This window comes from Diceros bicornis, chromosome 40 (genome assembly GCF_020826845.1).
Source record: "Diceros bicornis minor isolate mBicDic1 chromosome 40, mDicBic1.mat.cur, whole genome shotgun sequence".
Taxonomy (NCBI): domain Eukaryota; kingdom Metazoa; phylum Chordata; class Mammalia; order Perissodactyla; family Rhinocerotidae; genus Diceros; species Diceros bicornis.
Window position 1 is genome coordinate 11,137,525 of NC_080779.1, and position 144,179 is coordinate 11,281,703.

At 40.5% G+C, this 144,179-nt stretch overlaps 2 protein-coding genes across 3 annotated transcripts; both read right to left on the reverse strand.

The window, feature by feature from the left end:
* Nucleotides 1-1,847: 1,847 nt before the first annotated feature.
* Nucleotides 1,848-42,455, reverse strand: IL18R1 (interleukin 18 receptor 1). 2 transcript variants are annotated; one of them, XM_058534385.1, is made up of 11 exons: nucleotides 42,228-42,455; nucleotides 36,152-36,237; nucleotides 32,896-33,136; nucleotides 28,937-29,102; nucleotides 26,135-26,285; nucleotides 21,694-21,756; nucleotides 17,061-17,181; nucleotides 14,069-14,208; nucleotides 10,581-10,742; nucleotides 6,012-6,170; nucleotides 1,848-4,101 (listed from the first exon to the last, which is right to left on the reverse strand). In XM_058534385.1, the coding sequence occupies exons 2-11, from the start codon at nucleotides 36,207-36,209 to the stop codon at nucleotides 3,746-3,748; spliced, it is 1,617 nt and encodes a 538-aa protein (XP_058390368.1). In that variant the 5' UTR covers nucleotides 36,210-36,237; nucleotides 42,228-42,455; the 3' UTR covers nucleotides 1,848-3,745. The 2 variants fall into 2 exon arrangements, with proteins under 2 accessions (XP_058390368.1, XP_058390367.1); XM_058534384.1 differs by having other exon boundaries at nucleotides 32,896-33,139.
* Nucleotides 42,456-47,907: 5,452 nt separating this feature from the next.
* On the reverse strand, nucleotides 47,908-63,977 carry IL1RL1 (interleukin 1 receptor like 1). Its single transcript, XM_058534658.1, has 11 exons — nucleotides 63,841-63,977; nucleotides 62,823-62,993; nucleotides 62,075-62,285; nucleotides 60,999-61,173; nucleotides 60,740-60,902; nucleotides 59,343-59,414; nucleotides 57,457-57,598; nucleotides 57,218-57,363; nucleotides 52,160-52,306; nucleotides 50,978-51,145; nucleotides 47,908-48,416 (listed from the first exon to the last, which is right to left on the reverse strand). Exons 2-11 carry the CDS (start codon nucleotides 62,881-62,883, stop codon nucleotides 48,019-48,021), a joined length of 1,683 nt encoding a protein of 560 aa, XP_058390641.1. The 5' UTR covers nucleotides 62,884-62,993; nucleotides 63,841-63,977; the 3' UTR covers nucleotides 47,908-48,018.
* Nucleotides 63,978-144,179: the final 80,202 nt, after the last annotated feature.

The following is a 144,179-nucleotide window of genomic DNA, read 5'->3' on the forward strand; positions in this document are numbered from 1 at the left end:
TAAACAATTCTATAACCATTTCTGTTTAAAATAGCTGGAGAGGATTATGCCATTACATCTACACCATGACCTATTTAGAGACATTTGATTTTGTTAAATAAGATTATTATATGGAACCTAAACATTAAAATGGTAAAAGCAGTGTTGCTCTAGTTGAAGTATTTGGAAGGAGTGGGAGGGAGGCAGAAAGCTGGTCCCAGCACACGTGGTCCCCATCGTACCGTCCAGGATGGTCCCTCAGGCACCTCCAAGGAACCCTAATTCCCAAAACACAATTTGAAAGTCTATTTTTAACATGTTCACCATTAATTGTTAAACTCATGCATCAAGTTGTAGCAATTGCATAAATGGGGTATTGTGTTCCCTGGGTGTGAATGTGCAACCACAAGGCAGGCTGTAAAGAGATAAAAGCTGGTTTTCACAAGCCTTGCACAGAAATGGAGGTGTTGGTCTCAGGCCGCCCCCCACCCCGGCCTAGATTGTGATCAGCCTAGATTGTGATCACTATCGGTGTGGCATGCAGGTGGGGCTGGAAGGACCCTGTGTCCTGCCCACAGCTCAAACACATCCCGTTTCCTGTTAGATTTGTGGCTTGGCCGCTCTTTGAAGGGCCCGCCATTGCTCATGAGCCTCCTCTCAGAGTAGCTTCTGCTCTGAAAGACGGCTTCTCTCCAACCCTGAGTCTCCTCCCACAGAGCTGCACTTCACACCAGGATGACAAGTGATTTCCTCTGAGTATTTAAAGCTATTATTCGACTTAGCCTTGGGCTCTGGTTTTGCCAGCATTCCCTCTTCAGATAAGCGAGTTGATAGCTGCAGGGAATCTCATCCTCTCTGCACCTTGCTGACAGTCCTGGTAAGCCCAACTGGCTGACCTTTCAGCATCCACATGGGGTGAGCTCCTGGTACCTGTCAGGGTTCTAACTGCCCGGATCTTGGCAATGCCACAGTGGGCACGCTCCAGTCAAGTGCTCTCTTTCATCCTGTTGAGGACTTGAATGCTATTTCCCCTCCTCCATCCTTACCCTAGTAGCCTGAAGATCCCTTGTACTCTCTTCCTCCTCGGAGCCAGTGCTAAGCAGCCCTGCCTCCTCTCTGCAGGACTCTGCCCAAACCCTCCTAGTATAAGGTGCCTCCCCAGGAAAGTGCCCGTGGCCTCCAAAAACTTACCTCAAGTCTCTCTGTCCAACAGCCACTTCCAAAGAGGGAGACGGTACAACTGTCTGCCCCCGCCTCTCACACGAGCTAGGTCTGCGACCTGGGTCAAGCCCCTGGACTTACCATGTCTCAGGTTCCTGGGTCTGGAATATGTGGGTAATAAGGTCTCTCTCTGCTTTAAGAGAGTATAACTCTAATTTAATAAATGCTTCCACTACATAAGAGACATACATGATGTATTTCTTTATACATCTTAGAGAGCCGGTTGTTCACTGATTCCCTGAAATGGACTCCGCAGTTTAAGGACATGGAAGTCACAGAAGTGAATGATGTTATTCTATCAATAAAAGTTATTTATTGGTCCTAGTTGGAAATGTTTGCACTTAAATTTTAAAATATGCACATTAATTAACTGGCATCTGAAGACCTAATATTGGTGCTGGGTATTGAGTGACCTTGTGAGAGAGGAAAGAGAATTCTTCTTCTGCTCCTGGATGGAAAGTAAGATAAAGAAGGTAGGTATAAAGTAATTTGACATAAAAAAAATATAGATAGATGTAGAAATTCATTTTGAGTGACCCATAACTTATAAAAAAAAGGTGGGAATCTATGATGAGAATGAGGGACAGGAATCGTAAAGTAAGTGAAAAAGATGGCAAGAGATATTTCAAAAATAAAGGCTCTAAACCAATGGTTCATTAATGTATTTTAAAGCATATTTTTAATATACATATTTAACACATTTAATACAAAATACATTTAATGTATTTTAAAGCATACATCATAAAAGAGAAAAGCAAAATCACTCTGTGTTAGAGACTATGATGACAGCAATAAAATTTCTCCTAACCATATATTTTCATATATAAAGCGTAAGTTAGGAATTAAATGCTCTTACTTTCTTTGGCCATCAAAATAGCACACAAAATTGTAAGCTCTACAAAAATTAAATCACTTTCTTACACTGAAAATCTCATTTTTTGATTTTCAGTAATATCTACTACAGCTGTTTTAAACAGTCTCTGCTTTAAACTTTTCTGGAATATTCATGCTGCACCCATATATTCTAACCAGCCTTCCAAACTCACCCAACTCTTTCCTTTCTCTTTAAGGCTGATGTTTCTCACTCACTCAGTGGTTTCCCATGGACAGCCACGACCGCTGAGGCCATCAGGAAGGCCCACAGGGCTGGGCCTACTTTAGGGAGACAGATATACGTCTTCCAACATCAAAAGTTGCACATGTCTAGTGAAGAAATGTCTTCACCCTACTGACATGCTTCTCTTGTAGGCTTCTCTATACGCAAATGTCCTCAAGTCAAAACTGCCTTCCCCTCCGGATCTCTTTCCCTTTCTGCTCTCTGGCTTCCATTTTAGTCCACTGCTAAAGAACTGATCTAAGTAATAATTAATAATAATAACAATAATAGTAATAGCAACACTTACAGAGTGTTAAGTCTGTGCCAAGAACTGTTGTAAGTACTTATTTATATTTACTTATTCAGTCCCCCTGTGAAGTAGCCACAATTATTATAAATTCTAATTTTACAGATGAGGAAACTGAGGCACAGACGGGTTAGAAAATGTTCCAGAGGTCACAGGAGTAAGTAGCAAACCCAGGATAGGAGCTCAAGCCTCTTGGCTGCACAGCTCATCCTCTTAGCCACCAAACCATGCTGTCCCGCTCTAAGGGCATTTTATAAACGTAATTTTTTTTAAAAAATCAAGCAAGTAACGATTATTTTTTGATGTTTAATGGCTAATATGATCTGGAATTCATCCTGTATACAAACATTTATGTAAAATCAACAAATGGTTTAGGCCACTTTTGAAAGACCAAGAAAATTATTTGAATTAAAATTTGTGTTTCTCGTAAAAGACAAAAAGTTGTTTTGGGTTCCTTTTAAGAAGTTCCCGCAAACAGGCCCCATTAAGCAAGCTCCGTGCAGCACCTTGGTGGGGTTCCAAGAACCGTGGGCCTGCAGCTGTGACCCAGATACAGTAAACACATCCCGAGGCCAAGGTCCTGTGACAGCAGCCTCATACCTCACTCCCCTGCTCTGCGCGCAGCCCTGCCAGCCCTCTCCCACGTCCCAGGCACGGTCTGGGGTGTGTCGAGGTAGGTAGCTATTACCGGAGAGTGAAGGCACCATTCCAGTTACTGTGTCACCTACTGGCTCATAGAAAATGCCACTTCATGAACTTAAAGCCCTTTAGTTCAATAATTAGCATTAAAATCTCTTAAAAATGCACCCTTGTTGTAATGCGCGAGTTATTTTGCACTGTGCCCAGACTCAGGGGTTTGAGTAAGCGTATTGAGTATGGGCACCTGCACCCACTTATGGAAGAGGGAGAAACAGAAGATCCATTTCTTTTGAATTCCAGGGTCTTCTGGGAGCACATGACCACAGCTCAGTGTTTAGTCTTATCCCTGGCAACCTCACGACAAGCTTCATCTTCAAACTGTGAGTAGGATTTTCATAGAGTAGAGTTAAATATTTTGAATAAGGCCATTTGTTGTAAATAGGCTCATAGACTCAACCCCCAGAGTGTCAAGAGTTCTTTCTTACACTCCGCTCTTCTGAAGATCAGGACTGTGAAAGAACAGGCAAGACTTCTGACTCGTCTCTGCATGGCTTGACTGCTTTTGCAGGCATCAGATAAAGCAGATTTTTCCAGAACCTTGAGTTATAAGACAGAGATTTCTCAGCCTTCCATTTCAGAACTCTGTGGGATTTCAAAAGCTTTAGTGATTGGGGCAAGAATGTGAAGTCAGTGACAGGTGTAAATTCAATTAAGATTACTTTAATTTTCCTTTCCACTAGTGCTTCGTGGAGTCCACTTTCGAGTTCGTACCTGACTTCATTAGACATATAACTCTTACTTAGGACAATGATTAGTCTCCGGCTTTTCTGTATCAATGAATGGATTTCATCAACAACAGCTGCAAATGCAAGATATGGAGTATTAATTTAAGAGAACTGAAAGGGTGGGCATGAGATAAAATCATTTTGCACAGTCCTATTGCGTTATTTAACTCAAGTTCACTAATAAGTTTTTTAAGACAGACCATTTATTCTCAATTTTATATGCCTATTAAAACAAGCAATCATCTACACAAAAACAATAATGAATACCTACTTAGCAATTACTCTGTGCCACAACTTCTTCTAAATATTTTATGTATATTAACTCATTTAATCATCATAAGGAAGAAAGTATTGTTCTCACTCCCATTTTACAAATGAGAATGCCAAAGCATAGAGTAGTTAAGTAACTTGCCCAGAGTCACACAGCTGGTAAATGGCAAAACCAGGATCTGAACCCAAGTGGTCTGGTTCTGGAGTATACGTTCCTAACCGTTACACTATCGTGCCTCTCCACAGCACGGAGGAGCATTCGAAAAGCAGAATTGAAAGATTAAAAAACATCCTGCCATTACTCTAGCCCAGAAGTTGACAAACTTTTTCGTAAAGAGCCAGGTAGTAAATATTTCAGGCTTTGCAGGTCATACTGCCTTTGTCACAACTATTCGTCTTTGCTGTTGTAGCTGAAAAGCAGCCCACCGACAACACAAACAGATGAGCGTGGCTGTGTTTCAATAAGGGTGGCAGGCTGGATCTGAACCATGGATGGTAGATTGGCAACTTCTGTCCTAGACTTCTAACGCTTCTCAAATAGAGGTTTTAGCCAAAACTAATTACCACTGAATATACATTCTTTATGTTTACTTAAGAACAAAGAAAAAATCCATTGTCAAAATGACTCCTAGAAAATGTTGGAAATATAATAAAATTGGTATAAAGCCATTTCTGCCCAAGCAGAAATGCTTTCTAAGCGACATGTATTCTTAGATACAAAGAACTGACACACAAAAATATCACAATGTTGTATGCATCCGACAATTTGGCATGTTATTCCTTTGAGAAGTTATTTATTATTAAACAGTAGGATATTTTCTCTTTCTAATTTGAAGTATTTTCCCTTTCTAATTTGTAATACAGGAGGAAACAAACACAATTGTTTCTTATTTACTGCTATATCTTCAATGCCCAGCTCAGAATTTGGCACAAGGATGGAACTCTTATGTAAATGTTAGATGAGTGAATGCATGATGGTAACAATGCAGACATTTGTATTGCATCATTTGTAATGTATCAGCATCCAAAATAATTTGACACTAGATTTCAAATGTTTGCTCTGGAAGACTTCAGAGAATACATGGAAATGTTCCTAATGCTTTGATTCTAACTGTAATTTGCTTCAATATATGTGCTATGGTCATTTGTATTCCCATATTAATAAAAATATTGAATTCATAACTAAAATATGGTATGAACCCACCAATATCCTTTGATGGATCCTTTTCCAACTCTCCTATTTTCTACTTTAATTTTCTCACCAATGGCAACACAATAAAGAACAGGCATTTTCTGATAAGAATTAACAGTGTTTATAATCCAAAGGATCACGTATTATATTAGAAACTGGTTCTGTTGTACAACACATTATCAAAAAAGGTATTCTTACTTACTGTGGGGCATTTCTAGATAAATGCCTCATGGTAATGTCAGTTCTGGACCCAGTTCTGAAAATGGAATGCCCTCTCCCTCTCCCCAAAGGTTCAGAGAACTGTGACCGGATCCTAGATAGGCCACTATCGGAAGCAGCGTCATTGGCTTGCTTTCTCACTCGTGATTATACCGATCGTGCTGGTTATTTCTGGGTTAGAGGACCATGTTCATTTGTTTATTTTCAAGCAAAACAGGATAGCCTTCTGTAAGGCTAAGCTATACATCCTTTAAAAAAAAGTCTCTCCATTAGCTTTCTATCTGATATCATTCCCTTTCTTACCTCCTCCAGGTACTACGTCCCTTTCAAATATGCATAACTTATATCCATAACGTTTCTCCAGCACCCTGGGCAAAATCTCCACAGCAAAGGTGTGCTCCTCTCCATTCTCAGGTCGACATTCTTTTAGGTAAGACACAAAAGCATCATATGTTTTTCCATCTAGGAGATAAGGTTTACTCTTTTAATTAGTGTGTAAATAAAAGTTTAAGTACAAATTTAAGTGAAAGTCATGAGTAATGGGAATAGAATCACTGAAAAGAAAAGTTAAATATAGCCTCCTCGTGTCCAAGCTCATCAAATTGTACATATTAAATATGGGCTGTTCTTTGTATATCAATTATACCTCAATTAACCTGTTAAAAAAAAAGAATAAAGAGAACATTTTTGATAGAAGGTAAATTAAAAAATAAAACAAGAATGTTTAAACTAGGTAATTCCCAAGGTCCCTCAAATATTCTTTGGTTTTACGATTCTTTTTTACTCATTATTCTTCATGTCTGATTTTTTAAGGGTCAAAAACAAGGAATAAATTCAATTTTTATTAAAGATAAAAAATAGCATCCTCAAATCTTATATGCTAATCAAGCAACCAATTAGCAAATTTTTTTTAAGCGTGTACATTGACTCCCAAAGTACATTGACTCCCATTTGACACCATAGAGGAATAGAGAGAAATACAAGATATAGATCAGGGAACTAAAGGAATTTAAAGACAACGGAAGACTGAGGATCCCTAATATGCCCTCGTTTCAGGATTGGAAAGCGCATCTCTCCTTGGCTTACTCTACTGGCATCACTTAATTCTACACCATCAAAATGTCTACCCTCACAATGACCCCCTGGGAAGTGAAGATAAAAACGAAGCTTAGCATTTACACTGGAAAGTGGGAAGAAATAATAGAGACAAATGAAACAATCTGCTATAGGAACAGGAGCTATGATATTTAAAAATAGTATATGATATTAGCTGCCAACACGAAACCTTCTGGTCTCTTGAAAAGTTTTTGTTGATGCTAACATCTGCCCCTATTTAATTCCTGATAATGAAGCAGTATTCAGATGGCTGAATGGACAAATGCCAGAGGAATGTGTTACCCATCAAAGACCATTCTAGCAACTGGGTAACTAAATAGTTATATATATTTCTCTCTTCTACCTTCATCCAATCTATTTGAGGAGACAAAGCAGACAAATGCAACAACTTGAAAAACTTGACAAAGATGCAACACTTGCAGATGCGAGACAGTGTAACACACAAGAAACTGACAAACAAAATCACCTGATGGGAGAATAAGGAGTGATCTCAATGGACACACTTTTTGAAAGAAGGAAATTTTGAGTGAGGTCTCAAATAAATTGATGCTAATTGGGATTGGCAGAGAAAGAAGGGGAAGTGGAGGAGAATGGTCTATCCTTATCCCAGGACAATGGTTAGATGGCAGAGGAGTTAGATTTGTGCTTGGGTCTATCATTGGGATTAATGAATTTGCTATTGAGTTGAAGACCAAATATTATCAGGTCCCTCATTAAAATCTAATAGGATGAAACCATTTTAGGTTCTTTGTGGTGCCGCATCATTTATGCTCAACAGCCCAGCTGATATCTTCAACAGCACCCAGGCTCACAAAACAACACTTTCTGCTTCTGGCAAAAGCTCTTTCAGGTCTACCTACAGCGTTCTAGTTCAGCCTTTTGAGTCAGAATCTATTGTTGATGTAAAGCAAGTGCTTTGCAGAATTGCATGCATATGAAAGATAGGACATTCTGGTAAAAATTGCAGAATTTACATGCATATCAAAGGTAGGAGAAGCTGGTAGAAATAGAGCCAGTTCTTAGTTTAATCAGTAAGTGGGTCCCCTGGATAATTCTATTAGATTGCTGTGAAATACAGCTATTTATTAGCATAAGTAAGAGCTAGTGTTTCCATTAGTGTAGTCATTATGTCAGTGATTAAAACAGGCACCAAGACGCAAAAAATAAATAAGTACACTTTTTTAAAAAGTACGTTTTTCTTATAATCAGGATGTAACTAATTGCAATAAACTGGGAAGATAATTCAGTCAACTTTATACTGCGAAACACATGTGATATATAGCTTTACTCTTACCCGTGAAAAAATAGTTTTTCAACTATTAATTAGCTTTCAAATTCCTTATTTCAAGCAATTCTCTTCTTGGTTTAGCAAATCTGTCAATTTGTATTATAATTTACTTTAAACCCAGGTAATGAAAAGTAGGTGGCTTTGATAAATGATAAGGTAAAGTGCTCCTGGTAAGGAATTTGAAAGCTAATGATAATTATTTTGGTTCTGGATAAATGAAACCATCCTGTGAATGGATCTTTGGGACAACAAGGAGTCAGTTAGACCAGTGCTTCTCAAACTCTGTGTGGTGAATGACCATGTTTTAATTTAATTTCAGTTTTTTTGGCTGATTGGTTTCGTTCATTTCCAGTCCTTCATAAATCAATACTGAACACATTCTTGGATATTGCAGCAATATCAAATTTCTACAAAACTTTTAATTTTTGTACTTATATCTCCATTTCTGCCTTTTTCACGACTGGCTTCTGTCCATGGGCCACACTATAAGTAAGGCTCATTTAGAGCACATCTCTAAATGTCTCTATGCACTGCCACTTTGAGAGCTAAGAAATGTGAATTGGGTCAAACACAATTGAAGAGGAAAAATATCTTAGTTAAAAATCAGAAAGAGAGATATTAGTGAATGCCCATCCTAAGATGTATACTGGTCTATGCAAGTAGAGACCCGTTCATCAAATATCAGAAACACACCTTCCAGTTTGTTTCAGCATCTCTCTCCATAGCAAAATTGCACACATGTGCAGCCTCAAAGCCAAATTAACTAACTTTTTGTTAATTTTATTTTTGTAAATTAGTAAATATGAATAATGAATCTATAAAAACCTCAAAGGAAAAATATGAGAATCCCTTTCTAACTTGAGATTAAGAGGGCCTTTCTACTTATGACCACAAATCCAGAAACCATAAAAGAAAGGATAAATTTGAGTACATTAAAAAATCTTCCACATAACACACTACTATAAGCAAAGTCAAAAGACAAATTACAACCTGGGAACAATATTTACATTTCATACCATACACCATAGGCTAACCTTCTTAAAATGTAAGTAACTCCTGGAAATAAACAAGAAAAAAAAAGGCAAACTATCCAATAGGAAAATTGGGAAAGGATATGGGTACTTTGAGAAAGGAAACATAAATGAGTCTTAAACAAATGAAAAGGTGCTCCTGTTCTTGCATAGGAAGTGAAATGCAAATGAAAACTACACTGAGATAAAGCCTTTTACCTTTTACCTATCAGATTGGCAAATATCCAAAATGTTGTGGGTAAGGCTATGGGAAAAAAAGTTACTCCCATCCTTTGAAGGTGGTAGGTAATACAGTAGTGTGGAGGGCAAATTGGCAAGGTTTTATCGCCAAAATCACAACTGCATCTACTCTTTGTATTTCCAGCACTTGCACTTTGGGGAATTTTTCCTTCGGTTACGCTGCACACATATGAAACAAAGCCTGTACAAAGTTCCCCATCACATCGCTTCTGTATAACAAAGGGTTGTAAACCACACAAGTGTTCATCAAAAGGTGACTAAATAAACAGTGGTACATCCTTAGAAATAAAATACTGTGCAACTCTAAAGAAATGAGAGACTTTATAAACTAATATCGGGGGGTATCCAAGCCATAGTACAGCAAAGTTCAGAATAGTGTGCATACTACACCAAGATTTGTTTTTTAAACAGGAGTAGAATAAGAGTCTATATTCATATTTGTTTGGACATGCCGTCCACGGAGGATGACGTGGGAAACACAGACATGGGATAGGCTGGCAGGGAGAATTTCTACTGTATCATTTCTTAGACTTTTCGTGTTTTGAACTACGTGTGTCCTACACACACACACGCACACACGCACACGAAAACAAAAGCAAGTGCAATTGAGTAAACTGATTTTTTTAAATTCAGTAATTATCTTGAAACTTGAGGACTTCTAGTCACCTTTAAAACTGAGACATAGAGTCACCAGATAGAAATAGAAGTAGACGAAAACTGGCACATCTAGAGGATTAGAACCCACGTCACGTGGCTTCTAGGTCAGGGTTCTTGCAGGCACACCATGCAGCCTCCTTTGCCAGGTTAAAGTAATGAACCATAAAACAATTCATTCAATTAAAATGACCTTTATTGAGTATGCACACTGTACAAGGTGCCCAGATGGTGTGTGAGAAATAACATTCAGATACACAGTCCCTGGGCTCAGGCATCTCACAGGGCATTTAAGGGGACATGGCGTGCATGCATGAAACAATTAGAGAACAGCTTTTGGCAACATTTAAATGAGAACAAGAAAATGTGACACAGACAACATTCATAATGGATGATACGTTCAGATCAATGTTTCCTATGGGAAACCTTTACCACATATTACATCAACAATATAATCAAAATGAGATGAAGATTAATGTTTCTTTATTTGGTTTCTTAATGAAACCATACGATAAGAAATTCTAGCATTATGACATTCATTACCTGTTAATGTTTCATCTCTTCCCATGAAATGTCTATAAAATAGAGCCAAGTCAACTCTGTAAATGACACCCATGGTCACTACGCACACAACTACCACCGAGATCAAAACAGCTATGACCATTCCTCTAGTGAAGACGTGGCCTGGGATATCAACCATATCTTCTAGAAAGAAAAAGAAAATGGGAATAATTAATCAAAGAAATTTTACCAGTGTCTTCCACCGTCCACACTGCAGCTGTCAGTTTTTACCTACACACTAATCCAGTTGTCTAGCCAACACATTCCGTTGAGTTACTCCACGTTCCTGCCTTTAGTCTGGAGTAGTCATCCTTCTACTCCAATTTTTAAAGAATAAAAATGTGTACAGGGATATTCAGAGACCTGAATGCAAAGCATTGTAATGTAGTCTGCCCCTACCTGTGGAAGTCAGAGCTCTAGGATGATAAGATACTCAGGTAAAATAGAGAGGGACTCAAACATAAATCTGAGGAGCGGGTTGAGAGCATAAATAGAGGTGCGTAGTCTTGAGAGAGCAAGCACTGGACTGAAACCGTCTGGGCTTGCAACCTGGCTCCATCACTTATGTTGTGTCCTAGGAAAATCACTGATGCCCTTAACTGTTAGTGTCTTCATCTGTAATATGAAGCTAATAATAGTTTCTGCTTCACTTATAGGTTGCTGTTTAGGAGGAAGATTAAATGAGATATTACACAAAAGTAGATGACATAGTGCCTGGCACACAGCTCTGAGAATTTTAGCATATTTTTTGTATAAAAGTGTCCTTTGGGGAAAAAAATTACGTTTCCTAGATTGATTCGGTTTATGCTCATTATGGCCAATATGAGATCATACAGAGGCATATAAAGGACAATATATATTTATTTTTTTGCAGGGAAAGATTCGCCCTATGCTAACATCTGTTGCCAAGCTTCCTCTTGTTTTTCCCCTCCCTAAAGCCCCAGTACATGGCTGTATATCCTAGTTGTAAGTCATTCTAGTTCTTCCATGTGAGCCACCGCCACAGCGTGGCAACTGACAGACGGGCGGTGTGGTTCCACGACCAGGAAGTGAACCTGGGCTGCCGAAGTGGTGAGCACCGAACTTGAACCACTAGGCCATCAGGGCTGGCTCAAGGATAAAGTAATTTTTAACAACCATCCCACAATATGGTAATGGCCACTGCTAACACGCTAGTATATTTCCTTCTGGGTTTTCTTTTTTCCCTGAAAAATATTTACTTAATTGGGATCATATGGTAATCATTCTTTATTGCTTAACATTATATTACAAGCATTTCAGTAGGTCTTTAAAATTATAATTCATAATATCCCAATATTTAGATTGGTTGCAATTTTTCATAAATATACATAATGCTACAACGAATATAAACGTAAACCTTTATCCACGTTTCTGATTATTTTCCTAGAGTAGATTCTAATGGTGGGCGGATTTCTAGGTCAAAGAGTATAAATATGCATAAAGCTCTTGCCCTCTTAGCACAATTTTTGGGAATGATCTTTCCAGTAAAATTAACTATTAGAATGTAAGTAAGCAACCATAGTTTCTTAATAAGTGAACTCGGAATAAAGCCAGGCCTGGGAGTTGCTGCTTCTTTGAAAGATCTACATATCCGTGACTGTGCCCCACAAACACACACTCTCACACTGGTGCACACACTCCTCCAGGGATAACGGTGGAGTGGAGACCCTGTTCCCCAGCCAACATTTGTGAGCAAAGCAGGAGGAGAAACGATCAGGGTAGAAACTTCTATAGCAAGGAGAGGACAGCCATGCACTGATCTAAGAGGGAGACACAGCTGATGGCCAGCAGTCATCAGAAAATCCAGGCAAGGCAGGGGATCAAACAACAACAAAAACAGATTTGAGAGCCTCCCCCTCACAGGTGCATTGACCAAGGCATGTCCATTCACACAAGGTGCGGGGACACCTGTGACGATTCCTGCAGAAGATAAGAGCACAAATTTCAGAGTTAATCACGTCTGAGTTTTGATATCTTTACTTGTTTGTGATGTGGGGTGAGCTTCTTCACCTATAAAAGCTTGTTGTAAAGATCAGGTTAAACAAGGTAAAGAGCTTAGCACAGAACCTATCATATAATAAACATACAAAGAATGTTAGCTATTATCATTATTGCATGTGGTCGAGTGATAGCCTTAGAACAGGTGTTCCAGGTGAGCTGCAAATGGTAAGTAGGATAACACACCTAGAGATGGTAGCTTCTGGCCTTCGGGCCTTTCTCTCCCACTCCTTCAGTTTCTAACCAAAGCCACACAGTGCTCTCTTTCTCTCTTTCTCTCTACCTCTCTCTCTCTCTCTCTCTCTCTCTCTGTCTCCCATCTCTCTGTGTCTGTCTCTGTCTCTCTCTCTCTCTGTCCCTCTGTCTCTGTGTGTGTCTCCGTCTCATCTCTCTCTGTCTCTACGTGTATCTGTCTCTCTGTCTCATCTCTGTCTCTCCCTCTCAGATCCTAACCTTTCCCTACATATCCAGGGAGTTGATGGCCCAGCCTGGGAATGAGTAGTAACAACTGGAAAGCATAGCTTTTTGGCCCCAGACACAGGCACCTCTGAGCAGCTACTGAGCCAATAGCTCAGGGTTGTATTGTTTTGTTGGAGGATGGAGCTGAGTGACTCTGGAATGCTCCACCAGGTAGGCACTGAAAAACTAAAAGTCTGTTGATCAGAACCATCTGCTGTCCACTTGCCAAGTCCAGGAACTGGCCCAAGGAAGGGAGGCCTCTGTTAATCCTTTTTTTTTTTTTAATAATTGTATTTATTTATTTATTTTCCCCCAAAGCCCCAGTAGATAGTCGTATGTCATAGTTGCACATCCTTCTAGTTGCTGTATGTGGGACGCGGCCTCAGCATGGCCGGAGAAGCGGTGCGTCAGTGCACGCCCGGGATCCGAACCCGGGCCGCCAGCAGCAGAGCGCACGCACTTAACCGCTAAGCCACGGGGCCCGCCTGCCTCTGTTAATCTTTGTTGAAGGAACGGTCACACCCACGGGACCCCGTGCCCAGTGCCCAGCTAATGGAGCCTGGAGGCAGCAATTACTCCCAGTATCATCGGCCTCATCCTACACTGAGCCGCAGACTTTCCTCTGGTTGTTCTGGATGCGCCAGAGCTGCCCTCACCGCCTCCCCCACAGCCCTCACCCACCAGCATCTGTGTCCCTGAGATCCACCTGCCTCCCTGCTCTGGGGCCCTGGCTTCTACATAGGATTGGAATACGATTGAGAGCAAAGGAAGAAACTTGGTGCTTTCATTCTCCGCTTGGGATCAGGGCACAGGGGATTCCAGCAAGGGCTGAACACTCTTCTGCCACTGAATGCCTGTGCCACAAGGTGAACCACTCCCCCTGTCAGGAGCTTGCTTCCTGGTGTAAATGAGGAAGTGAGGATCTTCAGGGGGTCTCTCAGCAGCAACACTCTAAGTTTCCACAAAATTCCAAAAATAAAATTTTCTCACACCTTTTTTCACCAAGATGAAGGTTTTGGTGTCTGTGCCTCCCTCGCTGGCCACAGTGCAATTATATGAAAACTTTAGATTTTTTTCATTAATATTCTCAATTCTCAATATTCTTGAAGCATAACTTTTGCCTTCTGAAGTCCTGCAAGAGAGGAAAACACTTTAGTGGTAGGCTTTGTTCATAGTCAGCAGTGTTGACCACGAGAGAGGAATTCATATGTGCAAATTCTCAAAGGCAGTGGTTCTGCGGGCTCCATCGGATCATCCCTTTCTGATGGGTGCTCAAAGTGTGGGCCACAGGGAACCTCCGACTCCTCTGGGGAGCATCAGGGTCCACAGAAGCGGCCCTCCTGAGACCATCTGGGGACACTGCTGCAAACTGTCTATAATTAAAATGCCTGGAAGGTAACGACGCTAAGTTGAAAGTACAAGAAAACATTCCCACTCTCGATTATTTTTCCCGATTTCTCCTCTCCTAACTACTCAGCGTTTCTCCCACGGTGAGGTCGCCACCAAGTATGACAAGGCTGCAAATTGTGCAGCCTAGATACAGATTCATATCAAGTTTGTCCATGCCATCCTAAAGATCACTTTTATTTGTTCAGCATTTAAAATAAGATTAAAAAAACAGCACTATTCTCAGACACCCCCAGGCACATGAGAAATACCAATTAAGCTGTTCAGCGAGTGTCAGAACATGACTTGAGACAACCATTGGCCACAAGTTCTCTTTCTCTTTCTTCTTAAAGGATTCAAGTTGCCCTGTCTTTCTTGCAAAGCAAACGCTCATGACATCTGCTTCCCCGCCAGTGACAGGCTCTGAAGGCACTGTGTCAGCGGGCACTCCCAGCTGCAGTCGCTCACCTGCCATGCCCCTAGCAGCAGGGGTCTCTCATACCTGGGACAGGGTACCACTGTAGCTTCCAACTGTCTCAAACAAATTTTAGAACATAATTCTGCACAGAAGTCACCAATCCAGAGATATCAACTATCTAACATCAATGAAAACTCCAGAGGAGAGGCACAAAAGACCACTGAGAAGCAGAAACAGATGACATAAAAAGCACCCAACTCTAAAGAAAGACCTCCCCACCGTCTTAGCTTAGCTGAAGATTCATTTCTGATGAGTTTGGTGAGTTGGTCTTCTATGCCTCCAAAGAGTAGCAACAGATCAACAGAGGGTGAAATGCAGAACCCCAGCGGAGGACAGATGCTGGGGATAAGATGTCACGGCAGGAGGGCCATGTGATTCAGCGGATCCAACATTCACGGAGCACTAATCTCGTGCCTGGTCCTGGATGAGGGAAGGGACCTTGCTTGTAGACAAGTGTTAGCAAGACTTGAGAGCTGCCAGCATGATGACAAAGAATATATTTTTTTTAAGTTTAAAAAGTAGAAAAAACTCAAAAGTGCAACTAAGGTGATAGACACCTTAGGATAACTACTTACTAGAACGTGAATGTGTTGGTACATTAATAATTACAGTAATGACCCAAAGTCTTTCAGACACATTTAAATAATCATAGGCTTAGTGGGTTTTGTTTTAATAAGTCTGACCATTCCTTAACGGAAGAATATAGGCCATCTAAGTATTAATACGCATATCACTTGGAAATGTTTACACCAACGCTGCCTCCTAGATATTTATATCTACCCATTGCCCTGGTTGCTTTTTCTATCTGTTCTTATTGTGTTTCTAATTTCCATCAATGGACTCTGATAGGAAAATGCTGCAATAATCACTATGCTCCATGTCAATCTACCAACAATGAAAGTCACGGGGCAGGCTGGTAATTTAAAGTAATATTTCCTAGGGCCGGCCTGGTGGTATAAGAGTTAAGTTCCTGGACTCCGCTTCGGCGGCCCGGGGTTTGTCGGTTCAGATCCTGGGCACGGACATACTTACTGCTCATCAAGCCATGCTGAGGCAGCGTCCCACAGAGAGCAACTAGAAGGCTATACAACTATTACATACAACCACCTACTGGGGATTTGGAGAGGAAAAGAAAAGGAAAAAAGGAGGAAGATTGGCAACAGATGTTAGCTCAGGGCCAATCTTCCTAAAAAAAAAAAATTAGTATTTCCTTGAGACATGACTTAGATCTGACAATCTCCGGAGACCCTTCCATACTTGATGAAATTTTTTAATGCTCATCTTTAAGAAAGATAATCACTGTGACGAATGTTCCAAAATGAAGCTACATCTCATCTCTAATGAGCAAGAGGCAGTATCCTTGTCAACGTAGCTCATGCCCATCAGAGAAATTCCCAAAACACACAGAAAACTGTCTTCAAATGACTGTTTCATTTTTTATGATTTTCAGTATTTCTCAAGTTTCTTATAATGAATTATTTTCAACAATCAGAAAAAAGAAAGGTGTGTGTGGAAGTAAAGTACAGGATACAGATCTGGAGAGGTAGCAGTGGACGTCCTGCCTTTGGCCTTGGCTGCACCAGGCCCCACAGGGAAAGGTACAGATGACGCACTCTGCAACCTGCAGACCCCGGCTCGTCTCAGAGTGATGTGTGGGCAACACGACTGGGCACACCTACTGCACTCAAGGGGCCTAAACTAATTTATACACGTCCCATCTCCTGACCTGGTCTTTTCTCTGGAACGTTAGTAAAACCAAAGCACTTAACACGATTTTAAAAATCAAAGAAAGTGTGGCCTAGGTAATCGCTCTTTTACAAGATGCTTAGGTAAAATTCCCATCCCCATCAGATTCTGACGGACCAAAAGCTACTTTTGTAAGATAATGCTAAAAAGCTTCATTGACTTGCCTTTTCTAGTTTAGATCTCAGCAATAAAATTCTGCATAATCCATCAACCCAGAGTATTGAAATTATAATTATAAAATATGTAAATTATAATTATAATAACCCAAAAATCCTATCAGCCATTCAGGAGTCTGGTGTTTTTTATATCATGTATATATGATACAATATGACTTTTACATATCATGAGATATATCATATATCACATATATATACCTAATTCTTGTTTCTTGCTCTTCATGTTCATTAGGATCAGTTTCATTTTCTTTCCAGAAGTTCCAATAAACCACACCCTTTTCATTCAGCAAAGCAGAACAGTTGAGCTGTACATCTTTTCCTGGGTAAAAGTTGACAACCGATCGTCTGATTTTAGAAACTCAGATTTCCCAGTTTAAAATTAATATAATCAACATATGTTAACCTACTGTATAACGCTAATATAGTGCTACATCCCAGAAAGAACACAGATATGCCTTGTTCTTAAATTTTAAAAAATTTGTAAAGCAGAGAAATTAGATAACATCATCAAAATATGAATTGATTTCTCTTCAAATGTTCATGCTTAAATCAATTATTAAAACGTAGGGTGGCCAGTGGACTTTCTTTTCAACATATAATTTAGTAGGTAGTGTCAGGCCAACACTCTCACTGCAACTTCTAGAAAAACAAAATGGATAAATCACAAAAAATTAAATTAAATTAGCTAAAAATTAAAGACATCAAATGCAGGGAAAGCAAAGAGAAACAGTTGAACTGAAAGTGCAGTCAGGAAAAAGTCCTTCCAGGGTAAGCTGAGATAGCCAGCCATTTTACTCCTTGGAGGAATTTGCTTTGGTTTGTACAACACAGAGGGAATCTCATGGAAAAAAGAGAGTCCACAGGAGATTTTGACAGCCACGCGGGCTTGCGGGATTCTTGCTAAGGGACTGGGGAGCAGCAGAGACTGCAAAGGCTTAATGATTTCTCCCGCAGTTTCACAGTACTTGGGAGAGTAAGGCCCACTAGAGGGAAAGGCTTGCAACAAACACATGACTCCCCCGAGCTATCAGAGGAAAAATAGACAACAGAAGCAGACCCAGAGATTCTATTTAGCAGATAAAGAGTTTGAAATAGCTATTGTAAATCAGTTAAAGAAAATAGAGGAAAAGATGGACAAGTACCTGAAAAGACGGACATTTTCAACAAAGAAGAGTAATCTATTTAAAAAGAATCAAATGAACATTTGATAACTGAAAAAAAAAAACAAACATGAATTTAAACACTCACTTAATGGTTTTAATAGTAGATCAGGTATAAAAGAAGGCACGATTATTGACCTTGAATTCAGGCCAAGATCAAAACTAAAGCACAGATGGAAAAAAGAAAAAGAATGAAAATAACAGAAGAGAGCATAAGAAACATGTGGAATATAGTTAATACATATAATTGGAGCATCAGAAGGAGAGTGAGAGGAAAGGGGCTAAAGAAATATTCAGATATAATAGCAGAGAATTTCCCCGAAGTTGATTAAATACATCCACTCACAGACTCAAGAAGCTCAATGGAACCCCAAGCAAGATAAATGCAAAGAAAACCACACCTAGATCACATCAAAATCAAAGAGATAGAGAAAGCTTTGAAATCAGCCAGAAAAACACATCAAAATGCAACAATAAGACTGAAGGCTGCTTTTTCAACAGAACTATGGAGACCAGTGAAAAACAGAAGGGCGTCTTTAAAGCACAGTAAAAAACTGCCAACCTGGAATTATTGAAATTATTGAAAGAAAATATTCTTCAAAACTGGAGGCAAATAAAGATATTTTCAGGTAAGCAATAGCTGAAAGAATTTATTACCAGCATAACCACACCATAAGAAACATCAAAGGAAATTTTTCAGACTCAAGAAAAATTATCCCAGATGAAAGCAAGCAAATGCATGAACAAATGAATGACACAAGAAAAGATAAATATTTGAGTAAATATAAAAGAATTTTGCTTGTTTAAAGCAGTAATAATGCCAATCTCTTACGAGTTTTATAACACAGGCAGAGAAATATATGAAATAATAGTGCCAAGTGAGGTAAGAGGATGAGTGAAATTAACTGTTGTGAGGTTCTGGCATGTGTGTGAAGTTGTAAATGTACTAATATGTACATTTGTCTCATTGTAGTAAGACAAGGATGCATACTGTCATCTCTTGGAGAACTACTAATGAAGGATACAAAAAGGTATAACTAAAAGGAAAATAGGGCCGGCCCTGTGGCTTAGCGGTTAAGTGCGCACGCTCTGCTGCTGGTGGCCCGGGTTCGGATCCCGGGCGTGCACCGATGCACCGCTTCTCTGGCCATGCTGGGGCCGCGTCCCACATATGGCAACTAGAAGAATGTGCAGCTGTGACGTATAACTATCTACTGGGGCTTTGGGGGGGGTAAATAAATAAATAAAATCTTTAAAAAATAAAGCAGATTAAAGAAAGAAAAATACTTGATTAATCCAAAAGGAAAGGAGGAATAAAAGGAACAATAACACACAAGACAACTGGAAAACGGGAAGCAAGATGAGAGGTTTCAAATCAACTATATGAGTAATTCATTCAATGCAAATGGACTAGACACTCTACAGACTGGATTTCAAAAAAGATCCAAATATACACAGTTTATATGGGACACGTTTTATGTATAAAGACAAAGAAATGTTAAAAGTAAAAGGATGTAACCACCAATCTATCCTCTGTGTGTACGTGATTGTTGTCTGTTGTAGATTGGTGGTTACCAAAGGGGAAGGGGGTGGAGAAGGGCGAAAGGGTCAAAAAGACACATGTGTATGGTCACAGATGGATACTAGACTTTGAGTGGCGAACCAGATACAGTCTATACAGAAGCCGAAATATTATGATGTACACCTGAAATTTACATCATGTTATAAACAAATGCTACCTCAATAAAAAATTAAATAAATAAATAAAACAGGGTCATAGGTCGGGGCCAGCCCAGTAGTGCAAGCGGTTGGGTGCACACGCTCCGCAGCAGCGGCCCGGGTTGGGATCCCAGGCGTGCACCGACGTGCCGCTTGTTAAGCCATGCTGTGGTGGCGTCCCATATAAAGTAGAGGAAGATGGGCACAAATGTTAGCCCAGGGCCAGTCTTCCTCAGCAAAAAAAGGAGGATTGGCATTGGATGTTAGCTCAGGGCTGGTCTTCCTCACAGAAAAAAAAAAAAAATAGGATCATAGGAAAAAAAGTAAAAGGATAAAATACGCCAATCCAAAAAACAGAAAACTGTGTGTCTAATATCAGATAGAGTAGGTGTTGAGGAAAGAAGTATTATGATAAATAAAGAGAAAAACTTCATAATGATAAAGTGTCAGTTCAACAGGCATCAATTTATGCCCATAAGATAACCTCCACATCATAAAGCAAAAACTGACAGAATGAAAGGACATTTAGACAAATTGACCATCATAGTTGGAGATATTAACAACTCTCTCGGCAACAGATAGAGAAAGCACACAAAAGATTAGCAAGGATATAGATGATTTGAACAATACCATTAACTAAGCTTACCTAATTGACGTTTATAGAAGGATAAAAACCAAAAGCTACAGAATGCACATTTGTTTCAAATGCACTTGGAACATTCATCAAGATACACCATATTCTGGTCCTTAAGCAAGTTACTACAAATTTCCAAAGATTGAAATGACACAGTGTATAATCTTGGACACCATAATGGAACTAGTCTGGACATCAATAACAGAAAAATAGCTAGGAAATCCTCCAGATATTTGGAAATTAAGAAACACAAATAATCCATACGTGAAAGAAGAAATGACAAGGGAATTTTCTTTTTAATATTTCAACCTGAACAGTAATGAAAATATGGCATACCAATACTTGTTGGAAACAGCTAAAGTAGTGATTACAGGGAAATCTAGAGATTAAAAATACACATACTAAAAGAGAAGATAATCGAAATTAATTCTCTAACTCTCCATGTCAACAAATGAAAAATGAGGTGCAAATTAAGCCCAAAATGAAAAGAAAAAATAATCAAGATAAGGTCAGAAATCAATAAAAATAGAAAGCAGGCGAACGCAAATACAAATGGCAAAGTGCCCAAGCTACATGGGCACATGTGCTCATATAAGCGACTGTGACCAGCTGTGGTCAAAAGGTGTGGGCTTCGGAAATAACAGAAACTTGAATCTCAGTTCTGCCACTTTCCAATGGTTTAACTTTAGACGAGTTAATTAACCTTTCTGACCTTTGGCCATTTAATTCATAAAATGGGGATAACACCCCTCAGAGTTATTTGGATGATTTAATTCAATAATATATTTCAATCACCTAACACAATACTTAGTTTAGCATATGTGAATTTCTTCTTTTCCTTCCTTCCTTTGCTTTTGGAAAGAAATTACTCAACTGGACATGTTGATTCATTAAGGCCTGTCTAGATGAATCCTAAATGTACAGTCACGTCAGTCCATTGATTCAAAGTGAATCCATTAATCAAATATTAGAACCACACAACAGGTTTGAATCATTTCTCCAGAGTGTTCTCACTGACTTTTCATATTTAAAAGTGACCACAGAGACTATTAGAGAAAAGCCACACACAAGGCAACTAAAACTCTAGTCCACGAACCACAGGCAGTTCTATAACCTTTTGAATAGACGGTTCATTTTAACTAGCCTAAAAATGGCAACTTGCAAACAATAACAGGCTGGTTCTGCTTTTGTCATGTTCTTCACTGAACGTGGGATGTGTTATGCACACAATATGGATCAATAATGAATCAGATTTAGCTTTGGAAGACTCAATTATGCCTCATTCATAAATGCAGAATATATGTATATCAAAATATACCTAATTCCACTTTAACATAGTTAAGCTTTGGTCCAAGAAGAACTGGAATTACATTACTGCGATCTAAAAGTGAAAAAAGAAAAGAAACATGCGTTAGTGTTGCTCTGAGCTTCTCTAAGACAAACAGGTGCTGTAATACGCTTATTCCGTGTGACAAAGATTCTAATCGTCATCACCGCACATTTACTTTAGTCGTATTTTCATTAAATAGTGGTTGCAGCTAATATTGTTTGCTGTTTCACTTTCCATCAACTCAAAGCTCACACAGCTGGAGAAAGCACATTGAATCTGGTTTTCCCTCAATTCACATCTGTGGCTTCTGCTCACCGCAGCTAAAAGCCAGAAGAAGATGCTCATCCAGGGAGACAACCGAACTTGCTGGACTTAGAGGATGCAAAGTCACTGGGAAGCGCCTTTCTGCTCTGCCTTGATTTCTTCCTCTGCTCTCCCCTGCTCTTCACAGATTTATTGGGCGGGGTGGGCAAGACACCGCACTCAGGGACCCGACCCTCCCCCGGCAGGACACTGAGAGGAGTGCCCCTTCAATTCTGTGCCCTGGAGGCCTCACTGGCCTCAGCCTAGTACCGGCCCTGCTGGGGCGTCCACACCTGTAGGCTCAGTTCTACTTTTGTTCCTGAGTGACTTCTGATCCCGACTGGAGGTACTTAAATATTCTCCACCTCAGCCCACATTTAGTAATGCTGAATAACCCCCCAGCAGCCTCCCACTGAATGCTATAATACAACCTAGGGCGGCTAATAACTGCACAACTCAGGGTAACTGTGGTACTACGTTTACACTGCTATGTAGTCTAGTTCTTGTTTTCCTATTATCAGCATTGGAAACTTTCTTCATGACCTGGACTCTCCCCTCTAGTCCATCCGGTGCCTCTGGGACATTTACGAGTAATGTCCAGAGCAGCCTTCATGGGGCTTGCAGGTGCTCAGCAAACAGAATCCCTTTTTCAGGAGCTCTCCTACAGCGTCCACACCCTCCCATGCTCTCTCAGGAAGTGTGGTGCTACAGAGCGAAGAGTGGAGAAAGGAGTGGAGGGATCTGTGGGCAGGAACTGGAGAATGAAACCAGCGCAGCGAAACCCCAGGTTGAGTCAGGTCTGGGTTCCTCTGGGATTCGGACTCTGGGCAAGCCTGGAATTCCTGGAGGCAGGCAGGAGGAGCTGGGATGCCTCCAGAGAAACAACTAACTCTCAGGTCTGAGAGTACTGAGGAACATGAGTTGATTCAAGGACAAAGGGGCAGGAGGTGGTTTTGTGTAATGAGGAAAACTGCTACTGATGATCTTTCTTTGGATCCATCTTTTTTCTCAGTAACTTTGGTGGGAGTCCTGGGAAGAGGTGGTGTAAAGGACATCTTTAGGAAAGGACATCTTTAAGAAAGGATACCATCTACTAAAACTTGAAGTATATCATTGAGAAACCAGAGAGGCGCCAGGTTTGTAAAACTGGGGTAAGGGGAAGGGTACAATCCTATTGAAGCTAAAGGAAGGAAGAAAACACCTCAGTGTATACCCCTAACTTGCTAGTCTACGTATGAAGCTAATATCACAGAATCAAAATGGCACAGAGCTGGTCAGCTGTAGGATGAGACATCACCAGATCAGCCAGAGCATGAGATGAAGAAAGTGGCAGATGCCAGATGGGAACCAAGAGGACTGTGATTCAAGGCAATGGTGCTCACCACGTGGTGGCTAAGAAATCTCCGTCCATGAGCACAGGTGAACTGTAATAGAGACACAAAATAGAGAAGGTGGGAGCTCAGAGTCCCACTGTCCTCAGCGTAGGTCAGGACACCTCCTGACTATCAACTTCAACTCTTAAGCTCTACATTTTAGAAGAATGGTGGCAAACTTCACCAAATCCAAAGAAAAATCCAGGATGATTAAGAGTCTACATTTCTTGCTGAATGAGGCATGGTTGAAGGAACTGTTTCTGTCTCAATAATTCACTCAACAGACATGTAATGAGACCTACTATGTGCCAAGTGCCGGCCATAAGGATGGGAGATATAAAGAATGAGGAAGAGAACTCAGTTCAATCCCTGCTTTCCAGGAGCTTCTCAGTTTACTGACAGAAACAGACATATAATCCAATTCTGACAACAATTAGAAATATGAGCAAGAAGCCATGGGAGCACAGAGGAGGAAGGACATGTGAACTGAGTCCTGAAAGATACAGTTGTCTCCAAGAAGACAAGGAAAATAAGATGGGCAGAAGTTAGGCAGTTAGGCAGAAAAATACCATGTGCAGCGGTGTGGAGAGGTGGACGCGAGGCAATGGGAGATGGGAGTGACGATACAGCTGTCTGTGTCCTTGGCACCACTCTCGATGCTTTACACACACTCACTCACTCAGTCCTCAAAGTCACTCTGTGAGGGATGAACCATTACTGTCCCATTTTACTACTGAGGAATCTGAGGCAGAGAGAAACAAAGTAATTTAACTCACCCGAGATCACAAGCTCACAGAGCTGTTGTGAGAGTTATATCAGATGATTCATCTAAAGTATTGGGTACAATTCCTGGCCTATAGTAAGTGCTCTTTTGATAATGGATATTCTTACTGCTCCTTCCAAGGAGGAAGGAAAGAGGAGCTTATGGGCAAAAAGCAAAGATGGATTGGGGGAGGGTGTTGGTGGTGGAAGTGTCGAGAGATCAGAGCTTTATATGAGATTAAAGAATATTTATAGGAAAGTAAAACTGAAGAATTCAGGGTAGATAAATAGAATTTCAGATATTTGAGTTTAAGGTTTCAGTTATGGGATTCCCAGGTTTTGGGCTGTGGCAGGCAAAATAACACCCCACCCACCCAAACAAAGTTGTTCACATCCTAATTCCCAGATCCTGTGAATATTATACCACACATGGCAAAAGGGACTTTGCAATGTGATTAAATTAAGGATTTTTGGATGAGGAGAGTATCCTGGATTATCCAGGTGAGCCCAGTGTAATTACAAGAGTCCTCAGAAGAGGGAGAAAAGATGTGATGAAGGAAGCGAAGGTTAGAGAGAGATCTGACGATACTACACTGATGACTTTGAAGATGGAGGAAGCGGCACGAGCCAAGGAATGCAGGTGGCCTCTACAAGCTAGAAAAGGCAAGGAAACCTATTCTCTTCTAGAACCTCCAGAAGGAATGCAATCCTGCTGAAACCTTGATTTCAGCCCAGTGAACCATTTCAGACTTCTGACCTCCAACTGTAAGATAATAAATTTATGTTGTTTGAAGACGCTAAGTTTGTGGTAATTTGTACATTAGCAATACATGGTGTAGAGCTATATCAATGGAGGTTCAAGTGAGGAGGAAAAATGTTGCTAAAGCAAAGGAGCCCACAATTTTGTTGAATGAGTCATCCTAGGAGATGGAATGATGGAAAAGAACATCTAGGGTGTATGAGTCACCTATCTTCAAATACTCGAAGGAGCTGTTATTTTAGGAAGAGACCACGCTTAATCTGTGGAGTTACTGAAGGCAAACAAAACCCAGCAGGTGGAAGTTACAAGAAAGCATATTTGGACTCAATGGAAATAAAAGACTTCTCTACAGTCAGCTATTATAATCTGGACTAAACTGCTGTGTGATTTGGTAATTTCCTTGGGAGTTCCCAAGAAAGGACTGAATGACCAATTATTGGCTATGCCACGTGAAGGATATCTTCACTGGGACAGGTTTAACTAAATTACCTCTAAGGTCTCTGTCACTCTAAACTTCCAGGCTTCAGTTTTTCCGTTAAACATAGTCTGGGTTCATGATAAACCAGACTCATAGCCATGATCCCAAAATGCATTGTCCCTTGCCACGACCACACCTGAGCTCCTTATATGCTCTTATCAGAGCTCCCTTTCCCCAGCATGTCCTCCTGCCCAACCATCATGCTCAGCCTCTAAGACTAACTCAAACAGTGCCTCCTACATCGGTTCTTCTTCTGGACTCCACCTGTGCCCTTAACACCTCACTGATGACTCCAGTTTCATATACCATGGTACCTCTATTTGGCTTATTGCCCACCCTAACTATAATCAGATTCCTTGAAAATAGTGTATTACTTACTTCATTTCATATTTTCCCTGCTTCTCTTACCTCCCAATGTTTAGTACGGTTTACTGAACATAGACATCGTCAATAAATATTTGTTGACTGAAAGTATAAGCATAACAACAAAAGATTCCACAATTTACTCAAATACCAAATAAGAGAGCTGATTCATGGGAAGTTCACATACATAAGCTTTCATTTGCTACCCCCAAAAATCTTTTCAGCACAGTGGATGATGCCAAAAAGATTTTGATTCTTATATTTGAGCTAGTCATGTGGTCATAACTCCAACTAAGTTGCCTCTGGCTTTCTATACTGCTTTAGTAGGAAAAAAATATTCTGTTCTACTGAGATACATTTGTTTATTCCTGATTCTAAAATTTCTCTTACCTCCAACTATTGTTATATTGAAGGTCTTGGTGACGTTAAATACTTTGCCATTATGATGAAGGAAAAACATGCAGGTGTAATATCCCTGATCTTTAAACTCTGCATTCTTCCGTAAAGATGAGTTTTTATTGCTCTCTATCTTCTCACAGTTCTGTTTTTAAAAAAACAAGTTAAAATATTTTAAGTAAAAGCAGTATTATATTAAAATAATTCAAAATTTTAAAGTTAAAGACTTTTAGAGAAAAAGGGAAACAGTATGAAAACTAGCAGTTTCTGAGTAAATGTCCCAGTGAATTGGCACTGCCTCTACTAGAAGAATGAACTACAGTCCCATTACTGTTATTATCATTATCATTATTAATAAATGCTGGGAAATAAAATATAGGGGGCATTGTAGCTGCTTTCATCATTTTCTTTTAACTCTCTTTTACACACAAAGAAAGGGAAGAGGAGAGCAAGAGACAGAGAGAACACAGTAAAAAATCGCTGCTTGGGTCAAAACTTTCCGCACAATTCTATTTCATAACACTTTTAGTCTAATTCCAGGCACTCAGGACTACCCATCCTGAGGGTGCGTCCTGGGGGTGGGGGCAGAATTACTCAGAGAATTGAGTACCCAGCAGACTACCCACCTCCTTGATGTCCTCGACCAGAAGGAAGTGGACTGATTAGAAATGCATCAAGAACATTCAAATCCACAGGTGCATACAAACATGTCTCTCTATCACAAATTTCCATATATGTCACAGGAATTAATAATAATAAAATGTCATCTTCTTTGATCCAGCCATCAGTTACCCACAGATAGGTTCTGAAACTATCTAAGAACCAGGAGAGGGAAACGGGAGCTGAATTGCTAACCTTGACTATGTGACACCGTTCCTGAAAATACCAACTGAAATAAACAATTTATAAGTTTTACATGGTGTGCCGTTCTTGCACCTTGATGAAATCACAGGCTTCTCCCTCAAAGCTGGTGGCAACTGGGGCTAGGCACAGAGGGTGCCTAGAACGGGCTTGCAAAGCACCCACATGTGTACCTCACTCAGTAAATTGTTTCTGTGTAAGCCAAATTTTTATAAACCTAAGCTGATTTTTTCCAAGGCATATTAAAATATCAAAGACTACTCTTATTTGTAATCAATTGTTTACTGATTTAGCCTCCTGTTCCCCTCCCCTCAGGTAGGTCATGATCTGTAAACAGGCTGAGAATACTCAACTCCGTGGCCAATTATCTAGCTAAAAACATCCTCATTACATCTACTCTCTAAATTTAAGTTCTGCATGTTGGGATTTCTTGAAACTCAGTACACTAACTTTAGAGATTTATATGTACTATAAATTATTTGCACATTCGATGGGAGACAGAGTCAAGTCAACTCTGGACTGACTCAGATGTTTAGAAAATATTTTGGGCAAGACTGTCCTTGAAAAGTCATGAGGAAACAATGTTTGAGCAAAAGGTACAAACAAAAGCTTCTAGGAAATCGTCGTCAGTAGCCTCAACTTTCCCCAGGTCTTCTGTCCAGACCCCCCTCTTCCAGCTCTTCAAAGTCTCCACAACAGAGTCACATTTCTCAGGTTTGTTCTTCTATAGAAGTAATATAATGTGTGTTGTGCATGTGCCTTGTGTGTACATTATGTATGTGTTCATGTATATTACATATACATAGATACATAACGTATGTGTGTGCATACATGTGTATATATAATCTCCATAGTATTGTCTAAAAGAGCTCTTACAACTCATGTAAAAAGTTCACCAAATGAAGAAAATAGACAAAGAAAATAAAAAGACAATCCACAAAAGAAGTAATACTAAGATGCAATAAATATATAAAAAATGTTTAATTTATACTAAGAAAAGAAATGGGGAAAAAGCCACTACTAGAAATTTTGCATGTCAGATTTTTAACTCTTCCTTCTAAAAGTATTACCTTATAGTGTGGTAAGGATGTGAGAAACTGACATAGTTTCCAAACTCCCTGGAGAGGAGTTTGATATGTGGACCAAAAGCCATAAACATGCTCATAGCCTTTGATCTAGTAATTCTACTTTTAGGGATTTTGTTGAAGGATAAAATTATATATTCACCCTAAGACTTACGGGAATGATATTTATTTTAGCTTTATAAATAATAGTGAAAAGTAGAAACCTAACAAAGTCCAATAACAGGATTATTAAAAACAAGTATATACACAACAGAATCCCATGTTTGGAAAAATGTTGAAAGATGAGGGAGAATAATCAGCATATAATCTTTAGTGGATAAAAGGAACATACAAGCAATGAAAAAATACCACTTTTTAAAAGTAGGCGTTTACTCATAAAAACAACTCAAGTCTCTGGCTGGTGGGATTATGAGTGATTTCTGCTATATTCATTATTCATTTTTTTCCTCTTCCAACTTTATAAAATGAACTCATATATTCAGAAAAAATATATACACTAGAACTTTAAATTTTAAGTACATGTGGCAGAAGAACATTAAAATCCTTAGACTAGCATTCCTAAAAATTAATTTTTTGAAAGAGAAGAAAAATGAAGGAAAGCAAGAGAGAGGAAGCTGCTATCCTTGATTAAACACTTAATATGAGGCAGGAACTGTGCTACAGGCATTATGTGTGGGAGCTCATGACAGAGACACTGAAAGGGCACCCAGCTCAGACAGGCCAGCTGAGCTGCATGGGGTCACACAGCCTGCAAGTCAGGAGGCCAAAATGCTCTACAGCCATGAGACCTCCATTTTGGAATTTTATTTTTTCTATCAAGTCTTAAGTTAAAATATTTTAAAAGCATTACCTTATACAACAATGTTCTGCCGGCTGGTGGTTTATAGTAACTATGTTCACAGTTTATCTGCAAAGATTTTTTAACTTCCACAGTTTTACTCGTCACTTGTTTTTCAGTAAAACAGCTGTTTCTACTTCTTCCGATGACATTTAATTTCCATTCATGAGAATCATTTCTATGAAATAAACGTTTAAAGATATTTTATAATTAGTACAGAGACTTTGCAAATACCACCTTTTAGTAACCAATCCAACAAAATTTTTTCCTTGGTTTTGTATAAAGAGACTTATTCATTGATGCCCAAACCCGGCTCTGCCTCTTTTTGGTTCTGTGCAGCAAGAAATGTAACAACTGTCATGGGATGGGAGGAGGGGGCAGTGAGAGAGAAAAATATGAGCAGTCCTAAACAGACACACACACACACACACACACAAAACCTATCACAGACCATATATTATAGATGTCAGGAGAGAAATGTTTAAAACTTCAGTAATCTTTGGAGACAGACAAGTTCAGAAATTCTTAACCCAGGATGGGAGAGTGGTGGTGGTTTCAAGAGGTCTATAAAAATCTCCTGAACTTGTTTTCCGAAAGTTTGTATATATACATTGGGTTTTATTATTTCTCAGGGCAGTTTATTTCAGTCCTCTTCTCTTACTGTTGAGTAACCCAACAGTAAACCCTCAGTGTAGTTGTATTTGGCACTTTAAGTTCTTTACTGAGCAAAAGCTAGTTTGAATAGACTCTATTGTTGTTCTTCCTTCTGATTAGAAATTATTAATCTGGAAGAGGAAAAACATTGAATAGTGTTTTTAAAAAGGAGCTTCTGAAAAAGAAAACATTTGCAGTCTGAGTTTTGCTTAAACTGCTCATATGATATATATAGACCCGTATACTAAATATAACAGACCCGTGTTGTTAACTTGTCCTGTGTGCCTGACAATTTTGTGCCCACCGTAGGCCTTTAAGTCTACAACAGGATGGAAGGGAGACTAGCACTGATTGAGTTCCAGGAATTGCACCATGGATGTGCAATGGAGACGACTATTTTCCTTATGTTAGATGAGAAAGCTAAACTTCAGGCAAAGTTAAATAACTTGCCCAAGATCACACACTTGGTCAGCGATAGGGCCAGGGTGCAAGTACACATCTGTTTGGCCCTACACGCCAGGAGTGCTTTCACAATGGTGTGCTTTCATAATTGATGTGAATCTGGTCCTTCCCCTTGGATATGAAAGTATACAAGATTGGCCAGGGCTGGCGGGGTGGGGGGAGGTGTGTTGGCAGGCTGTCCTAAAGGTTCAAGACAGTGAGTCAGTGGCCATGGAACATAATAGAGCAACCTGGCCCTTGGGAAGGATTCAGAATCCCATTGACAGCATCCTCTTCTCAAGTGTGTTTGTAATGTTTCCCTGACTTCAGCCTCGCTGAGCTGGACAGAGACATACATCTGGATCCCTCTGTCTTGTTGCTTACAAAGAATAGGGCACATGCACATTCCCATTTTATCAGGCCATGTTGTTCTCTGCCTCTGAAGTCCTCAGTTCCTAACACTCAACAAATACTGACTGGCAGAACACCTCCGTGTCCAAGACGCTGCACTGGGCGTGCTGAAACACGTAGCACACTGTACTTGGTATGGGAGCACAAAGGCTAGTGGGAAGCTGAGGTCAACTAATCCAAAACTGTGACCCTCCAGGCCAGCCCATCCTGATTAGAAGAGCCACTCCTGGCCACACACAGAAGGGATTTGAGAAGGTCTAGCCCACTCCCCTGAGGCCCCTTACCAAGCCAACCTTGCTGCCTGTCAGCCTAGAACCTGATTACATGATTTCTGTGTGTGCTTTTCTCTCTACACTCATTTCTTCACCCTATCATCGAAAACTCTGTCTCCTGCACTCTTCCCATCTTCGCGGATTTCCTCCATAAAATCCGATCTGAGAAAAAAGTGATTTTCATCACAGGACTAAAGTTTCAGTCTCCAGAGGCATTTGATCATTAGCAATGGATTCCTGAAAAATTAATAGGATTACAGTTCTAAGGCAGGATTCCAGGTGTGGAGTCTGGTCATTGACAGAAGCCACATGCAACTACAAAGGCTCACTCATCTAAGACAATGCACACATAGACAGACGTACAAACACATCTGCACACACATGCCTCTGGGGCACACACAGGAACCTGTTCACCAGTTGCACTATATTTGAAAGTCTATATCTTCAGTGCTCCCAGATGTGTGAAACAACCTGCTCCCATGTCGGCTCCCATTTATTTTCAAAATCATTGTCAAGCTGCTCCTCCCACCATCACTTTAGTCTCACGTTATTCATCAGCCTCCAACGCCCTTCAATGTTCATCACCACAGCTGCTGTGAGCCAGCTCATTTCTCCTGCCCTCTCCTAGCCTCTTCCAGTCGCTCTACACCTCTCTGACATCCTGCCTCTATCTGATGATTCCACTGTTTCTTCCTAACCCAGGCTGTGTCCTCCACCTTCCAGATCAGAAAGACGGTTAATGCCCTTTGTTCCTATCTGTCTCCAAGTGACGTTCGGAGGCGACTAGCTCTTCCCACTTTGCTCTTTCTGCCCTGTCCAGAATACTTTGTTCATTTAAATCTTGCTTCTGTTCAATCAGGATTAAGGAGATGGTCGTTTTTCTCTACCCCATCTGTGAGTATTCGTTCTTCCTCAGCTTGGTGTGGAAAGACCCAGTTGTGACCCATTGCTGGAATCATCTATCTTAAAAAGTCACATAAAATTCATTGGTTTAAAAAAAGAGTTCTTCAATTTCTTTCTGACTCCTGGGAGTTCCTATGTATAAAAACAAACCAAAATGACCTCATTTTGTGTAAAACCACAGGAGTGCTATCAAGGTTTCACTGTGATATCTCACTCTGCTTTCAATGGCACTGTTGATAATGATCAAGACTCACTCCAGAAGCAATCGTGAAAGAAATCTACTACTTCTGACAGCACACCATCACCACTCACCTGGCCCTGAGCTGTTTTCTATAGGGCAGTTTCAAATCCCTATAAAAACACATATGCACACACACATACATATACACACATACACACATGCATCTACATCTATACATACACACATATGCACACATACATGCATCCATATACATACACACATACATACATACCCAATTATGTACATAACATCACAAATGTACCAGATAAACACCATGGCATCAATGTTCTCACTAACAGTCTATCACATGGAAGATTCCTTGCCCCAGTTACTCCTTCCCCATCTCACCAAATAAAGTATAAAGAGAACCAAGTTCAGTAATAATTGTTGACACATTCAGCTGGTTGCTCTCATGTCATAGAACCTATGGTTCTTGATTATGGGTCTCCTGGGAGACTCTAGCGTTATGTCATGAGAAGGCTGTACAAAGCCTCTTCTGTGCTTCCCTATCTCACTGCCCCTGGCTGTTGGTTTGTGATTGGCTGCCAAACACACACATCTTTCACTAGCACTGCCACCTGGCTCTCAACAAATTGCTGAAAATTAGACTAGGATATGTCTACACCAATTCCAACCCCTCTCCCCAGCCTGAGGATACTACTCAAGAAGCTGACACTGCCCCACTTCACTACATGTTCACAACATTACGAAGCCCTAGCCATTTGTTTCATTTGACCAGCAGCTCGCGACAATAGGGACAGCTGAATTTTAAAATGAATTTCATTCAGTCTTCACTTATCTTGGGCAAGGATCCCCTAAAAGGAAATCGTATTAGGTAATCTCCTTTCATTAAGATCAGTAAGAAAACAAACATAGGGCCAGTATTTAATTTAATCTATCAATAATGAAGTGTTTATTTCATGCGGCAGGATGAGTCGGGAGAGAAAAGCACGGATTATCTGACCTTTCAGATTACAGTAAATTCGATTTGCTGAACAAAGTCCAAAAGTGCGAGGAGATAGACTACCGTAAAGAGAAGGTGCACTCACCCCATTTGGAAAGAGTAAGATCCACTGTCGTCCAACTCAACTGGCCAAAACTCCAAAACATAACCACGCAGAGCAATTCTGGGTGATCTGCTTGAGTTTAGCTCCACGGGGCCATGTGATTCACTGCTTTTGTACCATTTTATGGTGGTGGTTTCATTCTTATGCTCAGATGAAGAAGGGCAATATTTCAGATAGAAAGGTTCCCCTTCAACTGCAGTAATGCGAGGACGTGAAGTACAATCTTCTTCAAAAGATTAGCATAGTAAAAGAAAAAAACAAAAACAGAATGACAAAGGTAAATTGTTTTTCTTTCCTAATGCATTAGGTGAAGAAGGCGGGTACGTCAGAAAGTCTTGAGAAATCTCAGTGTCTCAGCCCTACAGGTTCTCTTATTTTAGGGTCAATCTTTCTAACACTCAGACACTTTCAGAACAGAAATGAAGACAAACCTTCCAACAGCTTCTCCCAGACAGGAAGGTACCTGTACAACTTAACCTGTCATAGCTAGAAGACAGATACATGTAGTGTAATGTTTTAAAAGAAAATGTTACACATACTTCCTCATAAGAAAAGCCACGGAAGTCACGGTGTTGCCACACCTACCTCAAAACATCTGCAACTGAGGAGTCTCCATGGAAAAGAAAACAAGAAACCTAGAGACCTCAGAGATTTTCATCTGCATCATTAGAAGTCTCACCTATCTTGCTCTCAATCAGCCTACCTAAGCGTTCCCTGGGCAGGTGTGGGGATGGTTGAAGGTGTAGATTAGAGTGTGTGTAAATCCGTTATTTCTCTAGGTTACCAGGTGGACAATCAAGAATTGATTAATATAGTATCACTCCAAATCTGGGTATCCGTCACTTCCCCTTTTTGAACTCTCTCTCTCTCTCTCTCCCCTCCTCCCTCCTTCTTTCTCAACTAACCCAGATACTCGGGCTTTGGAAATTTATCTGATCCTTTCAGTTAGACGAGGTCATCATCCCCCTCTTTTTGCACTTCTGATAGTTGAAAGTTGACATTAACGGACCTTTCCCATATCCTGTCCTCCAGTGGCTCCAGGGTGCCCTTTAACCATGTTTTGAGAATAAAGTCCTTAAACTGCGTAGAGCATTCTATGAGGGCATGGAGAAAATGCCTTCTTTATAGTTAGGTTTTCTTTCTCAAAGCAACTGCCTGGTTTTAGTTCAGTGTTGTTAACCACAATATGAAGAGGAAGTGGCTCAGTTGATAGAAGCTTTCTTTGAAAACATGGATGTCAAATCTCCCACAAAGCACAAGAGTTAGTGAACATCAACATTGTGTGTGGTGGTTGTTATAGAATCTCTATTGTGCATTGCAGCGCTTCAACATAGAAGGTGTGATATGTGTCAACGTGGGTGTTACTTTTTAATGACACCCAAAAGGATGGTAGATTATAAAAAGCTTAATTTATTTTCCTATTTTAGAGACATAATATACATACAATGAAGTGCACAAATCATACAATGTGTGTTCTTTTCTGTCTGGATTCTTTTGTTCATAATTGTGTCTATGACAGGTATCCACGTAGCAGTAATTCGTTCTTTTTTCATAGTTATGGAGTATCCAGTTGTGTTAGGATTTGACAATTTCTTTATCCATTCCATTGGTGTTGAACATTTGGGTGATTTTCAGGTTTGGGCCAATCTTAGAAAAGCTTCTGTAAACAGCTGTGCCTGTGTTGTGATAGGCACACGCAATCATTCATCTTTGAGGGGAGTTATCATTTGAAGAAACCTAACCTGGAAGACATACTCTCCAAGAGTGGATGGTTGGCAGTTGAAAGTTCACACTCCCCAGGCAGCGAGTGGCTTCAGATATCTAACCTCATGTTTAACACTATGGGCTTTGTTGATCAGAAATGGTTTTTGATTGGAGAAATGAGTGGAATTCAAGGTATATGGATTGTCCAGAACAGGCACTCCCATTTTTACGTGAATAGAGCATAAGAATCCAGCAGGGTCCAGAACCTATACCCTTTAGAATGATGTCTGTTTTTGGAATTGTTTTGAGTTTGGATAATAGTAGGATGTTGTCATCTAATTTCAACTAGGTTAAATGAATCCTACACATAGAATATTGTCATGTCTGCCTAGACTGAACCCTCCATAAAAGGTGCTCTTCAAATACCTCAAAGGACAGAGAGCTGGGACCTTAGCAACCTTACAGAACAGACTCCATGGTTGTTTTTGAGCCTGAAACGTGATTTCATTGTAACCTGGGAACAAGTGTATCAGTGTATGTGCAGAGAGCAGGGACCCAGGAGGCACACTCTCCTGCACCTTGCTTTTTCACTCAGCAGTTTCTGATAGATCATTCCATATCAAGAAGAGCAGAACTACCTCCTTCCCTTAACATCTGGGTAGTAGTGTATTGTATGGATCTCAATAATACATGGGTCCACTTAAGTAAATATACCTCAATTTTGGGCCTGAGTTATTTGAAAGTATCAGTAACTTAATTCCATTATCTCTTCAGCAGAAATAGGGGATATGGGCTCATGTGTTTCCCTTTCCTAGATAATAGATCAAGGCAAATCAATATTTGTACCCCCATTTTCTCCTCCAAAGCCTAAGGAAAACCTTGCTAATCACTCATGGAACTCTCCTCCAAAGAATCCTGATGAGGCCTCAGAACGCTTCTCAGTGAAAGTCTCCAAGCATCACTGCTAATAAATTAAAATTGGCGTTTGACACCTGGCATAAAGCCTACTTGTATTCCCTGGTCTAGGCGGTCTCTTTCTTATGGATTCCCTCTAACTCTATTATTATCTTTAAGATCCATAAGGTATTCGCACTCACTTTTTTTGTTACCTAAATCATGAGAGGAATCTTTGCCTTCATTTCAGGGAGGAAATAATGTGTGTAAAACTTTCTAAAAATCAATAATAAAGATGGCTGTGACTTCAGTTTCAAATAACATGAAGCAAATTTTCATCTCAGACAAATGTAATTTATTTCAGGATACAAGTTTTCATATCCTGCTCTCTCTATAAACTCAGACCACTGAATCTTTTTTTTTTCAGTTATTCCATACGAGTCTTGACTTGATCCCATTCCTATGAATCTTTTATTATCTATGCCAGGAACACCAAATGGTTGGCAATTTTATAAAGTAAAATGTAAAATCACTAATTTTAATAAATTCAGCATCTTCAGTAGCCACCTCCACATAAAAACCTTGGTATTCCCTCTGGACCACCCAGGAAGTATGTTTGTGAATGATTATAATTACTTACCTGAGGTGCTTGTAAACATAAGGAGCAAAAGTGTCAAGGGTATTTCTCTACGAGGCATGTTTAGGATTCTGTTTCAAATAGTTTCTCTGGAAAACAGAACAAGACAGGTTCAGCCAAAACTTTCAAACAAAAGCATACCTGTCTTACGAAGGAGGTTTTCAAAAATCTTCTGGGGGCCGGCCCAGTGGTGCAAGCAGTTAAGTGTGCGCGCTGCGCTGTGGCAGCCCGGGGTTCGCGGGTTCGGATCCCCGGCGCACACCAACACACCCCTTGTTAAGCCATGCTGTGGTGGCATCCCATATAAAGTAGAGGAAGATGGGCACAGATGTTAGCCCAGGGCCAGTCTTCCTCAGCAAAAAAGAGGAGGACTGGCATCGGATGTTAGCTCAGGGCTGGTCTTCCTCACACAAAAAAAATTAAAAATAAATAAATAAATAAATTTATAAAAAAAAATCTTCTGGAACACAGACTCTTAAAAAATCGTAAATTTTCGTACCCTTTAATATAGTCACCAACTATTCTCAGAACTTTCAGCCATGTAGAATTAATAAATTTCAAGGCAATGAATTTCGGCATCCAGAAGAAATCCCCGATAATGCAATTTTCTGTTACAAGAGAGCCTGGTGTATTTTAAGCCTGGTCTACTAAATTTTACTTCCAAGGTCAAAGTTGAGGACAACAGTATTTCCAGGAAATCTACTATTCTATGAATAGACCATCTATGATATACTAAGATATGTATGGCAGTTCTGCCCACGTAGAAGTGAGTGTGTGTGTGTGTGTGTGTGTGTGTGTGTGTGTGTGTTCCAGTTGATTTTTCTCTCACCACATAAAAATGCTCATCACGATCTTCATTTGTGGGTTGAATTTTTAGATATCCATCTTTCTTCTTCAGAACTAGGTTCTTCATAATTTAGGAACTAAGCCTATTTTACTCATCACTGTATCACTAAAGACCAGCACAATGCCTATCACATAGTAAGCACTCATTAATACTTGTTCAAGAGGACGAGCTGTGTGGATGTGTGTGCTTGTGTCTACACTCGCATGCCCCTATACATTTATTTCAGGAAGTGGAGAGACAAAGCCAGAGTTTTCTATACTCCAGAGGCCAAATCTACACAGACTCAATGAACTCAAATCTGTGTTGAATTTCGATCCTACTCCAACCCATCTCTTGTCCTACCGATTACAAATTTAGAGAGTAGAATAGAGGAAGAGCGCACTGGGGCTCATATACCGAGTCTGAATATTTTGTAAACAATCCTATCTTCCTTGAATACCACACACTAGCTCCACTGGGTGGAGGGAGCACAGCATGACAGAAAGAGCTTGGTTTCTGGGGCACATAAACCTGGGTTGTCATTCAGGCTTGAGCCCTGAAAAGCTGTGCAACCTTCAGCAAGTTACTTAAAAGTTTCAGAGCCTATTTGCTCAATACCAGAATGGAGATGATAAGAAGCCCTTTCTCTAAAATTAATGAGTGATTAAATGAGCTAATGCTTATGAAGGCTTCCTGGGGACATGGCAGCCTCTTAACCCCAAATAGTTCTCTCACCAACTGCCACTCATCTCCTATACTGAAAAGACGGACTGTTAATTCCCAAATCCTGGATGAAGTTTAACAGCTAAGCTGCCAAATCATTTACATCAATCTTTATGAATAACATCACTAATCATTTGATGTAATTTCCCAGAGATGATAATCAATAACGCAAAGACAAAACAATAAGTCTGTATGGAAAGTACCAACTGTTCATAACGAAGTTAGAATATTTCTATGGTTTGAAATCAACCCCCTGCCCACACACACACACATTATTAACTCTATTCTCTTATCTCAAGTAGAAAGAAAAGTGTTGTTTCCTCTGGTTAACGTTTACAGTCTTATAAAGGACACGGCTGGTTTTTTGGGTTTTGGTTTTTTTTTTTTTAATTTTCAAGATCTACTAAGAGGTAAAGTTATTATAAGATAATTCAGCATTCTGATGAGTTAATTCTGAGTTTCAATATGAAACATGTTAAGGTCCCAGTATACAAATTAGCTGATATTTGCACCACTCTGTGTGTGTACATATATAAAATTTTTACTTAATGTGGATTTAAAAGATAAAGATATTACATAATGAAACTCATTCTCAAAAGAAAAGCTATTTTGAGAAATGTCATAGATACCCTAGTAAGTATTAATAAAATATGTGTAGGAGGATATAAATATCAAATTTCTTGCACATAGGAAATTTTGGGGTATTTTTCTAGTGTTATGTTTGATGTTTGATATCACTTTTTTGCCTTTCCATTACTTTTAAATTTCCTTCCTCTTCCTTTTCTTTCTTTTTTTAATTTTTCTTGTTTCTAAAGTATTAAATGCGCATTATAGGACATTTATAAAATGAAGATTGAAAAGAAGAAAATAATCTCAATACCCATAATACTTTAGCATGTTTTCTTGTACTTTTTCTATATAGTTTCAAATAATTAAGATGATGTTTAAATAATTTCATATACTGTCTTTTCCACTTATTAAATGAGCATCTTCTTATGTCACAAAAATCTCTTTGCTAACATCATTTTAATTGCACATAATACTCCTTCATATGGATATATTATAATTTACAAGATGTATTGTATTTTAAAATAACCCCAGAACCATCTTCTCGTGTAAGGCAATATGGACCAGTTTTTGGAGCATGGCCTCTGGTGCCAGACTGGTTGGATTTGAATCCTCATTCCACACTTTACCAGCTGAATAATGCTGGGCGAGTCACTTACCCTCTCTGTTCCTCAATTTCTTCATCCATGAAAGAGAATAACAATCCTACCTCCCAGAGTTGATGTGAAGGTTATCTGAATTACTATTGCAAAGTGTCTGGTGAATAATAAATATCACTTAAATGTTAGTTATTATTATCCATCTACATTTCTCATTATTTTCTTGGTGCTACTATATGGCAGTAGAATCTATGAGTCAAAGAATACATTTTGCACATGATAAATGCATACTGCCAACCTGCATTCCAGAGATGTTGTAATAATTCATACTCCCTCAACAGTACAAGAGAATATTCATCTGCCACACCCTGACGCAAGCATTGAGCATTCTCATTCTTTAAATCTAATTAGATGTTCAAATTGGTAAAATGGTATCTTGTGGTTTTTTAAATCTGCATTTCTATTTGCACAAATGAGGCAAACTATTAATCATGTGTTTTTTAGCTATTTTATTTCCATATTTATGCACTATCTTTTTATGCTTTTTGCCAGTTCTTAGATGCTTAGTGTTTTTTCCAAATTATTGTTTAGTTTACCTTTTAATTCCTCTTTTGATGTTTTAACATATGGAAAAATTTATATTTATGCAGTCAAACTTATCATTCTTTTGCTTTGAGATTTTTCCATTACTTTTACATTTAGAACATTCCTTTCTCCTTAGTGGTTAGATAGATATTTATATTTTTTTTTTCATTTTTATGGCTTAAATTTTTTTACTTTTAATTATTTTCATCCATTAACAATCTTCTTGTTTAGTATGAAGATAGGGTCTAACTTAATTTATTTTCCCCAAATAGCTACTAATGACTTCTCTATCATTAATTTAATGGTCTGCCTTTCCTTTACAGTTTGTTGATACTGTAGTTATAATGCACAGGTCCTTCCTCTCTCTCTAATCTCCCACCTTGCTTTGTTTTTCTATTCATACCTCTTATCACTAACTGACGTACTATCATTTTGTGTCTGTTTACTTGCTTATTATTTGCTGAATCAATGAATGCATTAAATTCATAAAATATATACAGTTTGGAGTCTTAGGTGACCATCCAATCCATTGTTACATCCACATAGTCTTCTACCTGTGAAGTGCTTCTTAAATCAGGACACCCTGAAAAGTATGTTTTAACAACTGCTGTTAAGTCCAGGGCACTCATTCTCACCCGGAGCTTGAAAAAACAATAACGATGCCTGGGTTCCACCAGGACGTCTGGAGTACAGCCTGGGCATCCTAATTTATAAAAATCATCCGGGTGATTCTAACATGCAGCTGAGGTAGGGAGACACCAACCTAGGGAACTTATTTGTATACTTAAAAGTAAATTTAATAAATATATGTCCATATATATATGTATGTATGTATGCATGTGTGTATATGTAGGTATGTACGTACATACACACACATACATAAAGAATACTCATAAACTTCCCCTAAATCACTCAATGGCATGAAGTGTTCTCTAAATGAAAAAGATTCTCTTCCAAAAATTGTGTGACCTAGGGCGAGGGTCAGGTATACGCCGACCACTCTCTCTGAGCCTCGAGGTAGTGCAGTCCAAGGCCCCTCCACAGTGTCCGAATGGTCATCTCCCAAGCCCCTGGTTCTGCCCAACTGTCTTGTTTATGGACCTCACCCTGAGCAAAGTGACCATTCTCTAAAAAAAATAATTCGCAGAAACCTATAGTTATTAGGCCACTTCAAAGATCTTTCTGATAAGGAACCTGAGACATGCCCAGGTGAAACAGTCAAGTCCAGATTATAGAGCTACACTGACCCACAACAAATAGGTGCAGATTGCCTCAACGTACATCACTCTCATTAGCAAACATATCATTGAGCGCCTCCTAAAAGAAACTGCCCTGATGAAAATCATAATACCAGTGATTACTTAAACACAATTCTTTGTCTACAGTGTTCTCCGCATAAGTGTTTCACTCAGCCCTTGAGATGATAAAACAACCAAATGCAAAGGGAAAAAAACAATCTTGGACACACACACACACACACACACTTCCACTCTTAAGAAAAGAGGAATTTACGTTGAATTAGGCTTCTTATCTGCAAGGCCAGGAAAATCATACCTTCTCGTCATCCTTGTGACACAAATGTCTGCTGTTATTGTCCTTAGGCGTCCCCCACCTCCAGCCAAGTGTGACCTAGATCTCCATCCCTACCTCTCCTAGAAGCTGCCGGGTTCCTTCAGTCCTTGCAACTTGCCTCAATGGTTGCCGTTTCAAGGAAGCTCTCCAGCTGCTACTGCCCCCAACAACCTTGGGCCAAGCCTGCACCACAAGGAGTTCCCATCACTCCAGACTCGGTCGCACTCTCTGGCGGTTTCCCTGCGGGCAAGGACCCTGCCTTCCCACTGTGTTCCCAGACCGATTGTTCTTAGCCTTTGTATCTGTGTTTGTTCCGGGGTGGGGGGGATGTCACACTGTCCCAGAACCTGCACAAACCCAATTTCCCCCAAACCTACACCCTCCCAGTCCATCCAGGACCCTTGGGTTGAGAAGTGTGCCCCAGATCCCAGCACTGCATAGCACCTAGTGGGTGTTTGCTGAGGTCCCAAGAATGGTGCAAGGGAAGAGGGTGAAATTAATATGAGAATCTAGGTGTCTACATCTGACTGGGATTGTCTAGTCATTAATTTGTCTGATAACTGAGAGGCGACCTGCAGGGGGTTCTAACTCCTGGAGGCATCTGGGATCAAAGACAAATGTTTGGGGATCAGGAAAATTTAGGTGTGAATCTGGGATCTATAACTTATTGGCTGGATGCCCTTCCGTAAATTACTGCACCTCTCTGTGCTTTGGTTCCCCTCCTTTCATTAAGCATCATAATAGTGCCTGTTTCATTTGGCCTGCAAGAGGGTTAAGTGAAAAGCATGCATCTAAAAGCTGCCTACACAGTGTCAGACACAGTAAGTATTTAATAAATGAAAACTATCACTGATTTTAGCTGTTCTCACTTTTCCAGAAAAAAAATGGAAAGGTTTTAACCTCTAAAACTACACTATCAGGGAAAGTTGATGATGCTGTCTCACCAATTACTCGTGCGTATATACCTAATATTTAAAATTATGTAGATACACACACACACACACACACACACACACAGATAGGTATACATAATAGCATGCCTATTGAATTGGTCTTGCTTTCAGAATCCCCGCCCCTGAAGCTGGGCTGCTCCCTGCCCCTGAGGTGGGATTTGCCCCTGCCCCCCAGGCTGGGCTGCCCCTTGCCCCCGCGGGCGGCAGAGGGCCGTGGGGAGGGGTGCGGCGGCAGCGGCGGCGCCGGTCCTCACCTTCAGACCGGCGTCCGGGGCCGGGGCGGGGGCGCGGTCCCTCCTTCCACCGGTCGCGACGGCAGCGGCAGGAGTTCGGAAAGCAAGTGAGAAGCATCAATGTGCTGCGCCCCTGGGACTGCGAAAGAAGAAACGAAAGAGAGGAGCCGCGAGTGTGGCTGCAGAGATGTGGCAGCTAGGGAAGGTTGGAAAAGAAGAAGAAGAAGAAGAAGAAACAAACAAAAAACGCAAAGGAAGAGGACAGACAGCGTCTGGCAGCCCCTGGCTGGCGGAGGCCGCGGGGGGGCGCCGCTCCGGGTCTGGGGCGCTCCCAGCGGGGCGCGTTCCCTGTCCGGGATGCTCCTCGTCGGGTTTGCTCCCGGTCGGGGGATCCTCCCAGTCGCAGGTGCTCCTCGGTGGGGGATGCTCCCTGTCGCAGGGTGCTCCCGGCCTGGGGCGCTCCTCCTTGGGGGTACTGCGGCTCCGGGTGCCCCGGGTCTAGGGTGCTCCTCGTTGGGGGATACTCCTGATCCGGGATGCTCCTGATCCGGGGTGCCCCGGGTCTAGGGTGCTCCTCGTTGGGGGGTACTCCTGATCCGGGATGCTCCTGCTCCGGGGTGCTCCGGGTCTGGGGTGCTCCGGGTTTGGAGGCGCTCCGGGTCGGGGGCGCGCCGCGCTCCTCGCAGCGTGCCGGGGTATCGGCTCCTCCACCCGGGCGCCCGCCTGTGAGTTCCGGGAGCCACTCGATCCCGGGGGCGATGGGGCTCAGCTGGAAAATCCGGCGCCTCGCGCTTTCCCCGCGGAAGTCTGCGGCCTCGGCGAAGAGCCGCGGGGAGCGCGAGCTCCCGGGCGGTGGGCGGCGGCCGAGTGACATGCAGAGCCTGGAGGTGGCGCGCCAGTGCTGCTCCTACGCCCGCTTCAGCCGCAGAGCAATACACACCAGAGTAAGGTGGGGAGGGAGTCAACCTGCACTAGGTAGGGAGGCCACATCTGCATTTAAGGGGAAGGGCCTGGGGAGGGCTGGGGACAGGACCGAAGCCAAGGAAGAGTCCCCAATATAGGGGACGGCTCCCTGAGGTGAGCCAAAGTGAGGAGGTCATTGTCTCAAGTACTCAGGTCTCAGGTCTGTCCTGAAGCCTTCTGCTTAAGCTGAGGGAGGGGGAGTTCTCTGCTGAGAAGTAAGAGAGAGGGGCATAGAGGTGTCGAATCGAGATTTTCAATTGTTAAATACCCAAGTATAAATCCTTTGAAAGACGTACAAGATATCTACTATGAAATCTACAAACTATTACTGAGAGAAATGAAAGATCTAAGTAAACAGAGGGATATACCATGTTTACGGAGTGGAAGACATTGTTAAGATATCTCTTCTCCACAAACTGTAGAGTTTATAGGGTCTATGCATTTTTAGACTCTCTAGGTAATAGAGACTAGATATTTAATGCAATCCCAATCCAAGTCCCAGGAGGAATTTTCGAAGAAATTGAGAGACTGTTTCTAAAATTTGCATCAATATGCAAATGATCTAGAATAGTCAGAACAATCTTGAAAAAAAAAGAACAAAGTCAGAGGACTTACATTGACTTGAAGGTTTACAAAAAGGCAACAGTGATCTTGACATTGTGATATTTGCATAAGCATATAAATGGAAAATAATAGAGAGTAGAAGGATAGACCTACACATACAGAGTCTATTAATTTTTGACTAAGGCACCATGTCCATTTAATGGAGAAAGAAAAGTTTTTCACAAATGTTGCTGAAACAACTGGGTATCTCTATGAAAAAAAAAAAATGAACTTTGACCCTTACCTCATTCTACATACAAGTATGAATTCACAATGGACCATAGACCTAAATATAAAATCTGGAACCATAAATATTTCATAAAATACATAGGAGAATATCTGTATTACCTTAGGGTAGGTAAAAAAAAAAAATTCTTAGAACACAGAAAACAATAACCATTAAGAAAAATTGATAAATTGGATGTCATCAAAATTAAAAATATCTACTAATCAATGACACCATTAAAAAAATGAATAGTTAAGCCTGGAAAAATTCTTACATCTATCTGCTAAAAAACTTGTATCCAGAATATATAAATAATTTCTACACATCAACAATATGAAGACAAACAATACAATTTAAAAATGTGCAAAAGATTTCCCTTTCACTGAATAATATATGAATGGCCAATAAGAGCATGAAGAAAGCTCAACACCATTAATCATCAGGGAACTGCAAATTAAAACTACAATGAGATTCATTTAACAACCACTAAAATAACTGAGACAAAATGAAACCTGACAATACCAATCATTGGTGAGGAAGTGGGGGAACAGAAATCTCATACATAACTGGTGAGAATGTGAAATGGTACAATTAGTTTGCAAAAACAATTTGTCAGTTTCTTAAAAGGTTAAATATACACCTACCCCATGACCACTACTAGGTATTCAATCAAAAGAAATAAAACATATGTCCACAAGAATGTTCATAATAGCTGTAAGCGGGAAACAACCCATATGTCCATCAACAGGGAAATGTTTAAACAAACTGTTGTATAGCCATACGATGGAATGTGACTCCGTAACACAAAGGAGCAAACTACTGACCCATGCAAAACATGGATGAATCCCAAAATTGTTAGGTTGTGTGGAAATAGCCAGACACAATGCCGTCCAACTTTATTGATATGAATTTCAAGACCTGACAACATGAATCCATGGAGCTAGAAATCAGAACATTGTTTGCCTCTGAGGAAGGAGAGAGAGTGACGGGGAAATGGCAGGAGGGAATTTTCTGGGGTGATGGGACTATTTCTCTCTTGTTTCAGGTGATAACTACACAGGTATGTGTAATTGTCAAAACTCATCAAACTTAGGATCTGCATTTTATTGAGTGCAAATTTGACTCAATTAAAGATAATTCTTTGTGTTTTTATAATTCACAGGAGTTTTTACATGATCATTTGATAAACACCCAACAGGTTTTGGCTGAATTCATTTTGTTCACACTGCCTGGTGTGGTAGGGGAAGCATCTATTACCCTCACTGTAGAGATGAAGAAACCGAGAGAGGTTAGTGGTGCTGCTGGTATGAGAAGCCAGGTCTTCCGGCAGCTCCCCAATCTCTCTATGGGTGGGCAGCTTGGCATCATGGGCTATTGGAGCTGAGAAAACCCTCTGAGCTTTTCTTCTCCATTCTCCCATTTTTCAGTTGTAGAATCTGAGGCCCAGAGACCTCCAGTGACTTGGGAGGTGGGTGTAAGTTTAGGAAAAGGGGTGATGGAAAAAAGACCTCAGCAATGTCCGAGTTTCCCCTGCCCTGTCTGGGTTCTCTGGAATGTTTCTCACTCCTTTCCACATTCCCACAGTGGACTCGAAACCCCATATGGTAAGTAAGGTGTGTGCCTTATTTACCTACGTATGTCCCTTTACAGCCCTTCCTCTCCCTGTCCCCCCCAACAGATACTCAGCACACTTTCAGAAAACGTAAATTGTTGTTGAGTATTTGCAAAGGAGCTCATAACACAGACACTTAAAATATATTTAAAAATAAGAAATAGGGACAAATCAAAAACAAAGATATTATGGAGCAAGGGAAGAGATTATTATAAATTCCTTGTTATGATATGCTATATACTCGCTGTAGAAAGATCTCAGATTTGGCTCTATGCTTTCAAGTAGCTAATGTAAAGAGGGAAATAAAATCAGTTTTAAAATTCCTTGTGTCCATAAATCAAAAACACATCTGTCATTCTGGTTGGATGGGGAAGCAAGAATAAAGGCACATCTATTCCTGATAGTGAGGCTGGAAAGAGTTTATTCTTTAGAGGTCTTCACTGAGAGAGGAATGGAATATAATCCACATTACAAGAAACATGTGAAGTGTCATAACAACTGTTGCTATTTATTGAATTTTTACTCTGGTCCAAATAATTCCTTTTTTTTTTCATTTGATCAGCACAGAAATACAAAGAGTTTGGTATGATTATTCTCATTTTACCTAAGGTAACTAAGTTTTGGAGAAGTTAAATGACTTACTCATGGTCACACAGCTGGCTGATAGCTGAGGAGGATGTGTGGATTTCAAATTCTATGATGTTAACCCATCAACTATACTGCATATTTTTCATTGGCTAATTTTTTAGTAATTCAATAAAATCAGATGTCACCACATAAAAGCACAATAATCTCCCAGAGTAGGGTAACTAGATTTAACAAACAAAAATAAAAGACACCCAGCTAAATTTGAATTTCAGATCAATTTCAGATGAAATTTCATTGTCTGAATTCACTTTAACTGATGTCCCGTCTTTCACCTGGCAACTCTAATCCAGGGATTACAGGTTTAGATCATAGGGTATCTAGAGGGATGGGTAGCTACAGATCCTTTAGGCAACCTTCCAGAAATATTTCTTTTCAGGCAAGATTCTGTATGGTACTGAATGACAGTGAGTTGAAGACTACACTCCCCGTCAAGGATCTGGAATGCAGTTTTCTTTTGCCAGTTAAACATGGAATCATACATTTTATTAAGCAGCTCAGCTGAGGGTAGGCTCTCCATCTACTTGCAAAATTTGAGGCTCCAATAGGACTCTCAGCCTAAGTGGACACTGCCTTAGCTCTGGATCCACTGATGGGCTCTGTGGCCCCTGATGGCATGTGATCTCCTTCAGGAAACTGATGGGAGTGGCCTTGACTGTGAAAATTAACTTCAGTATTGCCAAAACAGTTGTGCCAAATTGCCACACTAATTTTGTAGAAATGTTACAACAAACGAAGTTTCTCAATTTAAAAAAAAAATTTTTTTTTAATTGGCAGGTATTCTGACATGGTCATTGTAGAATTATTTATAAAGATGTCTATTTAAATTGGACACAACTTAAATATCTAACAGTGAGGAATTAGGTATGTCAACTGTAGCACAACCATGAGATGAAATACTATGAATATTTTAAAATGTTCAAATTTCAATGACATGTCAAATGCTTTTATCATGATGTTAAGTAGAAAAAAACACAAAAACTACACACTATGTAATCTCAGCTATATAAATGGTATGTTTAAGTATGAATTAAAATTTTTAAAAATACAAGAAAATTTACCAAAATGTTTAAAAGTCATAACCTTAGGATGATGCGTTTATGAATGATTTTTATTTTCTTCTTTTATACACTCCATTCTTCTACAATGCACTTCTATCACTTTTATAGTGAGAAAAAATATTTCTAAAGAGAATAAAAATATACAAAAGAATTTTTAGAATTGAAAACAACTTGATTATAATGGCAATTGAGATAAGGTACTCCAACAAAATGGACAATATTGAGATGATAGAACTAAGCATCTGATCAAATTGGCATCTTGGGAACAAGATTTGCTACCCACGTTCTGCTTGAGGGAAACTGAGTGTTCTTCAATACTACATGAAAATTTAACTGAAAAACTTTTAGTTTGATGTTCAGAATGTAGACTATTGACAAGGCATGAGGAGAGGGAGAACAAGATAGAGAGAGAGAAAGAGAAAAAGAACGTAGTGAAAAGATCCTACGCCACAATGGAGAAAGACCAGCAAAAGGGAAAAAGGGAAATAAATGTGGGGTGCAGAAAGGGGGATTGAGGACAAAAATTTCTGGGCATTTTGCATCCACCCAGAATCAGGAAAACAGAAGTAAAGTTACCAGAAGGAACCTGAGGCCTGAATACCCTTGGCATACCTACTTCTCAGGCTCAGTTCCCAGTGTCTATACAGCGGTTTAACCCCACTAGGAGGAGTTTGGATCTACAAATTCTGGTGCTTTAGCACATCAAATCAAGCACTCCTGCTGGTGGGCACTCAAGGAAGCCAAACTGGAGGTCTTTTTTGGAGGTTTGCTTGGCACAGGCATGTGGTACCTCATGTGCTTCCAGAATTTGGAATTCAGGGACCTTTTGTTGTCCACGTGGTCTTCCCTCCACTTGATGGTACCCTGCACTTTCACGAGGTGCTTTAGGGAGTCTTGAAGCTCCCCAAACTGCAGTCCCCCTGGCTTGCTCAGAGCCTCCATTTCAATAAGAATTGCCTTGGAGTCATTCTGGATGAGGGCACTGTGCAAGGCGATCTCCTGCTCGTAGGCAAACTCCTTGCTGTGCGCGATCTGAGGAGTCAGGATAAAAATGTGCCGCCTGCTCTTTTGTATGCTGGTTTCCACTGCAGTGACTGCATCTAGGAATGAAAGACATGGGTAAGATTTCCTACTGTTGCATTTTGAAGTCTAATGCTTTGATCATAAGTGCTCTGAATTTTTTTAAAATTATCATTGTTATAATCTGGTGTGAGATTCTGACAGTGATCAATTCGCTTATTCAGGAAAGTGGGAATGTACTCGGATAGAGACCCGTTGTGTTCGCCTTACCCGTTTCACCATGAGAACATTAGCTCCAAGGCCCTCTTCTTTCCCAGGTGGAGCAGTGCTAACTAAAACAGTTCTTCCAGTTAAATGAGAACGTAGAAGGATTTAGCGGGAGACTTAGTTCAGGTTCATTAGCTACATTTCTTCTTAGAACATTAGCTTACATGTTTTAAAAGGGCTTGGAATTTTAACTCTCAAAGAATGCAAACTCAGGAAACCTTGCTCCTCTGAAGTGACTAAAGTCTCTAGCAAAGTCCCGGATCTACCTCACCCCTCAATAGTCTCTGTTTTAGAAGCTGATTTGATCCAGACCAGAAAAATCTTAAGAAAGACCAAATCCCCTTATCAACTCAGGGTTTATGGAGCATCAAGGCACGGTGATTTCAGTTAACTTTTGGGAGGACTTAGAAAGAACATGTAAAATACCCAGTTCTCACTGCAAGGAGGTCACAGCATGATTAAGGAAATGTAATCATGAACAAAACAACTCAAGATGGTCTTAGAGAGCAGCGGCTAAAAGACTGCCAATTCCTATAGCAGTCAGAAATAAGGAAATGAATGTTAAATAGTGCCAGACAGAGACTTTGTGTCAGTCAGGAACCTAACAGAACATTTGGCACACTCAAAAGGACCGGCTAAAGAGAGTTTAATGAAAGGTCAATTTATGCAAGACATGGGCAGAGCCAAGGAAAATCAACAAGAGATGGTGCAGAACCCTACAACTGGCAACACCAGGGATCCATTACCATCCTCCTGGCATGAAGGGGAGGAAGCAGTTATGGAACCCAAGGAGTGCAAATGCCTGAGAAAAGCCAACTGACAGGAGCCCGTGCTTCAGGGAAGAGGAGCACAGCTAGCCTGGCAACTCCATCTGGAGGGGGCAGGGATGTGCCTGCCCTCTGAACTCTGCCAGTGTTTCCCACTGGCCAAAGCCAGCATGGAGCAGAGGGCAAGAGAGTGATGGATTCCATAATGATCGACCACCCAGGTCTTCTGGATGCAGGAGGATGCAGAGTGGATTTGAAGAAGCGAATGGAAGATAGCAAGCACGGGAAGAAATACACAGCATCAGTCAGTCATAAACTTTTTGTAAGGGAAGAGTGAAGTTTGGTGTTGTTTTGTTGGATTTTATTTTACTTTGGTTGAGGAAAGATCAGAGGAGGTACTTGAGGCAGGGAAAGTGGGAAACCTTTCCAAATGAAAAGTAGCACAAGAAAGGCAACGCAAGCTTGAGCATCAGTGAGCTGGCATTCACGTTTGGCTGGGGAAAGGGGTAACTAGAAATGAGGTTGATGGACCTGAGAAACAAGAGATGAAGGACTTGCGGCCACATGTAGCACATGGTGTGACGTGACAAACAATTGGAGTCTCTGCGGCATCCTGAGCAGATGTGGAACATGAAGAGAGCGTTTGAGCGCCGTGACTCATTAGTCTCTACTTGCGTGGGTAGCCAATGGGGACCGCTGGGGGAAGAAGAAAGCCTCAAGAGAAGACCCAGATTACATTTTTCTGAATTGTACATTTACAAGTCTCCCAAGCCATTACTCGGCTCTCAACATTACCCAAATATTCCAGGACAAACCAAATTCACCTGTTGTGCATACCTTTAAATCTATAGGCACTTGACTCCCTCTTTTCAGGAGGAATGCCAGTTGAAATTCACAGTCTACTAAACATTTACTTTTCTGGACTTATGCTCATGATGTCCCTGCCTCATTCACATTCCAAACCCTTCTGGTCTCTGAGGAATTCAAGAAGGGTTCCCAGGAGGGGTCATAGGTACTTGACATAAATATGGAGGGAAGAGCTCAGCAACTACCGAAATGCTGGAATTGTGACACAACTGTCAAAAGTACCTGAAATCAGCAAGGGATATGAGGAAACGGGAGACACAGTTCTATTTGTTCTTGTAAGAATATAAATTTGCAAATGTTTTACCAATATAAGGAAAATCATGAAGACTTGCTGAGTCCTTTCAGATCTTTTAGCCAATGCCTCTGGACATTAGAACAAAATTCTTTGATTTTTAAGTCTTCCTTCAAATCTTCTAGAGGGACTTAAGAGATGTCAGAGTTATCCTAGTGGAGGACACAGGAAGTAAAGTAGGGGCAGTGCCCTGATAATCCACACAGCAAGGACGCCTTACCCTGTCTTCACATAACTGACGCTACTGTGAAGACTTCATATGGGGGTGGCGATAGTGGCAGGGGGAGCAAAGAGTAAGTGTCTCCTTCTTCTAGAGAAATACTTAAAAGCTCTGTTCATAAGGACTGGAATAATAATTGCAATTCCTATCCAGTGCAGAGGTAAGACCACCTATCTCTTAGCCTTCTGATGAACGTGAATTTCTGGCCCTGAAATATGGTAGCTTTACCTTCTCCAGGTAGCAGATCTCGCCCATAAATGCATAATTTATAGCCACATTTATTTTCCAGAACATCAGGCAGAATCTGGTGAACAAAGTACTCCACAGAACTGGTCCCCTCTGGACTATCTTTGTGGTTCCGCGGGTAGATAACATAAGCATCATAGATCTTTCCATCTGAAAATGAGAACAAGAAGTACAACTATATTACTTGGTTTTTTAAAATTCTCATTTGACTCTTAGTAAACATTCTTTCACTGAGCTGATGAGTGTATCCCATCCCCTAAAATATTCTAGAATCCAGAGATGAGGACAACAACCTACAGCCACAAAATGTCATCAGGAAATCAGACTTAATCCCCAAGTTCTTTTTACTGTCTCAAACTGAATGATGGAGAATAGGCAAGATCCTGTCCAGTATAGTTCAAACCACATTGTCAATTTTGATTAATAATCTATTAAAATAAGTATTTATAGTCATGGATAAGGGGTCTTCTTCTGTGCTGGATAGATCTCAGTTTTATCTTTTGTTTTCCCCATGCTTCCCACGGGCAAGTGAAAATGCTAAAGGCTAATAGTGGCAAGAGGATAGAATTTTTAAGGGGCTGGGTTTCCCACAAATAAAACAATTAGCCCTTATTTGAGTGGACCATATGGAAAATCTGACGTATATCTGCTTCCAAATGAAAGAATGGTGTTCCTACTTAGCAGGCAGAACTGTCTTCTTTGATGCACATGCATACGTGCATGGGTAAGACTCTGTATGGAACAGGGTTTCTGGTAAAATACACCTGCATTCTGATGGACCTTTCTAATCTAGTCACATCTGGAAAACAGGAACAATTTTGTTAATGTTTTGAATTCCATAAAGTTTTACCAATACACATTTTCCAAAATGTTTAAACCTTTCTCGGCTTGGGAAGATTCTGTTATCGGGGAGTTCATAGGGACAGAAATCCTATCGGAGAGGATATTTGAGCTGTTGAGATGAATCTCAGAACCATGAGGGGCACTAAGGCAGGATGGCGAATGTTCTCTGAGTAGACGCAGAAAAGATTTACTGATACTATATTAGCAAGCAAAAGGGAATCTGGGTTTAGTAGCATAGCTATTAAGAGATTAATAGACAAGTAACCAACAGCAATTATGGGACCTTTTCTTTTGAAGAAAAACTTGAAACTTGCCACTTACCATTCCTAGTTTTGTAAGGTCTAGCTATGTCTCTCCAGAGCAGAATAACCTCAATCCAGAATACTTTTAACATTATCACCATGACGTTGATTAGCATTAACAATATGCTAAATCCTGCAAGTATGTAGTAGGTGCTTTGATGATCAGCTATTCAAAAGAGAGGGGGAGGACAAAAATGATCATTATTATTACTAAAACAAGGTAAAAAAAACAAATACATCAATGCTGGCCTCCATTGGGAGTATGAGATTCAGACATGAGATGCCTACTTGGAATTGTCGTGGCTGCTGTAAGAATCAGTAAGTGAACATTTTTGGAGCCCCTCCTCTGTGCAAGGCACCAGGCTAGACGTTGTAGGGGATTCTCAAAGCATAAAAGACATAGAGACACGTGCAAATTTAACTAAGATAGGAGGTAAAAGCATTAATTTCAGCTGGCAGAGGTTTTTAGAAGCACTCACTCCATGCTGGACTGGGCAATGAAGGCTTCCTGTAGGAGGAGGTTCCTGAAGGATAGGTAAGCTTCAGGTAGCTGCAAAAAAAGGAAATGTACTTCTGGCAAGACAGGATGCTGTGAGCCCAAGGGCAGAGGTGAGAGTGTGTTTTCTGAGGAACTGGAGTAATCCAATTTGGGGAAATAGTGGAAGAAATGATTAGAAAGGTGGGTCAGGGCTAGGTTCTGACCAGACTTGAGGCTCCAATAAAGCATTTTGCCTTTATTCTGAAGGTCATGGGAGCCACCGAAGAGTATCGAGGGTATTAACAATGAAAGTGGTTTTCAAGCAAGATTAATCTGACAGTAGTGGGAGGTTTGTTTCTGTTGAAGGACACCTACTCTGTAGATACACGGAGTAGAATGAGACGGAAAGTTTCTGCAGTACATGGGGTGAGGGATGAGGAGGGTTCAAACTCGTAATGAGAAAGGAATGGACAAGCCTGCTGTTGGGGGCATCCAGGAGAAAGAATCAACAGGTCTTGGGGACTCATTGCACCTGGGGTGGGTGGCATAGGAAAGCAGGCAAGAAACAAGAGCCATGTAAGTCTCTAAAGCATATTTGATGGAGAAGTCAAATTACTGGGTTCCAGGTCCTACACATACCCTTTATTTCTCTTATGGTGAACGTTATTTAGCCATCACTGAACTTTTATCCTGTATTCATCGCTTCACAAAATACATATGCAAGATGGTCTCCATCTCCAAGAACTTGTAATAGGTATGCACAAATTGAACATAAGAACTGTGCTCATTAATAGTATCTTTGGCTGTTTTAAGTTTACTTCCCTCTTTAGAGTTGTTAACTATCCTATCTTACAAATAGTTCCACTTAAAGATGAATGTGAGAAGAATCTCGCTGACACTTGGCCACATAGTTCTCTTTTCCTTTTCATCTGAAGTCTCAAAGCATGGGCTCCCGATTTTGCTACAGAAAGTCACTGTCCCATGTTTGCAAATTCCTCCAATGTTTCATCAGCTCCCTGAGTATCTAGCACCATGAAATCAAGAATGACTAAGGTGAAGTGATTCAAAACTAGGGGGCACAGACTGAAAACTGGCAGAGAGCTTATTGTCTGCACTGTCATCGGTTTAAATGAAAAATACTCCCTAAGTTAATCATTTCAGCAGGATTCTTCTCTAGCTCACTTTCTAAAAATCCTATCTGGACGCACGCTGGGCATCTATATTTCTTGTACAGATTGCTGTGAGGTATAGCTGTGCGTGTGGCTGGCTGCTTTCAGCTAGAAGAAAGTCAATCCAAGACACTGAAGGAAGTTGAAGTTCAATATCTTTCTAAGTGTTAGTGACTTTATAAATGTATAATTAATTATTGCATGTGATGACTAAATACTAAATACTTTCTGTACGTGCTTGTAAACAGGAAAACACTGCCTGCGTTTGAATCCTGGCTCTCTGACTCTAGCACCTGGCAAGTTATTCAACCTCTCTTTGTCTCAGTTTCCTCATCTAAAAAGTTAGATGATCGTGGGGCCAGCCCGGTGACGTAGTGGTTAAGCTTGTGTGCTCCACTTCGGTGGCCTGGGGTTTGCAGGTTTGGATCCCAGGCGCAGACCTACACACTGCTCATCAAGCCGTGCTGCGGCAGCGTCCCACATACAAAATAGGGGAAGATGGGCACAGGTGTTAGCTCAGGGCCAATCTTCCTCAAGCAAAAAGAGGAAGATTGGCAATGGATGTTAGTTCAGGGCCAATCTTCCTCACCAAAAAAAAAATTAGATGATAGTCTCTTCTTTATGGAGTATTGGTAAAATAAATGAGAAATTAAATGAAAAGTAATTAGACAGGTCCTGGTACATAGGAAATAATGAATAAATGTGTACTGTTGTTATTATGAGCATCAAATATTTATTTAATAATATTGAGGCATAGGCTTTTTAAGTTTCTGTTTTTAAAATTCTAGTCAGTGCTGTAATTTCTTTTATTCTATGAATAGAAATAAAGGAATTCATTGTGACAATTCAACAGCAGTAGCAACAATTTTTGTTTAATTTACACACTTGTTGAAACAGAGTATAGCTGTGATGATTTGAAGAAAAACAGGTGAAAAGTAGCAAGGACAAATAAATCAGAAGGAACAAAATCACCAAGGACATGTAAAATGAAAACAATTCCAATACACAGGTAACCAAAGAACATTTTTACATGACAACATAAGCAAACCATGGGGTTAAGGATGTGATGGCAGTGCTGGTGGGGAGTGTGGCTTCCCCTTTCCTCCGGGATCCACTGTGCCCACCAGCCCCACAAACACTGCCCTAACATGGTGTGGTCCACATGTTCCGGGTGACACAGTTATAATTGGCGGAAACCTGACAACCCACAGAACACGATAGCACTTAAAATCATTTACAGTAGTCATGATTCTATTTGTCCTATAAAAACTTACAAATCAACCGTTAACGTGGAAATTAAAACAAGAAAAATACCAAAGCACCATGGCAGGCCAAGACTTACCACAACCACATCAAATTGGTGGTCTGCTTTCTCATGACCCCCAATCCTTTTCATCACGTTGTGCCTTTGTGGGTTGATCCAAATTAATCTGGGCTACGCCCCACTTAGGAGCATAAACAGAGTTTAATTCTCCCTTTGGCTACTTGACAAACACATTAAATAATTTCTATATAGTTGTACATGAAATGACAAGTATAAAAATATCATATTTTTCTCCTCGTCCTTTTATACTGAATTAAATGCTTCATGTAGCAAACAGGATGTCTTTGCCTGGAAATGCAAACGAGTGAGGAAATTGAGAGGCTCTGAGGAAGGAAATGATTGGAAAATGATTTTTGCTGACATCATTGCATGCAGTGACACGCCAAGGGGGTGGGAGGAAGAAGCAGTCTGCCGCCGAGAGGAGGACTATGTCATCACTGACTTTAACATTTTCTGGGAATGCGGATAATAGAAAGCACAATGACTCTTTGCTGGCTTTTTACTGTTTTGAATTCTCTACAGACCATGTATCCTCCTGTTGTCTACACCCAGGCAGATCACTTGCTCTACCTTGCCTCCATATGCCACCAATTATTTGTGAAAGAGCATGTTAATTTTTTTGTGTGTGTGAGGAAGATTGGCCCTGAGCTAACATCTGTTGCCAATCTTCCTCTTTTTGCTGAGGAAGATTGTCCCTGAGCTAACATCTGTGCCCATCTTCCTCCATTTTATATGCGGGATGCCGCCACAGTATGGCTCGATGAGCGGTGTGTAGGTCTGCCCCTGGGATCCAAACCTGTGAACCCCAGGCTGTCAAAGCGGATCGTGTAAACTTAACCACTATGCCACCGGGCTGGCCCCAGCATGTTACATTTTAAAAGATTATATATAGTGTCTGAAATTAATCCATTGAAGAGTAGTCATTTCATATTTGTTATAGTATTTTATTGCATCAAATTATAATGAAATCAGTAAAAGCATGCTACATTTAGATAAAACCATAAACTATAGGGAAGCAATAAATAATTTGGCCTTTCCAATTTATGAGGAAAGTTATTCAACTTAACAAACATAAATATAAGTTATTGTTTTGTTGTGTAACTAAGCCTTATAGCTAGAGAAATAGAAATACACAAAAATAGTTTTCCTTGATAACTTTGGTGTGCATTCATTTATTCATTCAACAAATATTTACTGAGCACATGCTAGGTACCAGGCACTGCACTACAGCCTGAGGATGCAAAGATGGGTAAGATGCCACCCCTGCCCTCATGGAGTTTACAGTCGTGTTGAGCAGACTCTCAAATAGATTTTTGTAAGTGTGATGAGTGCAGTGATAGAGACAGAACTCTATAAGAATACATAGAGGATGTATATACTCCAAACTGGCAGTCAAGGAAGGCTCCTTGGAAGAGGTGGTACCTGAATTGCATGTTGAAAGCAGACACAATACAGAAACGGGCTGAGCTACCAAACGTCGCATGAGTTCCACCTAAATTTAACATATTATAAAGTTTAACAATGATAATGCATGTCTTATTACAAAGCAGCATTTAAGATTTTCTTACTAGAATGGGCAATAGTTAAATACTTCACCTTTTCGTCCTCTTTGCCAGCCTCGCTAAAAAAAATGTGTGTTCTTTATGACAAAAAATTAAGTCAAAAAAGGGAACGTGTTTATAACATGTTATGAAAGTTATAAAAGGTAACAAAAGAACGTGTTCACAGGTTACGGTTGGTGTGTTTTTTTTTCACATACAGTGAGACAGAGAGAGCTAATGAAGTTAGAGAGCACAGAAGGATGACCAAGGAAGCAGTTGGGTGTCAAAGAGGAACCAGCAAGAGAAGTAGGTGGGAGAGGACCTGGCGGGGGGGAGAGTAACACAGTAGAGAGGCGACCAGACACACAGAGACATTCCGAGAAGCCCAGACTGCAATTGGTCAGTGTTCCCAAGAGGAGAAGAACATTTTATGAGACGAGCCACTTCCGTTGTCTTGCTAGATCCCTCTGGAACCACATTCCAACACACTGTTCTCTAAGAAAATGATTTCAGCTTACAATCGAGGCAGCAAACTCGAGTAACCAGTCTCAGAAACACTCCTTACTTGGACTTTTCCTCCTTAGTCTTATGCTGTGCCTTCTCAAGCCACGCAAATTCAGGGCCAGACACTCGTACTTCAGCGATAAATCCTCTTCTGTCACAGCAGCTATTGTCAGCACGGTGTTTAGACAAGTCAGCTCATTGCTAGAACTAAGAAGGCAGCTTGTTACTTTCAGTGCTTACTTTGCAGTTGCAAACTGTGTGGGAGGGGAGGGGGATGTTTTCACTTCAGTATCAAAATACCTTTGGTTTTGGTCTTGCTTCTCTTGAATTCTTGCTTCACCAACGTCCCCAACTCTGCTTCTGTTCACCTGCCACAGGACGGAAGCCATGATCTGAGAGCCTTTCCCAAAGCAAGCAGAGCAAGTGAGGTTGGCTGTTTTTCCTAGAGGAGAAGTAAAGAAATTACACCAATAAGCTTAAATTCTGCAAATAGCATTTAATTTCATTTAATGTGAAAAAAAATTGTTGAACAGCTAGTGTGCGTCATGAGTTGATTCCTGTGTCCCTTCCTTGTCTTTAGCACCTCCATCGTCCTCTGCCCTCACGTTGCCTCCTCCATCTCTCCCATGAGCTTCATTTCACTCAGTTCCAGTTGAAGCTCAGATCCCACCCCCCTCTCACATGCAGTGGGAACTAAAGAGGCAAATGACTCCGGCTTCATCAATCCCATGTTAAAATGTAGGCTTTCCCTTTACTATAGACTGGAATTTCTTTTTAAATTCTCTCTCCCACACCTTTCTCCTCCTACCAAATTCTCTTCATCTCTCTATAAGCTACTTTCGTTGGTAAAACTGTTTTTGTTTTTTGTTTTTTGTGTGCGTGTGTGAGGAAGATCAGCCCTGTGCTGACATCTGCCAATCCTCCTCTCTCTTTTTTCTTTTTGCTGAGGAAGACTGGCCCTGGGCTAACATCCATGCCCATCTTCCTCCACTTTATATGGGACGCCGCCACAGCACGGCCTGACAAGCAGTGCCTTGGTGCGCGCCCAGGATCCGAACTGGTGAACCCCAGACCGCTGCAGCAGAGCACGCACACTTAACCGCTTGCACCACCGGGCCGACCCTGGTAAAACTGTGTTTTACCTGACCCAGCTACAAGCCCAGTATTTAATCATCCAACAAGAGCATTCTCCATTCCAATTCCTTTAACTTGAGACTTCCTCCTTTCAGAACTGAAAGCATAAGGGCTGCCTTCCTGCCTTGGGACATGCATTCAGCCATCCTTACTGAGCCCTTGGTACCTGTGTCAAGAATTAGGCATCTGAAGAGGGACGAGGAGCTAAGAGTCTCTCGGAAGGTGACAAGCATATAAACAAATGATTAGAACACAAGCTATTCTAGTGTTCTAATAGAAAGATTGACAAAGTGACATGGGAATACAGAGGGAGATATCATTGCAGTGAGCACGGCTGCCGTGCTGAGCATGTAAATGGTGCCCCTGGACTTGATCAGATGGAGGCTCAGGTCGTGCTCTCTGGCAGGTAAGGAGGGTGGTATGGGAGATTTCACAGAGGAGGTGATATTTGAGCTTAGTGTTGAGAGATTAGGAGGAGGAACAATATGCACAAAAGCAGGGAAGAATGTGGAAATGCTGCAGATCACTGTAACAACCGTGAGGTGGTCAATGGGGTAGGGACACAGGGCACATGGGGTTAATGGCTGCAGATGGGCCAGGATGGAGTGAGGACCAGGTCATTGTTTTACATGCTAAGAACTTTGAGTTGCAGCCCGCTACTAGTGAAGAACCAGGAAAGGCGGAGATGGACAGAGTCAGAATGTCTGGGTTCTCATCCTTCTGTCATTGATTATCCATGACCTTGGGCATGTCTTTGATGCTCTCTGAGCCTAAGTAACCACAAGCGTAAAGTGAGAACAATAGCTACCTCCAGGACAGAGCGAGAATGAAATGAGATGGCACACGGGAAAGCACCATGAGTTACAAAGTGTGATGCAAATGTACATGCTGCGTATTGCTGTGACCACACATTCCCAACATTAGCGCTCACGGCATCTCATTTAATCCTCAAAATCTACTATGCCAATTGCCTGACCCCGGCTTGGGGAATTCAGGGGTCATAGGGAAGGATTTTCCAGGCAACATTTACAGCACTCTTAAATTTTTCTTACCTATTTCCACTTCTTTTGTTTCATTTTGTGGAGGGGCTATAATTACTGGAAACAAAGAAAATCCTTGCTCATCTTAAATCAAAGACAAAAAGAGAATATAAATATTAGGGGAGCTTTGGGTGATCATCAATATAAACCTTAGGTTTTCATATTTCTATGCTATTTCAAAGCAATGTTTGTCAAACTTTTCTGACAATAACCCTTGGCAACAAATACACACACAAATGAAACAAAAACATTCAAGTAATACTTTCTTTTACTGCCTACAATACTCTGTGATATTTTTTATTTTCTTTTATATCATTAAAACGAATGTTAGTTCAACCCAGTAAATTATTTGCATGACCTAGCAGTTGTTAGAAAACCGCAATTCTACAGAATAAGCATAACACTACAGGGAAGAAGATTTCACAAGACCCATGAAAATGACAAACACCTCAGTCCACACTTCTCCTGCCCACAGCATTCCACTTTTGTGGCCCATTCTATGAGATCTTAATTCTTGTGACACTGATGCCTAGAGACAAGGAAAAAGGAGTCATCTGGAGTACTGTTTGATTCTCATTTATTTCAGGAGAGTGTGATGAAGGACCCTTGCAGGTTTTGATGTTAAACAGTGAAAGGCTCTCATAGAAATGTGGTCTGGCAATGCTTATTTGAGAGTGGCGGAGCACTGAAAAACCCCAAACAAAACTTTTCTCTATTGCTGCTTTGCTCTAAGAAATCTGGCACACACACACCTGCTACTTGACCTACATCCATAGCTCAAACTATGCTAAGGAGACCTTGACTCTTTGGAGATTTGATGTACTTGATTGTAAAAATCTTGCCCTTGAACAGGTTTTTATAGAACTTAATAAATTTGAAAAAATCTTTTAGAATTAAGTGACCTACTTGAGGTCATTGATGATGTCGAAACCATTGCAAACCAGGATTGAAAACCACTCAACAACATCTATGTATCCCTTTAAAAAGCTTCTCACTAAACTTCTAATCCAGTTAGTTATATTAGAGATCAAATAGGTATTTTTCTATTAACAGAACCTCTGACAACAAATTGGGAGAAGGAAAGTTAACCTTGCCCTCCAAATAGCTGTATAGCCATCCAAAAAAGTTAACTAAGTTATCGTTCATATCACATTGTCTTTGAAAAATTAAGTCATAGAGGAGAGAACAGATGTGGCTTTGGTTTAGTAGCATAATCTCCCGCTGAAATTTCTTAAAGCTTGATAGTGCAGTTAGAAAATCTCTTTGCATCATTGTAGAGAAGGTGTAAGATGAAGTAGGAAGAAGTCTCAGGGAGGAGGATGAAGTACAGAAAAATCAACAAGAAGGGCACAATTTCTCTCATGTTATCTTTTTTCAAATATTCCATTTTGTTAAATTCAGTAACTTACCGTTAACTGTGAACGATCTGGTGGCTGTCACACTGTAACTGACTCCATTTTCATTGTGCATAAATTTACACGTATAATCACCTGCATCCTTGCTGGTTGCATTGTCAATCAGCAAAAATGTCCTGTGTGTGTGGTACCTTGACCCTTGAAGAGCTTTACAATCCTGGAATGAAAAATTCCACTCCATTTTCAGTAATTCTTCACTTGCATCTGTTTTAATTGTGTAATTTTCCTCTATTTCCCCCAAATTTTCTTTTACCTTAAACCACTCAACAGGCGCTGTCCAGTTGTAGAGGTCGATTGTAGGACAATATATTTTGGAGTTTTTTTCTGATCCAGATGTTGTTGAATACATCAGATAATCTGGAATATTGCAATCTGGTTGTTTTTTATATATGGTGACATTCACATATCCAGTCTTATTGACGGTAGGACTATTAAAATCAAATAATTTTAAAAAGTTACTTAGCATTATGAAATAACTTCATCCAACTCTAGTTTTTACTTAATATTGCTTTTCTTCTCAAAATAATTGATATATAATGGTTCTTTTCTTATTTAAAAATGATCATTAAAATCTAGAGTTTTAAATACTTTTTTGTTACATTTGAGATAAAACATAACCCCTACGGTAGCCCTAAAAATGGCTCCCTCACCATTTCTTTATACACTGTATCTGCTATAATGCCAAGAACCTGATATAATAAAGATAATTAGTATTTATTGAGAGTTTACTATGTACCATTCATGGTGGTAACATTATCTAATTTTATTCTCAAAACAATGCTTTGAAGTGGGTTATGCTATTTTATGTATTTTACAGATGAGGAAACTGAGGGACAGAGAAATAACTTGCAGGCATTACACAGCTAACTAGTGACAGAGCATGAATTTGAAACTAAAACTTGCCTGACTTCAGAACATGGGCACCTAACTATACACAAGTATACACAACTAACTCTACACCTGCCTTTTGAGGAAGCTCATCAGACATTTTGTATGCACCAAATAGAGGCACAAAATCAAAGCATTTAACATTTGTACGTAGAGGAAGTAATTTGCAGGCACACAATCTCAGGTAAGCCTTTTGAGTTTGTCTCTCAGGTTTAAGGCACTGGGAACTACTCTTTTGCCCCTACCAAGGCCTCCGTGATGCCCATCATGTAGGTCACTATTTTTTGTGTTGGTTTACTCTTACTTCCAGCCCAAAGTGAGTGAGCACGCTCAGTTCTCTTGTCCCTAGGAAAGCTAGGTCTTTTTCTAACTGGGCTTCAAACCAGTCCCTGCAATTATACTTGAGCAGCCCAAAGATTATGCTGGCTGCCTGGATAGTACCTTCTGATAATGCAAGTATAAATTCCAGAATCATTGACTTTGGCTGGGAGAAACTTAAGACGTTCCCTTGAGGCAAATATGTGATTTCTTTGCTCAATGATAATATTTCTGTTGGTTTCTGTGTAATACCAATCTACCGGGTAGCGAGATCTTTCTTGTCTAGGACATCTCACAATTAAAGCCTCATTTTCCAGGCCCCAGGAAGATTTGCCTGCAAATAAAAAATATACATAAATATGATCCTGAAATGATCATATCAAAAGATTACAATTCCTATATTCTTAATATCCCCTTTTATGATTAAATTTAGAAATGGTCATACTTTGTGATACTTTGCGAAAGAATAAGCAAATGATTAAAATCTCTTATGAAATGTTCTAATGGGTACCACACATTAATGAATTAGTTTGGAGCCAAATCCCCCACACTCCTCAAATGGAAAAGCAGCCATGTCTATCTACACAAAGAATGTTGTCAGTCAACTAAAATGCTTACAATACATCCTATGTGCAGGCATCGTGTTAAATTTTGACGTATTTGAATATGTAAAACTAAAATTATGATATATTTGTTACGAAGAATTTGTCCTAACAGATTTGTGATGAAGAATGACTGTAGAGCATAAATGAATATTCCAGGATGGAATTCAGCTGGAACAGCTGGAAGCAAGCAGTTTAAAACAGGACAAACATTCTTGGAATTAATTAATTTAAAAATTGTTAAATTTTAGTTGAAAAGCAATACTTACGAAACTTAGCTGCTGTGGAATATATAAGAACTGTTAGAATTGCCAAGACCCAATGTCTCATTCTCAGTTTAGCAATCTAGAGCAAGTTTGGTAGCTGATTGTTGAGAATATTCAAGTTGAATCTGTTACATATGATGGTCAAGGTCTCCCCTAGGAGGTCAATGGTGCTCCCTAAGATTTACAGATGGAAAGAGCTATCAGTGTCTCTACTGAAAAATAAATCATACAAAATCACAACCAAAATATTCACAGCTATGATTTTTACTTGCTCAATATACGCCAGGAGAATTAATCAATCAACAGGTATTTATGACATATAAATATGTATAACAGTAGGGTTTCAGACATGCATCATTGCACATATTCCTACTGAACCTTTGGGCCGTGTAGGCCTTACAATGGTCATGCTATTTCACAGTCCCCTGACAGTGGACTGAAAGAAGCTAAATTAAGAGGAAAGAAAATGACTTTCTATTTTTGAAAAAAATTAAAACCGTAAAACTCAACAGACCCTAGAAAATAACAATATTATAAATGCTAATATAAAACCACAGATAGCCACACAGGCTGGCAGCTGTGTGCACACACAGGTGACCCACACTCAGGCACACATGCCAATAGTCTTCACCAAGCAACTAAGGAATACAGGAAAGTGACGAGTAAAACATTAATGGAATAATTGCCCTGGACACTACATCAAACCCTCAACAATTGGTCCCTGCCCCAGTTGTCCCCACAATTCACCAAAGGCTTTCTAAGAATAGTTGAAAGTCTGCGAAAAATAGTTACATACTTTTTTTTCTTTTAGCAAAAGAATCATGTAACTATACCTTTTTTTCTTAAGAAGTCAGGGGTAGGATGGAGCCAATATGGAAACGTACAAATAGAAGAATAAACACAACAACCCTTAATTTATTTCAAGAAAGCCCATTTCCACTAAGCATGAATTTTTGATACTTTTCTTCTTACATGTGTGGAAAGGTTTTTATTAAACTTTAGATAAGTAATTGATGCTTACCCCAACTGGAGGACAGAAGGGAATGAACTCCAAGTCAATGACTGAGGTTAGAAGAGTTTCCAGGTCTCGCGGCTCCTTCCTTGCAGCCTCCTCACATGCACTCGCTCTTTTATTTTAAAGGAGAAACACTCGAAGACATCCTGCAACTCACCACTCCACCCACCCTGAAATTTGATTTTTAGCCAAAATTCGTGATTTGTTCACAATGCTGGTGCATCATGTACCAAGAATTCTTGACCTTGGTGCATAAACATTTAAACACGAGGACAACACTGAATAATCCCTTTATAGGAAGTAATCAAATCACCTCCCCCTATTTGAGCATCAGTTTCTCAAGCTGGATAACGCTTGTTGTTTACTGCCCTGCTGTTATTATACTTCGGGGTGTAAACGATCTTGAAATCTTGGGGCCTTGAGACTGTCCTTCCAGACGTCCCTTGATGCTTCATTTGGCAGACACTAGTTAGGAAGACTCAGCCAGTTTCGGCAGCTTCGGTGCAGAGAGTTTCAAAAGCAAAAAGGGGGGGACAAGCAATGAGAAGTAAGCAGGACTTTATGGGGGCTTGCTAGTATTCTGTTGATGGTCCAGAATGTGACATTGTCTCATCCAAAAACAGATTCCAGCTCCTCAGATTTAAATTCCTGTAGGGCTCTCAGTTTGGATGGAAAAGGATGTTTTTCTAAGGAATTCAGAGAAATGGAAGGAGGCTACCTCAAGGGCAGCAATAAGGAAAACCATAACCCTCAGCTCTTGGGCTCCATGTAAAACCAATGTTAATTGCAAAATCTGGTTTTAGCTATTCATAACTGGTGTGACTTTATTATGAGTAAATTCCACTTACTTTTAAAACTCACCACATCCCAGAAGGATTCAGGGACGAATTCCAGACCAGCAGAATGATATGATAATAACAGCTAAGCCTTCTCTAGAAGTCACTCTACGCCAGACACAGTTCTAAGTGACTTACATGTCTTAACTCCTTCGTTCTCACCACCACCCAGTGAGGCAGGTGCTATTGTTATTATCTCCATTGTACAGATACGGACACTGAGGCACAGAGAGGACAGGCAACTTGTCTAAGTCACATACCGCTCAGAGATAGAGCCAGAATTTGAACCCAAGCAGGCTGGCTCCAAAGGCTAGATGCCTGGTCATGAAGTTACACTGCCGCCAGTGAGGAAGGTTAAGAGAGGAGGTGTCACACAAGAAGAGTTCTAGTAGGCTTTTGGAGTTTGCTAGAGCATCCCCACCCCACACCCCACCCCGTGGCTGTCAATGCTCTGGAGAAGGCCCCCCCATCTGCGCAGGGTTTAGCTAGATTTCAGACATCAGTCATGCGCTCTGAGAGGAAGAGATACAAAGTCCTGTCACCACTGAGAGATTCACCATGAGATGTTTGGCGTAAATTCAAAGAACTAGATCTGCTCATTGCTACTTTTGACTTAGTTGTCAAAGTTCTTGTTATCAAGGTCATATGAGTTTTGGCAGTGAGACCACAGAATCAGGAGTAGAAGAGCTTGGAACAGTGCCCAGGGCATGGTAAGCTCTAGATAACATTTTGTTAAATAAAAAAATATAAACGTGAATGTGCCTATGCTTGAATAGGAACTTATATTTTGTATCCTAAAACAACTCTTAAAAAATTTTATTAAATTTAGTCATTTATTTATTAGGCTAGGCCTCATTCACATTAGTTTCTTAGTTTTAAATAAGGTTTCTTAATTAAAAATAAGATTTCAATTATTTTAACATAATCATCATGAAATCTTCAGAAGCATTTAATAAAGTCTAACTGTTATTATAAAATGATTCAGTCATCCATTCAACCATTAAGTCCTTTCATTCAAAGTATAATACTGTGTGGTACTTATCACCAACATCATTCAAAATTTTATAGATTAAAATAAAAAGCCAAGGATGAGACTGGTTAAACAATTTGGCCAAGTTGTGGCTGGGGTGAAACCAGACTTATTGAACCTCAAAGCCTAGGCTTCTTTTTCCTGATATCAACTAAAAAAGAGAGATTAGAGGGGTCAAGCTTCCTTCTTAAAATTGTGACTAGGTTATTAAACAAAATAAACTACTCTAATTTCCCTTAAGCCTCTTCTTTATAAAGAACTAAACCATTTGGCTATGACCATATGACTAGGACACCATCCAACATAAAAGTATAGTATTTTATAGTAACTTAACAGAAAAAATGTGAAAAGCAAGGGCTTCTAATATAAATAAAACAGACATTTTGAGCAGCCAAGAATTTTTGCAAAGTTAGTCAGAAATCTTCCAGTGTCTGCTTGTTTCTCTGGCAGAAACCTTCTTTCAAAGACTTCTCAGAACTATTCATCATTTTCAAAGTTACTCTAACCAAATTTGGCCATAATTTTTCTGATTTTTGGGTTACAGTTTGGCATCTTGCATGTTCTTATGTATAATCTAATACTCTGACATTTCCACTAAAAAATATAAAACAAACAGGCAAAAAGAACTCTTTATTTCCAGAGTTACAGCCAACCACTTGTATTTGGAATGTGGAGCCCAAATATTTTGTAACTTAGAAGTTGTCATGTAAGGCTTATTCATTTGTCCTGCCTGGTGTCACAGCTCAACCAGGATGTAAGCATCTTAACACACTCCAGAGCTGGCCATCTGTGGCCTGATCTTACTGTAAACCATGTCAAAAGCTAGGACATCTTTGTTGTGTTAAACTTTTATGAATTTCAGTGGGTCAGATTGTCTCTCAATAATTCTCACAAGAGTAAGCTAAGGGGAAATAAGCAAAGGGCATTAGGTGCCCTGGCCTGAGCCTCAGCAGAAGGCTCTGGGCCCAGCTCCATCCACTGTGCCACCTTGGACAAAGCACTTATCTTTTTGATTCCTCTTTGCCACACTCCTAACTCTAGCGATACTCAATGCTCAGCTGCCTCCTTCTATCCTCCTTTTGGCCTCACCCAATTCTCTTCTTCAAAAATTAGAAGAAACTGGTACATATTCAACGACAAACTGGAATTAACAATGCCTTTATATCTCCAGAACTAAACCCCTGTTCTCCTCCAAACCTCCTCCTCTGTCTCGCCCCTAAGAAAAGCAGCTTCTCCCACAGTCTTCCTTATCTCAGAGATGGCAACTCCATCCTTTCAGTTGCTCAAGCCAAAACGCTCCATATATGATTGACTCTTCACTTCTTCCCATATCTGATATGCAAGCCATCAGGACAGCCTACTGGTTTCACCTTCAAAGCACATCCTACCTGCAAGAACTTCTCCCCACGTCCACTGCCACCTTCCTTGTCTGAGCCACCATCGTCTCTCACCTGGATTTTAACAAGAGCTCCTAATTGTTCTCCTTGCTTCCAGCCATGCCCCTCTTCAGACTCTTCCTAATACAGAGGCTCTAGAGACCCTGTTAAAATCTAAGTTAAATCACACAGGCCTCCAACGTCTTCCCAGCTCACCCAGAGGAAAAGTCAACACCCTTACAGCGGCTATGAGGCCCACGTCATCTGAGGCCACCCATCACCTCTCTGACTCTTGCTCTCCAGCCTGGGTTCTCCTTAGCCTTCCTTGAATGCATCAGGCCAATTCCTACTCTGTACTTGTTCTTCCTTCTGTCTGGATGGCTTCTTCTTCACCCACAAGGCGAACTCTCTCACCTCCTCAAAGTCAGTGCTCCAACTGTATCCTCTCAATGAGGCTTAGCCGGACTACTCAATTTTCTTTTCTTGTTTTTTTTTTTATTGAGGTGAAATTTACATAACAAAACATTTTAAAGTGACAATAGAGTGGCATTTAGTACCTTCACAATGTTGTGAACACCCCACCTGAGAAGTTTACACAGCTGTTTCCTACGTCTAGAATTCTCTTCCTCTGTGTGGCTCACTCCCGCACCTTCTTCTTAATGAGGTCTACCCTCCTCCTCAACTCACCCTGCACTCCCAATCTCCCTTATTCTGTTGTATTGTTTCCATGGCTTTTATAACTTTCTAATGTACTAAACACTTGACTGATGCATCACATGTATATTTTCTGTTTTGTTTGCATACGTATCCCCAGAGTTGGTCCTCAATAAACAGCTTTTGAATGAACAAATGAATGAATGGTCTACTGTTGAAGATTAATTTCCTTGCCAAATATATTTTTACTTAATTGAATCCTTTTGCTTATAAGAATGTCAGATTTAAGGATGCTTTCATTATAAAGGTGGAAATAGAAATAGAAGATGAGTGAATCAGCCCTGGATTTGACCCAGAGGCAGGAGGCACAAACCACCACTGACAGATTGAAAGAAAAGGAGAATTAAAGTGGCAACAAACATACACCAAAGGACAGATAAAAGGAAAAACCAAAGGAGTCATGCTTGAATTAAACCTTTAATTTGCTCAAAATACCCCTTAATGACAGCAGGAGCCAACCCCATTCTAAGGTCATTTGTTTGGTCACCATGATTTAAGAATGTCTTAGTTTCGTAAAGCTTAATGTAGATCACATTTTGAAAATATTAATCACTTTGCATGGGGGCTAGTTTACTAAAAAATTCCTCTAACAAGTAATTTCTCTGATGTCTTCTTTTAAAAATTGGTGTTTATGTCAGCAGTGATCTAACAGAGACCTGTTCTGGTGAAAATGCTTAAATTTCCAGGAAACAATGCTCAAAAAACATTGAAATGAATAAAAAGTGATTTTGAACATCCCAGCCCAGAATCTGCCGGAGTCCTGCTCAAGACGAGAAAAAAGATGAGGAATTCACAACTGAAGCCTCGGTCTTTACTTCTATGCTCACTGCTCCTACAGAGAGGTGAAACCCAAGGAAACTTTTCCCTCCTGAACACGGGAGTCAAGAGACTGTGATCTTCTAAGAGTTCAAGGTTACTGCTCAGATGGTGAATTGAAGACATCCAGATACCAATGTATAGTAAGCCAAGCTTCTAGCAGAGAGTGGCTAATATATTCTGAACAACTAACCCAGGGTTAGAAAGTGCCCACTGGGGGTGGGCAGACAGTGAGAAATGGGGAGGGCAGCCAGGAACCTCAGATGCATCTGCATCTTCCCATTCCCTTTCCTCAGGGATAAGCCCCCATCCTTGGAGCCTCAGTTGGGTGCAGTGGGGCCAAGAGGGTGAGGTTCCAGTGCACAGTGACTGAACCCCAGTCCCTTCATCGATTTGACTACAAGACTTCTGAAAGAAAGGTGTAGGGAAGTCTTGATTACCAGCTTCGAGTGGGCTTAAACAGGCAGCTAATATCCACACTTAATTCATGTTTAAGAAAGTTGTCAAAAGACAAGCAGTCTTGGATAGGGTCTGTGGTTCGTTATCCATCCACCTTGGGAATAAGTTATAAGCTCTTGTCTAAATCTCAGTTACATTCTAGTGGACACCATCTTTAATCCACGTTTTTTCATCAGAACACTTTCCCTTTTCACCTGAGGTTCAGCCACACGTGGCTCCAGAGCCCATTCCACAGACTCAACCCAACCATTCTCGCACTCACATTCAGTCTTGCTGTAGTGCGCCCAAGCTCTCACCAGCATTAGCGTGGCATGGTGGTTGAATGCACAGGATTTGAGTCAACCAGGTCTGGGTTTCACCTCTACTTCACAGAACTATCATAAGAACATCAGGATATGGTATACGGAAAGCACTTGGCATGTTCTCTTTAAAGAATTATTGTTGCTGCTGCTGGTATGTTATTACAAGTGTGCTAAGGACAATTGTGTCCCAGAGAAGCTGGAGGCTCTTGCCCAGGTCCCTTTCCTTACCTTATTTCTCCATTTCTCTGAGCCCAGTCCTCATTAAAACTCCTAAAAGAAAACATAGGGGAAAAGCTTCATGATGTTGGTCTTGGCAAAGATTTCATGGATATGACACTAAAAGCAGAGAAAAATAGACAAAAAGCAAAAGAAAAATAGAACTACATCAAAATAAAAAGTTTCTGCACAGCAAAGGAAACAATCAACAGATGAAAAGGCAGCCTATGGAAGAAAATATTTGCAAACCATATATCTGATAAGGGATTGATTTTCAAAATATATAAGAAACTCTTATAACTCAGTAACAAAAAATAATAACCCAATTAAAAAATGGACTAAAGACCTGAATAGACATTTCACAAAAGACATACAAATGGACAACAGGTCTATGAAAAGATGCTTAACATCACTAACCACCAGGGAAATGAAAATCAACACCACAATGAGATATCACCTCACACCTGTTAGGATGGCTATTATCAAAGAAACAAAAGATAACAAGTGTTGGCAAGGATGTGGAGAAACTGGAACCCTTGAACACTGTTGGTGGTGATGCAAAATAGTACAGTCACTACTGAAAACATTATGAAGGTTCCTGAAAAAATTAAAAATAGAGAATAAAAAAGCTTCTGCAAAGCAAAGGAAACCAGGAACAAAACGAAAAGACAACCCACCAACTGGGAGAAAATATTTGCAAATCACCTATCTGTCCAGGGGTTGATCTTCAAAATATATAAAGAACTCATTCAACTCAACAACCAAAAAACAAACAACCCAACCAAAAAATGGGCAGAGGATCTGAATAGACATTTTTCCAAAGAAGATATACAGATGGCCAACAGGCACATGTAAGATGTTCAACATCACTAACTATTAGGGAAATGCAAATCAAAACAACAATGAGATATCACCTTACACCAGTCAGAATGGCTATAGTTACCAAGACAAAAAACAACAAATTTTGGAGAGGACATGGAGAAAAGGGAACCCTCATGCACTGCTGGTGGGAATGCAAACCAGTGTAGCCACTATGGAAACAGTATGGAGATTCCTCAAAAAATTAAATATAGAAATACCATATGATCCAGCTATCCCACTACTCGGCATTTATCCAAAGAACTTGAAATCAATGATCCAAAGAGATCTATGCACCCCTATGTTCATTGCAGCATTACCCACAATAGCCAAATTGTGGAAGCAACCCAAGTGCCCCTCAACTGATGACTGGATAAAGATGTGGTATATATATGCAACGGAATACTACTCAGCCATAAAAAGATAAAATCGTCCCATTTGCAACAACATGGATGGACCTTGAGGGTACGATGTTGAGTGAAATAAGCCAGACAGAGAAAGACAAATACTGCAAGATTTCACTCATATGTGGAATATAACAAATACATGGATAAAGAGAACAGATTAGTGGTTACCAGAGGGGAAGGGGGGTGAGGGGCAGGTGAAAGGGGTAAAGGGTGTGGGAGATCAAAATTGATCACCCTGAAATATGTCTCTTTACCTTGATTATTTTCTCTGACAGACATTTGACCTCCCCCACTAACTGCCTAAAGGAATTTAACGCTGGGTATGGACAGACTGGTAGGGTCCTTGCTGAGCCCATTCTTTTCAAAGTTCTGTTTACCAAATATTTACATTTGTAAAGATGTTTCCCTCTCTGTACTGGGAAGGGAAAGGGGATGGCCTTATCTCTGGAAACTCTTATCAGGATGGAAGGAGAGGACTTAAATCTACATACTCTTGATTACTGTAATTTCTCTCTCTCTGGCCACATTCTCTATAGGTGGCCTTGCAGAGAATTGTGTGACAAACATTTACATTTCCCTCTTTATGTGAATTGTCTTCTTCCCCTCTGAAATCCCAAACCACTACCACTCCCAACATCCTCCTTTGTCTTTAGCTGAAGATGGTATTTAAGATGAGAATTGCCACTATTATGTGGAGAAACTCAGTTTCCCTGGTTTCCCCCATGTATACATGTTATTAAACTTGGTATTATTTTCTCCTGCTAACCTGTCTTTTAGTTATTTGGCCAGGCATAAGAACCTTAAGGGAAAGGGTGGAGGGGGATTCTCCCTCTTCCCCGACAAGGGGCACATAGGTGTGGTGACGGACAATAATTAGACTACTTGGGGTGACCACGATGAAGTCTACTCAGAAAATGATAAACAATATTGTACACCCGAATTTTCACAATGTTATGAACCATTATTATCTCAATAAAGTTACTGAGAAAAAAAATTCCCTTTAACAAAATGAAAAAAAAAAAAAAAAAACACAGAAATACCATAGGATCCAGCAATCCCACTTCTGAGTATTTATCCAAGAGAATTGAAATCAGGATCTCAAAGAGATATTAGCACTCCCATGTTCATTGCAGCACTATTCATAATAGCCAAGATGTAGAAACAACCTAAATGTCCACCAAGAGATGAATGGATAAAGAAAGTTTAGTATATACATACAATGGAATACTATTCAGGCTAAACTTTGAGGGCATTACGCTAAGTGAAATAAGCCAGTCACAGAAGCACGAATATTGCATGATTTCACATATATGAGATATCTAAAATAGCCAAATACATAGAATTAAAGAGTGGAATGGTGGTGTCCAGGGACTGAGGGAGGGGAAAATGGGGAGGTAATCAACAGGCATAAAGTTTCAGTTAAGCAAGATGAATAATTTCTAGAGATCTGCTGTACAGTATCGTGCCTATAGTTCACAATACTGGATTATACACTCAAAAAATTATTAAGACAGTAGATCTCATGTTAAGAGTTTTTACCACAATAAAATTTAGAAAAATTTTTAAGGACCCTGTTTAGAATCCAGACAACCTGCCTAGCCCTTTCGCTTCCTCTTTCTGGGACCTGGACTTGGTTGCTGTTAGAGTTTTGCTCCAGACCAGAGAGACCCTTCCCTACACCCTGAACTAGGACCCTACTGCATGCACACACTCGCACACGTGTTCACTCACACAATTTTAGCATCACCACTGCTGGGAGACTCCTGCACTGTGTCCCACCCACTGAAGTGCATTTGCCCTGGGATATCGATGTCACCCCAAATTTTGGAGACCCTCTCCTTTGCAGTTGTCTGTCTCTGCACTCACAGAAAGCTGGGAAGTGTGGAGCAATGAGCACGGAAATAGAGACAAATATTTGTCACAGGACAAATATTTTGAAGGAAATAGATGAAGAGTTCTCCTACTAGAAAAGCAGGTATCTTAATACCAAAGACAACCCAGATCTGCTTGAGTTATTGGTCCACATCTACAAACACAGAGACATTGTTAGAAAAGTACCTTGAGACCAATCTCTTCATCTAAACATCGTGCTCAAGAACAAAGAGAGCCAGATGTCCTGCTGGGGATCCTGTAAAGTTCAAATCAGCAGCTACGACAGCCTGTCTGCAGGGAACAGAGGTAAGTTCCCAGAGCAGGAAAGGAAAAAAATGATGACAATGGTGAGGGCTGATATCATTAAGCATTTACTGTCAGCTAGGGACTGCAGTAAGTACTTTATATCCAATTAATCTTTAGAAACCATCCTCCGAGCTCTGTGTGAGTACTAACATGCTGGTTTTATTGGTAATGAATACAAGAATTAAAGAGGTTAGATGAGTTGCCTAGAGTCCTGTATCAAATCAGTGTGAGAGCAGGGATGAAATGTAGTTCAGCAGAAGTCCAGAGCTTTCTGTCTCAAATACTATACATAGAATAGGAGGAATGGGATAATAGTGTCCATACCGAGATTTGGGAGGCAATGACACATGAATAGTTTGGCCTCAAGAACTGGTAAAAACTGCTACAGCTAGAGAGAAGCACACCTCCCATTTCTCTGCTCCTGAAGGAAATTATAAGGAGAAACTGACGCTCAAGGGGTAGGGCTTTGGGGGCCAGCTCTGCCATATTTAACTCTACACAATTTGTTGGCAGCTTTCAGAGAGAAAAAGAACGGAGCCATCAACCAGAGTTTCAAAGCAGGCACCAGTGACAAATGTGAACTTAAATCAGTTATTCATTCCCTATCCACCACCCAAAAAAGGCCGGTCCTCACCAGCCCCCTCCTCATATCCATCACTCTCATTTTCCATCCCATATTTCCCTCTCCCTGAAGGTTCTGACTCCTCTTCCCCACACCACAGACCTCTCCAACACCCCTTGTGCCCAGTCACTCCTACTTCCTAAGGTCTTTTCCCTTCTCCACTATCTGAGTAGACTCCCTTTCTGGATTTTAGTGAATTCCAGAAAGAAGAATTCTGGAATATGAGCACTCTGTTTGTATACTGCAAGACCCCCTTCCTTCCACCCTCCACCAGATATTTTCCAATACATGAAGCCAAAGTTCCATATTATACAAACAAGACTTCAAGGGACTTCATCAATATGTCACTTGGTTTTCCCATTGGAAATACTATTTTTTTTCTTAAACAAAAAATAAACAGCAATTATTGTTTTTAACCTAAATTTCTGTTTTAAAATTCCATTCCCTTTGAGATAAAAGTGTTTTTTAAAAACACCCCAAGGGTACTTACCATTGGCGAGTCCTACTTGAGCTCTGTCTTCCTCAATTTCCTCTGACCGAGTTTGTTAACTCTAAAAACCAATTTCTCTGATAGCTCTATGCTAAATACAACAACCACCCTTCTTTAAAAACCTATTTTCCTTATCAGTTAAGACACAGGAATCAGGTTACTGATAAATTGAAACTGATTAACTGTACTGTTAACAAATGTCAACTTCAGTTTCCACCACATTCTCTATTTGAAAGATCTAAGATGAAGCTACACTCAATTTAACATTATCTCCATAGATGGTCACATTTTATCTTAATTGTATTTTACCTCCTGTGTGGGTGACTTTCTCAGCAAAACTCCCTGACTCCATCTAGGTGGCAGGTCACTCAGTGCCCTTAGAGTGGGCTGGCAGCTCTAACATCCTGGAAGCTGCAGCCCTAAGAGCAACAGTGCACATTTCTGGAGCCAGTTTTACTGTTGATGTCTCAGTGTCAATGTTTTGAAAACTTGAAGACATATTGAGTGCTTAAGTGTGCTCCAGGCTCTGTGTGCAGGGAGTTTGCACATGCTCAGGTCAGAGGCTTACGGGAGGCTCAGAGAGGCTCATTGATTACCTTACCCAAGGCAACCGCTAGTACAAGGTGAAGCCAGCATGCAAAGCCTCCATAACTGGCCTTTTTCCAAATGCCACCGGTGCCTGTCTCAGACGGCTGTAATACAGATTTGTGGACACATGTTGCAATTAATAGAATTCTGGATAAACCAACTTTAACCAACTATGTGATGTTTTTGAAAATGTTCGTGACTTTCGAATAATCACGATATGCCATCTACCAAAGAACTCCCTAAGACAGTAGAAAGAGCATAAGCTTGAAATACAACCTGGTTTTCCTCTTACTGGTAGTGTGACTTTGGGCAAATTCCCTAACCTCTCTAACTCGCTCATGCAAAGGGTATTGTTATCAATACTAAAGAATAACCTTTGCAAGAAGTCAGCCATATTAATGAATACTGATGGCTTTCTGCCCTATCATATACTCAACCTATTCCCCCCACCACAATTGTGCTACAAAAACACTTCAAAATTAATTTTCTTTCCTATTTGCTTCAAGACCTCAGTCTCATCAACAGAGCCAAATCACTTGCTCTCCTTACTTGTGATCATGGTACACGAAAGATGAAAATCTACAGCAGAATCCAGCTCCATACTACACCATCTTTATATGGCATACTTTTCCATGAAGTCATCCATCATTCGTCTCTACTGCTGGAGAACTGGAGAAAATAATAAACAACAAACCCAACGGTACTTATTGATGTGTCCAACATTGTGCCAGGTGCTGTGAGAGACGTAAGAGAAGTGAGAGACTCAGGCCTAACCTCAAGGAACTTAAATTTTATGAGGAAAAAAAAGGGGGAGGTATGTAGCTTTTTACAAATCTAAAAATTTTGAGTTTAAACTAGACAGAAACTTGCAAAAATCTGAATATTTTTGAAGTTTAGGCTAGGTTATTGAGAGACTATGAAGTAGGCTTTATTCAAGTGTGAAATGTTCAAAATCTTTCTGGTATGGTTGAGTTATGGTTCTACTAACTTTAGGTCTCCTGACATCTGTTACCATCACATGAGTGTTACAACAGTGGTATTTAGAAACTTGTGCCAACTCGACTGCGGAATTTATCTTTCAAAGAGTCTCTGAGCTTTGGTGCTTACAGACTTGATGGTTATCAAGATGATTAGTGGCTTTTTCAATGTTTCCATCAACAGTTCAAGATATTTAGTGAAGTCCAGGGAGGCCATCATCTATCAAGGTCTATCAGTAATAAAGAAGGTAATATTTGAAGCAAGATCGAGAGGTCTCAGCAGCCATGGGAAGCTTCAGGAAGTTTCTCTTTAATAATCCCTCTATCTGCAAGGGCTCTACAAAATGTGGAATTCAGAGATTCCTGCTGATGCACCCAACTGGCAAGGAAAGACTAGGCGAGCCTGGGAGGGACCACAGCCCAGCCGCTTTGAGGATGTCTCCCCAGGCTTGAAGACCTTTGATGGTGCACCTCAAGTATGATTTGGCCTCAGGTCACATGGACTAAAAATGACTGTACCCCTTGGAGGTGACTCTCCTAAACAAAAGTGCCTCAGAACTGGGGTCGGCCCGGTTGCACAAGCAGTTAAGTGCGCGCGCTCCTCTGCGGCGGCCGGGGGTTTGCCAGTTCGGATCCTGGGCGCACACCAACGCACCACTTGTCAGGCCATGCTGTGGTGGTGTCCTATATAAAGTGGAGGAAGATGGGCACGGATGTTAGCCCAGAGCCAGTCTTGCTCAGCAAAAAGAGGAAGATTGGCAGATGTTAGCTCAGGGCTGATCTTCCTCACACACACACACACAAAAAAGTGCCTCAGAACTGACCAGAAGGCAATTCTTCTCTATAGGAGAGCAGAACAGCTGTGACAATTCACTGTCCAATGACATGAGGGAAAAGATCAAAATTGGCCAAACTTTTTTGTCTGAAATGAGAACAACAGATTGGTGCTGCAGCAAGAGCAGAACTGTGTTTGTTTTGTGCATGCGTGTGCAAGTGCTTGTTTGTGTGTTTGCACGTGGGTTTTGTCCAGATGGAGAGGACATCTTAGCTCTGCACCCAAACCAAAACAAGCTTTAATAATGTCAGCAATCTCGCTGAATTGCCAAAACCAAGAGGTCATCTGGTCTTCCTTGCACTTTGGAGAACCAGGAGTAATTGGTTCAGACCCACTACCAATTCCACAACCATATGACAACCTGGAGTCCTCTCTATGATGTCTACTAATTCCTGGGGCTCATTATCTCCAGGTCCCTCTGTCTCTGGTATCTGTGCCCAGGAGGCCCATCTCTGTGCACAAGTTTCTCCAGTTTGCACAAGAAACTCATTTACACCAAACAGTTCTAATATGCGGTGCACCCAGCTAAAGATTTATACACCACATGGAAGATCTCATGGCCTCCTACCACCCGCCAGGGCTCTCTCCTTCCCTCTCACTCCTGCTCATCACCCCCTCTTCCCTCCCAGAGGTGCTCAGGAGCCTTTCATTTCTCCCCAGTACCTGTCCCAGGTGAGCACACCCAAAATCCAAGGTTCTAGACAGCTAGAAAGGCTGCACCCCTTTTAGAAAGATGTTGAGGCCATAGATTACAAATTCCTTTCCCTCTATCACCTCTGCCTTTGGTTCACCTTCACCTTCCCATGAGCACCCTTTTCCTCCTTCTAACTCCTTCTCACCTCTTACTTGGTTGCTACAACCCCTCAAATATGTCGACCAGCGAGACTTGCTGTTTTACTCTCCCAAGGAGTAAAGAGTTTCTTGGAAACTAGAAAAGCTTTATAAATACAAATATTGAATGGTTTATAAAGGAATCTCAGCATCTATGAAAAAAAGGAAACTGTAGGATTAGTGTTTTAACCCAGAAAACTCAAATCACATCTACCACTTAACCAGAAACTTTACTTCCTCATAAGACTAGCCTTGTATGTCTATGCAGAAATAGAAGTATAATGATGTACACCTGAAATTTATACAATGTTATAAACCAATGTTACTGCAATAAACAAAAAATTTTTTCAAAAAAGTAAAAGAAACTCAGCAAACACAGCCCCCACCTGTTTACCAAAAGCATCTCCTCTGGATTTCTGGTGTTACAGGCATTGCTTGCCCAGTGACACGGTGTAAAGGCTGCAGTGACTGGACCCTGCAAAGGCAGCATCATCATTTGTTGTCTAAATGAGGACTTGGATGAACGGCCACTCCAGGGTTTTACTCTCTCTTAATTTTAATCAGTGAAATTGACCTTTCCCTGAAGAGGCGGGAATGACAAAATAAGACGAGAAGACCCGATGGAGCTTCAGTTAATTCATAAAAAACAAAGCAATCCTTACATTAATTGAATGAAAAGTATTAGGTTATATATGACTCCGTAAAGGACCCAACATCATTGGCCAACATGATCTGTGGAGACACCAGTATTTACATCAGTGTCACAGGGCCATCAGCTGGAGTTCACATTGAAAAACGTACCCTGGAAGACAGCCTACAAAGGACCCATAAGCACACAAATGAACGAGTAATGTGGACTTTTGTCGATGACCATGTGAAAACGTACCTGGGAAGACACCCTACAAAGGACCCACTAGCACACAACTGAACAAGTCATGTGGACTTTTGTCGATGACCTAGTATTTAAAATGGTAGGATAAAGATGCAGGACTCTAAAGTGTTCATGGAAATGCTGAATGCACAATTCGGAAACAAGGAATAATCGACAAGGTAAACCAACTTCAATAGATTTATAATTGCTTACATGTACACAGTAAGAGATTTTGCTGAACAATTAAGTATTCGTGTATTTGTCTTGATGAAAACATGAAACGTTATGTTGAATAAAAATGGGCCATTTTCCTGTAAAAAAAAAAACACTAGCCTTGTATGTCTCTGCCTCACCCTCCATGCTGGGTCCTTGTTCTCCTCATCATATTTGGCAGGAAATAAAAACTCTACCTTATTTTATAGCCACACCATAGTAAATTCATTCAGATCTTTTATGATTCCATAATAGGTAAGAATCTTTCTATTTTCAGGAGTTTAATTGGCTGTTCTTGATTTTTCCAAAGCAGTTAGCCTTAATAATTGTCTCCTGCTTTTCCTAATATAATCTATATAGGCCAGACTTTGAATCACAGTCCTCTTTCCATCTCTCTTTGAGAAACGAAAAATTAAAACCTAGCATGACAGCTAGTGTTTCCTCCTTCCTCCTTACCCTTATTCCAAAGTTTTAAAAAGGTCCTTTTTTAGCTGAGAGCTAACAGAGGTGCTTGATTTGACAGTTGCGGAATAAGAGTTATGTTGAAGCTGTATGTTCAGCTGAAAGAAAAAAATAATTTTGATCTGAAAAATTAGATTTTTATCTTCTTTCTCTCACATACACATACCCCCTCCTTCTCCAAAAGAAAAGAATGGAAAATGTTTAGTCAATGACCTCTATAAAATACATTTAGGTCTCACCACAGTTTAACAAGTTTCATGCGTTCCCTGCCAGACTTGAGTAGTTTAAACAAAAGAATGAGCAATTGGGTAACTAGAAATTGTGAAGCCCAAATAAAAAGTACGTTTAGTAGGTGTGGCAGCCAGCCTTCAAGATGGCCCCCAATGATCTCTGCCTCCTGTTGTTCACACCCTTGTGTAGCTCTCTTCCACACTGTACAGATAGATCATGTGGCCAATAAAATATGAAATAAGCTATCACACATCACTTCCAAGGCTAGGTTACAAAAGGCATGCGGCTGCCATCTAGGCCTCTCTCTCTTGAATCACTCACTCTGAGAGAAGCCATGTGGTGAGCAGCCCATGGCGTGCTCCACATGGAGAGGTAACAAAGTCCCCTGCTGACAGTCACAGAGTGAGCTTGGAGGTAAATCTCCCTGTTCCAGTCAAGTCTTCAGAGATAGCAACATCTGGCCAACAGCTTGATCACAACTTCATGAAAGATTCTGAATAGAACCACCCAGCTAATGCATTCTCAGATTCTTGACCCTCAGAAAATGTGTGAGATAATATTTATTGTTTAAGCTACTAAATTTTAGAGTAATTTGTTAAATAGTAATAGATAACCAACAGTTAATAATAATATGTCTCTATCTATTTTCCTTGTGGATCTATCAACAAAGAGGTACAGGTTAGGGATCCTTGCTAATATGAAATGACTTGATCTCCATGGGTTTTTGCATTGTATTTTCCTTACAAAGCAGTCAAAAGTTCAACTTCTACTCCTACTTAATAGGCCTTTTGTTATCTGTGTTGTCAGGAAGCTGCTTCTGTTATATCACTTGGGTTTGTGTTATCAGAGGAAACTTCTTATCTTAGAGATTGTTCCACAGTTCTTAAAAGCACTTCTTTCCTAGTTTAATCAGATACAGTATTTTTTTCTATATGCTCATTCTATAGATTCAACAGATCTTCGTCCATCTATCAGAAGGAAATGAATTCATTTTATCATAGAAAGCAACATTTCATCATGCTGCCCTCGAAATCTAGGGTCTGCCCCAAGTCAGCGCTGGTCAGCAAGGGCATCTGGGAAGCTTCACGGGGACATGTCTCTATGGACAGTGAGATGACCCACATGTGGCTACCAGGAGCACAGCAAGCAGGCTGCAGAAGTTGCAATAGGAAAGGACAGGGTTACTGAGAGCAGTGGGTGGGAGCTGGAGCTGGGCTTTGGGCAGGGGTCCACGACTTTGGACAGACAATTTTGACCTTGATCAGAAATGTTCTTATCGTGATGTGATGCCTTCCTTTTATAGTGGCCTTTGCTCCCTGGGATCTCAAACAAATGCTTTGGCTTCCAACACAGTGAGAGTGTGAGAGGAAAATCTGATGTGTAGGTTACACTCTCAATATTTCCCCTGTGTGGTTGGCTTTATTCTCTGCTGTCTCAATCACATCCCTTGTCTTCTAACATTGTAAGAACATCAGAGGAAAAGCTGATCTATAGGTCGTCTTCTCATTCTTTCCTCCAAATGTCAACATTTTCCTCCATGGCCCTACATCTTCCAAAACCTAGAAATCTAGACGCTTCCATCTCGGGTTGGTCAGAATTTAAACATGGCCTTTATTTGATGAAATTGTCCAGTCCTGTAAACATTCATAACAGATTATCTTCTGAGATCAAGTCCAGATATTATGAAGCATTCCAGGGAAATTTAGCCTTAGGGAGGAAGGAGGATTGTGAAAGATAAAAAGGTGATTTCGCGGAGACACACATATGTGGTTTCAGGAAGTCACTTTAGTCATCCACTTAAAATTGTTTTTCTTCAAGATCCTGTTCAATTCTCCTGAAATCAACTTCCCTAATTGATGACACATGACACATTTTTTTAAGAAAGAATTTTTTTGCCAATGTACTTGTGTAATGTATAGCACATAACAGCTAACAGGTACTGTGCTTACGTCTGAAGCACAAAGCAACAGAATATTGGGGCACCAAGGTCATTTTAAAATCTATTTTTCTGCCTACATAAGTAACATTCAGTGAGGAAATTTTGAGTATTTCTGAAAATTATCCCTAATACTCAGAGATAATCATTTTAAACATGTCCACATATTTCCTGTCAGCCCTATTTCTGAGTGTGTGTGTATATAATTGTCTAAGATATATATAATTATGTATAAATATTATATATAATATACATATGCACATACACACCACAAAAAGACATAAAAGATACATAAAAGAAAACAAGTAGAGAGTCATGTTATGTTTCTAGAGGAGAAGACTCAATAATAAAAATCATAATAACTTTTTTTTTAGACGTTGACAAAATAATTCTAAAGTTAAATTGAAGAATAAATAAAAATAGCAAAACTAACTTTTCACTGAGTGCTCATGTGTGCTGGGCACTGGTTTCATCCCCCCGATCATCATCGTCATGATAGTCGACTCTTAAGGTCGACTGTCATTGCTCCCACTGTCCCAATAAGGAAGCATGGCCAAGGAGAAGTGAATACATTTGCAGGTCACCCTGCTGGTGGCTGGGGAGCTGGAATTTGAACGGAGGTACTATGACGTGAAGCCTGCACTATTACCCAATATCTGCACTGCTTCCCAACTTTCCAGAAATACCAGGAAATGTGAAAAAGAGTAAAAAGTTAGCGGAATGGGTGATTTATCCTTCCAGTTACTCCCTCCTGAGCCTACTGTTATCCAATAAAGTTTCAGTAATTAAAATAATCTGGAACAGCCACAGGAGGAGACAGACAGCTTAATGGAACAGAATAGAAAATCTAGACACAGATCTAAACATTCATAAGAATTTATCACAAAATGGTAAAAACAGCATATGAAATCTGGAGAAAAGAATAAGTTTTGAATAAATGACGTTGAGACCATTGTAGATTTATTTAAGCATTATACATGTTTTAACACAAGCATTATAAAATATATTATGAGGAGTAGAAAATTAAAGTTCAATTGATGAAAAAATCAAACTCCAAATGTATTAGAGGTTTAAAAATAAAAATAAAATGTAAAGCTGTAAACAAATAGAATAAAATATTTGTTTGTTTATGAAGTGGAAGTAATATTGGTTTTTTAAGCACAACAATAAAGGTAGAAACCATAATGGCACAGAGCATCAATTTCATTACATCTTAATATACTATATACAGATAGCAAGCAAAAGACTGGAGAAATATTTGAAATATATATATTTATACGTATACTTATTATAGCTTACAGGTACAGTTTATATAGACACAAACATATATATATTTTCTATACATATATATTTTATAAATCAATAACAGAAAAGATCATTTTTTAAATAGGCAGAGGATATGAACAGGCAGTTCAAAAAAGAGAGTACAGAACTTTTCAAAAAGATAATTACAAATATTGTGCATCAAAAGTAATCGGGAAATACAAATTGAAATCAATAAAAGTACTGGTTTGACTTATTAAATTTGTGAAAAGCTTTACAAAATTATAATATCCAATACTGGCAAAAAGCACAGAGAGATGATGGATATATAAACTAGTACAACCTTTCTAGAGGATAATTTGAAAATTTAAATCAAAATACTTTTTAACTTGGTAATTTGTCTTCCATTAATATATTTGAGGAAATCATGGATGTTCAAAAATATTTAGCTTCCCATTGTTGTGGGAAGCAATGTTGTGGATAATACTGGGGGAAAAACTAAATATACAAATTAGACAATTGATTAAATAATTTATGATACTTCTAACTAATAAAATACTTCATAGTAGTCAAAAATGATGTGAACTAATAATATTTAAAGAAACAGGAAATGTTTGTGACATATTTTAAGTGTTTAAAGAACAGGTTTCCTAACTTCCACTTCCAGCCAGGATGGAGTAACAAGGAACAGATTTACCCTCCTGCCTAAAACAACTAAAAACTGGACAAGATATATGAACCAACAGCTCTCAAGATATCAACATCAGGCAATGAACGATAATGAACTGTGAGAGATGGGAGGCAAATGAGACAAGCCCACAATTGCCCCAGCTTACTGTCTGGAGAATTTCTAGGCTGTGGCCCTGGGAGGGGGAAAGAGATGAAACCCAACAGTCACTGTGAGTTGAGGAATCAGAGCTGGGAGTCCAGGAAGGCTGAGGTAATTAGAGTTCAGAGAGCACTGCATAGAGAGATCTGCAGAGGGTCCCCTCAATTACTCAACTGAGCACTGATCGGCTCATGCTTGTGAGAAAACTATCTGAAATCAGGGAGAGATACACCCAAAAAGATTAGAAGGAATAATCATCACAGCTCACACAGGGCCAGGAATAGAATCTATTCCCACTACCCAGCAGGGAAAATGGCATAATCCATGAGTCATCAAACGGGCTACTTAGAAAAGTTTTGTCTCAGTAGTAGTGTAAATTCACCCTAGATTAAATGCTGCTCTGGTCACACACACACGAAGACCCAAAAGGATCACACTGCTTCAGTGCAACTTAACAGCGATCCAGAGCATAGGTGAAGGACAGTCACAGGAATACAAAAACATCCCACACCCAGCAAGTGAAAATTAACATTGTCCAGCATCCAATCAAAAACTATCAAGCGGGGCCGGCCCAGTGGCGCAAGCGGTTAAGTGCGCGCGCTCCGCTGCGGCGGCCCGGGCTTCGCTGGTTCGGATCCCGGGCGCGCACCGACGCACCGCTTGTCAAGCCATGCTGTGGCGGCGTCCCATATAAAGTGGAGGAAGATAGGCACCGATGTTAGCCCAGGGCCGTCTTCCTCAGCAAAAAAAGAGGAGGATTGGCGGATGTTAGCTCAGGGCTGATCTCCTCACAAAAAAAAAAAAAAAAACTATCAAGCATGCAAAGGAGCTGGAAAATACTACCTTAAGAAAAAGAAAAGTTAATCAATTAAAACTGACCCAGAATTGACACAGATGATACAATTAAGAGAAAAGAACATTAAAGCAGCTATTATGCTCAGATTCCATATGTTCAAAAAGCTACACAAAAGATTGAATGTGTTAAGCAGAGACATGGTAATTATAAAAAGACCCAAAGAGAACTCCTACAGATAAAAACTATTTCAGATGAAAAAATACATTGTATGGGAATAGAGACTATACAAAATGAAACACAGAAAGAAACGAGACCAGAAAAAAAAATAGAGCATCAATTAGTTGTGGGAACATTTCAAGTCATCTATTACAAGTGTAATTTGAGACTCTAAAGAAGAGGAGCTAGAAAGGAGACAGAAAGAAGTTATTTGAAGAAACAATTTGATGAAAATTATAAAACTCCCAGGTCCAAAACCTAAGTGAAACTCAAGCATTAACATTATGAAGAAAACTACCTCATGCATATCATAATTAAGTTGCTCAAAACCAGTGATAAAGAGAAACTCTTAAAAGTCAGAGGGGGGGAAAACGTTACTACAAAGCAATAAAGGTAAAGATTATATCAGATGTCTCATCAGAAACAATGCAAACAAGAAGACAGTGGAACAAAACCTTTCAAGTATGGGGAGAAAAAGTCACCTTAGAATTCTTTACCCATAAAAATATTGTTCAAAAATGATGTGAAATAAAGACTTTTTTAGACCTACAACAACCGAAGAAATTCAACAACAGACAAGTGCTCTGAGACATTTTAAAGGAAAGTCCTTCAAACAGAAAACAATAATACCAGATAGAAATCCGAATCTCCATGAACAAATGCAGAGCACCAGCAACATTAACTACGAGGGTAAATATACAGATTTTTATTTCTTACTATTTAAATTACTTAAAAGATAATTGATTGTTTAAAGCAAAAATAATTACAATGTAATGTGAGGTTTATAATATATGCAGAAGTAAAATATATGACAACAATAGCACAGAAGCCTGGAGAGGAGAGCTAGCAGTATGCTGCTGTAAATCATACTGCAAGTGACCTGGTAAAATACCACTTGAAGGTAGACTGTGTTATTTAAAGATGTATAGCATAAACCCTAAAGAAACCACTAAAATAACACAACAGAGTTAGAGTGAATGAGCGTACAAAGGAGGAAAATTGGTATCATAAAAAATATGCAATTAATCCAAAAGACGTCAGAAAAAGGAAAAAAGAGGAACAAGAACAGTTGGCTCAAATAGAAAACAAATAGCAAGATGAGAGTTTTAAACCCAATCATATCAATAACCACAATAAATGTAAATGATCTGAACACACCAACTAAAAAGCAGAGATTATCAGTTGGATTAAATAAGGAAGGCCCAGCAACATGAATTCAACTTTAAATACGACGTAAATAGGTTAAAAGTAAAAGGAAGAAAAAAGATGTACTTTATTAACACCCATCAAAACATAGCTGGGGTGACTATATGAACATCAAAGTAGATTTTAGAGCAAAAAAATATCACCAGGAATAAAGAAGATCATTTCATGATCAAGGAGTCAATTTACCAGTAAAACATAACACCCCTAGATACTTGTGCTTCTAATAACGGAGCTTCGAAACACATGAAGAAAAACTGATAAAACTGCAAGGTGAAATAGAGAAATCCTGAATTAGGGTCAGAGATTTCAATATCTGTATTTCAGTAACTGATGGACTAAATAGACAGAATATCAGTAAGGATATAGAAAACTTGAAAAACATTGTCAACAAATTTGACCTAATTGACCTTTACACAACCCTCCACCGAGCAGCAGCAGAATACTCATTCTTTTCAAATGCACATCGATTATTTACTATGATAGACCATATGACAGTCCCTAAAACAAGTCTCAATAAATTGAAAACGGTTCAAGGCATACAAAGTATGTTATCTGACAACAGCGGAATTAAATCAGAAATCGACAACAGAAAGATATCTAGAAAACACTCAAGTATTTAGAAACTAAATAACACACTTCTAAATAACCCATTGGTCAAAGAAAAAATCAAATGAGAAATTAGAAAGTATTTTGAACTGAATGGAAGCAAAAACACAACATATCAAACTTTGGGAGATGCAGCTAGAGTAGTACTTTGAGGGATATTTACAACACTAAATGCCTATATTAGAAAAGAATAAAGGCCACAAATCAATATGCTTGGCTACCACCTTGAGAAACATGAAAAAGAAGAGCAAAGGAAACACAAAGTAAGCAGAAGAAAGGAAATAATATAAATCAGTGCAGAAAACAATGAAATAGAACACAGAAAAACCAAAAGCTGGCTGTTGGCAGCTTGTTGGTATCAATAGAGTTGATAAATCTCCAGCCACACTGTGGGAAAGAAAAGAAAGAAACCCCAAAATACTAACATCAGGAATGAGAGAATTGACAGCACTAAGTTTCTATGGATATTAAAAAGATAATAAATGAATATTATGAACAATAAAAAGGAATGACATATTGATACATGCAACAATACGGATGAATTTCAAAATAATTATACTGAATGAAGAAAGAAGCTAAATAGAATAGAGTACGTGCTGTGTGATTCCATTTATATAAAATTCTACAAAATGCAAACTAATTTATGGTTTGCAGTGGATAGCTGGGGATCGGGTGGGAGAGGCAGGAGGGTGGGATTTCAGATGTGTGGAAACTTTTGGGGTTAGTAAATATGTTCATTATTTTCATCGTGGTGATGGTTTCACAGGTTTATACATACATCAAAACTTATCAGATTGTACAATGTAAATATATGTAATTTGTTATATGTCATTTATACCTCAATAAAGCTGTAAAAAAAAAAGCAAGTTTCAAATGGAATATAAGTTATGATCTCAATTTATAATAACACACATGCCTGCAAGTACATTACGTGCACACAGGCACACCTACATACACATATACATGCATGCGCGCACACACACAGAGACAGAAAATGTTCTAGGAAATACTAACTCTAAAATCTTGGCAATGGTTTTCTGCATGAGTAGGACTGCAAATGATTATTGTTTTCCTCCTTTTTGCCCCTCCGGATTTCCTACTTTCCTACAATGAAATGTATTATTTGTGAACATATATTATAAAAATATGTTTCTGATTTTAATTTGTGGACATTTGTTTTATCACATTTATATTTCTATATATTATGTCTACATGATAATGATGATGAACACTCTAGTCTCCAGTTGGGGAAAAAAGACCTCTATTACTGCAAAGGCAGAATGTAGAACATAAATCCAAAAGTCTGTGCTGTTCAAAAGTCAAGGATATAGCCCTAGATTAAGAATATCAGAAGAGGCCGGCCCCGTGGCTTAGCGGTTAAGTGCGCGCGCTCCGCTATTGGCGGCCCGGGTTCGGATCCCCGGCGCGCCCCAACGCACCGCTTCTCCAGCCATGCTGATTCCGCGTCCCACATACAGCAACTAGAAGGATGTACAACTATGACATACAACTATCTACTGGGGGGCTTTGGGGGGAAAAAAAAAGGAGGAGGATTAGGCAATGGATGTTAGCTCAGAGCCCGTCTTTCTCAGCAAAAAGAGGATTAGCACGGATGTTAGCTAGGGGCTGATCTTCCTCACAAAAAAAAAAAAAAGAATATCAGAAGAGTTAAAAGGTGATTCGAGACCAAATATTCTAAAGCAAAAGATAACTCTCAGATATCTCTATTTACATCAGCAGAGTTCCTCTTTCCTGCATTCACACACACACAGACATTCTTAAGACATTTTCATTGAGGGGGGCATTAGCAAGGTTCTGAATTTTGGCTCTGAGATGTGTAAGGTCCACAGAAGGACATGTCTCAGATAAACATAAGAGGTTATTCAACTCGTCTAATTCCAGGCAAAATGACATCTAACCTAATCCAGACCAAGAATCCCCTTATTCTAAAGACTCAAGAAAAGGAAATGATGACATAATGTATGCCTCAGTAATGGCATGTGATATCTATTGTCTCTGGTTGTGGGAAATTCTTCCTCTGTTAACCTTCTGTAACCATTTATAACCGTTTTACAAACTTTGTCCTCCAGTTTCCTCATGTAATTTATTTATTTTTTTGTGAGGAAGATCAGCCCTGAGCTAACATCCATGCTAATCCTCCTCTTTTTGCTGAGGAAGACTGGCTCTGAGCTAACATCTATTGCCAATCCTCCTCCTTTTTTTTTCCCCAAAGCCCCAGTAGATAGTTGTATGTCATAGTTGCACATCCTTCTAGTTGCTGTATGTGGGACGCGACCTCAGCATGGCCGGAGAAGCCATGCGTCGGTGCGCGCCCAGGATCCGAACCTGGGCCTCTAGTAGGGGAGCGGGCGCACCCAACCGCTAAGCCACAGAGCCGGCCCCTCCTCGTGTAACTTAAACCTGATTGCCAGTGGTCAACCACCTCCATTCCAGGTTGGCCAAGACCAGGGATAAACATGGATCCTAGTTATTCAATCAGTGCTAAGATGACCCACGAGACAATACACACATAGAACAATTATTTCTCATACACCTTCTCTTTATTTACTAGAGAAACTTTCATTATGTATGTTCTATATTCCAAGTCATATGTTAAGTATTAAAAGAATAAGAATAACAGACAATTCCTATTTTCATGACGACGTATCTAGACTAGTAGCCAAGCTAAAATGCCCCAAAAAGCATCAAGGAAAACATATAGCTACCATCATATAATACTTTAAAATTTTATACGTCAATAAAATCTTAGGAATTGCAATATCTCCCAAATTCTGAGACTTTCCAGGATGAAAGATGTTAACTGTTTCTCATCTACAGTCTAAATATATAAAAATTGAACAAATTAAATGGCAAATGAAAACTGGAAGGTAAAAGGCCTTACCAGTCAACAAGAAAAATGATTTTAAAAAATCAATAAACTCCACAATTTACACAAGAAAAGTACAAACGACCAATAAGAGCATACAAATGTTTTGAGTCATTATATGACAAATGCATTTTAAACAATTACTGTATTTTTTATCTACCTGTGAGATAATAGAAAATATATATATTCGTCTCTGCCCCAGTTCCTGGCACAGAGCTCCTAGAACCCTTGTAATTTCCTAAGTGATAAGAGGAACTGTTGTTCTAATTTTGGTCTTTGACCCCATTACTGTCCCTGGCACAGAGCTCCTAAAACTCTTGCAAATTCCTAAGTGACATGAGCTCTACGAGCATCTTTTGTTGTAATGAGGTGACTCTGGATGGCTCCTGGAAGGAGGCTGGTCACCAGAAAGACCAAGCCATGATTAGAAGCTTGGAATTTTCAGCCCCATCCCCATCCTCCAGAGAGGGGAGAGGGGCTGGAAATGGAGTTAATGACTGATCATGCCTCGGTGAAGAAGCATCCATAAAATCCCAATACTAGGGGGTTTGGAGAGCTTCCAGGTTGGTGAACACACGGTGATTTGGAGAGAGTGGTGCACCCAGAGAGGACACCGAAGCTTCCCATATCGTGTCCTATGTATCTCTTCCACCTGGCTGTTCCTGAGTTATATCGTTTTATAATAAACCAGTAACCTAGTAAGTAAAATGTTTCTCTGAGTTCTGTGAGCTGCTCTAGCAAATTAATCAAACCCAAGGAGGGGGTTGTTGGAACCTGAGATCTATAGCCAGTTGGTCAGAAGCGCTGGTGATAACCCAGAATTGTGACTGGCATCTGAAGTGGGGTGAGAGGGCAGTCTTGTGGGACTGAGCCTTCAAGCTGTGGAATCTAATACCATCTCCAATAGACAGCGTGAGAATTGAGCTGTGTTGTAAGATACATAGCTGGTGTCTGAGAACTGTTTGCTGGTGTGAGAACACACACACACGTATTGGAATTGAATGCAGACTCCTAATTGGTACCAGAACATTTTGTTACCAAATTGGTAAAGACGAGAAAAACTCTTAACATTCAGCTTCTGAGTAAAGGAGTTGACTTTCCAGGACCCACAGGTGGTTGGAGGGCCAAATCGGAGAGGAAGCCTTGATTTTCCTTCACCAAGGCCCCCATCAGCCTAGAGACAGCAGCTAAAAGACCCTCTGAGTTTCTCAACACCACTCCTTTTACACTTGACACTGAAAGGCCAACAGTGAAAAGGAAACAGGAGATTTTGAACACTGTTTCAAAAAGCCTGCCAAAATAACAATATTGCATTTTTAGAAACTCAGCTAAAGTGCCATCAGATAACCTTCTTGGTAAAATGGATTTTATCAGCAAGCGTTTGCTCAAAATGCTCAGTAGAAGTCAACGTTGAATAAACTGAGTAGAAATCTCGAACAAAAGACCATTTAAGGAATATCTACACCCAACTCCCTCATTTGACAATGAAGTCCGCTGATGTGATAGGATATGCCCAAGACCACACAGCTAATTTGTGACAAATTCAAGGACAGACCCAACAATGCTGCTGAGCAAAAGTTCTTTACTCAAAGCACTTGTCGCTAGGACCACTGCTCCACCCAGGAACCTCCTCACTGTCTCATCTGGAGGAAGTCACCTAAATTCTAACAGAAATCAGAAATTCGTCATCTGTGAACAAGGGAGAGTACCAAGTTGCTGGCTGGTATAAATAAGGTAACGATGCGAAAGAAGCTAGCACAGTGTCTGGCAATCACAGATCCGTAATAACTGCTAGTTTCCTTTCTAACCCTAAAGACATTATTCCCAAATGACTGTAGACTAACCACTTTGGAGCACAGATTATATTAGTTAAGATAGTAATTACACATACTTCCTCCATAGGCGCAATAAGAAAAACTGAGAGAGTTAAACGCATAGTTAATGGTGGAAATTTGTATGGAGGGGCTATTTTAAGGAAGAAATAAGTTTTTAATGTCCTCTCCAACCATAACACATGGATAACATGCTTTGCCTAAATATAGGATATTTCTGCTTCTGCAAGCTAAGCCTTTATCCTGATGCTTAAACAGTTGCAAAATAAAATTTTAAACTAAATATTTCTGTAGAGAAAGGTGTTATATTATCTGTAAAAGAAATACCAAGGTTTTTGGCTAACCTCTATATGACAAGCATCTAGTATCTGATACTGGCCCTGATATCAGTTCCCTTGCGTTAAACCCAAAATATATGGGGTTAAAACCAAAAGCACCCATCCTCTTTTCCTGCCTCTGTAAAGCTGCTAATCACCAGTTCTTGAGGTTTGTTACAGGGAAAGTGATATCCAGAGAATATCAAGAAGATGAAGCATCCCAGACCCCAACTCCTTGGCTTCCTGGCACCAGAAGCCACCATCCACCACGGAGGCAGACAACCAAGGACACTCACCTGCAGATTCCCTTATCTCACCATCTTCCTCCCCGCCAGCAGCCTCACAAGGCCAAATGCAGGCTGGGAAAGCACCCACCAACAAGGCCACAGGCTCCCCCTCCCTACAACCAGCTGCATTCATCTCAAACCTTTAAAACCTCTTGCCTCCCATCTTTCGGGGAGATGGGACAAATTTGAGACAATTTGAGAGCTCTCGTCTCCCAGCTGACGTCACCCAAAATAAAAACTCTTTCCTTGCCATAAGCCTGGAGTTCCAGTTTTATTTGGCCCCTCTTGTGTGGCGAGTAATGTATCCGGTAACAAGTCTATATCACAAGTTTGGCAGAAATAGGATATATTCTCCTGTAGATGGGCTGCAACACGGAATCAGTGGCGAGCCAGTTCCAATCATAAGGAAGAGGACCACACTCCAGAGAATGACAGACTAGCTAGCTGGAAGGAATCCAGGATTCTGAATGACTTCATGGAGCAGATCCATCATCCACCCCCAGAGCACCAGGCTACCCACACACTGTTACGTGAGAGAGGAATAAATATGGCTCTTGTTTGCCACTCTATTTTTGGTCCCCTTCTTTTTTTATACCCTGACTAATGCAAAAGACATTACGTATACAGAGTGACTAAGCCATGCTGATCGTGACAATATGAAGTACAGCTTGCCTAGGGGATGTTTACAGTATCTTCCACTGTAACATGCGGAAGAGGAAAGGTGATGACAGGGATAAAAGAGGTGATCATAACAGGGAATTAAAACGACTTTTAAATCCCCAATTTTCCTTGCAGTCTATTCCTTTTCCAACTAGCTTTTCAAACACCTGTTATTTACCAGAACTTCTGCTAGGTGACTTTATAGACTATCTCATTTAACCCTCATCACAAAATCCTGAGTGCTTCTTTGGCTTGTAACACCCCAGACACCATTCTGCAAGGGAGGCTGCTTTCCTCATTTTCCTTGCTCTGGGCACCAGCATCTTGACTCTAAGATGTGACTATCTAAGTGACAGAACTAACTATCTTTATGTAGCAGTTAGGGCTTCTCTAATCAGGACTTTACGTAGAATTCAAATAGGTTTGTTAACAAAGTCTGAACATACATGCTGAAATGAGATGTACATGCAATATATTTTGCATATTTTTATACAATTTGTCAGTAGAATGACCTTGGATTTGTGACCACATGATAGGCACATCTATGAGGTGTATCCATAAATAACTGGGTCACTTTTTAATATCCATTAAGAGTTTTGAGGTGCTAAGAATGCAGGACCCACGTTGAGCTCATTGGTATCTAGACCTGGACAGGAGGCTATGTACACATCTGTGTAATGAGAATCATGACTATAGTAGAATTTTTGGTGCATTAAGGAACCTATATGGTCTAGTGGTTAAGATTCGGCGCTCCCTCTGCCTTGGCCCAGGTTCATTTCCCGGTCAGGGAACCACACTACCCATCTGTCAGCTGTCACATTGCGGCAGCGGTATGCTTCTGTGATGCTGAATGCTGCACCCCCTATATTTCAAATACAGGGTCACCCAGGGTGGACAGGTTTCAGCAGAGCTTCCAGACTCAGACAGACCAGGAAGACGGACCTGGCCACCCACTTCTGAAAAAATTGGCCATGAAAACTCCGTGAATAGCGGTGGAGCACTGTCTGATATAGCGCCGGAAGGTGAGAGGATGGCACAAAAAGACCAGGTTGGATTTCCACTCTGCTGTACACAGGGTGGCTAGGAGTCAGAATTGACCGCACCTCACTAAGAACAAAGGAAGCTGCATATTTGAAATTACATATTGGTAATGCCTAAGAAATTGACCTACTAGAATGATAGTCCTATAACTCTATTTTAAAAGGTATAATTGAGCAATTGATTTAAACTTGCAATTTTAAGTGGAATTCTTACTAAGTTTATATGCAGCATTTGAAGTTCTAAGAGAATTTAAATGTAGAAGAATTAATTCATTACTTAGGAAGGTTTTAGTCAAAGTACTTAAGAAGGAAAATAAATACATTAAATTTATAAATGCAGTTTAAAAATATTTGAAGATATTTAGTTTACTAAATTTGTAAATGTGATAGATAACATAGTGTTAAAGTTTGTTAAAATGTGCTAGACATAAATGGCATAGTGTGATTTTTAAGCTGAACTTTCACCCACAATAAACTAGATTTTTAAATTTCTAACTTTGATACATTGAATGTTAGTTTTAAAACCAAAATAAATGCGTGAATAGTCTTTTTTGCCCATAAACCTGCCCTCAAAGGTACTTAGACAAAAACTCATCCGACAGAGCTGGAAAGGACACGCCTAGGGTTTGGCTGTCCCCCCCACTCCCCCTCACTAAGAACACAGAGATAAACCTAAGTCACCAGTACGTACCAGTGGGCTGCTCTGCCAGCCCTGACAGCTCAGCAAGGCCCCCTTGCTCCTTAAAGCAACTGCTGCTGGTCCCACTGATGCCTCTTTCATGGTTGATCCTGGGGAAAGTTTGCCTGACTGTATTTCTGAGTGGATACTATTTCTGTGCAGACTGCGGGAATCTGTTTTCACCATGCATTCCCCAAGGGTCACTACAAAGAGAGGTTTGAAAGCTCTTTTGACAAGAAGTGCCTCTTTCTGATGGTATCACAACTGCAAATGTGCAGCACGATACACTTCCCATATCACACTCCCCACGTAACTGCTTCCCCTAAGAAGTAGTCATTGTATTCCGAGTCATCCAGCTTCAAAACCCTCCGCCTGCCATCTGGTGGGTCACACTGCCTCACTCCCACCCTCTTTTCTAGAAGAAATCACTCCTCTTTCCTGCCTCCCTTCCGTTCTCTTTCTCCTCTTCCCGCCTTCCTTTCTCGGGCAACTTTTCCTCTCTGCTCCCCTGACAGCTTTAGTATCCCTTCTCTCCACTCCCACACCTGCACTTGCACTGCTTGGCTTCGCTCCTTCAAGTTCAAGTCTCACCCCCTTTTCCTAGATGGTGAAAAACGCTCCTCAAGTGCGCACCCACACCTCCACCAGTCTCCGCAGAGCAGCTGGCCTTCTTTTACGGTTATGATAAAATAGATATATATATTTCCCTGCACTTTTCTTCCACTCAATATCTCTTTATCTTCATCCCTTTTCTCCTTCTCTTCTCCTGTTAGAGAAAAAAATTTTCTCTCAACTCACCCTGTTCACATCTCCTCAAAATCGTATGCCACCTCTTATGCCACTTATGTCATTTCCTCTTTCCTTCGGTAGACTCATCATCCTCTCAGTCTGCAAACATATCCCAGTCTTCCGCACTCACAGAGAAGCTAGAAGGACGGTCCTCAGCCTTGCCACGCCCTGATCTACGCACCAGGCTTCTACAGGGGAGGTAAAAAGCTTTTCCTGTCTCACCTGGGTCATGACTACCTTCAGTTCAAAATAACCCACATGCCAAAGAGGCATATTTTGGGGCGGCACACTCTGCACCCCTTCACTTGCTTTCTCAACTTCACCAAAACAGTAGTCCCTACACTCATTGTTCCCAGTTTTCCACGACCCAGTCACTGCTTAACCCTCAAATCCGGTTACCCAACCTGCCATTCTCTTAAAATTCTTCTTAGTGAAGGTTGTAACAACCTGAACACAAAATCCAGTGGGCTCTTCTCAGTCTCCATCCTCCTTGATCCGTCTTGACCGCACCGGCCCTTGGATCTCCCTTCCCGGGCCAGGCACGCAGGAGTCTGTGAGAACAGTCACAGCCACCACGCTATTCCTGCGTTGCTGTACGTGCAGGCGCTGTGCTGAACGTATACGTGCTCTCAATCTTCATGACCACCCAGGGAAGGAGCTATTGTTTTCCCATTTTATAAGAGAGGAAACTGAGGCTTGCGGAGATGACATAACCTAAGGGCGCACAGCTAAATTAAGGTATAAACCCTTACCTTTATGATTCCAGCGCCTGTGCTGTGAGCCATCAGACAAGGACATCCCAAGTCAAGTGGCTTCTTTCTCCAGGCTCTCCTGCTGCCTCACTGACTTCTCTTCCCAGCCCCAACTTCCTCTCCCTGCCCCTAAATGTAGAAGGTCTCTGTTTTTCTTAATGGCCCCCTGACTCGACACATTGGAATCCTCTCTCTTGCCCCCACCTTCAACCAGGGGCCAAATTGTATCGATTCTCCCACACAGTATCTCCCTCAGATTTCTCTTCTCTTATTTATTTTCTACAGCCAACATCCTGTTCAGGCGCTTGTCACCAGTAACCTACACCATTTCAGGGGCCTCCTCTCCCTTCCTGTATACTCTCTGCTCGGCTGACTCAGTTTCCCCAACATATTCATTCTATGGAAAATCAAACACAAAAATGAATTGTGGATCCCCAATTTGAAAAAAGCATGAGGTTTACTGGTGTTTAAGAAATATTGAAAATAAAGCAAAAAAAAATAAATCCTAGAACATTTTCTAATAAGCCAGTCTAAGAATCATCACATTCTCTCAAAAAGTGTAATTTTGACACAAAATTGATTACAGCTCAGCTATTTTGCAACTCTAAAGTTAGGGATCACTTTGTAGAAAACTGAAAAGTGGGATGAGTTTTTTTCTTGTCTGGTTGGTAAGATAACACAACGGAAATGGTTTATGTCATTGTGTATCCAATTTTGCAATATTGTCTCAACATTCCTTTCTCCACTTCTTATATAAATTCCAGTTTCTCGTAACCTTATGGCATCAATCCTGACATTCTGTTGGTTCCCCTATTAATTAAACTTTGACAAACACTATTCATATGAGAATTATGATTTTAACAATTTGAGAATTATGCTTTCAGACTGGGTACCTATTTCAGAAACATTCTCACCACCCAATCTGCCAGCCAGAGAATAGAACTGAAGGAATATTCTTGAAAGGCAGTTTAACATTTTTACTAGGTGATTTAAAGAAAATAAATAAAGATCTACAATATTTTTAGGTTATTGTTTTTTTTTTCTGATTACCCCACAAACTGACCGCAGGGCAGGATCTGGCAGGACAGAGAACATCCATGTTTTCCTCTCTTTAGGAAGGTGAGCAGGAAGATGGGGGTGGAGGGGAGGTCTTTTTTTCTTTTAATTCCCCTCCTTTCTAACAGAATGTTGCCAACTCCTCACCCCCCAACCCCCTCGATTCTGGGGGCTGTGTTTGTATCTCTGTCCCAGCTCCCATTGTAGGAAACAACATTGTGAGCGGAAATCAGCCTAGTATCAGGTTTAGGGGAAAAAATTAAATGTTGCAGTTTTTGTTATTATGAGGAAAAGAAAAAAACACGAGACATAAAAAGCAATGACTACTACTCAGGAGTCCCTGGTGTCTGCCAAAGGTTTCACCTCCAGGGTCCATTAAAAATCAGATCTTCCCAGGATCACCCCCAAGTGTCTCTTGTTGAATATTTACATACAAATCTCTTAACTATATTTTTTGAGAAACCACTCACACATTATTCTGGAAAATTTCTGAAATATGCCAAACTTTATACAAGTTCGTATCTAAGAAGCCAATGTTCACCTCTTCATATACTTTCTCACTGGAAGAAACTTCCTAAACCTAAGGATTTTTATATACAGAATATATTGTCTTGAGTTACAATTTACATAAATTCACAGATCTTAAGTGTACAGTACTGTGATTTTTGACAAATACACAAACCTGTATAGCCAATGCCTGAATCGAGATATAGAATTTTTCTGTTACCCCTGAAATCTCCCCTATGCCCACTTGTATTAACTGCATCTTACTGAACAACAAATTACCCCCAAAACTTAGCAACTTAAAACAACAAGCATTCTGCTTTATTTCCTCCTATGGTTTCTGAGGGTCAGGAATCTGCGAGTGGCTTAGCTGGGTGGTTCTGGCTCCGGGTATCTGACAAAGCTTAGTCAAGCTGGTGGCTAGGGACGCAATCTCTAAGGACTTGACTGGACCTGGAGGATTCACTTCCAGCCTCACTCAATTGTTGCCAGGAGGTTTAGTTCCTTACCACGCTGGCCTCTCCATAGAGATGTTCAAGACATGGCCCAGAGTGAGTGGAGAGAGAAAGGCGGTGATGGGGAGAGGGGGGAAGAGAGTGAGAGAGAGAGAATACAAGACTGAAACCACAGTGTCTAGAACTTCATCTCAGAAGTGACATACCAGGGCTGGCCCCATGGCTTAGCGATTACGTGCTCGCGCTCCGCTACTGGCGGCCCGGGGTTCGGATCCCGGGCGCACACTGATGCACCGCTTCTCCGGCCATGCTGAGGCCACATCCCACATACAGCAACTAGAAAGATGTGCAACTACAACATACTACTATCTACTAGGGCTTTGGGGAAAAAAAGGAGGAGGATTGGCAATAGATGTTAGCTCAGAGCCAGTCTTCCTCAGCCAAAAGAGGGGGATTAGCACAGATGTTAGCTCAGGGCTGATCTTCCTCACAAAAAAAAAAAAAAGAGAGAGAGAAGTGACATACCAAGCCATCACTTTTGCCTTATTCTATTGATCATGCAGGCCAACTCAGGGAAGCAATTGCACAAAATTGTGAAATTAGAAGGCAGGAATCACTGGGGGCCACCTGGGAGGCTGGCTGCCATACACCCAGTCAACTTCCAACAGTCTCACCCCCCTCACCCTCAGATGGAAACCACTGTCCACATTTCTCTCACCATAGATTCAATTTGCCTGATCTGGAACTTGTTATAAATAAAAACATATAGTCAATACTCTTTTGTGTCTGGCTTCTTTTGCTCAGCTCGATATTTCTGAGGTTCATTCATGTTCGTGTGGGTTTCACGTGGTTCATTCCTATTTATTGCTTAGCAGTATTCCATTATGCGAATTTACTACAATTTGTCTCCTGTTGATAAACTTCGAATTGTTTCTAATTTAGAACTATTATGCAAAATGCAGTTAAAAATATTCTTGTACAAATTTATTTGTGGATGTATGTTCTAATTTCTCTTAAGTTATACCTAGAGGTGGAGTTGCAGGGTCACAGGAGACATAGATGGATAACTAAATGTGACTGCGCCATTGAAGTCCCAAACAGCCACGTGGAAGTGTTAAAATTGCTCCCCATCAACACCCCACTTAACACTGCCAAGTTTTTGGTTTTGTTTCAGCCATTCCGCTGCATATTTAATGATCCTACTGTGCTTTTGATTTGCATTTCTCCAATGACAAATGATCGGCACTTTTATGATGCTTTTCGGCCATCTTTGTTTTTTTTAATTGAGTTGTTCATCTTTTTATTATCGAGTTGTAATAGTTAATTATATATTCTGGATAAAAGGCCTTGGTCAAATATCAGCTTTTGTGAATATTTTTCCTGTTCTATGGTTTGCCTATTCATTTTCTAAACACTGTCTTCTGATGAGCAGAAGTTTTTAATTATTTTTCACAACTGTATTGAGGTATAATTTAATTGGGGAATTTGGTCCATTAATTTTTTTCTTTTATTTTCCTGCTATGAAATTCTATAATTCTGTAGTATAATTTAATCTGAACTTTAAAAATATTTTATCTTGAGTAGATTGGGATCCTGTCAGAGGTAATGTGAAGGATATCGTAGACACTCACATTTTCCATGTTGTATTCACTTCATGCACACATCGAACTGAATTCCCATTAGCTTCCACTGATGCCCATAAGCCTTTTCTCTTTCAAGTTACTAGCTCCATATTATTGAATCGACTGTGAATGTTTATTCAGGTCACACTCAAAGTGACGAATTTTATTGGGTAAAAATCCAGAATTCACAACATCCTTCAAATTCCTGTTAATTTTTGCAATGTTTCCATAGCCAAATGCTATATTTTATACATTCTCATTACTCTGAAACATTATTTCAAAACAGATGTGGTGGCTACGTGGAATTATAAAAATTCTAATTTTTTTCAAATATTTGCGGAATTGAATTATGGAAGACTAGTCTGAATTTGCAAGTTCCATTTACAGTAGAAGAAATCAAAAGCATTGTTATCACAGAGACTTCCTTATTCAAGAGAGGCAGAGCGAGAGATGATGCGAGCCATCCATGACATGACTCCTGGCTGCGTCTTTAGTCATTTAATAGGTAAACAAGTATCATCTGAAAGACACCAGAAAATTGGTATTACCAGTATTGGTATTATTTATCACCCAGTCTGACACTTTCTGTCTTTAATTGGGGAGTTTAGTCCATTTACTTTTAATGTAAAAATTGATGTTGTGTTTGTGTTTATCATCTTGCTATTTGTCTCCTGTTTATTGTTCTTTATTCATCATTTCCTGACTTCTTTTGGATTAATTATTTTTATATTGCATTTTTTCCCTCTATTGGCTTATTATCTCAACCTCTTTGTTTTATTTTTATTATTGTTACTGGTTGCTAAGATTTACAATATGCATTTTAACTTATCATAGTCTACCTTCAAATAGTTTATACATATAAATAAAATGAAAGAACATAAAACAGTATAATTTATCCCCTCCTTTGTGCTATTGCTGTCATACATTTTACTTCTACATATATTAAGATCCTGCAATACATGGTTAGTTGATTTTTTGTTTTAAACAGTCCATTATGGGTTTTTTTATTTTTTTATTTTTGCGAGGAAGATCAGTCCTGAGCTAACATCCATGCCAATCCTCCTCTTTTTGCCGAGGAAGACTGGCCCTGGGCTAACATCTGCACCCATCTTCCTCCACTTTATATGGGACGCCGCCACAGCATGGCCTGAGAAGCGGTGCATCAGTGCACGCCCAGGATCCAAACCCGGGCTGCCAGCAGCAGAGCACGCGCACTTAACCACTACGCCACGGTACTGCTCTCAGCCCATTATGTTTTAAACCCACTATCAAATAAGAAAAATTATTTTATATTTTCCCACATATTTACCATTTCTTACACTCTTCATTCCTTCATGTAGATTTGAGTTTCCACTCGACAGAATTTTCCTTTACTCTGAAGAACTTCCTTTAACTTCTCTTATCACAAAGGTTTGCTGGTCATAAAATTTCTCAGCTTTGATTTGCATAAAGACATTTTTATATCACCTTCATTTTTAAAAGATATTTTCTATGGATATGGAATTCTAGGGTAACTGTTGTTTTTGTTTTTTCTTTTAGCATTTCAAAGATGTTCATCCATTATTTTCTGACTTGCATTGTTTCTAAGAGCAATACAGTAATCATTTTGATCATTCTTCTGTTATAAGTAATATATTTTCCTCCCCTCTGGCTTAAATTTTCTCTATATCACTGGTTTTCAACAATTTGGTTATGCTGTTCCATTATTTTGTATTTAATCTCTTTGTGGTTGTTGAGCTTCTTAGAATTATGGATGGATTTATTTTTTTTTTATCAAGGCAATGAAAAGAAAGCTGGGGTAGCAGTACTCATATCAGACAAAATAGACTTTAAAACAAAAACTGTAAAAAGAGACAAAGAAGGGCACTACATAATGATCAAGGAAACAATCAAACAAGAGGATATAACACTTGTAAATATCTATGCACCCAATGTAGGTGCACCTAAATATATAAAGCAATTATTAACAGACATAAAAACAGAAATAGACAGTAACACAATAATAGTAGGGGACTTTAATACTCCACTTACACCAATGGATAGATCATCCAAACAGAAGATCAATAAGGAAACATTGGCCTTAAATGACACACTAGAATAGATGGACCTAGTAGATATATACAGAGAATTCCATCCAAAAACCGAAGAATACACATTCTTTTCAAATGCACATGGAACATTCTCCAGGATTGATCACATATTAGGCCACAAAACTAGTCTCTATAAATTTAAGAAGATTTGAATAATACCAAGCATCTTTTCTGACCACAACGGTATGAAACTAGAAATCAACTATAGGAATAAAATCAGAAAAGTCACAAATACGTGGAGATTAAACAAAATGCTACTCAACAACAACTGAGTCAACAAAGAAATCAAAGAAGAAATCAAAAAATACCTGGAGACAAATGAAAATGAAAATATGACATGCCAGAATTTATGGGATACAGCAAAAGTGGTTCTAAGAGGGAAGTTTATAGCAATACAGGCATATCTCAACAAACAAGAAAAATCTCAAATAAACAATCTAACAATGCACCTAAAGGAACTGGAAAAAGAAGAACAAACAAAGCCCAAAATCAGTAGAAGAAGGGAAATAATAAAAATCAGAGCAGAAATAAATGAAATAGAGACCAAAAAAACAATAGAAAAAATTAATAAAACCAAGAGCTGGTTCTTTGAAAAGATCAACAAAATTGACAAACTGTTGGCTAGACTCACCAAGAAAAAAAGAGAGAAGTCACAAATAAGTAAAATCAGAAATGAAAGAGGAGAAATTACAACAGACACCTCAGAAATACAAAAGATTATAAGAGAATACTATGAAAAACTGTATGCCAACCAATTCGACAATCTGGAAGAAATGGATAAATTCTTAGAATCATGCAACCTTCCAAAACTGGATCAAGAAGAAGTAGAGAATTTGAATAGACCAATCACCAGTAAGGAGATCGAAACAGTAATCAAAAACCTCCCCAAAAATAAAAGTCCAGGACCAGACGGCTTCCCTGGTGAATTCTACCAAACATTCAAAGAAGACTTAATACCTATCCTTCTCAAACTCTTCCAAAAAATTGAGGAGAGGGGGAAGCTCCCTAACTCGTTCTACGAAGCCAACATTACCCTGATACCAAAACCACACAAGGACAACACAAAAAAAGAAAATTACAGGCCAATATCACTGATGAACATCAATGCAAAAATCCTCAACAAAATACTAGCAAATCGCATACAACAATACGTTAAAAAGATTACACACCATGATCAAGTGGGATTTATTCCAGGTATGCAGGGATGGTTTAACATTCGCAAATCAATCAACGTGATACACCACATTAATAAAATGAAGAATAAAAATCACATGATCATCTCAATAGATGCAGAGAAAGCATTTGACAAGATACATCATCCATTTATGAGAAAAACTCTGAATAAAATGGGTATAGAAGGAAAGTACCTCAACATAATAAAGACCATATATGGGAAACCCACAGCTAATATCATCCTCAATGGTGAAAAACTGAAAGCTATCCCTCTAAGAACAGGAACCAGACAAGGATGCCCACTGTCACTACTCCTATTTAGCATAGTACTGGAAGTCCTAGCCAGAGCAATCAGGCAAGAGAAAGAAATAAAAGGGATCCAAATTGGAAAGGAAGAAGTGAAACTGTCACTATTTGCAGATGACACGATTTTATATACAGAAAACCCTAAAGAATCCACCAGAAAACTTTTAGAAGTAATAAACGAATATGGTACAGTTGCAGGATACAAAATCAACATACAAAAATCAGTTGCATTTCTATACACTAACAACGAAGTAGCAGAAAGAGAAATTAAGAATACCATCCCATTTACAATTGCAACAAAAAAAATAAAATACCTAGGAATAAACTTAACCAAGAGGTGAAAGAGCTGTACACGGAAAACTATAAAACATTGCTGAAAGAATTTGAAGAAGACACAAAGAAATGGAAAGCTATTCCGTGCTCTTGGATTCGAAGAATTAACATAGTTAAGATGTCCATACTTCCTAAAGCCATCTATAGATTCAATGCAATCCCTATCAAAGTTCCAACAACATTTTTCACAGAAATAGAACAAAGAATCCTAAAATTTATATGGAACAACAAAAGACCCCGAATAGCTAAAGGAATCCTGAGAAAAAAGAACAAAGCTGGAGGTAGCACACTCCCTGATTTCAAAATATACTACAAAGCTATAGTAACCAAAACAGCATGGTACTGGCACAAAAACAGACACACAGATCAATGGAATAGAATCAAAAGCCCAGAAATAAACCCACACATCTATGGACAGCTAATCTTTGACAAAGGAGCCAAGAACATCAATGGAGAAAAGAAAGTCTCTTCAACAAATGGTGTTGGGAAAACTGGATAGCCACATGCAAAAAAAGTGAAAGTAGACTCTTACCTTACACCATACACAAAAATTAACTCCAAATGAATTAAAGACTTGAATGTAAGACCTGAAACTTCTAGAAGAAAACATAGGCAGTACGCTCTTTGACATCAGTCTTAGCAACATATTTTCAAGCACCGTGTCTGACTGGGCGAGAGAAACAATAGAAAAAATAAACAAATGGGACTACATCAGACTAAAAAGCTTCTGCACAGCAAAGGAAACCATCAACAAAACGAAAAGACAACCTAACAATTGGGAGAAGATATTTGCAAACCATACATCTGATAAGGGCTTAATCTCCAAAATATATAAAGAACTCATGCATCTCAACAACAAAAAAACTACCAACTCAGTTAAAAAATGGGCAAAAGACCTGAACAGACATTTCTCCAAAGAAGATATACAGGTAGCCAACAGACACATGAAAAGATGTTCAAAATGATTAACTATCAGGGAAATGCAAATCAAAACTACAATGAGATATCGCCTCACGCCCGTCAGAATGGCTATAATTAACAAGACAGGAAACAACATGTGTTGGAGAGGATGTGGAGAGAAGGGAACTCTCATACACTGCTGGTGGGAGTGCAAACTGGTGCAGCCACTATGGAAAACAGTATGGAGATTCCTCAAAAAATCAACGATAGAACTACCATATGATCCAGCTATTCCACTGCTGGGTATTTATCCAAAGAATTTAAAAACACCAATGCGTAAAGATACATGCACCCTTGTGTTCGTTGCAGCGTTATTCACAATAGCCAAGACTTGGAAGCAACCTAAGTGCCCATCAAGGGACGAATGGATAAAGAAGCTGTGGTATATATACACAATGGAATACTACTCAGCCATAAGAAACGATGAAATCCAGCCATTTGTGACAACATGGATGGACATTGAGGGTATTATGCAAAGTGAAATAAGTCAGAGGGAGAAGGTCAAATACCATATGATTTCCTTCATTAAGTAGTAGATAATAACAACAATAAACAAACACATAGAGACAGAGATTGGATTGGTGGTTACCAGAGGGGTAGGGGGGAGGGAGGAGGGTGAAAGGGATAATTCAGCACATGTGTGTGGTGATGGGTTGTAATTAGTATTTGGGTGGTAAACATGATGTAATCTATGCAGAAATAGAAGTATAATGATGTACACCTGAAATTTATACAATGTTATAAACCAATGTTACTGCAATCAACAAAAAATTTTAAAAAATTGTTTGACAAATTCCCATGATTATTTCTTTAAAATTTTTTTGTGCTTAAATCTATCTTTCTTCATTCTAGGACTCTAATTTCACATGTGTTTGACTCCTCAATATTGTCCCACAAGACCTTGAATCTCTTTTATTTCTTTTTTCAGCCTGTTCTTTTCCCCTCTCTATGCTACAGTCTCTTAATCTATTACCCTGTCTTCAGTCTACTGATTATTTTTCCTCTGCATGATTCAATCTGCTATGAAGTCCATTGAGTGGCTTTTTCATTGCAGATATTGTATATTTTTGGTTATTAGATTTCCATTTGGTCCTTCTTTGTCTTTTTTAGTTGCCATTTTCCTATTTAAATGTCCCATTTGATCCATTACTATGGTCATATTTTGTCAAAAGCTTTGAAAATAATTAAAATAGCTATTTTTTAAATCCTTGCCTGCTAATTCCATCATCTCTTTTATATGTTTCTGATTCTATTGAGTTATTTGTTCTTTTAGTTTGGGGGTCACATTTTCGTGCTTTTTTGGATGTCTCATAATGTTTTATTGTATGTTGAACATTTTGGAAGCTAAGCTGTTGTGTGTCTGGATTTTGTTATTTTCCTTGAATTTTGAATCTTGTTCTAGTTTTCAGAAATAATTTACGTGTGGACAACTTGATCCTCTGAAACCTTATTAGAAAGCTTTACTGTGGTGGGTCTAGAGCAGCCTTTACTCACAGTAGATTAGCTCTACTCCTACAGGATGGTCCTCCTATGGTCTTCTCTGAATACTCAGAATTTCACCAAGGTCTCTCCACTCTGGCTGGTTAGAACTGGAATGTCTACCTCTGAGAGCTTTGGACTCGATTTTCAGCTCACGGCTTTCTGGTAGTTGTTCTTTGCTTGACAGTGGGATTTGACCTAGCATTATGGAGCTCACTCTGTGTTTGTGCAGCTTAAGTTGTGGCATAATCCCCAAAAGGACTCCTATGCATATTCCTGGTGCTCCCTCTGCAGAGTTTCCTTTCTTTTGGTGTTCTTTCCCCAGAATTCAAGCCATTGCCAAACTCAGATCACTGTCCTCTCAGCTAAGCAGGACCACGGTACTGTTTGTGCTCCCCGCCTTGCACCACAGCTCACAAAGTGCCTCCAAGCAAAAGCTCAGGTCATATGGGGATCACCTAATAGTCTCAGATGTTTTCAGCCCAGTTGTTAGAAGCACAGTCTTTGGTTCAAATCCTAATTGTTGATGGTGAGAGGGCTGGTTTTTCAGTAACGCCAGTTACTGAAAAATCAATTTTGATTATAGCAGTCTCCTGCTCAAAATCACTTAGTAGATCACTACTGTTTACAGAATAAACTCAAAATTCCTTAGCATGAAAATCTGGTTCCACCTACTTTACCTCCAAATTCTGTTCTTACCAAAATATTCTCTATCCAAAGAAAATCTCATGTTTTCAGCCCAGTTATTAGAACCAGAGCCTTTGGTTCAAATCCTGCTGGAGCTTTGTTTCTCCGATCTGCAAAATAAGAAGAATAACAATATCTATCTCATAGGAGTTGTGGAGAATAAATAAAATAGTTTATATAAAGCACCTAGTATAGAGTCTGTCTTATAATAGAAGCTCAACCATCAGAAGTATTAATGTACTTATCCTATTTCCCCAACTCGACTGTAATTTCCTCAAGAACAGATTTATAACTCTTTCATCTCTCTACCTTTCCCATAACCTAAAGCTACGCGATAGTCTACAATGGTTAAAAATATTGGCCTTGTAAATAAACCCCCAAGGTTTGTTCATTCATCCTACAAGTATACACTGAGTGAGTGTTATGTGAATTAAAGACCAACGACAAGCCACAGGGGGTGGAAGGCGAAGAGAGCGGCAGAGGGTGGAAGGTGGAGGGAGAAAGGGCATGGCTTGCTGCTGCTCTGCAAATCCTAGGACTTTAGCTGGGAAGACACAAAAACTGGGGGTGAGCTGCTGGCCAGGGGCTGGAATCATCTAAAAGACTTAATTACTCACTTGTCTGGGCCTTGGCTGAAATAACACGAAGACTAAAACTGCCAGCCACAATGCCTACATGTGGCCTCTCCACGTGGCAAGGTTTCCTAACAGCATGGTGATCTCAGCATCTCAGGGCTCCAACATGAGTGTTCTAGCGAGCAAGGGAAAGCTGCATTGCCTTTTATGACCCAGTTCCAAAGTTACACTGTGCTACATTACTGATGGCCAGCCCTGGTGGTCTAGTGGTTAAGATTTGGCGTTCTCACCGGCCAAGGCCTACTTTTGTTTCCCAGCCAGGGAACCACACACCCACCTGTCAGTTGTCACACTGTAGTGGCTGTGTGTTGTCGTAATGCTGAAATCTATGCCACAGGCATTTCAAATACCAGCAAGGTCACCACCCATGATGGATGCGTTTCAGCAGAGCTTCCAGACTAAGACAACTAGGAAAAGGACCTAGCCACCCACATCTGAAAAAATTAACCATGAAATAGCAATGGAGCATTGTCTGACATGGCGGGGAATGTGAGGGAATGTGAGAGGGTAGTGCAAAAAGACCGGGCAGGGTTCCACTCTGCTGTACACAGGGTCACTAGGAGCAGGAATCCACTGGACGACACTAACCGCAAAGACTTGAGTGATCTTCTGTTGATCAGTGCAGTCACAAGTGCAACCAGATTCAAGGCAACAGAACATAGACCTCACTTCTCAATGGGAGACATATCAAAGAACTTTAGGACAATGTTTAAAATGGCAAAATCAGTAATAAGATTATTTCAGTAGAGATGGTGATAGACAAGGGTAGCTTGAACTAAGGCAGTGGTAACAGAGGTGGAGAAAGTATTTAAGAGGTAAAATTAGCAGGACTTGGTGATAGAATTGACGTGAGAGAAAGGAGAGGTTTCCAGATTGTGCAGCAGCATGGATGGTGCCACTTATTAAGCTACGGAACAGAGGAAGAAGACCAGGGCTTGCTTGTTTTGTTTTGTGGGGAGGATAACCTGAATTTGGTTTTGGAAAAGCTGAGTTGGGAGAGACTTTGAGACATCTGAATGAAAGTCAAGTGAGCACCTGAGTATATGGACTCAAAAGAGAAATTGGGGCTGGGTATAGAAACATGAGAGTTATTATTTAAGTGGTCATTTAAATCATAGATGTAGGTGGGATCAGAGAGAAAATATAAAGTGAAAAGAAAATAGGGATGAGCATGAATATTTGAGCAACTTTAACATTTAACAGCCATGGAGAGGAGAACAAGACTAAAGGTGCCCGAAGAGCAGTCAGGAGTTAATAGAAAACTAAGAGTGGCTTGCATATCGAAATCCCAGAGAAGAGAGGCATTACAGAAAGGAAAGTGATGAGCAGTGTCAAATGCTTTTGAGAGGCTAGATGAGAAGAGGTCTGCACATCTAGTGCAGGGAGGTGATTATTGTCGATCATGCGATTTGTTTCTATAGAATTATGGGTGCACGATGGAAAATGGGAAGAAGTTTGTCTAAAAGGGAGGTGGAAAGAGGCCCAAGGCTTTCATTCTACAGTCACCAATGATATCAGTGTGGTCAAATCCAGTGAGTGATTTGTCAAAACTCTCTCCTACTGATTTTGCTTCTATTGGCACTTTTAATCACTCTGCCTCTATAATCTCTCTTTACTAAAGAAGGTAATTCCACGTTTACGTTTTATATTTCTCAGCAACCACCTACTTCTCAGAAAACTCTCTTCTGTGTTTCATTTTGCTGACTGTCTTCCTCTACCCGCCATTTACCCAGGGGCATCCCTCCTGACTCATCAGAGCCCCATATCTACTTTCTCCATCTGAGTTCTCTCCTTCACAACCTTGCTGCCCCCCAATCACAGCCTTGCTTACCTCATGATTTCACACCTGTCTGGTAGATGGCTTGCCTGATGCACATCTCCAATCCAGGTATTTCTTCCTCTGCCCAAGCTTTTATTTCTGGCTGTTTTGAAGTCCAAATCCAGATGAGTTTGTTGCTGAAGCAAACAATTCACCATACTCAAAGTTAAATTAAATCATTCCTATGAGCTTTCCTTGCCATTATTCTCTGTTTCTAGTTCCCTATGTCTCAAATTCTGATGTCACCTTCTGCTTCTTGCCACCTGCCTGCTCCCTGCTCTCATCCCTGCCCTCCAGCCTCTCACATGCACACATCCGGGGCAGTCTCCTGCATTCCCCTGGATTTCCACTAATCTTCGTCTTCAGAGCAATAACCCAGATTCAATATTACACATGTGTGGCTCTGAGAACCACACATCAGGCTCTCTGATAATAGTTTCTCAAAGTCCTCTTCTTCAGACGTTACTATACTCTAATGTGGTCAGCTGATTAAAATAGAAAGGGGACGACTAAAGAAAACTAAGAATGATTAACAGATTCCAAATTGTCGTCAACTCTGATCTTTTGACAATGGTTCCCCGGAGTACTATGTTGAGAGGGATTCTTAAAAGCCATCCAGATTTGGTGCAAGAGTTCCATGATTTATTGGTGTTGTTTGCTGTAGTTTAGGGTGTAGAATTACCAGGTCAAATGCAATCCTTGGTAAGAGCATTGGATTAAATATAAGTAGACCTGTATTTTAATCCAAAAGAAAGTGTTGGGTTATTCCACACAAATTCCAAAACATCTATGAAATACAATTTTGCTAACATATATTAGAAGATGATATGGTTCAACTTCTGCTCCTTTTGAGTTATTAGTTTGTGTCCTTCACATAGCTGGAGTTATCTTATAGAGAACTATTTGTTACAAAGAGCTCTTAAAAGGAATGCCTGATCCAGAAAATTTTAATCTACGATCAATTAAGACTCACCAATATCTCCTCAGGTTGTGACAAGTTTCCTTAGTGTTTTGCCTGTGCATTTAATGATTGAAATGTAGAATGTCCAAAAAAAGGACCACTTTGAGAAAATATACCCTGTGGAATCCAGGAACTCTGTTAGTAGTATCTAACACTTTTCAGCAGGTGCTTACGTTCATGTGCAAAGCAGTCAAGACCAAGATTCGGGTACCACAGTTAGATGATTCTAGGAAAGGTGTTTCTGGTGACTGTCATATTTGCAACATCACTGTGAATGCTAATGTGCATTAGCTGTATCTAATGCACGGTGATATCATAGACCCAGATTTGGTATAAAGCATTCCACGAAGGTTTTTGAAAATTTATAGTTAAGGTTCATTATACCAATATGCAGTCTTTCATTGTACAAGGATTAACTCAACTGCTGCTGTCAGTGAAGCAATGGCTACTTGGGCAAAACACTTGGTATCACTGAAAGCGTATAGTGACTTCTTGGTTTGACCCACTGACCATTAGTGTTATTAGAATAATTTACCTATGGAAACTTTCAACACATTTCTCAAAGTGTTCTATAAGGACCATGTCAAACACATGTTGTCTGGCACATAGCAGGTGCCCAAAATAGATGTGCAGAAAACTAAACATGCCTTTTTAAAAAAATCTCTGCCATTTACTAAAGATAGAGCCCTTCGTCAATTATTTTTCTCTAAGGCAAGACTTAAAAAAGAGTTTTCTGTCCTTGTTAAACATATTGATAACAGCTAACAAGTATGAGCACTTGCTATAGGGCAGACACCTTGCTGAGCACTTTATAGGCATTATATGTTTTTTGAAATCAGCCTTATGAGGTAGGCACTATAGGCACTTTATAGGATGAGGAAACCAAAACATAGAAACGTTAGGTAATTAGCCCAAAGTCATGAAGCTAGTAAAGAATGGAGCTGGGTTATTATGAACCCAGGCAGCCTAGCTCCAGAGCTTCGTTTTAACTACTTTAACCACTGCATCAAAACAGTCACATCTATCCAGTGGCACAGATTGTCTCAGTTAAGTACGGAAAGTGAGTAGAACTAGACGAAAACAAAAGGTTGAGGATGACACAGTAGAAGCAGATGTTTATTTAGGCAAGAAAGTAAAGAGGGGTCTTCAGAATTGCACTTTCTCTGTTTGAAGAGAGCTGAGATATGTGTAAAAAGCAGCGAAGGCCAGATGTACATAGGAACACAGGGATAGCATTTGGATATGAGTGAACCAGAGGCTTCTGGAATGTTCTGGAAAATTCTTTTTTTCCCCAGCTTTATTGAGATATAACTGACATATAACATTGTATAAATTTAAGGCATAGAATATGATAATCTGATATATATATATTTTGTGCAATGATTACCACAGTAAGACTACCACAATAACACATCCACTATCTCACATAATTACGTTCTTCTTTTTTTGCCTGTGGTGAGAACAATTAAGATTTACTCTCCTAGTAACTTTCAATTATACAACACAATATTGTTAACTATAGACACTATGCTGTACATTAGATCCCCAGAACTTATTCATCTTATAACTGGAAGTTTGTACCCTTTGGTCAACATCTCCCCATTTTCCCCAGCCCCCAGGCCCTGGCAATTACAATTCTACTCTCTGTTTCTATGAGTTCAGCTTTTTTAGATTCTAATGTAAGTGAGATCGTATAGTATTTATCTTTCTCTGTCTGACTTATTTGGCTAAACATAATGCCTCAAGGTCCATATCCATGTTGTTGCAAATGGCAAGGTTTCCTTCTTTTTACGGCTCAATAATATTCCATTTTGTGTGTGTGTGTGTGTGTGTGTGTGTGTGTGTGTATATGTCACATTTTCTTTATCTGTTCATCCAGATTGTTTCCATTCCTCGGATATTGTGAATAATGCTGCAATGAACATGGGGGTGCATATATGTCTTTGAGATAGTGATTTCATTTCTTTTAGATATATACTCAGAAGTGGGATTGCTGAATCATATAGTCGTTCCATTTTTAATTTTTTGAAGAACTTCCATACTGTTTTCCATAGTGGCTGCACCAATTTACATTCCCACCAACAGTACGCAATGGTTTCCTTTTCTCTAAATTCTTACCTACACTTGTTATCTCTTGTCTCTTTGATAACAGACATTTTAACAGGTGGGAGGTGATATCTCACTGTGGTTTTGATTAACATTTTCCTGATGATTAGAGATATTGAGCATTTTTTCATGTACCCGTTGGCCATTTGTTTGCCTTCTTTAGAAAAATATCTATTCAGGTCTTCTGCTTAGTTTTTAATTGAATTATTATTTTTTTACTATTGAGTTATTATTATTAAGTTCAACATATATCATTATATGAGTTCATCATATTTTGAATATTAACTTCTTATCAGATATATAGTTTGCAAATATCTTCCCCCGTTCAGTAGTTTGCCTTTTCATTTTGTTGATGGTTTCCTTTGCTGTGCAGAAGTTTTTTACTTTGATGTAATCCCACTTGTTTATTTTGCTTTTGTTGCTTGTGCTGTTGGTGTTATATCCAAAAACTCCTTGCCAAGACCAGGGTAAATAAGCTTTTTCCCTGTGTTTTCTTCTAGGAAATTTATAGTTTCAGGTCTTACATTTAAGTTTTTAATCCATTTCAAGTAAATTTTTGTCAGTGGTGTAAGATGGGGATCCAATTTCATTCTTTGGCATGTGAATATCCCATTTTCCCAACACCATTTATTGAAGAGACTATCCTCCCCTGACTGAGTATTCCTGGCTCCCTTGTCAAACATTAGTTGACAGTATATGCATGGGTTTATTTCTGGGCCCTCGATTCTGTTCCATTGGTGTGTATCTGTTTTTATGCCAGTACCATACTGTTTTGATTACTGTAACTTTGTAATATAGTTTGAAATCAGGAGGTTTTATGCTTCCAGCTTTCTTCTTCTTTTTCAGGATTGCTTTGGCTATTTGGGGTCATTTCTGGTTCCATGTGAATTTTAGAATTGTTTATTCTATTTCTGTGAAAAATGCCATTGAAATTTTGATAAGTATTGCATTGAATCTATAGATGGTTTTGTGTAGTATGGACATTTTAACAATATGAATTCTTCCAATCCATAAATGAAGGCTATCTTTGCATTTGTGTCTTCCTCAATTTCTTTCATCAATGTCTTACAGTTTTCAGCATAGAGATCTTTTACTTTCTTGGTTAAATTTATTCCTAAGTATTTTATTGTTTTTGATGTTATTGTAAGTGGGATTTTTTTTTAATGCTTTTTCAGATAGTTCATTGTTAGTGTATAGAAATACAACTGATTTTTGTATGTTGATTTTGTATACTGCAACTTAACTGAATTAGTTTATTAGTTCTAACAGATTTTTGGTGGAGTCTCTAGGGTCTTCTATATATAAGATTATATCATCTGCAAACAGAGACAATTTTACTTCTTCCTTTCCAATTTGGATGCCTTTTATTTCTCTTTCTTGATTAATTGCTCTGGCTAGGACCTCCAATACTATGTTGAATAAAAGTGGCAAAGTGGGCATCCTTGTCTTGCTCATGATCTTAGAGGAAAAGGGGTCAGCCTTTCCCCGTTGAATATGATGGTAGCTGTGGGTTTCTCATATATGGCCTTTATTGTGTTGAGGTACATTCCTTCTATACCCAATTTGTGGAGAGTTTTTATCATGAAAGGATGTTGAATTTTGTCAAATGTTTTTATCTGCATCTATTGAGAATATCATATGATTTTTATCTTCCGTTCTATTAATATGATGTATCACATTTATTGATTTGCATATATTGAACCATCCTTGCATCCCAGCAATAAATCCCACTTGGTCTTGGTGTATGATTCCCTTAATGTGCTGTTGAATTCCGTTTGCTAATATTTTGTTAAGAATTTTTGCGTCAATATTGATTGGCCTGTAGTTTTCTTTTCTTGTAGTGTCCTTGTCTGGTTTTGGTATGAGAGTAGTGCTGGCCTTGTAAAATGAGTTTGGGAGTCGTTCCTCCTCTTCAATTTTTTGGAGGAGTTTAAGAGGGATTGGTGTTAATTCTTTTTTTTTAATGTTTGGTAGAATTCACAAGTGAAACACATCTTGTCCCAGGCTGTTTTTTGTTGAGAGAGTTTTGATTTCTAATTCAATCTCCTTTCTTATTAATGGTCTGTTCAGATTTTCTATTTTCTCAGGATTCAGTCTTGGTAGGTTGTATATTTCTAGGAATTCATCCATTTCTTCTAGTTTATCCAATTTGTTGACATATAATTTCTCATAGCTGTCTCTTATGATCCTTTGTATTTCTGTGTTATCAATTGTCTCCTCTTTCATTTCGAATTTTATTTATTTGAGTCTTCTCTCTCTTTTTCTTAGTCTAGCTAAAGATTTGTCAATTATGTTTATCTTTTCACAAACTCAGCTGTTAGTTCTATTGATCTTTTCTATTGTTTTTCTGGTCTTTGTTTCTGCTCTGACCTTTGTTATTTCCTTACTTTTGCTAATTGTAGGCTTAGTTTGTTCTTTTTTTTCTAGTTTCTTGAGGTGTAAAGTTAGGTTGTTTATTTGAGATTTTTTTTTCTTAATGTAGGCGTTTATTGCTGTAAACTTCCTTCTTAGAACTCTTTTGCTACCATCCTGTAAGTTTTGGTATGTGTGTTTCCATTTCACCTGTTTCAAGATAGCTTTTGATTTCCCTTTAGATTTCTTCTTTGCCCCATTGGTTGTTCAGGAATGTGTTATTTAATTTCCATATATATTTGAATTTTCCAGTTTTTATCCTGTTACTAATTTCTAGTTTCATACCATTGTGGTCGGAAAGATACTTGATATGATTTCAGTTTTCTTAAATTTGCTAAGACTTGTTTTGTGACCTAATACATGACCTATATTGGAGAACGTTCCATGTGCACTTGAGAAGAATGTGCGTTCTACTGCTGTTGGATGGAATATTCTGTAAATGTCAGTTAGGTCCATTTGGTCTAAACTGTTTTTCAAGTCCAGTGTTTTCTTATTGATCTTTCTGTCTGGGTGAGCTATCCACTGTTGAAAGTGGGGTCTTGAAGTCCCCTACTATTATTGTATTGTCTGTTTCTCCCTTCAGATCTGTTGGTGTTTTTCCAATATATTTTACTTAATGTATTTAGGTACTTCAATGTTGGGTGCATATCTGTTTATAATTTTTATATCCTCTTGATGAATTGATCCCTTTATCATTATATAATGACCTTCTTTGTCTCTTATTACAGGTTTTGACTTAAGTCGATTTCATCTGATATAAGTAAGGCTACTCTTGCTCTCTTTTGGTTTCCATTTGTATGGAATATCTTTTTCTATCTCTTCACTTTGAGGCTATGCGCATCCTTAAAGCTGAAATGAGTCTTTGTAGGCAGCACATAGTTGGGTTGTATTTTCTATCCATTCGGTCACAATGGCTTTTTTTTAATTGATGTTTTAATCGTTTATAACATTGTGAAATTTTGGGTTGTACATTTTTGTTTGTCCATCACCATATATACGTCTCCCTTCACCCCTTGTGCCCACCCCCTACTCCCGTTGCCCCTGGTAACCACCATACAGTTTTCTCTGTCCGTATGTTGGTTTCTATTCCACATATGAGTGAGATCATACAGTGTTTGTCTTTCTCTTTCTGGCTTATTTCACTTAACATAATACCCTCCAGGCCCATCCATGTTGTTGCAAATGGGACGATTTTGTCTTTTTTTATGGCTGAGTAGTATTCCATTGTATGTATATACCACATATTCTTGATCCAATCATCAGTCGAGGGACACTTAGGTTGCTTCCACTTCTTGGCTATAGGGAATAATGCTGCAATGAACATAGGGGTGCATAAGCCTCTTTGGATTGTTGATTTCAGGTTCATTGGATAGATTCCCAGTAGTGGGATAGCTGGATCCTAGGGTATTTCTATTTTTAATTCTTTAAGGAATCGCCATACCATTTTCCATAGAGGCTGCACCAGTTTGCATTCCCACCAGCTGTGTATGAGGGTTCCTGTTTCTCCACATCCTCTCCAACATTTGTTGTTTTTTGTCTTGGTGATTATAGCCATTCTAACGGGCGTGAGGTGATATCTTAGAGTTGTTTTGATTTGCATTTCCCTGATGATTAGTGATGTTGAACATCTTTTCATGTGCCTATTGGCCATCTGTATATCTTCTTTGGAGAAGTGTCTCTTCATTGCCTCTGCCCATTTTTTGATTGGGTTGCTTGTTTTTTTTGTTGTTCAGTTGTATAAGTTCTTTATATATTATGGAGATTAGCCCCTTGTCAGATATATGTTTTGCAAATATTTTCTCCCAGCTGGTGGGTTGTCTGTTCATCTTGATTCTGGTTTCGTTTGTCTTGTAGAAGCTCTTTAATCTGATAAAGTCCCACTTGCTTATTTTTTCTTTAGTTTCCCTAGTCTGAGTAGGCATGTCATCCGAAAAGATTCCTTTACGACCAATGTCAAATAGTGTGTTGCCTATATTTTCTTCTATGAGTTTTATAGTTTCAGTTCTCACCTTCAGGTCTTTGATCCATTTTGAGTTAATTTTTGTGAATGGCAATAGCAGATGGTCCACTTTCATTCTTTTGCGTGTGGCTGTCCAGTTTTCCTAACACCATTTATTGAAGAGACTTTCCTTTCTCCATTGTATGTTCTTAGATCCTTTGTCGAAAATTAGATGTCTGTATATGTGTGGTTTTATTTCTGGGCTTTCAACTCTGTTCCATTGGTCTGTGTGTCTGTTTTTCTACCAGTACCATGCTGTTTTGATTACTATTGCTTTGTAGTATGTTTTGAAGTCAGGGATTGTGATGCCTCCAGGTTTGTTCTTTTTTCTTAGGATTGCTTAACTATTCGGGGTCTTTTGTTGCCCCATATGAATTTTAGTATTCTTTTTTCTATTTCCATGAAGAATGTCATTGGGAGTCTGATTGGGATTGCATTGAATCTGTAGATTGCTTTAGGTAATATAGACATTTTAGCTATGTTTATTCTTCCAATCCATGTGCATGGGATGTCTTTCCATTTCTTTATGTCATCATCGATTTCTTTCAATAACGTCTTGTAGTTTGCATTGTACAGGTCTTTCACCTCCTTGGTAAGGTTTATTCCTAGATATTTTATTCTTTTTGATGCAATTGTAAATGGTATTACCTTTTTGAGCTCTCTTTCTGTGAGTTCGTTATTAGCATACAGAAATGCAACTGATTTTTGTAGATTGATTTTGTACCCTGTGACTTCACTGTAGTTGTTGATTATTTCTAATCATTTTCCAACAGATTCTTTAGGGTTTTCTATACGTAAAATCATGTCATCTGCAAATAGTGAGAGTTTCACTTCTTTGTTGCCTATTTGGATTCCTTTTATTCCTTTTTCTTGCCTAATTGCTCTGGCCAAAACCTCCAGTACTATGTTGAATAGGAGTGGTGAGAGTGGGCAGCCCTGCCTCATTCCTGTTCTCAGAAGAATGGCTTTCAGTCTTTCCCCATTGAGTATGATGTTGGCTGTGGGTTTGTCATAAATAGCCTTTATTATGTTGAGGTACTTTCCTTCTATACCCATTTGGTTGAGAGTTTTTATCATAAATGGATGTTGTATCTTGTCAAATGCCTTCTCTGTGTCTATTTAGATGACCATGCGGTTTTTATTCTTTGTTTTGTTGATGTGGTGGATCACGTTGATTGATTTGCAGATGTTGAACCATCCCTGCATCCCTGGTATAAATCCCACTTGATCATGGTGTATGATCTTTTTAATGCATTGCTGTATTCGGTTTGCCAATATTTTGTTGAGGATTTTTGCATCTATGTTCATCAGTGATATTGACCTGTAATTTTCCTTCTTTGTATTGTCTTTGTCTGGCTTTGGTATCAGGGTGATGTTGGCCTCGTAGAATGATTTAGGAAGTGTTCCATTTTCCTCTATTTTTTGGAATAGTTTGAGAAGGATGAGTATTAAATCTTCTTTGAATGTTTGGTAAAATTCACCAGAGAAGCCATCTGGTCCTGGACTTTTATTTTTTGGGAGGTTTTTGATTACTATTTCAATCTCTTTACTTGTGATTGGTCTATTCAGATTCTCCATTTCTTCTTGGTTCAGTTTTGGGAGGTTGCATGAGTCTAGGAATTTATCCATTTCTTCTAGATTGTCCAATTTGTTGGCATATAATTTTTCATAGTATTCTCTTATAATCCTTTGTATTTCCGTGGTATCCATTGTAATTTCTCCTCTTTCATTTCTAATTTTATTTACTTGAGTCTTTTCTCTTTTTGTCTTAGTAAGTCTGGCTAAGGGTTTGTCAATTTTGTTTATCTTCTCAAAGAACCAACTCTTTGTTTCATTAATCCTTTCTACTGTTTTTTTGGTCTCAATTTCATTTATTTCTGCTCTGATTTTTATTATTTCTCTCCTTCTGCTAACTTGGGGCTGTGTTTGTTCTTCTTTTCCTAGTTCCATCAGGTGTAATTTAAGGTTGCTTATTTGGGCTTTTTCTTGTTTGTTAAGGTGGGCTTGTATTGCTGAATTTCCCTCTCAGGACCACTTTTGCTGCATCCCATATGGTTTGGGATGGTTTGGGTTTCGTTTGTTTCCAGATAGTTTTTGATTTCTCCTTTAATTTCATCAATGATCAGTTGGTTGTTCAGTAGTATGTTGTTTAATCTTCACATTTTTGTCACTTTCCCAGTTTTCTTTTTTTGTGGTTGATTTCCAGTTTCATAGCATTATGGTCTGAAAAGATGCTTGTTATGATTGCAATCTCCTTAAATTTATTGAGGCTTGCTTTGTTTCCCAACATATGGTCTATCCTTGAGAATGTTTCATGCGTGCCTGAGAAGAATGTGTAGTCAGCTGTTTTTGGATGGCGTGCTCTGTATATGTCTACTAGGTCCATCTCATCCAGTTTGTCATTTAAGTCCACTATTTCTTCATTGAATTTTTGTCTAGATGATCTGTCCATTGATGTAAGTGGGGTATTAAGATCCCCTACTATTATTGTCTTGTTGTTAATGTCTCCTTCTAGGTTTGTTAATAGTTGCTTTATGTACATTGGTGCTCCTATGTTGGGTGCATATATATTTATAAGTGATATGTCTTCTTGGTGAGTGTCCCTTTTATCATTATATATTGCCCCTCTTTGTCTCTATTACCTGTTTTATCTTGAAGTCTACTTTGTCTGATATGAGTATGGCAACACCTGCTTTCTTTTGTTTGCCATTAGCTTGAGTATTGTCTTCCATCCTCTCACTCTGAGCCTGTGCTTGTCTTTAGAGCTGAGATGTGTTTCCTGGAGGCAGCATATTGTTGGGTCTTGCTTCTTAATCCATCCTGCCACTCTGTATCTTTTGATTGGAGAGTTCAATCCATTTACATTTAGGGTAATTATTGATATATGAGGGCTTAATGTTGCTGTTTTGTCACTTATTTTCCAGTTCTTTTGCATTTCCTTTGTTTCTTGTCCCATTTGTTTCAGACTGCCAATTCAGTTTGGTTGTTCTGTCTTATGACTCTTCTAGTTTTCTCTTTGTTTGCCGTAGGTGATTTTGTTTTGATTATTTTTTTAGTGGTTACCTTGAGGTTTGTCTAAAAAATCTTGTGTATGAGATAGTCCATTATCTGATGGCCTCCTATTTCCTTATACTAAGTCAATTCAATCACTTTCCTCTTCCCCTTCTAAGTCATTCTTGTTATACCTTATTCTACCTTGTGTTGTGGGTGTGTGTTTACAGTGATGAGGTTATATTTATTTTTGGTGAATTCCTTCCTTTGATCTTTGATTTTGGTATTTAGTGGTTGCTAACCTATTCCGGTAAAGGTCTACTATTTTTCTGATTTTGTCTTCCTATTTTTCTCCATGCTCCAAGCTTTGTATTCCCTTTCTTTTCTTTTTTTCAGGCCTGAGGGCCTTCTTGAGTATTTCTTGTAGTGGGAGTCTCATGACCATGAACTCCCTTAGCTTTTGTTTATCTGGAAAAGTTACTATTTCTCCATCATATTTGAAGGATACTTTTGCTTGATAGAGTATTCTTGGCTGAAAGTTTTTGTCTTTCAGTATTTTGAATATACCATTCCAGTCTCTCCTAGCCTGTAAAGTTTCTCTTGAGAAATCCACTGAGAGCCTGATGGGAGTTCCTTTGTACGTTATTTTTTGTTTTTGTCTAGCTGCCCTTAATATTGTTTCTTTGTCATTGACTCTGGCTAGCCTTACCACTACATGTCGTGGAGTGGGCCTTTGCCTGTTGACATATTTGGGTGACCTGTTGGCTTCGCTTACTGGTGTTTCCTGCTCCTTCCCCAGATTTGGGAAGTTCTCAGCTATTATTTCCTCGAATAGGCTCTCTGTTCCTCTTTCCCTCTCTTCTCCCTCAGGAATACCTATAATTCTTATGTTACATTTCCTAATAGAGTCAGATATTTCTCAGATACTTTCTGCATTTCTTTTTACTCTTAGTTTTCTCTCCTCTTCCATCTGGAGCATATCTGTATTCCCATTCTCTAAAATGCTAATTCTTTCCTCCATATTGTCAGCTCTGTTCTTTAAAGATTCCAGTTTCTCCTTTATCTCCTCCATTGTGTTCTTCATCTCCATCAGTACTGATTGGTTTTTCTTCATGATTTCAATCTCTTTTGTGAAGAAACTCCTAATCTCATTGAATTGTTTGTCTGTGTTGTCTCGTATTTTGTTGAGTTTTTTTATGATAGCTATTTTGAATTCTCTGTCCTTTAGGTTATGGATTTCTGTGTCTTCAGGGTTGGTTTCTGGGTGCTTGTCATTTTCCTTCTGGTCCGGTGATTTCATGTACCTTTGCATTGTAGTTCCTGTATTGGCTTTGTTTTTCCTCATCCTGGAAATCTCTGGTTGCAATTTCTACCCGCCACTGGGTGGGGGTTAAGCGCTGTGTAATCTGAGGCCCCTGCGCTCTGCCCCAGCTGTTTGTTGCGCTCCACCGGCCGCTTGGTCTGGTCTGGGCAGCTGAGCTGCAGTGTCCGGCTTGTGGGGAGGGGACAGGCTCTCTCTTTTGCCTGCTCGGTCCCTGGCGTGGGTAGCTTCTCACTTGCCCCTCGTTACCCGCTCTCCTGTGGTGCTCAGATGTTGATAGTACCCCTGTAGCAGTTCTGAGTCCTCTGTGTGGGAGTTTCCCACTGGCTGAGAGAGCCCGAAGAGCTATGGTTTCCCCGAAGAGGGCCACCCCTCCCCCCTCTCTGGGAGCCACATGGACCGGGATCACTGATCTGATGGGGAGGCAGAGGAGTTCTCCTTACCTCTCCCCACTTCCTCTGGGGGCCCAGCACATTCCTCTCTCAGTTGTGCGGCAGTGTGGATCTTTCCAATCTTGCTTTTCGCTGTCTAGGAGTCCATTGTTGGTCTGTGACTGTTCCTTTTGTTGTATCTTATCAGGGGAAGAGTTTACGGGAAAGCTCACTCCACCATGACGCTGACATCACACTCCCACAATGGCTTTTGATTGGAGAATTTAATCCATTTACATTTAAATTAATTATTGATAAGTAAGGACTTATTGTTTTCTAGCTATTTTGTATTTCCCTCTTCCTTTCTTCCTCTCCTACTGTCTTCCTTTGTGAACTGATTATTTTCCATAGTGGTAAGTTTTGATTCCCTTCTTTATCTTTTGTGTATCTATCTACTGTAGGTTTTTGCTTTGTGGTTACTATGAGACTTACATAAAACATCTTATAGATATAATAGTCTATTTTAAGCTGCTAAAAACTTTTTGCATTCAAAATCTCTGTCCTTTTACTCCCCCAACACACACATTTTGTGTTTTTTATGTCATAATTTACATTTTTTATATTGTGTATCCATTAACAAATTATTATAGCTATAGCTATTTTTAATACTTTTGTCCTTTCACCTTTATACTAGGGTTAAGTGATTAACACACCACCATTTTGAGTTTGACTATATACTTGCATTTACCAGTGTGTTTTATATTTATATTTTTTTTCATGTTACTAATTAGCATCCTTTCACTTTAGTGTGAAGAATTCCTTTAGCATTTCCTGTAAGGCAGGCCTAGTGATGATGAACTCCCTCAGCTTTGTTTGTCTGGGAAAGTCTTTACCTCTCCTTCATTTCTGAAAGACACCTTTGTCAGGTACAGTATTTTTGGTTGGCAGTTTCTGCCTTTCAACACTTTGAATACATCATCTCCTTCTCTCCTGGCCTGCAAGGTTTCTGCAAAGATATCTGCTGATAGCCTTCTATGTGAGGAATTTTTTCTTTTGCTACTTTTAAAATTCTCTCTTTGTCTTTGATTTTAGACAGTTTTATTATAATGTGTCTTAGAGAAAATCTTCTTAGGGTAAAATTTTGTGGCACCTATGAGTTTCATGAATTTGGATGCCCAAATCTCTCCTCAGATGTGAGGAGTTCTCAGCCATTATTTCTTTAAATAAGTTTTCTGCCCCTTTCTCCCTCTCTTCTCTTTATGGACTCCAATAATGTATAGATTATTTCTCTTAATGGCATTCCAGAGTTCACATAGACTTCCTTCTCTCTTTTTTATTCTTTTTTCTATGTTCTCCTCTGACTGGATAATTTCAAATGATCTATCTTCTACTTCACAGATTCTGTCTTCTGCTTGATCCAGTCTGACATTGGTGCTCTCTATTGCAATTTTTTTCATTTTATTCATTGTATTCTTCAGCTTCAGAAATTCTGTTTGGTTCTTTTCTACTATTTCTATCTCTCTGTTAAACTTTTTGTTTTTTTCATGTACTGTTTTCCTAATTTCATTGAATTGTTTTTCTGTGTTTTCTTGTAGCTCACTGAGCTTCCTTAAAACAACAATTTTGAGTTCTTTATCAGTAAAATTGCAGATCTCCATTTCTTTGGGGTCAATTACTAGAAAATTATTGTGTTCCTTTGGTGATCTCATGTTTCCTTGATTTTTCATGTTCCTTGAAGTCTTTCATTGCTGTCTTCACAGTTGAAGAAGCAGTCACCTCCTCCAGTCTTTGCTGACTGGCTTTTGGAGATAAATACCTTTCCTCAGCCCTATTAGGAATTCTGAGGCTCTCTCAGACCTTCTATGGATATGCCTGCTCCACACTTCTTGTTCCCTCTTAGTGGGGAATTCTTAAGAATTCCCCTTATGCCTTCTCTCCATCCTCCAAAGCCAGGTCAGGTGCTGACAGCCTCCCATTTGCTTTCCCTAGGGTTGTGCTGAATGCTCAATTTTGTGTGTTTTCTCCAAATCCCACAGAGTCAAACCAGCTTTCTGTGCATGCTCACTAGACGTCTGCAGAGGTTCACTCTCACCACCCTCGGGGGCATGCACAGGGAGATAGCCACAGGGTGCAGGTGGGGGGACTGTGTGTGGTTAAAGCACACAGAGCATTGGGGGTGCCCACAGGCCAGTTAGAGGAAATCTGTTGGTGAGGAGTTCCCAGCAGCTCTTGGATGGGCTTCCTGAAGAAGTCTGCAAAGTGGTTAGTAGGATCCATGTCCCTCTGATGACTTTCAAGAGCCCTGGTTGCTGTTCTCCCAGCTGCTCCTTGCTCCACAGTCATGCAGCACACCTTCTAATCTGGGTGAGGGGAAAAAGAAGTGAGCCTCTTGGGCAGCATCCTGTATGGCTGGCGAAGCCAGGTGGTCACTCACATGCTCTTTGCGTATGCACATGTCAGGTTGCAGTCTTATAAGCTTACACACCTTCCTGCACCCTCAGCATGGGGGGAAGCCTGACTTCCTCAGGTCCCCTCTTCAGACTGAACCCTCAACCCCACCTATTAGACCAATGAATCTGAGCCTCATCTCATTGCTGTCTTCTCCCTTCTCCAGTGTTGAGTCCTAGTACTCATATCTATGAAGCACTAAATCAGAAGCCTACTTGAAGAAGATAAAGCAGCAACTCAGAAGTTTTGAAGCTGCCCCCCCTCCTCTGCAGGTTGGATTCTTTGTGAATTAAATCATGTGCAGATTGAACTTGAGTTTGCCCTCTACCCCTTTGACCAGTGATATTGGACTCATCACACCACCTTTATAGTCATTCCCCTGACAGTATAGCTCCAGCCCCACCCTGCACTCCTTCTTGATGGAGGTTCAAGGGCACTAATCCACTCTGGGTTCTAGCTATTGATGAATACATACAAGTCATCTGTTATGCATCAAAATACATAATCAACTTTAACCGTAAAGCTGGATTGGAAAATAAAAACACCTTCTTTGAACACAAGCCTCTTATTTACCCTCTTGATTATATGGACAAAGTAAGCCTGTGTCTGCTATATAAAAATGGGGAGAGAGGGAGGGAAACAAGGGAGGGGACAGAAGGGCCATAAGGAGTGGCCCACCCTGCCAGGTTTTCATGACAATAACCCCATCCTCCCACCAAGGTTGAAAGTTAGACCCCACTCAATCTCATCAATAATAGAATCTCCCTCATAAAATTGTAAGGAAGGGGGATCAGGTACTTTCTAACATTCCCCAAGTGTTAGCTCCCTTAACTCACTGGGCTTAGCAGTCAAGCCTGTGACCTACTCGGGTGTGGCTATCCCCCCTGGGAGAAGAGACCAGTAGTGGATTGGGGAAGTCCTGCCCCCCATGTTTTGAGGCTATTCCTCAAAAAAACACCAACTACTGTTCTGAGGAGAGAGAAGTTCAGCTTTGGGCCCCAGATAGCTCTGCAATGGGACAGCACAGGACATTAAATACTTTTCTGGAACTAAGGCCAAAAATTCCTGGCTTAATCTCCTTCTAGGCTAAAGTTATGCCCAATTACAATAACCAAATAGACCAGCAGAAATGAATCCAAATGACAATATAATAATATCTTAATTTCAGCAACAAAAAAAGTCCCCAGTTCATATTATCCTCCATTATCAAAACCCCAAGGAGAAATTAAAGTCCCAGGCCAATTCACCTTGAATTAAAGACCAAAGATCCAAATCATTTCCTACTCACTTTTTTATTCTGACACTCGGTGAGAGGAGCCTTGGATTCCATCAGTATCAGTCTGGTCCTTTGCTACTAGAAACCCCTCCAAAGTGTATTTCATCCCGTCGTATTTTGCATGCATCCTCCTTTCCCCAAAATGCCCCAAGCCCATAGCATTATCACATCACCAACCTCATTGATACCCATAAAATTTAGAAAACCAATCCCAGCCTTTTCAACTCATATCCCAATCGAATACAGTTGATTGTCATTATTCTCTGTGGTTATGTTTTATAAAGTCACCGTGAACACTGATTTGCAAATACTGAAACATTCCTGCTAGGGGATATAGGTTTAGGTTTCTGTGAGCCACTGGTCACAACATTTTTGTCAACCAATCACTGCATAACCTTGTTTTATGTGTGTCTCTGTTTAAAGACACCTTTTTAAGTAGATTATTGATTCACTAACATTGAATTCACAGCCAATAGCACTATATCTCAGGCCTGAACAAAGCTTATCTAACACATGTATTTTCTCCGTAAAGCACATTACAGCTTTCTTGCCCTTAGGAGCACTAGACAGCAGTTCAGCACTAGGCTTGGGGGCCAATTTAAATAGTGAAATCACCAACAAAAAGCACAAAAATGCAAAAACCATGGCACTAAAAAGATCATGACAAGGACCCTTGTTTACAGTGTGAGAGCTGCAGTAAGAAGGTAGACCGTCGCCTCATTCCACAGTAACAGGGAACATGCACGTTAGGTGACTCAAACTTTTTGTGCACATCTGTGAATGACAGTAAAGGTGCCATGAGTATTGATTTTGAGGTTACACATAAATTTTGGCCAGTAGGCAAATTCACGCATATGGAATCAGTGAATAAAGAGGATGGACTGTACGTTTGCAGAGCCCAGGACATAGTACATTCTAGACTGTGTTGCCATCCAAATGCCACAGAAGAGAACTAATTTGCCTAGAGGAAGGAGCGTAGAAAAGGAAATGTGAAGAAAGGGAGAAAAATCTTTTGTTAGCTTTCAGATCCAAGATACCAACTAGTCTGTGACTCTCCCTGCATCCTTGGCTTCTGAGTGTCCTACATTGGGATGAAATCTTTCCTCTAAACAGTAATTGTGGCACCGTGCTCACCATGTCTTGGAGCAAAAAACAAAATTCCCCTCTGTACCCTACCTCTTCGCTGAGGCAGCTTCGGGTCCTTGGGTCTTTTTATCAACCACGTAGAACCTACCTAGGAGGAGGGCTGTGGGATAACACTCCCAAAAGTCCAACACACTGTGTTGTCTAGGAAACTGCCAGGCTAGTGACATCTGAGAGGCAAAGTCCAACACGAAGAAACCAAACCCTCTGACTTGTGCTGGCAGCAGCCACTCCGCTTTAGGATTCAGCTGAGCTGCCCTCCAGCGCTCTTGCCAAGTAAACGCCTGGGAACCCAGTCCTTTAGTAAGTTCTCACCTCTAAACTTCAGGTGTGAGTCTGCAGCCTTCCAAAACAACACGATGGGTGGATCCTTCAGTGCATTAAGGACTGTAGGCTCCCCAGGGGCTGGAAAACAAAGTCTAGGGGATCACTAGTGTGTGAGATTTTAGGCAGAAACCCACCTATTTTCTACCCTTCATTCTGTTTCTCATCTAGAAGTATAAGTTGCAAAAGCTACAGGGCCCATGTGCATGAGATTTTTGCTCTCGTATCATTACCAGGATGGTGCGTCGGGTGAGGGGGAGGCAGCACTACATTAGCTGCCCACAGTCTGTTCCTCTTTATAAAATACAAGAGGGACTTTAGTGTTGGTGAGATTACCTCTTGGGTTCAGGGGACTTGCACACAAGCCCTCAAACACAGAGGAAGACTCTCTGCTGAAAGCTTTATTTTAATTCTGGATCAGTAATTCCATAATTTCTGATGAAGTTTGTGGATTTCAGGGGCCTAGTCTGTGGGTTCAACCACTAGGCGTGGGGGGTTTTTATCAGATGATCTCTATGAAGAGGATGAATGACTATCACACAGTAAGTCAGCTACCTTCTGGTGTTGAGACTAAAACAAACAAACAAAACCTCAGCAAGAACCTAAAGGGAATTCCAAAAGATTTGCACTATCTCTAAGAATGCTGTTGATGTGGACACTAAAGAAGAAAAGTGTTCATTTAAAAAAAAAAAAGCAAGTGTTGGTCCTATAGTGTAGTGTAGTGTTAGAACTTTCATTTTTTAAATGAATATTGAGTTGGAGAAGAGAGGGATTTTGTTAAGGAAGAAGGTAGTGATCTTAAAGGATAGGCTAGACCTTTATAAAAGGGAAAGAGAGATTCACTGGACCTAACTATTCCTAAAGATTAGGGAGGGCTCTCAACCCAGAGACAACTAAGAAAGGGAGGCATGAGAGATCCAAAAGTGGACTGGATGACCACCCTGGAGAGAGCCCAGAGTTAAGAACTGCCAGGAGGTGCTCTCCTAAACTCAAGATGGCAACAAGAGTGTGTTTGGGAAATGAGGTGGTTTATGAACATTTAGACGGATCTAGAGGATCAGAGTAGAATCTTTTAAATGCTGTTGGATGGGTTTCATGGTACCAGAGAATGCAAAAAACAGTCATGGCCTGGGCTCTGAGAGTACATGACAAGAGAATGATGGAGTGAAGTCTTCATTGGAGGATCCAAAGATGAAATGAATCCCCAAGGGGCAAGCAGAGCGACCAGGCAAGAGGTCCCAAGATGCCACACAGAAGGCATAGTTGTCCCAGAAAGTGTCTATCTACAAAGTGACTCCAGGAAGGCTGGTATGTTTTAGCATAATATGTAACTTGCATAAAGAAGAAGAAATTCCTTAGGCTACACTATCATCCCTTTCAAGTAGAGGAATTCCATGATGCATGCACTCCAAAAAGAGAATAAGAACTTCAAACCCAATTGGGACTATTTGATGGTATTTTTTGTTTTTTGTGTTTTTTTTTTTTTTTAATTCCTTTCAAGGAGGCCTTTCTGTTCCTAGTAGGGAAGGGCGCTTTGAAGAGTTGACCTCGCCTAATAGTATTAAACACTCACTGAACATAAGAATAGACACAAAGCCCTCTTACCACTGATGTGTCCTCTTGCAGAGCCGGAGCTGCTTTTAACCTCAAAGTGCCAAGATGCTAGATATAGTATAGTCCCAGCTCCATGGGCCAATAATAGTACTCCTGTTATTGTCAGAAACCAAGAAATTTCAGGATAGTTTTTATATATACAGATTGAAGCTCCTTTTAGAGCTCTTTTCTTTGGTTGTTTTTTTCATTTTTAGATTTTTTTTTTTAATCTGCTCACCACCTATGCAAATTATATTACATCACATCCTGAGGGCATTCAGCAACCTGACCTACCTCATTAGTCACCTAAGTGACAGAATCCCCTGCAGAATCTAACAGGAAATGTCTTAAAGAAGTCAAGGCCTTGGCCAGCCACATAAGGATCTAGAAGGCAGATAAGCACAGTGGTTAAGAGCAGAGACTTTGAAGCCAGACCTCCTCCACTACTTACCAGAAATGTAATCTTGGGCAAGTTTTAGAATAACATCTCTAAATCTCAGTTCCCTTATCCATAAAATGGAGGTAACTACTACAACTTCCCAAGATTATTGCAATGATACATGAGAAAATGTGTATATAATGTGCGTGGCCCATAAAAAAAGTACAATAAATAGTAGCTACTCTTTTACATATAATAGGGTATGGCTTTTTTTTATGTTAATCCAGAGAAGTTTCCAGGGAAAATTCTTGAAAGACACCTCTCTTGATTATCTTGGAACAGACCTTCCTTTTTCCTTGACTGCAGTCCCTTGAGTGCCTTCCAAGTTATGTAATATAGGTGAGTTGGCAATCACTGTCTTCAGAGAAGAATACAAGTGAACCTCCTCTTCTGATGGGCTTAGCAAAGCTGCCTCTATAGGGGGAAAAGACTTTGTTGCACAGAAACCTTTAGGTTTCTGAGGGGAAAGAGACTGTTCTCAGGGGTTCCAAGGTAGAGAGGCATAGTGGTGGGCAGTAGGGTGGCCCTACACAAGACCCTCAAGTTGTGAGTGTAGACTGGTTACCAGAGCCCTCAGCATAGTGCTTGTCCACTGGAAAACAATGAACACCTGGCCTGGAAGTGCAGACCGAAAAAAGGCACCTGAAAATACTGCTCAGCCATAAAAAAGACAAAATTGTCCCATCTGCAACAACATGGATGGAACTTGAGGGTATCACATTAAGTGAGATAAGCCAGACAAAGACAAACATCACTTGATCTCGCTCATACGTGGAAGATAAACAAACACACAGACAAAGAACAGATTAGTGGTTCCCAGAGGGGAAGGGGTGGGGGGTGGGCATAAGGGGTAAAGGGGCACATATATATCGTGACTGACAAATAATAATGTACACCTGAAATTTCACAATGTTATAAACTATTATGACACCAATTAAAAAAAGGGTACCTCCACGGCCAGTGAGTACATCCTGGCAGTAGTAGCCATTCCCAACAATGACCGTGTGGTGGAGGAGTACAGTGGCATCAGACTCGACATCCCCCTGAACTGATGAAGTAGATATCTGTCTATCAATATATCCATCTATCTATCTATCTATCTATCTATCTATCTATCTATCTATGTATCTGTATAATTGGAAAGGATTTTTTAATGGAGAAAAGTGTGCTATTATTTAAGGACCTAATTTTGACCAAAAAGCAAAAATCCATATTGATTTTGCAGAGCCATTCAATGGGAAGTTCATTGAGAAGAATTCCTTCTCAGAACGGCTCATTGCGCTCTCAAATACTCATGCAGTAGTCATAGTCTTGCACCTGTCGTCAGACTACTGACGAGAATTGTTGACAACGGCCCTTCATTTGCAGACAGAGTACACAGACAGGCCTCTGACTTAAGCCAAGTTACTCTCCGTCACCATCCTCAGAGAGACCCATCAGGCTGAAAGCATCAGGAAAACCACTAGAGAAGGCCTGAAGCAGAAAGCTGTTAGGGAATGCACGGAAAGACTGTCCCCACTGCTCACTCTTCAACATGGCGCCTCATGTTCAACAAGAGGAGTCAGCTCTAGAGATTTATTAATAAGTCAGTCTTTCAACAGATTCAAATTCAGCTAAGAGCTGAAAGAAGAAAGGTAAGAGTGTAGATTTCTTTCATGTTCATTTTTCAATCATTGCACCCTAGGAAGCAGTCTTTCCAGGAACTGGGGAATCGGATGAGTGGCTTCTTGCTACCTTCTTTACGGTCAGAAAGCCTGTCATATGAGGACAGGTATTCACCTAATATACTGTGACATCAGCACATTGACAACCAGGATATGTACCTTTCAGGGAAAGTTGAGAAGATCCACAAGTATCGGGAGCATTTCTTATAGAACCAAAGATGTTGTCTCTTAAGGTACACTTGAATATGCAACAGACCACTAAGGGAAGAACTGACGTTTCTTCTGTGATCAGAGCAGCTACTGAAATCAATACACTCAATATTCCCACATGCACTAGTTTAACACAAAGGTAGATCCACATCTTCTTACCAAAAGAATTGATGGGGAAGGAGGGGTTTTATATTTGGCAAGGAGTAGTGTGGTTCAAATCATAGTAGCTTCCATTTATTGAGAGCTTTCTATGTGCCAGGCCCTGAGCTAAACTCTTTATGTATATTAGCCCATTTGCATGCTAAACACAACTCTGAGACTAAGGTATTATTAGCACCCTTATGGTATAGGAAACTGAGGCACAGAGAGGTAGCGGTCACATAGTAAGTGGGAAAGCCAAGATCCAAGGTTCACTCAAGTGGACTCCAGCACCTGCTGTCATGGCGAATCTGTCTACCAAGTCTTCGTGTTCATTGTCCATTTCTCATCAATCTTTTAGGTGGGTGCCTTTGGCTGCAGGGTAGGGAAGTAGAGTGTGGTCTCGTCAGTAACACCAGCAGTAACAAAATGCTATTGCTGCACCTTGTGAGCCTTAACTGATGCCCAGTAGCCTTCAATAGATCATAGATCTAGACACGCTATGACAACAGACTACACGTAAGTTTCCTGCTGTCGAGAACTTTCCATGCTAAGACAGATGTATTGATAGCATTCGTAAAGAAAGATAAGATGTCTCAAAATTAACACATCTGCTTAGAGAAGTATAAATATCATGTGCCCCACAGAACAGATTATTCAAGAAATGCTTTTAGAAGCACAAAATCAACATGTTTCTGGAAATGACAGAGACTTCAGTGTTCTCTAAGTCAGCGTTTTCTGCCTTAGAGAACACTTCAAAATAATAACACATTGACCCAATACTGTAAGAGATTATGAGATATTTTACACTCTTAGAATAAAGTACAAAGCAAAGATGATGTTACAGATGAAGTAATTACTGTAAGAAATGTTGAAAAATTAATTTACAGTTTTCCTTTGTAGTATTTGAAAATTAGATGAATTAAGTCATATTTTTTGTTTAAAAAACAAAATATCACACCTAATGTTGAAATTATATGATAAGGAATGCAATATAATCCATGGATCTTAAACTTAAAAGATACATAAAGAAAACAATATGTTGGAAAATGAGCAGCTGGAAATCTGAGCATTCATGCATCAAATTCTAGCATGTTCAGGTATGGCTCACCATTCTTTAGAGGCAGATTATCTAAAACTAAGAGAAATATATAAATGAAATTTGAAAATTTTCCTTTTAATTTGATTTTAAATATATTTCAGAGGATGCATATGCATGGCATTGTTTGTTTACGGCAGAACTCAGAAGAATATTTTAGGAATAGTAGTGATCCAAGGAATTATGGTTGATGAGAAAGAGTTGTGTAGAAAGACGAGCTGTAGATGAAGAAAGAAGAAATAGGGAAGGGTCCTCATTTCACCCCACAGGCCTGTGAAACCCGATCTTCACTGTAATTAAATGCAAGAGTCAGTTTAGGCTCTAAATGCTTATGGTAACAGGACAGCGGATCAGGTAACTAACAAGAAGGTGGGATACCAGTCGGGAGACCTGCAATAAACCCCCCAAGAAGTGGTAAGGGCTTGAATTTAGAGAACAAATGTTAGAATGGAGTAGGAAGAAAGAAGAAATTGTATTTCTATGTTTAAAGGTAGAATTAATTAAATCTACTAAGTTATTTTGCATTGGCAGGGAAAGAGGAGAAGGAGCGAGGTTGGGTTGGGGGAGAACCATTCACAGAGATACCAAATACTCGAGAAGGAACAGCTAGTGGGAAAGGAATGGTGGGGTCAACTTTGGATATGCTAATTTTAAAATGCTATCTTCACATCAAGCTATTAGAAATGTGTCAGCAAAATTACACACTAGACTTATTAATTTGGGATTTGTCAGTGTACAAATTGTAGTCAGGTCATGGGGATGATTGAGACCACTCAAGAAGAGAGAACAGAGTAAGAACTGCAGGACAATGATGGAGCCATGGGGAGCATGAACTCCTGATGGGGAGGGAGAGTGGTACCCATAGGAAAGTGAACGCATTGCAAGTGTGATAAGAGCGGAAGCAAGAGAGAGCATGCAGACAGAAGCCAAGGACAGGGAGAGCTTGTACAAGGAGGAGGTGGTAAGTAATGGTAAATGCTACCACAAGGTTAAGGTAGAGAAGGACAAAGAAGTTTTTGTTAGCAACCAGTGCAGTCACTAATGACATTATTAAAAGTGATTTCAGAGATGTTGAGAGTGGCCTGGACAGGACACAGTGGGTTGGAAAGAAGTCCTAGAAGAATTGTGAGTTCAGTTCAATGTGTGGCTGTTTGGAAATGGCAATGAATGCCAAAAACCACTGCCTTCCCCTCTCAGAGACATGCAAAGGGTGAGACAAAGCTGCCCTACAGGAGACATGGTGTCTTCAGAGGAGAATCAAGACTCAGTCAAGTCCAGGAGCTATAAAGAATGTTCTCTGAAGAATGCAGGGCTGAAGGGAGTCGATTAACAATGGGACAGCAACCGTTCTTCCTGCCCTCTCTTCCACTTCCTCAGCACCCTGTGCCTAGTTACTTCCTCAGACCCTGAGTTCAGCTTAAATGATTTCCTCAGGAATCCTGGACTTCAATTTCCCTTTTTTGTATGTTCCCAGAGCCCAGGATAATCCCTATTGTGATGCTCTTCATACACGTCATTTGTTCAATGTCAGTTTCCTTCTAGACTGAGAACTCCAAGAGGCCAGAAACGTAGTTACTATGTTCACTATTGTATCCCCATATAACAGGGGATCAATAAATAACTTGTGGAATGAGTGAATGAGTCAATCTGGAGGGGTTCTGGAGGTCACAGTGAAAAGGGTTGCTGGGAGGGAAGCAGTGGGAGAAAAAGCGAGTGGGAGGTACAATAGGCAGTGTTAGAGTGAGTGAGTGGGAGGAAGAAGATGACTCAGAGAGGCTTGGATCTTAGTTTGTGATGAAGGAGGACTTGGATGAGAGCCATGAGGTATTAACTAGTTTCAGAACTCTGCCTGTAATTCCAATATAAAGAAATTTCTGTTTTGATCCTTTCTGAGTAATGTCTAAACTGGGATGATATTCACTAACCACAGTGCAAGGCAGCGTCCTAGGCCTTTGTTCAGGTTTCCCAACAGAAAGTTGGTGATTAAGTTCAGACCTATGTGAAAGGTTAGCAAGTTAAGGCCCATCCATCCATCCATCCATCCAACCATCTTTCTACCTATCCATTCACCAAACTTTATTGAGGGCCAGGCACTGTTCTAGGGGCTGGAGGCACACTAGTGAACAAAAGAGACAAAATCCTTGCCCTCATTGATTGGTGGACAGGCAATAAATAAGACAAGTGGAGTGTTGGGCGGTGATGAGTACTGAGGAGAATCATTAAGCAGTGAAAAAGGATGAGGGAAGAGTGTGTGAGTGTGGACCCTGCAGGGGAGATGATACATTTTAAATAAAGAGGCAGAGAAGATCTCACTGAGAAGATGACATTTGAGCAGGCCAAAGAAAGTACAGGAGCAAGCCATGGGAATAGCCGGGGGAAGAACGCTCCACACAGGAGGAATGGCCAACCTGAAAGCCTTGATGCCAGAGTAGCTGGAATGTTCAAATCTCAGGGAGGAATCCAGTGAGACTGGAGCAGGGAAGGAGGAGGGGGAGGAAGAGAAAATAGGAAAGTAGGAAACACATTATAAACCAATGGGCACACAACGGGGAGGCCTTGTTGGACTTGTAATGTAAGGATTTTATTTAGCTTTTGCTCTGGTTGAGAGCGAGTCTTTACAGGCTCAAGGAGGGTGATCTAAACCCTTAAACAGGTATTACAAAGGTTGCTGTGGCTGACAGATTGGGGAGGGAGTTGAAAGTGGAAGGAAGGGGAGCTGTTGAGGACTACCATAGTCATCTGAATGGCAGATTAGGATCAGAGTGGTAGTGGTGGGGGTCATGAGAAGTGGATCCATTCTGGATATAACTTGAAAGTAAAGCCAACCGAATCTGCCATTGGATTGGATTTGAGCATGAAGGTAAGATAGAAGGAAAAGAAGACCCCAAGTTTTCAGCCTGAGCACCTGAAATGATGGAACCAGCATCAACTGAGCTAAGACAGGCTGTCGGTAGGGGAAGCTTTGGGGAGGGCCTCTGTTTTAAATACGTTGAGTCTGAGACATTTACTAAATACCCACGTGGCAAGGTTGAGTAGGCAGTTTGGAGCTCAGGGAAGAGGTCCAGACCAGAGATATAAATTTGGGAGTTTATCAGCATATTGATTTTATTTCAAGTCATGAAACTATTTTTAATTTTTTAACGAATTTCCATACTATTTTCCATAGCAACTGCACCATTTTACCTTCCCACCAACAGCATACAGGGTTCCAATTTCTGCACATCCTTGCCAACACTTGTTATCTTGGCTTTGTTTTTGTTTTTGATAGTAGCCATCCTAATAGGAGCGAGGTGATATCTCAATGTGGTTTTGATTTGCATTTCCTTGATGATTACTGAGATTTTCATATACCTGTTGGCTATTTGTATGTCTTCTTTGGAGAAATGTCTATTCAAGTCCTTTGCCCATATTTTAATCAGAATATTTATTTGTTTGTTTTGCTGTTGAGTTGTAGAAGTTCCTTATACATTTTGCATATTAACTCCTTATCAGATATATGGTTTGCAAATATTTTCTCTCATTCCATAGATTGCCTTTTCACTCTGTTGATTGTTTCTTTTGCTAGGCAGAAGGTTTTTAGTGTGATGTAGTTCCACTTTCCTACCATATGATCGAGCAATCCCACTTCTGGGTATATATCCAACAGAATTGGAATCAGGATCTCAAAGAGACATCTGCACTCCTGTGTTCCTTGCAGCATTATCTATAATAGCCAAGATATGGAAACAACCTAAACATCCGTCAATGAATGAATGGATGAAGAAAATGTGGTATATACATGTAATGGAATATTATTCAGCCTCAAAAAAGAAGGAAATCCTGCCATATGTGACAACATGGATGGACCTGGAGGACATTAAGCTAAATGAAATAAACCAGTCACAGAAAGACAAATACTGCATGATTCCACTTATATGAGACATCTAAAATAGTCAAAATTGTAGAAAGAGAAAGTAGAATGGTGATTGCCAGGGGCTGGGAGAGGGGGAAATGGGGAGTTGCTATTCAATGGGTGTAAAGTTTCAGTTATACAAGATGAATAAGTTCTATAGATATGCCATACAACATTGTGCCTATAGCCAACAATAATGTATTGTGCACTTAAAAATTTATTAAGAGGGTAGATATCATGTTAAATGTTCTTACCACAAGAAAGAAAGAGAGAGAAAGAAAGGAAGGAAGGGAGGAAGGGAGACAGAAGAAAGGAAAGAAAGAAGGAAGGAAGGAAGAGAGGGAGAGAGGGAGACAAGGAGGCGGGAAGGGCGAGGGAAGGAAGGAGAAGGGGGAAGGGAGGGAGAGTGGAGTGGGAAGGGGGGAGGGAGGAGGGGGAGGATGGTAGGAAAAGGAAGGATGGTAGGAAAAGAGGAAGGAAAGAGAGAGAAAGAAAGAAAAAGAAAAGAAAGAAAGGAAGGAAGGAGGGAGGGAGGGAAGGAAGGAAGAAAGAAAGAGACAAAGAGAAAGAAAGAGAAAGAAAATCGTGAAACTAGATGAGATCACTAAGATAGAGAAAAAGGCAGAAGGAGCCCTGGGGCCCTCCTATATTAAGCAGTTGGGTAGAAGAAGAGGAACTAGCAATGGAGACAGAGAAAGAGACCAGTTAGACAGGAAGAAAATCAGGAATGTGCAGGGTCTGGAAGCCAAGTGAGAAACACTTCAAAGAGGAAGGAATGATTAACCACATCAATGCTGGTAGAAGTTCAAATAGGATGAGGACTAGGAATAAATCACTGGATTTAGCAACAAAGACATTATGGAAACATTGAGAATCTGGTGTTTGTGGACTAGTAGGTGTGAAAGCCAGTTTAGAATAGTTTAAGAAAGAGTGGGAGAAAAGGAATTAAAGATAATGAGTATATAGAACAATTTCAGGGAATTTTGCTGTAAAGAGGAAGAAAAAAATGGAGCAAAACCTGGAAGGGAAATGGAGGCAGAAGACAAGTGTGTTTTTCATGGAAGAAATACCCATATATGTGTATACGCACGAGGATGCTCCAGTAGCAAGGGGAGAATTGCTGAAGAAATGTCCTTGAGCAGATGAACGGGGATTTGATCTAGTGCATGAGGGAAGAGTTGACCTTTGAGAGAAGGTCCATCGATGGTAACAGAAGGGAAGGCAGAGCAAGGGGGTGCAGATGCTGGGAGCTGGGTGGATATTGTAGTGGGAGTTTGCAGAAGCTCACGCCTACCGGCTTCCATTTTCTCAGAGGAAGCAGGTCGTCGCTGAGTGAGGGTGGGAGGAGGTGGTCTGAAGAGATAGGAGAAGGAGTGGTAGTAAAACCATCCTCTCAGACAGCAAGAGAAAGAAAGCACTCAGGAAATGGAGTAGGACAGTCAGGCAATGTTGGGGACCCCTGGAGGTTTGTGGGGGTGAAAGTCCCCTTCTGGGGACGTGTTCTTCTCAGGCACATCAGCTGTGCAGTTGCAGACACAGAAGCAAGCATTGGACATAACCAGGGTTAGATCTGGCCAAGTGGGAGCAACAAAGCAAGGGAGGGGTGAGGGAGTTGGGGGTGTGTGTGCAAAGGTGGATTTAGAAAGATGAAATTTCAACTAAGGACATAAAAGGGGCAGGGCAGTCAAGAGATGTGCAGGACAATGGATTTCATTTTGGCTGTTGGAGTTAAGGTACCGGAGGAAAGAGCAGGGAAGAAAAAGGGCAGAGGTAGAAGAGAGCAAGACTTGAAATTGAGATTACAGACAAGTCACAGTTATTGGTCTAGTGGAGATCCAGTGAGTGGCTGAGGCAGGATGGAGGGAGAGATCCCTGGGGGAGATCATATGAGAACCACAGCGAGGCCACAGGCAGGGGGGTCATCTGTGTGCCTCCTGAAATCAGTATGACAGACCGGAGTTAAGTGGAGTGGCTGTGACCCGGGAGTCAGAAACTTGGAGAGATGAGGCAAAGTGATCAAGGCAGCATTGGGGCAGAGTGGGGGCAGGGGTGGCATTGCCTGATGTCATGAGATCCATAGCTCTGGACTTTAGGAAGAAGGGAGAGAGAATGGTCTAGAAGGGACCAGAATAAGCAAGGAGGGCTCCAACCACACCTCCAGGTTTGGTGAAATGAGGGCTGTGGGAGAAAAGCTCCGGGCCATGAGAGGGCATCAGGGGAAGCAGCATCCCAGGGAAAACCCAGCAAAAAGCTTAACAGACTGTTCACAGAGGATTTTCAGATCCAGGGGGTTTTGTTGAGGATGAGAAAGATTCTTTGCTTCACTAAACTTTAGTCAGTCTCCCAAACCATCTCCTAGGCCCATCTGCAGACTTCCTCGTAAAATCCAGTGCAGGCAGGACCCCACCTAAGTCAGTTTAACAAAGACCCCCACCCTCGGTATCTGTTCCCCCCTCCCAAATCTGACCAGGTTCCTCATCCTCCACCATCCCCCAAATAATGTGTGAACACCCTGGCTAGCCAGGGTTAGCCAGAATCCTCCGTCACCTCTGATGTTTCCTCTGAGTAATTTTCCATCCATTCACCCCCGCCCTGCTCCTTGGCTATAATCCCTACTGGCTCTTACCATATTAGAGGTTGAGCCCATCCCTCTCCCCCACTGCAAAGTCGCAGTGCAACTGTCTGGATTCCTAATGTGACGGTCCTGAATAAAGCTGGCCTCACCATCTTTGACAAGTGTCATTCAACTTGTTTTTTCTTTAACAATGGTGGAGGATGAGTTCCAGAGAAACCTGGAAAGGTTTTCAAGAGTCAGGGAGGGGCGGGAGCTAGAAACAGAATTGGGGATTTATGTTGGTTTGGGGATCATGGGTAGCATATCGTGTCGGAGACAAGGGCCATCTGGGGTACGTGGCATTCTGGTGACTGACTCAGGTCGGAGTAAGCTTAGACCTGAGGTCCCAAGGGAGACACTGGTGGTGAGGCCTTGAGAGCAGGAGGATGGGAAAGGGGGGAGGTGGGCCTCGAAGGAGGCACGGAGGCAGGAGGAGAGACCGTCTTACTCCAAGGACACAGGCCCCTTCTGCACTCCAGCAATGAGGTCAGCAGGCCTGGGAAGGTGTTCTTACCCTGAGGCACTGTGGCCACTTCTGATCCAGGGAGATCAGGAGGCTGGAAGGCTGCAGGGGCCACCATGCATAAATGCTGTGCAGGGCCACAGGGGTGGCATTCAGGGATCCTCCCAAATGTAGCCTCCTATGGTGCTCCCAAAGCAGTCACACTGTTGGTCCGGCGAGGTTACCCAGTCCCAAAGGATAAAAGGATAAAGCGAGTTTAGCTGTGAAACCAGCAGTGTCAGGAAGCATAAACAAGTTGCTATGTGAGAGACGGAGCAAGTGGGAAGGAGAAAACCAGAGGTTCCTCTGGACCAACCAATTTGCAATTAGTAGGCTGGGCGCAGCATGCCCTTGAATGGAGACAGCTGGGATGGGCAGAAGCACTGCAGGGTTGGGGGCGGGGTGATAGGGTGATGCTCACAGGTGCTGCGGCCTCTGCAAAGTTAAGCAGGGCCTGAAGCGGGGTGGGGGAGGCCTGACCACAGACTCAGGGACAGTGCTCACCTGGACTTCTCCCAGTGATGCCGCAATCAAGAAGACACCCCACAGAAATACGGATCTCAGAAGAGCCCAACTCTGCAACCCAGCCCTCCTCCCTTCTTCCCTCTGGAAGGTCTTCCTCAGGGGCAGTAATCCTCAAGCTTTGCTGCAGACCAGGATCCACCAGACCCCCTATATCAGAACCTGGGTAAGGGAAGGATAAAAAAGACCCACAGGTGCTTAATTCTGCTCTACACCCACAGTTGGGAACCACTCCTCTAGCACCAAGTGGAAGCTCTGGATGGTACTCTCATTAAGGGCAATTAAATTTCTTTATATCCCACTAAAGATTTTATGAATTGTGAACTGTGTCTGGGCCCTGGGCTAGCTTTCACGGAACTGCGCATGGGGTGATGGGAACAGGCGTCTGCCAAGACGTGGGACAGTGAAGCAGCTCAGGGCTCAGGAGGTGGACCACCCTGGGGGAGCTCTGGAGCTTCGCTGGGCAGGTCTGGCCCACATGTGCCGGCAGGACGCTGTATCCGGGCCCGAGGCCAAGGTCTCCACGAACTGGCCTGGCAGCCTTGTGGCTCCGAGCCAGGACAGAGCTTGAAAAGATCCAGCTGAGCAGCCCTGGAAGCCAGGAGCCGGGAAACAAGGTGGCCGCTGACAGCGTCCCTTGTGACTCTGGCATATTCTTCCTGCATCTGCTTGACTTGGCTGTGTGCACGGTAAAGTGACACACTCTTTGGAGAGTGCTGAGAAAATGACTCCTTTGACACTTTTCAGGGGGCCTCCCAGGCCCAGAGGCTCCGGCTGTGGTCTGGAGCCCCCTTAGTTGTCTGAGCCCAGGCCGGGGGCTCATTTACTGTGACCTCACGCAGAAACAAATCACTCAGAAGTAAACGCCGCCATCCCCTTGAACATTACTTTTTCCATTCTTCTATTATTGTTACTATTATCAACAATCATCGGCCAAATGCTCACTATATGACGAAGGCTTTACTAACACCTTATCTCTTTTAATCTCCTTTCATCATGTGGTAGGAAATATTATCTCCATTTTGCAGGTCAAAAACCTGAAGCTTAATGAAGTAAAATAATGGTGTGTGGGGGAGGAAGACGGAGGCTGAAACAGGCCTCGCTCCTCGGCCCACGCTCTTTTTCTTAATTATTGTGATAAAATATACGTAATGCAAAATTTACCATTTTAGTCATTTTTAAGTGTACAGTTCAGTGGCATTAAGTACATTCACCTTATTGTACAACCACCACCATCATCCATCTCCGGAAAAATTTTCATTTTGTAAAACTGAAACTCTGTCCCCGTTACACACCAACTCCCCATCCCCCTCCCCACAGCCCCTGGCAACCACCATTCTACTTTCCGTCTCTAGGAGTTGGACTACTGTAGGGACCTCACATAAGTGAAATCATACAGTTTTTGTCCTTTTGTGACAGGCTCATTTCACTTAGCACAATGTCCTCAAGGTGAGGAGAGCCAGAGCAGAGCGTGATTTCAATCCCACAACCTCGGGTTAGGGGCTCAGGATTTTTCAACTGTGCCACAACGCTGCTTAAGCCCACACTCTTGATTTCTCTATGGATCGTGTAATGGCTGAATTGTGTTCCCCCGAAATTCACATACTGAAGTCCTAGCCCCCAGTACACTGCGGAATGTGACTGTATTTGGAGATAGGGCTTTTAAAGGGGTAATTAAGGCTAAATGAGGTCATATGGCTGGGCCCTGACCCAATATGACTGGTGTCCTTGTCAGAAGAGAGAGGCACCAGAGATGAGCACACACAGAGGGAAGACCACGTGAGGCACAGCGAGAAGGCGGCCGTCTGCAAGCCAAGGGGAGGCCTCAGGAGAAACCAGCCCTGCCAGCACCTCGACCTTGGACTTGCACCTCCAGGACTGTGAGAAATCAATGTCTGTTAAGCCCCCAGCCTGTGGTATTTTGCTATGGCAGCGAGAGCAGACCAATACAGACACAACTCTCTGTATCACTAGATGCAAAGGACCAAGGTCACATAGTGGCCTCTTCCAACCGGCAGTTGACGATCCCCAGTCTGATTTGTGGACATGGAGGATAGTGGTTATGTGAGTCTACACTTATGTATCATACTGAGAGGGATGTGGTTTCTAAGCTTGCTGGGGGCCGGCAATGGAAGACCTTTCAAAACTTCGAGTTTCCACTAAGACAGCCCTGCAGCTGGCCTCCATAGAGGTGGTTTCATCGGCCCAACTCTCCTGATTTTCACCAGGCTGCACGTGTTCCCATGGCCAGCAGCACCACAGGGACGTCAGGGCTTCATCAACCCTGTGAATCATTGCTCTCCAGCCTGCTACTTTTTGGCACTAGGAGAGGAAAAACGCTCACAGAGAAAGTGACATGGTCTGAGAAATGAGCCTCCATCACCTGGAAGGAAAGTCACCTGCCTCCTTATTAACATTACAAGGCTCTTTGGCCTCAAATTCAGAGTAATTCTCCTATATTTCTCAATACTCTGTTTGAAATGTCACTTTCTAGTGCCATAATTTACGAGTCATTTTAGCTTTTTAGCAAAACAAATAGAAAAATTCTTTCTTTTTTTCCATTCTGAGACATATCATAAATTCTAAAACACAGCCTCCAGGTGGGCCAGAAAAGCTGATGGCCTTGAGAAGAGCTCAGAAGGATAGAGAGGGCCGTGGGTGGAGTGTGGGTTCAGAGAGCTGGCGAGAAAGCCAGAGACCTTATCCGGAGAAGGGCCTGAGACGTAAGCAATTGCTAAGAGTCTCAGTGGGGGCCACCCAGGAAACTCAGTCAGGAGGAGAATACCCCAAAAGCCGTCTTGGAACTGTGTAAACCAGCACGGGGAAACTGAGAAAGAGTGAGAGTACCCATTACTGAAAATGAGATTCATGAATTTCCATGTACGAAGCACTCCAGGGAACATCAGCCATGTTGAGGAGGCCACAGGTTCCCGGACAGATGTTTCCACCAGAAGCCAAAGAGGGTGAAGACAGAGACTCCAGGCAGGGAAAGGGTTTTCATGTTTCAGAGACAAGAAGAGAAATGGGAGTGCAGTGGGGGGAGAAGTGATGGGGCCAAAGAGGACAGATTGGGTTGAAACTGGAGGATAGAAATTAAAGGTGAACTCAAAACCAAAGGGGAAAATCTTACTGCAAAGAGGAGAGTCCAGAGGAAGTGGCTGCAGCCCCATACGAGGAGCACAGGCCTGGGGGGAGGATGAGCTATAGGGGGCCTTGTGCCTCCATTCATCCCAAGGCACACCTGGACTGGGCAGGCACCGGCTGCGTACCAGGAATCGTCTGTGCACAAGATGGGTTGCACGGCGCTAGGTGGACAGTTTTGAGAAGAGGAAACCAACAAAAAGGAGAAAGTGGAAAATTTCTGTGAAGCCAGGGCGCGATATCTCCCTCTGTAATCATTTGAGAGTGACAAAGGGACTTTGCATTTGGCGGTGGGCCCAGGGTGGGGTTCCCATGTGGTCATGCATCTTCCAGTTCCCTAAGCCTGTTTTCTCCATTGGTTACTAAATAAATGCCGGTGACACTCACCTAATTTTACTGATCAGCACAGTTAGAGAATTTATTCATTAAACAGATATTTATTGATCATCTGCTCTGCCCAGGCACTGTCTTATATCATGGAAATGCAATGGAAATGGCATAGTAAAATAAACATAAGTTTCTCTTTACCAACAAGATAAACATAGTTTCTCTCCCCACAAAACTAAGGAATTCATGTTATCCATCCACAGTCGGAGGCCTGCCGTACTGCTGATTGGCCCTTCTATTTACCCAAAGCTTATTCCCCTGCCATTCCCATAGAGTCTTTTCATGTCTTCTGTTTGGCTCAAAAGTCCATTATCCAATATCTTGCTGTGAGCGACTGGTCTTGTTTCTAGCCACTGAGAGAAGGGACACCATCTGATATACCCTCATCACTTCTCTTTCTCAACTCAAAATTTTCCAGGATCTCCATCCATATTTTCCCTCCCCACCCCTTCCTCCCTGCAGAGAAAGAAGCCTCTTTTTCCACAGGTAGCACCCCCACTTGTGTGCTGGATCTGATCTCTCAATCCCCCATCCCCAAATGCAGTCTCACCTCCTAAAGGATTCTGCCATGTCTCACTTCTTATATCTGTCTCTACAGGCTTCCTCCACCATCACCAAAGCTGTTCTGAACTCTCCACCGTAACTAAAGCCTTCCCTTACATGCACTTTCCTGTGAAACTGCTGCCCTCCCCCCCTCCTTCCTTTCCCTGCCCAAGTTCTTAGAAAAGAGCTCCACTCCAGCCCTCACCACCTGTTAACACACTTACCCCTTGCCCCCTTAGGGTCTGAATTCTGTAGTACTATTTATACTGCTCATTACAAGGTAATTGAAGACTTTCCGATTGACATGCCAGCCTTCTCAATTCTCATCTCTTCTCCACTGGGACCATTTGACACTATGACCACTTCCTCTTCGCAAGTCCACCCTTGGTCTCCATGACACCGCACTCCCTGCTGGGTCTCCCTCCCATCACTCTGATTGCTCTTTTTGGATTCTTTCATTGACTTCTCTCTCCAGCCACACAGCTTAGATGCAGGCATTCTCTAAAGATCTGTCCTTACTTCTCTCTCCAGGAACTGCCATGGATTCCCAAAACTTCAGCTATCAGCAAATACTGATAGCTTCGAGACCCACACCAAGGTGGTCCTTCTTCTCACCCCTCCTCACTTCACCCGACTTGAAAATTCTCTCATGCATTGTGCTCATCCACTTCTTTCAATACTCACCGCCATTGCCCGCCCGATTCAGGCCTCTGTCAACTCTCACCAGGACTATCGCAATAGTGTCCTAATTATTCTCTATGTTTGCCCTAGTCATAGCGCGCTCAATTAGTTTCCTCCCAAAACCGGTGACAGTTGACACAGCCCATAGAATAATGTCCCAATTCATTTCTTAAGAGTCTTCACTCTGAGGATTCTGGGAAGATGGTGGCACAGGAGGACTCTGAACTCACCTCCTCCCACAGACACAACAAATCTACAACTACCTGTGGAACAATTGCGTCTGAGAGAGACCTGGAAACTGGATGAAAAGAACCCCTATAACAAGGGACAACACTGACAGGGGTGTAAGAGGCAGAAATCCCCCTCTGCTGAGGAAAATAACACATCCTAGCCATGGCACTTCACAGCTGAGAGCAACTTCAAAGATACGGAGCTCTTCCCAGAGGAGCAGGGGGGATCTGAGTGGGGGATCTATGCCACAATAGGCATCCCAGCCTTTAGATTCAGCATGACCAAGATGAGATCCTGCTTCGCTGGCTTTTAAAACCAAGGGGGAATACTCCCAGAAAAACTATCCAACTTCAGAGAAAGAAAAACCTTCTCTTAAAGGGCCTCTGCACAGACTCACCCATTCCAGAAACCAGCACAAAAACACCGGGAAGAAATATGCATAGTCCCTTGATAAAAGAGACTCACTTACTAAGCTCTGGGCACATCTCAGAGAGGCAGGAGGCGGCTAGGCCAACTACCCCAGGGACTGGCTGGCAGCAGCAATTGTTGTAACCTAGTGCAGTTGTGCTGACATGGACGGAGGCAGATACCATTGGATTCCCTCCTCCAGCCTGTTAGCGCTGGGGTTTGCCCCGCCCACTAGAGCACTGATTTAATCGAGTGCAGCCAGGACAAGCAATCTGCCCGAGGGACTGGCGTCACCCACCAGCAAGCCCACAGTGAACTTCTGGACCTGTGCGTAGCCGGGGTGGGCGGAGCCTCTGCAGCAGGGTGAGCAGGTCCACCGCAGCAGGGCATGCGTGCTGGGTGG

Excerpts from the sequence above, each read along its gene's own strand:
- IL18R1 (XM_058534384.1), bottom strand. The coding sequence starts at position 36,209 with ATGCCTCGTAGAGAAATACCCTTGACACTTTTGCTCCTTATGTTTACA. Across the intron at positions 26,286-28,936 it reads GCAGAACATTGTTGTATAAG|AACTGTGAGAAGATAGAGAG; the intron begins GTAATGCTTTTA and ends TTTTAAAAACAG. Across the intron at positions 6,171-10,580 it reads AAGAGATGAAACATTAACAG|ATGGAAAAACATATGATGCT; the intron begins GTAATGAATGTC and ends CTTATCTCCTAG.
- IL1RL1 (XM_058534658.1), bottom strand. The coding sequence starts at position 62,883 with ATGAGACATTGGGTCTTGGCAATTCTAACAGTTCTTATATATTCCACA. Across the intron at positions 62,286-62,822 it reads TTCCACAGCAGCTAAGTTTC|GCAAATCTTCCTGGGGCCTG; the intron begins GTAAGTATTGCT and ends TTTTATTTGCAG. Across the intron at positions 61,174-62,074 it reads TATACTTGCATTATCAGAAG|TCCTACCGTCAATAAGACTG; the intron begins GTACTATCCAGG and ends TGATTTTAATAG.